The sequence below is a fragment of the Perissodus microlepis genome, chromosome 10 (assembly GCF_051167445.1).
Source record: "Perissodus microlepis isolate ML-2025 ecotype Zambia chromosome 10, ASM5116744v1, whole genome shotgun sequence".
NCBI classification, from domain to species: Eukaryota; Metazoa; Chordata; class Actinopteri; order Cichliformes; family Cichlidae; genus Perissodus; species Perissodus microlepis.
The window spans coordinates 7,243,578-7,351,111 of record NC_140470.1 but is presented as its reverse complement, the minus strand read 5'-3'; the positions used below and the strand labels follow the sequence as shown (position 1 = coordinate 7,351,111).

General features: G+C 41.0%; 2 protein-coding genes across 13 annotated transcripts; one reads left to right on the top strand and one right to left on the bottom strand.

The window, feature by feature from the left end:
* Positions 1-4,883: 4,883 nt before the first annotated feature.
* Positions 4,884-80,037, bottom strand: tspoap1 (TSPO associated protein 1). 12 transcript variants are annotated; one of them, XM_084941677.1, is made up of 34 exons: positions 79,857-80,037; positions 78,090-79,126; positions 71,644-71,913; positions 44,139-44,246; positions 43,764-43,892; positions 41,045-41,221; positions 40,190-40,372; positions 34,243-34,407; positions 29,955-30,038; positions 29,724-29,813; positions 29,472-29,594; positions 29,281-29,385; positions 28,995-29,045; positions 28,131-28,163; positions 26,114-26,294; positions 25,539-25,643; positions 24,923-25,128; positions 23,534-23,640; positions 23,335-23,444; positions 22,374-23,249; positions 21,183-21,334; positions 20,608-21,081; positions 17,970-18,359; positions 16,625-16,780; positions 15,482-16,291; positions 14,871-14,970; positions 12,491-12,633; positions 11,708-11,876; positions 10,979-11,047; positions 10,302-10,349; positions 9,282-9,403; positions 9,125-9,196; positions 8,849-8,953; positions 4,884-8,332 (listed from the first exon to the last, which is right to left on the bottom strand). In XM_084941677.1, the coding sequence occupies exons 2-34, from the start codon at positions 78,978-78,980 to the stop codon at positions 8,018-8,020; spliced, it is 7,119 nt and encodes a 2,372-aa protein (XP_084797803.1). In that variant the 5' UTR covers positions 78,981-79,126; positions 79,857-80,037; the 3' UTR covers positions 4,884-8,017. The 12 variants fall into 12 exon arrangements, with proteins under 12 accessions (XP_084797803.1, XP_084797793.1, XP_084797794.1 ...); XM_084941667.1 differs by lacking the exon at positions 71,644-71,913 and adding an exon at positions 9,501-9,527 and having other exon boundaries at positions 79,857-80,036; XM_084941668.1 differs by lacking the exons at positions 28,131-28,163; positions 71,644-71,913 and adding exons at positions 9,501-9,527; positions 27,712-27,732 and having other exon boundaries at positions 79,857-80,036.
* Positions 80,038-92,120: 12,083 nt separating this feature from the next.
* LOC146378705 (scavenger receptor cysteine-rich domain-containing group B protein) lies at positions 92,121-104,022 on the top strand. Its single transcript, XM_084941666.1, has 11 exons — positions 92,121-92,275; positions 93,093-93,125; positions 93,733-93,771; positions 94,251-94,553; positions 94,655-94,723; positions 97,017-97,331; positions 100,236-100,304; positions 100,629-100,697; positions 100,854-101,168; positions 103,085-103,186; positions 103,294-104,022. Exons 1-11 carry the CDS (start codon positions 92,140-92,142, stop codon positions 103,608-103,610), a joined length of 1,767 nt encoding a protein of 588 aa, XP_084797792.1. The 5' UTR covers positions 92,121-92,139; the 3' UTR covers positions 103,611-104,022.
* The last annotated feature ends 3,512 nt before the right edge of the window (positions 104,023-107,534 follow it).

Sequence of the window (107,534 nt, the reverse complement as noted above, 5' to 3'; positions counted from 1 at the left end):
AATAAAGTCCTTTGTACGGAGAAGACCAAAGTACAGTTGTCTGGCTATAATTCAAAGTGCGATGTTTGGAGAAAAGAGTTGTGTTTAGGGTTACACTAAACACAACCTGTCAGCACGAACATCTCATAGCAGCTGTCAAGCATGGCAGCGGAGGGGTCGTGTTTTGCAGCCATGAGACCCACGCACCTTGCCGTCATTGAGTTGACAATAACGTCCTCTGTATATCAGAGTTCAAATATGAAGACAACTGTCCGACAACTTAAGCTGGGCTGAAAGTGAGTCATGCAACAGGACAATGATGCCAAGCGCAGCAGCAAATCTTAAACAGGAGAGCTGAAATAGAAAAGAATCAAGCTGTTGCTATGACACAGTCAAAGTCCAGTCCAATCCCAGTCCTAATAATAAGACCTGCCAAGGACTAAATAATGTGTTTAATATGTTCTTGTTTATAAAAGCTAGGATTAATAGACGGTGAACTTTGTTTTTATCTTCACTGTACTTCAGGCTGCAAATGTTTTGCTTGAATCTTAATCTTTATGCCTGTTTTTTGCCCTGAGACAGCTGCATTGATGTTTTAGGCTCCACTGTGGAACTTCATAAAGTAACTTTTGTATTATTTTGTGTTATTCACTTGTACACTTGGTATACTTCATGTGTATTTCAGCTGTGGGTATTTGTGTGTGTTACTAGACTATGCAATCTCAAGTGTCACCTAATGAATGTGAGGACAGATGTTTTTCTTTTCTAATTTAACAAAATGTTTCCTTTTTGGTATTTTTATTCATCAGGTAGCAACATAGCTTTATTCATACAGTATGTTGATATAAGCTAGGAACTGTGAATTATTTCCAAAGCAAACTGGAATAAAACATCTTTGCATATATGTGTTATAGATTTCCTTTTTAGAATTTCTCCTGTAGTCTTTCGTATACACAGTTTGATTTTTAGGTAAATCAAGCTATTCCTATCCCAATATTGGTTTCAGTAAATTTTTGAACGCATTTTTATTGTAGTTTTCCTTTTCATTTACTTTGAGCAGTGTTACTCTTAGCTGAAGCTTATGAAATCAGACTTAACGTTAGGTTTGTGCTAAGAAAAATTGCATGTGGGTTAAGGTGCTAAACAAAGACAAAATGAATGGAGGTAGAAGAATGAACCTGAGTGAGGGTTAAATGGCACCATGTGAAAGGTCAGAGGAGAAATCCATCTCTGTTGGGGCCACAGCCAGACACAGTTTTTTTGTTGGTGTTAAGAGCCACAAGTCAAAAAAGTTACAAACAGCTGGTTTAATATTTCAGGCTCAGGCCTGTGTGGAGCTTGCAGGTCAGTGAGGGATCAGGGTGGCTCTGTGGTGTCGACACCCAGGCTGTGGCCCAGGGGGAGCTTGGCGAGTGCTGGCAGGGAGGGGAAATGGCTGCCGGTCCAGATAAGGTCTATCGTAAGAGCCAGTGTGGGGGGGAAGGCCCCAGTGTTAGAATATTCCTCACAGTGTTTGGGCCATTTCCTCAATGACATATGCACCGGCGAGTGAGTGCTAGCAGTGTGCTAGCAGCGTGCTAGCACACATCCTCTGTCCTTAACTCAGGAAGTTGTAGAGGGCAGGGGTGAGGAGACCAGTTTTTTAATGATTTGTAACATTAGTAGAAATATTAAGGATAGAAGAATCCGAGAAACATAATATAACAGTCTTCATGACAAGGAAGATGAGCTAAAGTTTGACGTTTTGAGGCCTTTCACTGTATAACAGAGCTGGTCCAGAGAATTCCACTTTTAGTTGTCGTGTAAAACCAACTAAGCATTCCTCTTAGTATTTTTTATTCATTTCAAGTAGTCATCTAGTAGCAAAAACAATTATCATCAATATGCTTTATACATATATATCACACACACTTTTTACTGTTGACTGTCATCAGTTTTTAGCTACCCTTTCCTGTACCCTGGTTCTGCTGGAACTCCTTTCCTGTTAACAGGGAGTTTTTCGTTACCACTGTCGCCAAGCACTTGCTCATAGATGCCCATCTGATTGTTGAGGTTTCCTCTGAAATATTCGAAGGCCTTTACCCTAACATGAGATGCCTTGAGGTGGCTGTTGTAAATTGGCATTATATAAACTGAAATACATAGTCAGGGAGCTGTAGCTCTTTTCAGGAGCAGATCAAAGTTCTTGGTTGCTCCTGAGAGTCTTCTTTCTGCTGTATCAGGTGCATCTGTTGTGGTTTTTATGTCATCTTATCTCTTATGTCTTTGTTGTGTCTGTAGCGGACAACACTCACATGGACTGAAGCATTCACACCCAGCGCCCTTAAAGGTGTCGATGTCAGAGAGTGACCTCTGCTCTTTCTGTCCCTCATGAGGATGTAACGTGCGGGAATTCATTTATATTCTGCCGTATTGTGTCAAATGTTTTTCTCCACGCACCCTTACTGTTTACACTTTTCAACAGGGAATTGTGTGCCAGCGCATCTGAAACCTTTATACATAACCTACATCCAGTAGTGGAAAGTTACTGAGTATATAAGTATGGTGCAATTTGAGGTTGTTTGCTTCTGCGTATGTTGTGGCTTTTATACATTCTTAGTCTACTTTCAGCTTTACATCTTAAATATAAGAAGCACAGATACTACTTGTTTTTCTGGCTTCAGGGTTCACCCAAATGCCCTTCAGGGTTTGAATTATGAGAAACCAAACAGTTACAGTTGGACATTTACATTCAGGGGGAATTGAAACTTGTAGCTTTTCACTTTTAAAAACCCAACAGAACATAAGCACATTGATGAAAATGTCACTCAGTGTGCCTTTTTTTTTCTTTTTAATGGCGGTCGCAGCTGACTTCTTTTTTTTTTTTTTAAACATTTCAACAAGTTTGCCTTAAAGCAGCACTTCCATGCTCATATGGCTGCTGACATCAGAACCCAAAAACCCAGCATTCTCCCCTCGTGTAAAAATACATTCTAAAGTAAAGACTGTGGATTTTGTCACCTTCCTATTTCACATGGCTGCGGTGTTGAACTGACTAACAGTAAGAACTACAGCAGCTCTCCGCTCTAGTTAAGATTATCACCGACACCATCTTCTCACAGGAAATGCTCCACCAAACCTTACTGCACCTCTGGCTGCTCATAGATCTCATTTATGGAGAAATCCTAACTGCCACACTGTGCAACACGTAGAATGACATACACAAGCCGTGGAAGTGAACCATCACTGTGATACATGAATGTGAGCTGAACCAGTAAAAGTTGACACTGCAGACATTATAACCTCGTTATGCTTTAATTTGACCTCGTTTCCCAGCTCGATGTGGATTAAGAGAAACATATTTGTTAAAAGCAACCAGGGACGGTGTAGTGTGTGTTGCTCATGTCACGGTGGGCTCATTGTCCAACTGCTGTCGGCTTTTTTTAAAAAAGGCGTCTGCAGTAGGCAGAGTTAAGACGGAAGAAGAGAAAGAGAGCGCCTGTGACTGTTAAACCTCTTCCTGTGGTTACATCACGTGACTGTGGAGGGTTCAAAAGGAGACGACTTCTTCTTCTTCTTCATCATCCCCTCCTCAGACAGGCAGAAGACACCTGTGGGGCCACAGGACAATCAGCGTTCAGAACAGGGAGACAGGAAACAAAACAAAAAAGGAAAGGTCGAGGTAAAGTGTTAATGGTTGACATGCTTTGATTAATGCTAGAACTGTTTGAATTGTTTGTGTTTGAAATCTTCTTTTTTTTGTAAATGACTTTTGTGTGTCAGATGTGGAAAGCAAACCAACATTTACAGTTTTTATTTTGTTCATTCTGTACTTCTGTACTTGATTTGACTTCTAGGCAAGCAGCCTCTCTTCAGAGGTTGGCTTAGATTACTGAGGAAACACATTTGTATTTAAAACTTAAAGGTTTTGCAAAGTTTTTCTTTGAGACTATGATTGAAATTCTTAAACGTGTCTTTCGGATCTTTCTGTCCGGTCCCATTTCAATGTGATCAGAGCTGTCGTGTGTTATTGGTGGACTTATTTTAAACGCCTCCTGATTGAAGAGAGCAGCTCAGACAGAAAAGCTTACTCATGGCTGCTAAAATGGCTTCCTCAAGATAGCGCTTCCTCTGGCAGTTCGCTCCAAAAACAAAACAAAAAGAACAACTAATTTTTGCCTCACAGGTTTTTTTTTGTTTTTTTTTTGTTTTTTTTTTACATTTTTTTAGTTTATGTTCTTCAGAAATGTAACCAGACATCTGATGAATTTGAAACAATTGCGTGGAAACAAAAGGCACGCAAGTGTTTCAAGAGGAATCAGGAAGTGTGCTTTTTCTGGTTGAGCATGAGCAAGGGCTGCTGAGCTGTTAAGCACAGAGGTTTAAGGTCGGTCTATCTGTCAAGGGGCGGGGGAGGGGAAGGGAGGGGTGGTTGGTGTGTGTTAGTGTGTATGTGTGTGTGTGTGTGCGCAGCTGCCAGAGCAGGTGCACAAAGAACAGAGAAGTGGGAGAAGACAGAAGACGGAAGAGGAGCGGTGGATGTACAGTGCAGTCATCCATAAAGTAGAAAGCACTACTAAACTCCTCGCCACAGTGTAGTGTTTCCTACTTTATGGATGAGTGTACTGTTGGCTTCAGGGAGAGCAGAGGCCCGACATGGCGCCCCGCGCAGGAAGTTGCAAAAGAGGAAGCTGCTTTGTCTCGCACGGCCATGCTCTGCCCAGAGTGTTGCAGCAGTTCTTTCACATGGGCAGCGTGCGGCACAGAGCAAAGCTCGCAACTCTTTTTCCGCTTTAGATCTCATCTGTTTCACCTACCACATGTGCAATGTATGATCTGCTGATATGAAATAAAGATAAACATTCAAAAATCGGGACCTTGTGTTTCAGCTTCTTTTTCAAATTACCACACATGACACACACAGGTGTTTTCTGTGAAAATATACATAATTTATTGCTGTAAAAAGATCCATATTGAAAGAAACCGTCACAATTTTAATCCTTTTAGTTCTAACATCTTCATACACCGTTCCTCCATCAACACTGCCTGGGCATGCATAAGAAAAAAAAATCTGAAAAACAATATTAACAAAAAATATTTACACACGAGCTTCCAAAAATTGGTTAATAAAAACATTTATATATATATTTATATATAATATAAAAAGGTAAATCTTACACTGGTTTCAAACAAATGAATGAATGAATAAATGCAGCTCAGGAAAGATTAAAAAAAAAAAAAATCTGCACTGTATGAAAATAGTCCCAACACTGTTCAGTATATACAGACAGCTCCTACAGCTCCATCTCCCGCTGCATCCACCATCTACAATTCACGAGGGAGCCCGCAAAGACGGAGAATGTGACAGCAACATAAATAAGGCCAAACATGGGTGTAACATTAGTATGCATGCAGTCAATAAACATCCTGTAAACAACAGATTAAGACTAAACAAGGTCTTCGTGTAAGGCTAAATATGATCAGCTGAGCTAAAATACTGCCTACAGGGGTCCTACAACATATGGAGAGGGAGGGGGATGCCTATGTTACTACTCAGCAGGTAGAGAAATAATTGTGCATTAAAGGCCGTCAAATCCAACACAAGTACAAATGGTTGCTGTACATTTCGGCAACTGTTAAGCATCCGCCCTTGTTTTGATTCTTAAAAAAAAAAGAAACACATGAAGAAATCAGACAGTACAGCCTCGCTCTTGCCTCTGTCCCAGCTACTTCACATCTAAAGTGTCAATCCAACCCCTGTCTTTTTTTTTTTTTTAATTCTTGGCATCATCATGCTCCCTTTATTTTAACACTGACAAAATTCAAACATTCATCACATTAAAGAAAAGAAAAAGAAAATAAATAACGTGCCTCCAGCTTGAGCCTTCACTCCACCTGCCACATGGGCCTTCAAGCCAGCGCTAGTAAACCAGGGAAAGCACCGAACATTTTGGCATCTCCTGTTGCTTTTTCAACAACCACACGCTCAGCATGGAAAAGGAAAGGTTTGAAAACCTGAGAAGCTACCTAAAAGCCCCGTGTGTGTGTGTGTCTCTCTCTCTCACACACACTTACACACACACACACACACACACACGCACACGCACACACGATCTAACAAGACAGAGTAAATGAATTACTGCATGTGCATTAAATGACTAACAGACTGAACGTTGAAGCTCTGCTCCACAAGTTTGCATCAAAATGAGCCGAGTGAAGCTCACAGACAGGCGCAGCACGGCTCTGTGTTTGTTCTCCTGCAGTCAAACGCAAGAGCCACCATTGCTCAAGCTCTACTTTTTGAAGAAACTTTGACAGTATTGTGATGCAAATGTGCGAACAGAAAAACGCCGTGTGGGCTGAAGAGGGATCACGTAACACTATTCAAAGTCACTACAGTTATGTGACTGCATTTACACGAGGAGGCAAAACTAAACACACATCAACAACTTATTGCAGAATCTATCACATTACAGTAGTGCAGCTAACCACCACAGCAATGACTGAAAACTGCTCATTTTAAACGCTGTTCTAAGAAAGTGCTGCTCTGTGTGCCACATTCAAACATCACCACACCCCACAGGCTAACACTGCTCAGTATCTATGACCAGCTACAATATTTTCACAGTTTTCATTTGGGACTACAGATTAAGCAGAGCTGCAACAGTAAAGCAATTGTTGATTAATCATGACGTTTTCACACTGAGAGATGTTGAAGCTGTTTGTGTCAAAACCCAGTTGAGCCACCACGCATGGCGTGATGGCTCAACCCCCAAATACAGGGAAATAAAGTTCAAAATCTAATTATTTTTCAAGCACCTGCCTCCTCATATACAGGTTAGTCCCACAGACACAGAGCAGGAAGTGGGCTGAAAGGGGTCACACATGAGTTTATTCTAGTTTAGCTTCTCAAACATAATCACTGACTCTTCTTCTCTTCTTTTGGAGTCGCACTGAGCTGCAGGGATCTAATGGGCATCCCCCCGGTTTTAAACTAAATGACTGACCGATTAATCAACAAATACTTCATTCAGTTGCAGCTCTGATGCCTACTGCTCATTTCTGCACACTAACACTCACACACAGACGGCAAACAAGTAACAGTTAGGTCAGTTATGACTGTTGACACAGCCATCAAGAGTTCCTGTATTAATGTCTGAGAAAGGCAACTGTTTTCAGTCTCACCAGCGATTGTGTGGCTTCATCTACACACACACACACACACACACACACACACACACACACACACACACACACACACACACACACGTGCCAAAGAAGGAGAACCCTTCACATTCTTTACATTGAACGCCAACAAACAGTCAGGACTGTTAACCACAAACGCCACGATGTCTTACCTCTAAACTACACATACCAAAGTGGATCCTTGCTGTCTCCGACAGCTCTAAACCTCTAATTTTACGCCCCGATGCCACTTCATGCGGTGTGACCACTGTTAGGGCAGGAATCCGATACAAATAAATATCACGTTCTGTACAAAGTAATGTATAAATACTCTTAAAGACAAGAAACACAGAGAGAAGCATCCATTCAGGATAGATAGTGCATTCTTAATAATGACACAGAGGAAGAGACGACGTGCTGCCTCTTTCTGTTTGTTTCAAATAATAAATAAAGTGGCACCAGTACATGAGCATTAAAGCTAACACTTCATTAGCCGTCTCTGAGTTGGGATGACGTCTTCTCTGTTCCGTATTGACTGTTCTAAATAAAGTCAGTCCTAAAGGAGATTCAAACTGCTTTAAAGTTTAAAAAATGAGTTGAAATTTTGCAAATGCTCAGATTATTAGGAAGTACTTCCTCACTTCAACATGCATCTATACATGCTCTTGTGATGCCGTTGGGTGTTTTAGGGTATTCTATATTTAACAGCTGGTCTAGCAGTGCTCTAAGGCAAATGTAGAACTACTGACAGTTAAAGCATCAATTATTAGATCTGATAGCTGCTAACTGCACCGACTACCAACTGAGAATTACAGTTACAGAAAAAGTGCTTTTAATGTGACACAAGTGTTGTGTGTCAGATGTCCAAAGTTTGTCATTCTTTCTTGCTGGATCCCAGCTTTTTGAACAGCTTCTTGCCTTTGGAGAAAAAACCTTTTTTCTTCTTTCCTTGCACAGAAGATTCGGCCTGTGCAGGGCTGTCCACAGGACGGGGGTCTGAGGCCTTCACTACAGCTGGGCCCAGAGCAGGGTCCAGGTCTGACGTGGGGCTTGCAGTGGGTGCCAATTGGGGTTGTAGATCTGTGTGCTCTGTCATGGCGGGGCAAGCAGGTTCAGTTTGAGGGGGCAAAGATTCTTCTAGTGTTGATGGCCCAGATTCCTGTGGCTCTGTGGAAGACGTCCAAGCATCCTAGGAAAAAAGGAAATCAAGAGTTTAAAAAGCAGCAAAGCAAAACACTGTTGAAATTCATTTATACAACGTGGGCTCATCATTTCTTCTATTAGAATTAATATTTGATAAAGGAAATAGTAACAGGGAGACACAGAGGAAGAAAGATTTCAACTCATCCTGTGGTTCACATTTAGGGGCAGGATCACAGAAGCAGTGTACAGCTACGGGTTGAGAAGGTTTTAAGGAGGAAGTAAACAGACAGCGAGAGCGTTGATCGCCTAGAAACACTTACGATCAAGTCTCAAAGTGTACAGAACGTTTTTGCTTCTGGAAAAGGCCATGCAGGAAACAGTGAGATGAAAGAAATGTGACAGAGCAGAATTAATGAAACAAAACAGGTTTAAAGAAACAACAAACTCAACAACCAGAAATTAGACATACTTGTGAGTGATAACAAAAAGAAACACAGAAATCTGGGATGTCAGTGACTTGTAACCATGTAGGTCAGGCCATTGCCCACAGTTTCAAAGCTACCTGTGACTCTTTCCTGGGTTCAGGTGCAGGCTGCACAGGAGCATCATCTGGGACGGCCTGCAGGAAGTTGGAGGGGACGAGGCCTCTGTGGCCATTTAAGTCACCCTGAAAGAGAAGGTGGTAATTTGATGAAATGCACTCTCTACTACAAAGGTATTTTATAAGTGGTACAGCTACAGCCAGTAAAGTTAAGTTTTAAGCAAAGTAAAGTTAAACGTTTTAAGAGCCACATAATATTGCAGTCATGTCGGATCTCCTAGTCATTTTCAGACTTACGTAGAAGAAGCCATCTTCATCCATGTCACCAAACACATGTATGATATCTCCAGCACTGAAGGTCAGCTCAGCCTGGACAGGGGCGTAACAAACAGAGCAGGTAATCAGCAAACATTTCAGCCCCATAAAGCAAAAAGAAAGCATCTGCAGTCCTAACCTCTATGTCGGTGTTGGGGGAGCTCTCTCTTGGGTCATAATCAAAGATGGCGACCATCCTTCGGGCTCCTGGGGCTGGCTTCCCCACAGCTGCAGTGGCTGAGGGATCCACCTGGCTGGGATCTGTCAGCCAATGAGAAAGGGGGGTGGGTGGACAAACACTTTTTTTAGTCCAGAGTCCTGAAAATGGGCATTTCCAATAAACTGATCGTGTACGTACATTCGACTCGCTCAGCATCATGCTCGGCTGATGCAAAGTCACATCAGAACAACAAGAACAGAAGATTAGCAGAGAGAGTTAGCATTTGTAATTCATGAAAAAGGTGATGGCAGCCTGAACTGTGCTGCCCCATTAAACATAAGTCGGAGCAAATATTTATCCTGAGGCGGGGAGAGTAAATTACTCTGCAACACTGTTAGCAAAAATGGAGACAAATGGATGTTATTAGATGACTTAATGATGCCATTGTAATGAAGCTGTGAAATGAAAAGAAGGGACAGAAGGGACTGTTTGACCTTTATAACTAAGGGTTAATGATAAGCCGTTAAAGAGTAACTATTATGTGATATTTAATCTTTGTATGATCCACAGTTGCTCTCACACTGGGAATCAGTGGAGCCTCTCAGTTCAACCACTGGCTGAAACAAGCTGCTTTTAACTCCTTTCACCCTCCCTCTTCTGATTGGCTGCCCCTTGCAAGCAGATGACTTCCCCTGCATTTGATGCATTTTCAACTCAAAGAAGATGAATTTATTGTTAGTGTTCCTTACTTTTAATGGGTTTAAAGGCCAAGAGTCAAACATACTCTAAAAAGGATGAATGAAGGCGACATTATCAGCAACTCTGAATACAGTTCTCATGTTTACAACCATTAAAAAAACAAAACAAAAAGAAAATAGAAAATAACAGAAAATAACTCCAGCTGCAGCAGCAGCAGGTAAATGCATGCTGTCCTCCAGGGCACACTGAAACAGTCACCTGATCATGCAGGTGCAAACGGAGGCGGGCAGAGCTACAAACCTTGACTGGAGGAGTTTACACTCTCCTCGCAGATGTCTGCAGACTTGACTGGAAGAGACGGGGTGAGGGGAAAAGAGTACAGGAAGAGTCACAGAATGACACAAGGCACTGTCTGAAAATAATCCTGCAGGTCTTCACACAGGCAGCACGCAAAGTCACAGGTGGAGCGCAGAGGGGAATGGATGTTTCAACAAAGTGATCTGTAGGTGACCATGTAATTCAACTGTGACACAGGAGCAGGAGACAAAAACCTTCTTTGAGGTTCTTAATGAATTAGCAACACATGGCAACATCCTGCTGCTATATCCGTGTATTACATGCATAGCCAATGACAAGACTCATGTATGTGTCTTTGAACTTTTGAAAAGCTGTTGCACACTTAACCTGTGGAGAGATGGTAGCATAAACAGCCTTTAAATACTTGGCTTTAATTATAAAGTACGAAACTACTCGACAGATACTCCATTCATAATGGAAGTATTTGCCCACAATTCTAGGAAGCTGTCTGAATTCATTACTTCAGTAGCTGGTTTAAAAATCCCCCATGCCCCAGTTGCTGAATTGCAGGCAGCAAACTGAAAGAGCAAAATCTAAAGTGAAAGAGACAGAAAAAGAAGCAAACCAGAAGGGAGGATAAAGGAGAGAAGCGGGGGGCCGCAATCTGCAGCGAGACACACCTTTCTTGGATCGTCTCGGTTTCGGCGGTGGAACGGGGCGACGTGGAAGCTGTGCGTGTGTGCGAGTGCCTTAATGGAGTTTTAGAAAGGAAAACCAAATAATAATAATAATAAAAAAAAGAAACACAGATGTAATTTTTAAGAGCAGCAGACCACATAAAGTAGACAATGAAAAGCCAGTGGAGAGCTATTTAACACATGAGAGCCAGTGAGCAGCTGACACAGCAGTGACAACAAGTGGAAGTGAAAAGGTTAAACCATCTGCAACAGCACAGCTCTGGGTACAAAGCAGGAAACAGAAGCAAAGTGTTAGCTTGATTCTGTTCGGTGGCTTGCCACAGAGACTTTGCCTCCCATTTAATTTTTAGACTCCTGCAATGGTTACTATTACCTTATTAGCAGAAAGAACATAAGAACATATTCAATATTTTGGGCCAATTTTAAATCAACTTAAAACCAACTCTCAGATTTTCTCCAAAAAATGAAGACATCAACAGAAGGATTGAAAATGAAGGATATTTTAAAGTCACTTTTCAAAACATTGAAGTTCTGCAACAATTGTGCTGCCATTTTCACTTCCCACTCAAACATGAACAGGGATGATATAATGAGTAAAACATTAGCATTTACATCATCAGTAACAGACAACCAAATCACCTTTAAATGGCAAAACAACAGAACTAATACTGCTGTGTTGGGGGAAAATGTTTGACTAACACAGTCACATACCTATCTTCTCTATGGAAGCTGCTGTGGATAAGAAGCCCTGCTGCAGCAGCTGCTGCCGGGTCTCCTCATCCTCCACTTGGATCTCAGACACCATGTTACATGGCACATAGCCCAGACAACCGCCTGACTCTCCTCGATAGAATCCATCTGCATCTTTATCTCCATAAACCTGAAGGAGGAGGAAATGTATCAACTAAAATGATTTGTTTTAACTGATGGCATATAGATTTTATACAGGTCAGCATTACATTAATACTCCAGAATGAATTATAAAGAGACTCCTGCGTGCATTAAATGTCCCTCTAATGTGCAAGCTGCATTATCCTCTGAGCTACAATTTGCCCAACCAAAATCAAAATCAGCCCTTTTAAAATACATTTTCAAATCTTTGCAAATAAAGATAAAAACCAAACAATGTCAAAAGGATGAATTACATTCAGGCCTCAGTAAGGCCATAATCACTTCTTTGTTATGAAACCTTCAGCAGCGTGATAATTACTTTCATCTGTGGTTTCCACTATTTCAGTATGCAGATTTCTGTCACTCTGTTGCAAGACAAGCAGGCCAGCAGTTTTTTGGTTAATGCTCCCTAGCGTGTTAGCTCATGTAACCATAACCTAAACTAATGGGGACGATAACAAAGAAGGCTTTAAGGCTTGTGAATAACCCACAGCAACCCTGGCAACTATACAAACATGCAGATTGAGCTGCATGTCTAAAACAGGAATGCTGTGAAATCAGAACATGCTGAGTCATCAGGGCCTGAGCAGTGTGTGGACATACTTTGATGATTTGTCCTTCGCTGAAGGGAAGCTCCTCCTCAGCAGCGTCAGGATTGGGTGACATACTGGCAGGGTCATATGAAAAGAGGGCCACAAAGATGCGTATGTCACTGTCTCCTTTCGTCTTTGGTGATGCCACACCACCTGCACACACACACACACACACACACACACACACATACACACACACACACGCAGACAAACACACACAAATGATCAGAATTTGCAACAAGCATTTCACACAGGACCGATATCAGAATCAGAAAACTTTATTAATCCATAAGGAAATTATGTGGTTACAGTTGCTCCAAGACAATAACAACAGTAAAAGACTGAACTAAATAAAATAATACAATGTATTACATAGTTAGAAATATAAAAAATAGCTCTAATATATACAAATAGTTATAAATATCCAGAATATTACAGATTAAATATATTCTGTAAAACTTTGTTATTTTACTGTAGAGTATGTGCAAAGGGTGTAACTATTGCATTGTGTAGTGTACATTAGATGGAGGAGTTGTACAGGGAGATATGCATAGGCACGAACAATTTCCTGTGTTGTTCAGTGTTGTATTTGGGTAATCTCAGTCTCTCACTGAAAGTGCTCCTATGACTGGCCAGCACCTTCTGGAGTGGTTGAGAGGTCTTGCCCAGTATTGTCCTTATCTTGAACAACATCCCCCTATCCGACACCTTAAGGGAGTCCAGCTCCATCCCCACAACGTTATGGCCAATCAGTCTGCGATCCTCAACCTGCTCCCCCGACATGCTAAAGCTCTCTAGATGGCACTGGCCACAGACTCATAAAAACAGATGTTGAAAGACTTCAGCCGACTCAGAAAATAGAGATGACTCTGGACCTTCCTGTAGAGTGCAGTGGTGCTTTTAACCCAGTCCAGTTTATTATCTATGTGTACTACGAGGCATTTATAATCCTCCACAGTGTCCACATCGACCCCCTGGATTGAAACGGGGTCACAGGTTTCCTGGTCTTTCTAAAGTCCACAATCAATTCGTTGGTCTTTGTCACGTTGAGCTGCAGATAATTCAGCTCGCTCCACGGGACAAGGGAGTCAACCGCACACTTGTATCATTAAATGATACCAACAGTGTATATAACTCTCATTCTGAATTAGTTACTTTGTGGAAGTATTTTCCCTTTAATTCCATGCAATTTATTTTATAGGTATTAAGATGCAATTCTCTCTTACTATTATAATATTGGCTATTTCAACACAACAGAGTTTGCAGAGCAGCCGTGCTTAGCTTGCAGTGAATTCTGCAAATAGAACTGCAAGCTTGCACCTCCCCCACTGCCCACCAACTGCGTTGCCATGAGCAGCGTTCGCCTAGCACTGGCATGTCCTTAAAAGAGGTAATCAAGCTAAACCACTGATCCTAAGCTGTGTGAGCCATTTGACAAACGTGCACACGCTCACAAACTCCAACTGTGGAATAAGGTGTCTGACCCACTCTCCAGTTTAACTTTCAACACCTTTACTCGCAGACCAAACCTAACATGCAAAAAACAGTCCTAGTATAATTTTAGAGGTGCTTTTAATACAGTGCATGACGCAAACTACGCAAAGCAGGCAACAGATACGCACTATTGCACAAAAGATTCCAGCAGTGTGATTAAAAGCACTGCCACTGAAGCCTATGTGACAGCAAGAGACAAATTTGAAGAGCTGTAGTGAGGCTTTAAGCTGCACTCAAGAGATGCGTTCTCTATCTCATTAGAGAGAATCAGCCCATCTGTGGCAAGAGTCACGGGCAGACGACTCGCACACTTTCACATCCTCACTGATTTTCTAGTAGATAGAACAGAACTTCTCCCTAAGCCCTTCCTCTTATCTGTGCACGTGTACACTTGCGCATATATGTGTGCAGTCAACTGTGTATTTATCAGAACAGCTAGGTTTGCTAACTCAAAGGGCAACTTGTTGAATCAACAATGGGAAGCAAGTGAGACGAGATCTGGAGGAAAGAAGAGAAAAGCAGAGGGGTGTGAACGTCCAAACTGCGAGCCATTTCTCTGCTGGCTAATCGAGGTTACTATTTTAATGTCTGTCACTTCCTCCTGTCATGACAAGCCACTTTAGGTTAAGCCGGTTCTCAGCTTAGCGGCCTCTCTCTCTCTCTCACTTCACTCCACTGCAGCTACAGCACCTCCTTCACCCTAAACCCCCACCCCACCCCCCTCCTTCCTACACAAGGTGCTAATCTGGCTACCTCCATGTGAGAGAGGGGGAGGTTTGCCAACAGAAACCACAGGTGTGTTAGCACCGTCTCACACCCACTGTTTTCGGTTAAGAAAAGAGAAAGCAATGAGAAAGAGGGGAAGCACAAACACGAAAGGGGAAAAGGCCTCTGACCTTTGAGATTCCTAGCCTGCAAGCATGCGGGTTTACAGGAAAGCTCTGCTTGGCCTCTCCATGATGGACGTGCTTCAGCTGGAGGGATCTGGCTGACCTCCTGCTCAAGAATCAAAAAAAGAGAAAAGAAATATGAGGTATGATGTTTAAGCACTACATGGGAGGAGAGGAAAATTATTAAACTGTTTCTTATTGGAGCAGAGATCAGAGTCACATCTAATATATAACACATTCCAGGGTATTCTACATGCACGCAACATAAGCATATTATTTTCTTGCACTGCAGCAGTATTAGCAGACGCACACCCACGCACCAAAGCACACTGACTGTAAACGAATGCAAGACAAGGCAGTCTGGACTAGTTTAAAACACAGAGATGGGGTTTCAATGTGCAGGAGAATAGGAAAGCAGCAGGAATGAGTGCAGTCACGCAGAGGGCGAACATTAGCTGAATCCACTCGGTAGCAATGTATTGTGTGTAGCCATGTATTGGCAAAGTCTATTGAGTGGGAGGGTTATGTGTTTTCCTCTAAAGAGCTCAAGGGTTGATTAGCACAACTACAGAGGAGAGGATGGGTCTGGGACGGCACACCAGCGGACCAACATTTACCAGCGGATCAGCCTTCGGCCCTCGGCGCTGAGGAGGTCTGCTGTGCTCCATTTGGGCCCCCTCTACCCACCATTCAGAGCTCATCTGCTGCACCACCACCTCCCTAGGAGTATATTCCACAGGCTCCTCATTGTCATCTGTACCGTACTCAACATCAATCTCCACCCCAGGACTAATGGGTGGCTTCATAGTTCGTACTGTTTTGCTGACTGGGTAGGGTCTTGGTGGGGTAGGGCCATCATCGGGGTTGGCCGCAGCGGCAACGGCCATCTGACTCCTGAGCATGGCCTCCCTCCTAAGGCGGTCCCCTAGCCCTCGAAGCAGTGTTTTGTCTTTGCTAGTGTGGGTTGGCCGAGGAGGACAGCGGGCAGAGACCCGTCTGTTGGCAGGACCCTCATATAAACTTGTGTCTTCTGCTTCCGGATAACTGACGGTGTCCACCGTTTCTGCATAGTGTACTCTGTGCTGTGTCTTAGGCTTGACCTGCAAGGCCCCGTGTTTGGGTAAAGGCTCTTTAATTAGGGATCTGGGTTCCTGGTTGAGGTGGTGATGGTGAGGGGGGATTTGTGGGTGTGGGTTAGGGTGATGTGGAGGGGCAGGATGGAGGTGTTCTGGGTTTCTGGAGTGGAGGTGGGTGGGCTGTGGCTGATGCTGGCTGCGGCGACTTAAATGCTCTTCTTGACTGCTGTCCTCCTCCTCTGTCATCTCGGGGATGCTGAACAGCTGCTTGTTGGGGTAGACATAAGGAGGCAACTTAAGGATCTTTTCAAGAACTTCCTCATCACTGTCTGGAGCCTCCAACTTACACAACTGCAAGGGCCACAGTTTTATTCATACAAGATTGGTTCGGTGAAGGTAGGATGGAACATTATAATGTTCAGTGAAAATAAAGCAAGTGCAGACAAAACGGATGAGAACACCACCATGAAGAAGGAAGAGAAATGAAAGAGGAAGGAAAAAACCAAGAATCACAATCAGACACAATCATGGGTCCAACAGAAGAAACAAGGCCTCAAAATGAGAACTAAACTCTGGAAGAAAAATTAAAAGAAGCATGTTTTATTTAAAAAGCAGAACTTGGAAAGTATCTCTGCAAACAAGCATGTGTATAGCTGCGGTCATAGTACGAAATAATTTCTTTACCCTGTTAGCTCCAATTGTGCATCCCCTTGCCTGTACTTCACCGAGGTGGTCAGAGTAAAAGTCCTCTTCCTCTTCCTCCAGGATGTCTGACAGATCTGAGCGGCTGTTGTCTGCATGGTAGTCACTGGGAGGTTCAACAATCCCTCTGACATAACTCTGAGGAAACATTACATCATGCACAGAATGAAATAATATCTATGCATCACAGCTTGAAAGGGCGCAAACGATTGCATATACAAGACTAGAGCATGGAAGGTATTTATATGGCCTTGGCTCCATGCATCAATGCATCAATCAATATGTTCAATATGGTCTTAAATTTGCAGCCATGGAAGGAATTTATATGGCCTTGACTCCATGCATCAACACATCAATCAATATGTTCAATATGGTCTTAAATTTGCAGCCAATTTATTAACTTTTAATTATTTAGGGCTTCTTAATAAGTGCGTAAAACAAAAAACTTGACATGTTGAGAGTTGATGTTGTTCTTCTACTTTCTGCAACTCCCTTTAGGGCTCACCACAACAGATCACCTGCCTCCATCTCACCCTACACCTACTATCCTCTTCTGTCACACCAGCCACCCTCTTCGTGTCCTCTTTAGCCACATCCATGAACATCATCTTGGTCTTCCTCATTTCCTCCTACCTGGCAGCTCCATCTTTAACATCTTTTGTCCAATATGTCCACTATCCCTCCTCTGCACATGTCCAAACTACCTCAGCCTTGTCTCCACAACAATCCCACCTCCGTTTGATAGACATATATCCAATCTTGTATATTCTGGCCACTCACAAAAAAATCTTAGCACCTTTAACTCCGTCACCTCCAGGTACACGTCCTGTTTATTTTAAAGTCTGCATATATGAAACACTTTCTATTGGTTGGTTATGGAAACTACAAGTTGTGAATCTTGATGCATGCTCAATCATCCAGATAAGGAAATCTCAAAAAGTTGATTCTGTTCATTTGCACAAAGCGTTTTCAATGGAAGAAACGTTTCGCCACTCATCCAAGGGACTTCTTCAGTCTCGACAAGTTTGGAGTATAAAAAATATCTGTAGCCTACGACTTCTTGAGTAATACAACAGAATCTCAGGCCAAGATGTCGACTGTTGAGTGTCTTTGTGGGTAATGTAGGGTTGCAATGGCAGAGCAGTATCCTTTAAATGCCTTCTTCCTTCAAATCTGATTTCACCAAGTATGACATATAATCTACACTGAAGTTAGGTGCACCTCTGAATACCTAAACTATAATCAGATTCAATAAACAGACACTTAGAGTACATGTTACATTTAATTTTGTAGTAAACAGTAATAACCCAGTTAAATCAAGGCTGACCTGTTGCCTCCTGCAGTACACTGGGTCTTGGTCCTGTGTCAGGAACTCCTCGATGGACACCAAGCGGGTATTTTCATGCTCCTCCTCTACCTCTGACTCCAGAGGAGAAGTGCTGGGGGGACGGATGAGGTTAGTGTCCTGAGGGTTAAGGAGATCTGTAATCGGGGCTTTGGGTGGGGTAGGGATGCGTTCAGGGGTCCCAAGCTTGGCACTGGGGTCCTCGATGAACTCTGTGATAGATGGGAATGGACGTATAGTTCCAGGGCTGTCGGTGTCTCTGTGCTGCTCCAACACTGGTGCTGCTGCTGCCACTGATGGAGCCTGAGCAGGTGTCGGTGATGCTACTGGAGATGGCTGAGGTGCTGAGTTGGCCGGGGAGGTCACATTAACCTGGAAATGGAAAAAAATAGTCAGACAAAGGTGTTTATTATTCTGTCTGTCAAAAAGGACAGGACACCTCAATCTAGCGTATTATTTACACTTTGGCAAACTGCAGCCATTAACAATATGCTGGATTATCTAGTCAAGTCAAGTCAAGAAAGCCTTTATTTGTCACATGCAAGTTGCCCTGCAGGGAAATGGGTCCCCCCCCCCCGACCTTACATACACAACACAGACATCACATGGGGAGACAGGTCGGAGACCGGTAGTATTATGGAAAAACACTGAAATGTACAATACAATGGGCAAGATGAGGAGGGGAAAAAAAGAGACCTCTACTCATGCTGGGCTCCTATGGGGGGACAGCATGAGAACAGAAAACAAAAAAACTCCTCTGCACAAAGAGCACATAAATGTCCACATCACAACATCATGAAGCACGTGACAAGCAACAGGGGTGGGTAAGGGGTGAGAAGTAAGCCGATCCAGACACAGCCATCCTGCCCTGCAGCTATTCATCCAGCGCCGGGCCTAGACCTGCTGTCTGACTCGGCCTTGGAGATAAGCGTACGAGGGCGTTTGGAACAAAGAGTCTAAACACAGTTTGTTATCAGGGGAGAAATTGATTGTTATGTTCAGCTCCAGCCTTGAGACCGCAGCTGGCGCCGATATGGTAGCCGCATGAAATAATGGTGGTGTTCTTGCTTTAGTCCGAACCACTGCATGTCAATTTTACAGTCGATCTAATGTCCATCACTGGTTCCTCACCATTCCCGTTGGAGAGCCGTGAGCCTCTCCACGATGTTATCCAGCTACACCGAGATGTTATCCAGTTTGGTCATAGAGCATGAGTGTTCACGACAGCTGTGAGCCTCTCCAAGATATTGTCAGATGTTGTCAGAGTCTCAGCACTCACTGCAGCCGCAAGCTTCTCCAAGATGTCATCCATGCTGCGTCTAATGAGCCCATTCTGAGAAGCCACGGCTCGCTCCATCGTTCCAATCAACATAGCGGGCAGCCTTGTGGGGATTTGAACAGCTGTTTCCGCTTTCTTTATTCTTCGATAAGCCAGGGCCAAGCCAGCGCCGATCAGCAAGAACCCTGTTATCATGGTTCCAAAAAGACAGATGTCTTCAATGGGCTCTCCCGAACCCAGGCTTCTTGTCGAGAAGAGTGTGTCAATTGCATTCAGGGACCAGTTGATCAAATCCATAATTCCCTTTTTAGGTTTTAGAGAACAGACTGTGAGACTCTTCCAGGGTAGAGGGAGAGAAGCAGACAAGACTAGACAGAGACATGAGAAAGCCAAGCAGGAAAGATAAGGGAAGGGAGAGGGAGAAAGTGCGACTGCCTTCGTCAAGAGCCAGAGATATCTATTAGTGGTTACAGACAAATTGTGAACTCATGTAGTGAAGGTAAAGTGCTACAGTTCCCTTCAGGCACCTATTGTGCTTTTCCTTATTTTGTATGATATAAACACTGCTGCAATGGTTGATGCTCATATTACACATGGCTTCAGTTGAATTAATGATGCATGTAATTCATTTTTAGTCTTTATTTTGGATCCATATAAAAGTGGGGAAATTCATGTGTTCCAGCAGCACAGTCCAGAGGCAGATGGAGCATGAGGATTCACACAAAAGTTAAAATAAAAAACAAGAAATGTGCAGAGTGTGAAGGGCAAATTTAGAAGATAAGAAAAAAAGAATACTGTACAGTTATATATATATATATATATATATATATATATATATATAGTATAGTTAAAAATAGCATACTCAGATTCAAAGAAATGCACAGCTAAGTAGGATAATTTTTTAAAAAGATGTACAAAAAGTGCTGTGAAAAATCTGCTTAACCTCCTAGGACCTGTCCATGTGGACATCACATTTTGGGTTGTCTAGACCAAAATACTAAATTTTGCTTTATGAGGGCCTGATACCACTAACGAGGGCATTATACTGCCACTGTTCTATCGAAAATTAAAGCAAATGTCCTCATATGTGGATCTCATTTTTCTCAGAAACAAAAATCTGATTTAAAAAAATTCACGTAATTCTTTGTTTTTACATTCACCAGGTCCCAATCAGGCCAAATAGCAAAGAGAAATTAAAAATGCATGCCATGAAAGAGTTTGGGTCTTAGGAGGTTAAAACAACAATGACAGACTGTTTACAAGAAATTGAAAAACTGCGTATCTATTACTATCACCTTCAAGGGGCTCTCATATATAGGAGGATGGAAGAGTATGGCTCACCACTGGGGTAATGGTGGAGGCTACAGATAATGTGACCTCGCCAACAGCCAAGGCAGCAGCAGATGAAGGGTTGGCCCAGGCCTTCACGTATGAGGAAGACGAGAGTTCTTCTGAACGGAGGGCAGAAGGCGAGTTGGCAGCAGCCTCCACTGTGAGGCCAGTGATATGTATCTCTGATGGCAAAGAGCTGGGCAGCGTGGACACTTTGGCAGCAGAGTTTCCATAGGATGGTGAAGGGGGCAGGTTACTGGGACCTACTGGAGTACAGGGCAGAGGTGGCAGAAGTGGGGCAGTGACAGCCGGGCCTGCCATGATGGCAGCCAGCTTTGAGGGCACATTAACCGGCAGAGAGTCACAGGACTCCCCATGGGCGGATGTGGTGCGGATAGTGAGCTCCTGAGCTGCCAGCAGGGAGTGGATCTGAGAGGGACCCAGGAGGGCACTACCAGCTGTTGGGGAAGACACCTCAAGCACCTTGGATAGAAGAACAATAATCAGACTTTGGTTAAATATCTGAATACTGGCTTAAAATCAAGATTACAATTTTAAGTTTAAAACAGACATGAAGTTCTTGCCTTCTTTGCGTCAGCATATATAGTGTATCCGGTTACACGGACTCCGTTGGAGGTCCCTGCAGCATCTATAGTGACTGGTAGCCAGCTGATGAGAGCAATTCCAGGAGATGGACCATGCTCCAGCTGAACATCCAGAGGAGCATCGGGGGGGCCTGCAGAGATTTAAAACATCACAGCAAAATAAAGAGAAGCATGTCAAAAACTGAACATAGGACTGAGTAAATGACTCATACTGAAAATACAAAGCTTTGGAGGAGGAATAATGTTTACTATGGGGACATGTTTCTACCAAGAAAGTTGCCATCTATTACTCTAATGGCCACTAGAAAACCATATACCTGAAATCCCAGACTGAGGGCATGGAACTTAAGCAAATTTGAAGGATCATTTGGAGAGATGCAACTCAAATATATATCACACTGATGATTTTACATTATATAGCGTAGTTCATTTCTGAAATCTTAAATACTATTGCCTGGCAAAACGGTACCAACTTCATATGTGTCCATAATTAAAAACACAAAGCATGAACAGTGACTATACTAACATACTACTGTAAGCTTACTTATTTACAAGAGTAAATAAATCCACAGGATCTTTGAAACCTCTCTTCTCTTCACTGTTTACATAATGTAGAAATCAGTAGAAATACTGATATAAAAATGATGCATTGCTTCACGCTGCATTTTCACACTGTCTTTATTTTGCTTACAGTCTTGATTTTCATCTTCATTTGGGTTGCCTGTACCAGCAGTACAGTCATGGGAGGTGTTCCCTACAAGCATTAATGATGTAACTCTCTCACCAATTTGATGGGGACACGTTGCCAAGAGCAAAGTGACATGTACATATGATTAGACTTAAAAGTCTTAAGGAAGCTGGCTTGATAAATTATCTAGCCAAAGCTCTGGTAAGATGTTGCAAAGATTCAGGAAAACACAGACAAATAAATTGATTTGAAAGGTCTTGAGTTCATTATACAAGTTCAGATTAAATAATCATCTAACTGGATATATGCGATGATTCGTCTGAGTTTATAGAGGTATAGAATTAATCTGCAAAAACCCCCATCTTTGAGTCTGAACGAACCTTACATGTGTTGCATTTACACGTCCATCTTAAATGCTTTTACCACGTGTGATACCGGAAAACGTGACAAGCCGTCAGAAAGATAAAAGAGTAAGTCCTGACCTGCCATCAGTGTGGTGAAGGTGATCGTTGCGCTTCTGTGTTCACGTCGCTCCATGGGTAACTCCCATGGCGTGCGGTGCGGCCGTGCCTCCACTTTGACGTTGTACTGCAGGCTGGGCAATAGGTTATTGAGGCACAGCGAGTAGCAGCCAGCCTTCACCAGCTCACACTCCTCGTCATTCAAGGACACAATGTGCACATAGTTACTGTTGCTGGGCAGCCAGGTCAGGTTGGCATTGGTAGCGGTGATCCTCTCCACGCGCAGTTGCGTGGGTGCCACGGAAACGTCCCGACCGACCAGCATGCTGCAGCGGAGCTGGTCCGAGAGACCCTTCTCTGTCAGGCTTTGCACCGACACACGATAGGCCTTGAGGTTTATGTCTAGCCGCTCCAGCACCGCTTTGGTCTGGGCACCGAAGGGCACATTGAGCCGCAGCTCCTGGTCCACATACACATTATAGCTCCACACATTGCCCCACCCAGCCGGCACCAACGGAGGGTCCCAGCCGATGATGATACTCTTGGCAAGCTGCTTGATGAGGGTGAGCTTACGTGGGTAAGGCACAATGTCCACTCCCACCTCTTCCAAGTCCAAGTCTAGGCCGTTGGTGAGGGGGGCTGGGACAGCCAAGGCTGATGCTGAATCTGAGGGGGCTGAGGCAGGGCCAGAGGCAGCAGAGGCCTCTGTCCTCTCTGAGGTGCTGACACCCACGTGGAGACGATGCTGGTGGCTGGCACTGTGCAGGCTGCTGTCTATCAGCGAGTTATGGGACATGTCCACCATCTCTGGGTGATGAGTGCTCATGACATCGTCGTCTGAAACACGTTCCACAAAGTTAGAGGGGACCAGCCCTCTCCGTCCGTCCATCAGTTCGCCTGAAAGGAGCCACCATAAAACACTGTCCTACAGACCGGAAAGTAAAGATTTGTAGATTTACAAAAAAATGACATGATCCCATACCTTCATAGAAGCCATCATCATCCATGTCTCCATATACATAGATGTATTCTCCAGCAGTGAGTGGTAGCTCCACCTCAGGATTGTCATTGGGACCATCATAAGGATTATAGCTAGGGGAGATAAAAATTTTCCATGAAATCGTTTCCATCACATACTTTCATGTTCACCAGAACAACCCCTGTGTTAGTTAATTACTTACCTGTATCTTGCAATAAACACCTGAAGCTTTGCTGCTCCTCTGCTGGCTGGGTAAGGTGCTGGGGCTATGTCAATGTCCAACTCCTCTACTTCACTGGCTGTGTCCACCTGAGAACAGCATGAACAGAGAGACAGTCACCTGACATATCTAAAAAGAACAGGCTAAAAGTAAAGTAAGAGCAAAGTTAAATGGTTTTTAGTCTTTAGTAATAAAGTAAATCTATAGGACTGCAGTTGCAATAAAAGTGAGGTAACTAGGATGACCAAGCACTGTGCTGTAAGTGCCACAATTTGCTACGTACACAAATCAAAATCTTCTGCAAGCTAACACAATGGTCCTGGAACAAGTCTTTCCCTATAGGTCAGATATCTTTCAAAGTTTATTACAGAGAGGTGTTTTAGAAGCTGTTTCTACTGCTTAATTTACTCCATTTATTGTTGCGGCTGACCTAAACAAGTGAATTTCTTTAGTGGAAATTCTTAACCTATTTTAGCCAGCATGAACTCTTTCTTCTGTATCAAGATGTCCTTTATTTTCTTGCCAAAAGGAGAGCACATTTCACGAGTATGATATGCTTTACACATATTATCTTAAAAGGCCACAAGATAAAGCCATGCCTGTTTGGAAATGACTACAAAGAAAATCACTTTGTTTGCGAGTGACTTTTTGCCCTTTTTATTGAATACAAACAGGAACAGAACTACTACAGAGCTAGTTAATACCTGGTATAAATGGCTACCTGCATGAAATAACAGCACTTTTTAAGGATAATCACAAACAACTACTGTATACCCTTTATAATCCATAGAGCTGAGTGGATTATCTCACTAAATATGAGCTCTATTGATTGTATGCAGTCGAGTGACTGGATAAAAAGACCACCAGGCTGCATGCCATGCAGGACAAACATGCTAAATATTTTGGAGCAAAACCAAAATACTCCACTGGACTCTTCTGTTACAGTGTGCACTAACGTGAGATGACTACAAGTTTAAGGAGAGCTTTTTAATCCATTAAATCCATGCAAACAGTGTGGTAATCTCGATCTGCTTTCATGTGTGCCGAAACAAAGAAGGAGAATATCAGGATGAAGAGATGAAGTGCTTCAAACTAACCTATCAACCGTTAGGCTAACTTACTAGATACAGATGGTGGTTTTCAAATGTAGCAGCCACATTAGCTAATGGTGTCAGCTTTAAAATAACTTTACTGTATAACTATAAATTATATTTCATGTAAGACTGTGTTGAAATTTCACATATTTATATCATATTACCATTAATATATGGACCATGTATAAAATAAACAAAAAAACACAAAATGCATGAAAGCATTTTTTCTGATTTGAGAAAAAAGTGATGTACTACATATTGTCTTCACTGCTGGTACCTCGTGAGTTGGGCTTGATTTGTGCGGACTGAGATGGGTGTCAGACTTGGGCGTGAGGTGTGTGGTCTCTGACTTGCTAGAGGAAGAGCCTGACTTGCTGACGCTGATGGTGGGCAGCTCTCGATGCTTGGTGACAGGTGATCGCTCCACCCTGGATAGCCCTGCAGCATGAGGGGTAGCCCCCATGCGTAGTGCAGTGGCCACATCTAGCAAGAGAGAGAGAGGCAGAGGATAATCCACCATCTAGTGAACATACATCAGCCCTCTCACTGTATAACCTGGTTGAATCCACGAGCAGCTAGGCATGTGAAGTCACTGGTTGACATGCAGGGGGCTCAAGGGCTGAACATGGCGGAAGGAAAAAAAGTCCTATCTCCATCTGTCAGTGGTCACACTATAAAGACAACATGTTTCACACGAGGACTGTTAAGAGACTTAACCTGCTCCATGCTCCACACACTGACTGTCTCATGCAATGGTGAAAGTAACAGATCAGCTCTGTTACGGTGCTGGACTGTTAACAGTGACCGTGCAGGTAAGATGACAGGTCAACGCATGCGGTGCTTTTGTAACACTGTCCAACACATATTATGAGTAACAGAGACGGCGGGCATACCAAGTGGGTCATTGCCCTCGGGGCAGGAGACAGTGTCACCTCCCTCGAGACTCCAAAAGGCTATTTCACCTAGAGTCACCATATCCCATGAGCCACCAGTGCAGTCTAAAACACATGAACATTGTAAGAGAAGGGTTGGATATACACAGTAGGAAAGAGTTGGTCTAGATTTGCACTATCTATGTATTTGTTGCTGCTGGGATTGAGGTTACATTATAACACACAAAGGTGGGAAAAGAGAGAACGTCACATTAAGAAGAAGGACTGGGTATTGTGTATTGTGTCCTTATTGTTCAGAAGTCAATGATAAAATATCTCGAAATTAAAATCTGGAAGGATGCATTCCTGATCATTATATATATGGATAATTTTAAAGAACTCTTTTCTATAAGTGGCTCAGTGCTCTCTACCAAGCCATCATCTGTGTCAACTACACCAACTACGATTCTATAACATGAAAGCAAAATTATTGTTAAACAATGATTTGGCAAATTATCTTGAAACAAGACATAGTAAGTCAGATTGTTTGATTTTCCTTTTGGTCATTAAGCAAGTGAAGTGAAGCAACCACTTACCTCGCTCTGTAGTCAGGCCCACCCCGTTGGTCAGAACCGACAGGGTGGGGTTGTTGAGGAGGCTAGAGCTGGCCAGGTCCACCTTTGAGGCCTGCATTCGAAACTTCTCCAACTCTTGGGACAGCAGGCCAAACTGTTCGCTCTGGCTTCGACATTTCTCCTCCAGCTCTCGTACCTTCGACTACACAGAAGGCAGAACCAATATAATGCACACAAACAGTGCCAGTGTGACTTGTGTGTGAGAAAATCCACCTTTCAACACTATTAGATGTGATGTCCTCAATTTGTTAATCAGATCATTTCAGGTGGAACTGTGTGATGTGTTACCATACTTTAGGTTTCTTCTGGACACACTTTAACCTGATGTCTACGAGCGAATGAGCTTTGCCTAAGTTAGCAGTACAGTGTGTGAATGTAGGGATGTGAGCGGTAAGGTGGATTTCTCCTTTTAATCAGCAATCTATCACCGTCAGTGTCCTGCAGAAACCTTCAATGCCATTAAATCAATTTCCTTAGAAACTATGGAAAAGCTTTTTATGATTAGGGCCACTTTTGATACATCTGATTTCTTATGTTTATGACTGTTTTGGAAGATGGACAAATAGGACAACAAAATGTGGCAAACACAAATGAATGCATGAAATAACGTAATCCACAACGCAAATATGGGTTTCTGCAAGACAGACAATGTTACGAGTCCCTACATCATTTGTTAGAATCTGCAAAGACAAATGACAAAGACTGGCTGGGTAAATGGAAAGGAAAAAGGGAGGCAGGCAAAGGGGGAGGGGAAACTGGAGTAAAGTATTTATGAGGTGTTACATGTTGCTTCCATTTAACACTCGGCTTGCAATCACTTTTATGACAGTGGGGTAATTTGGCAGAACACTACTCGTCTCTGTCTTACTGGGTTTCTAAATGTAGCTGATTTCACTTCCGGTTGCGGTGGGAGTTTCCTGGCAGGCTGATCTGACAAAAGCCTTCACACGAAAGTGTCTGAACAACATTTCCTGTTAGTGCTCACCTACGCAAAGCCTGTAGTCGATTCTTATCTAGCTGCACTGAGCTGGGGGGTAATGAGTATTAAAACACTGACGCAAATCATTTGTAAAACCTCAGATGAATACTATCAGAAATTGACCAAATTTCCCGGAGGAACCCACCCGAGGGATTAATAAAGTTTTATCTAATCTAATCTAAATGGCAATGAGACTATTTGCGTACATGGAATAAGATTAAACAACCCGATAATTGTAGTAAGTGCTGTCAGTGCAGCTGGGAGTGATAAATGTGTTATACACATACACTAACCCCTAACCCTACACCCCATATGAATGACCTGATTTAAATGCAAATCGGTAACCATAAAAAAATAAATAAATAAAAGAGAAAGGCAACAGCCTCAGATGAGCAACTGTTCACAAGTGAAGCATTTCTGAGGGGCTGTTTTACACTAATTAATGTTGAATAGAGTTCCATCAATTTCAAGGAACTAAATAAAAGCAACTGGGGTTTTGGTGGTTCTAAGGACCAGGGCTGGGTGGAGGTCCTGTTGAGGAGAAGATAAAAAGCTCTTGAACACGAGGTTCAAGAAATACCTGCATGCAGTCCAGTGTACTCTGCTTAGCAAAAAAGGCACAAAGCACAAAGAAAAGATGCAAATGCATGTGTGTGAAGCACTGAAACTGGAAAAGACTAAATTAAATATTAATAGAGTCAGAGTCCAGGTCAGCAAGGAAATCCGCTCACAAGCCAGAATCACGAGAATGTCTCTCAGCCCATAGCAGCCCACACCTGACACACACACACACACACACACCTCATAATCTAGCAAAAACTGTTTTTTAACAGAGTGAGTAAGGCTGGGTGTTTTGTTGGCAAGTAAAACATGGGCTCTTGGGAGGGAAAGAGACTTTCTCCTGTGATGCTTTGGTTTAAATACAGACAGAAAGTGAGAGAAACACAGCCAAGAGGAAGGAAACTAGGCATTTTGAAAACAGGAGCAACTATACTCTACCAGCTCTCTCCGCAACACGAGCTGAGTCAACTCCTAAAATAAAATACACACTGCTTTAAGTAACAAACTCTCAGACAATAATTCTGATGGCAAAAGAGCCAAACGGGACAGGCAAAAAAAAAAAAAAAGTAACAAACTCTCGCAGCAAAATGAACCGTGAGAAATAAGGAACACAGACAACAGGAATGTAGTCATCAACTGTGGATGATGACATTTTTGATTTTTTCCCTCCTTTTTTAGTTTCTTTTTTTTTAATGTTCAGCATCAGCAGCCAATCAGAGGCAGGGGGATTTCAACTGTCATCTGCTATCTGGATTCATTTTGAATTCTTACGCTGACACAGAGAGCAAGCACAAACGTCACAAAGCAGCAGAAGAGCCATCTGTTCAAACGGTTTTCAGGCCTACTAGAGCTACAAAAATATAAGTACTTTCTGCCACAGCTTCTCAGCCAGGTGTTTAGATAAGAATAAATATCCCAGTAAATTATAATTCCAGGCTTCTTTAGAAGAATGAATCATCTTTTGACCTACTAAAAAAAAGAATGAAATGTCTTTAAACCTACTAAAAACCTGGTGAGAATTTTGCTCTGTTTTAACAGACAGAAACACTTTATTTAGTGAATTTAAGCTGAAAGGAATACATTAGTGTATGTCACATAGAGACATTTTTTCTTGTTACTCTTTAATGCTTCACTCTTTTGTGGGACACTGCCAGCTTTGGATTTGATCCTAAGTCCTCCTAAATGCTTGAAAGCACCTCAGGGCTACGCAGTCTGGCAGTACAAAAGCGTGGTCTGGCACAGAGTTGTTTTACTTGCTTTTGTGCTTCCCCGTGCAGACATAATAGTGTCACATACACTCACCTCCAGCATCTGAACCACTCCTTCATGCTCCCTCTTGGCGAATAACTGAGCCTGATGATTAAAAAAACATTCAATTCATGGTAAACTTTCATCATAAAATTCACTTTCACAGCATAGCAAGCAGCACTGACAAAATTCTTTATTGGTGCCCAAAGGTTGCCCCCTGCTGGACAAAGTGCCCCATTTTTCTTAACTACACTGAAAGTAACCCACAGGCTATGAGAGCATGACTTTAGCAAGATCGAAACCAAAAAAATCCCCCAAAACTCAAGGCTGTATTTCTTACCCGCTGTAACCTTTTGATTTCATCCTGTTTGAACTTAAGGATAGCCAGTGCTTGCTCATGTTCCAATTCCAGCTGCTGCCTTCGCTCGGCGACCTCTCGCATATGCTGTTCAGAAGGAAAAGAGTTTATCAGCAGGGACACTAAGGAGCAAAACTGACAATAGCGCACTGAGCATCTGACTCAGATAGTACCTTTAGGACCTGCTCTAGGTTCTCCAGTTTGGCACGGAGTCTCTGGTTCTCCTCGAGAACTGAATTGCGTTGAGCGGTCACTTCAGAGAGATCTTCCCTCAGCTCCTCATTCTCAGCCCGAGTCTGGGAAATAGCAGCAGGTTATCCCATCATAGCATTAAGATTGGCTATCACAACTGTCAGTGATGATGACCAAAAACATGATTTTTATACACAAAATAAAACCTATATATCTCGAGCAGCGTCACCGACCTGGTCGAGCAGCTGTGCCTTCCTCCTGAGGAGATCTGCCTCCTCCTTTAGTTGCTCATTTTTGCCTCGCTCATCCTCAAGCTGGCTCTCCTGTTCCAGAAAAACACAAAACCACACTCATACAAACATGTGGAAATCCACGTCTACCCCTCTGCTGTCATTATGTCCATCGCAGCTGTGCTTTAAAGAGAGTATGACAGAAGGAAACAATGGAGCACAAGGTTCACTTACCAAATCCAGACATCTCTTCTGTCGCTTCTTTACTTCATGCTCAAGATTTTCACATTCTTTTCTTTTCTTGCTCAGTTCACTTTCCTGAAACAAGAGAAAAAACAAGGATAGTTACACTTAATCTTTAATTTGGAAACTCAGGTCAGGCTTTAAACTAAAACTCTCAAAATGCACATAATATATCATACAAAAACAAAACAATAAATACGAATCATTTGCATCATGTACATTTTGCAAAATGGGATACAATCCTTGCAGTTTCCATAGTGACCTCGGACAGGACAGCAATGAGGCATTACAAAGCTTAGCATCCTTTAATTATTCTAAATGCAGCTTACATGCAGGAGCAGCATAGGAGAAATCAGCTTATTTCACTGTGGCTCCAGGACCTCAATCAAGCATTACCCCTGTGTTTGTGATGTGGGAGCTACAGGACAGAGGCTAATTGCAGACCACCAGCAGCTGACTGGAAGAGACACTGTACTCTCACCAGGGATGACACAGCAAGACAATAAAGATAATTAAACTGCAACCTGTGCTCTGATTTGCTTGATTGTGTTTGAGTTGCGTTCTTTTGAAGGCCTGACTAACAGTCACATTACAGCTGGGAAGCTAAACTACCACATCTGATTGTACCGTGTGGAATTCAAATACAACATGGTCACATTACAAAAACATTTCTCACTGAGCTGATCATTCATTGTCACACTAAATGTCTTGTCTCCATGGTGAAGACTACCGCAGGTATCCTTTCATTCACACTTTTGTTCCTTTGTAACTTCCATTAGAATATTTAAAACAGCTATGCCACACATTATAAATATGAAGAAAACAAGACTTTTATTTTGAAAAACAGATGCAACAATGTGAGAAGGAGGGGAATTTATTCTTCAGCACGGGGTCCTTTTTCACTCTAAAAATAACCATATTAGCAAGATCATCCTTTCAGAGAATGTTACCTGATGAAGACAGATTAAGTTGCCTGTGTCATTCTGTTAAACTAGAGAGATCACAAAAATTCTTTCCTTTGCAGAGGTCACTTCATCTAAAGTTCAAGCACCAATTTGACAATAAGGGGGAAGAAAATAAAGTTTTGTAAAACATGGACCCAACATCTATCTTATTTCACTGTTAATTCTCTTATTAGGATAACACAACTCATAACATAATATGATACTTAGTGCTTTTTTCGTACAGTCCCAATCAAAAGTTTAAGACCAGTTGAAAAATGGCAAAAAAAATCACATTTTGCATGGTTGCATCTTAGAGCATACAAGAGTGAAAACAGATATAAGATCCCTTGAAAAATTATATAAATGAAACTTGTATGTTTTGGATACTTACTAAAACAATATATGAAAGTAATGAGAAAGTGGCCACTTTCATGAGTAAATCATGTAAGCCTTATATGATTCACTATATGAAAGTGGCCACTTTCATGAGTAAATCATATAAGTTTTTACTATTTCTTTTCCATATGGGTTAGGACCACATGCCTAATCTGTGCAAAAATGTGGATTCATTGTCATTTTCTGTCAGGTAGTCACGTCAGGTAGTCACACGTTCAAAAAGCCTTTCCCTTTTTGAACGTGGTCAGGTTGTTGAACTGTATAAGTAGGGTCTCTCGCAGCGCGCCATTGCTGCTGAGGTGAGATGCAGTAAGACAGTCTTTTGGAATTTCTTAAATGATCCTGAGGGTTATGGAACAAAAAAGTAAAGTGGAAGACCCCAAAAAATTTCAACAGCACTGAGCCAGAGGATCCAATTGCCTGTCTGTCAAGACACTGGACGATCCTCGACCCAAATTAAGGCTGTTACTGGTGCCGACTGCAGCCCCGCAACCATCGGATGGCATCTGAGTCTGAACGGCTTCAAAAACAAAAAATATCTTCAAAGGCCTTGTCTCCTTGAATGGCACAGAAAAGTTTGGAAGAGGAATTATCAATGAAATCTGAGTTTCTGTCACATCAGCCTCCTAAGACAGTCTCCAAGAAAAGAAAGGCTTGTTTGCTCTATGGCAGCGGTCCCCAACCCCCGGGCCTCGGACCGGTACCGGTCCGTGAGTCGTTTGGTACCGGGCCGCGAGAGTTGAGGCTCAGGTGTGAAATGTATAGTTTTCAGGGTTTTTATCGGTTTTCAGCGTTATTTTGTTATCGTTTTTATCATTTACTCGGTTTTCCTGGGTCTTTCCACGTGTGTTATGAATAAATCTTCTTTTTTTTTGGTACCGGTACTAGTTTTATTTTGTTGTATTTATCCGCGACACCTTAAAGGCCGGTCCATGAAAATATTGTCGGGCATAAACCGGTCCGTGGCGCAAAAAAGGTTGGGGACCGCTGCTCTATGGCACACAACTGCAATGTTTAAACTTTGCTAAACAACACGAAAAGAAGTCCGGTGAAACCTGGAAGCACCTCCTTGGTTCAGCTGAGACTAAGATGAAATTGTTCGAATCAGGACAAACACAGTGAATGCATAGTCCTGCCATTAACACTCTGAGATGAGTGTGCAATAACAGTTGAGCTGAATGTAAACATTATAGCCAAATGTTGGCTGACAAAGATGACTCTTTGTCATCCTCAGTCTTCTGGCTGAGGAGGAATAGTCCAGGCTGATAATCACACGAGGCTTCCCAAAGAAGAAAAGAGTGAAAACCATCACAGGGACAGGAATGTTACCCAACTTTAAACCAATAGCTTATCAATGACATATTTTCAAAAAGGTAGCAGATAGCAGGTTTAAAAATGTTCTCTGATGAATGGCAGAACAATCCATGCAGCAGTGAAGCACTTAAGGAATGTTGGTATACTGACATATTAAAAGGTAAAGTGAAGTAAAGTTTGTCACTTGTGTGAACACGTGACACATGCACAAGTGACCTCCACAAACAAAACAAACAATCACACATGTCATGTATTCATATCTTGTGGGGACATCTAATTGACATAATGCTTTCCCTAGCCACTTACCCTTACCATAACCATAACCCACTTGTAACCCTGTCACTAAAACCACATTTTGAGTCTCAAAAATGCCTTCAGACTTGAGGGGACTGGAATTTTGGTCTCCATAAGGAGACGAAAACAAACTAATTGAGATGAAAACAAACTAATGAAATCATTCTCTGGACATGATCAATATCAATGGAAAATTCCAAAGCACTCCTTTCCATAGCTGTCGAGATATTTCAGTCTGGACTAAAGCAGTGATCTGACTGTTGTCACTAGTAAAGCTAAAAATATTACCTGCATGGTGATCACCTTCTGATCAATCTCAGTGTTTACTCTGCTGTTATGATATATTCCACTGCCAAGATACCACTTCCTCCTTGGACTAATAGTCACTTTATGAAGAAACTAGTTAGTGTATGGGGTAAGGCTTCACCAGCTATTTGTCAAACAAAACACTGTGGAGAAAACGAGTGAACTGAACTCAACTGAATAGCCAAGTTGCACTTTACTTACATATATGAATTTAAAAGAATTTAATCAATGGACAAAAAAGATTTGTGTCATTAATTCAGTTTCCATCCAAATGTGATTTGTTTTGTGAGGCAAATCTTGACCACTGACCAACAGAATATAATCAGTTTATTGTTGAATTAAAGTAAATGTTTGTGTCAAAGGTAATGAAATTGCCTTCAGTTGTTCCTGATATATCACATGTAACTTATCTGATGTTTTTTATTGTCCAATATGTTGCATTTTTTATTCTGAGAAAAAATGCAGAGTTGAAGGAAATAAGGTCTATTTATGCTTTGTATCCTACTTGAAGCATCAGAAAGGGTGATGTGCTACTTTTCCAAAGGACAAGATCAAAATAATCCCAGCATTACATAACAAATCTGACTGTAAATTTTCCTTCAGTGGAAGTCAGCTCAGTCACAGCACTGATATCCTTGCTTCAGTTTCAAATAAAAATACAAACATAGAACCCTCCCTATAATTACACTCAATATGTAGATTTAGCCAATGGGAGGTGTGTAAGAATGACTTTGGAGACAGGGAATGACTTGAAAGCCATTCAGGTGACATCTAATAACAGTCTGTATCACTAACTCTTAAATATCAGCAAGCAGCTCTATTATGCACATAGCATTTGAACATGATGAATATTTAGCAGGTTATTAAATACAAACTGCTTTGTTAAGATTTCCCGTCTTCATTAAGACAGTAAACTGACATTTGCAACAGAAAAGGCTTGCTGGTGGAGTAAAGTGTCCCTTAATTTACAGTGTAATGATTGGTCTGAGAAAAGGGAAATGAAAACTACAGTCCTCTTCACTTACCAGAAACTGTAGATGCTGCTTCTCTGTGTTTTCCTCCTTACGGGAGGGGGGCGGGCTAAGGCCCAGTACGGGCGTCACTCGCAGCCCCGACTCCTCTTCTCCGGGAGCTCTCTCAGACCTGGATGGAGCTTCATCTAATACCACACACGGGGTCTCTCCTACAACCTGAGAGACAGGAGGAATCATTCACTTTACATGTGAAAGTAAAAAAATAGAAAAAGAAGAAGAAAAAATACAGTTCTGACACAGCTACAGAATGGGGAGCAAATGTATAACTGTCAACTGTTAAGTAACCTTTACACTCGCATCCCCCACTGTGAAACAGGGATTATTAACAAGCCTCCTTCCCAGTGTTCCATCTACAATCAATGAGTAATCCAGGGGGATTCCCTCTGGCTTCCAACAAGACTAGAACACACTAGCGGGAAGGCTGTCCTATCTAATTAGGCTGCGTGCAATGACTGGACTGTTTCACAGCAGGTTACACTTCTGAAACAGTCACATATTTATCCTCATACACTGTATGATCCTTCTAATGAATATCCAGGTGGGGGGGACAGGCTAACACTGGTTAAAGGTTAAGAGTTGGGAATCAGTATCTAATTTTAGAGCAAACCTACTTATGCCTAGAGAACTGTGCTAGTGTAGCCAAGGCCAGGACCCAATAACAGGATCAAAGGCGCTCTGCCACGTGCAGCAAATGGGATCTCTCCTTTACAATCTCTTTGCTTTTACACTGGAAGACTATTACTATAGACATTAGACGCACCAGTTTAAGATAGGATTCACCTGGGGATCAGCAGACTACTTCAGGAATTCATATGCTGTATGAAAAACATTTACAGCCACAAAAAACAGTAAGATCTATACCATATATTTCTCTCTCTCTCTGACAGGATATATATGTATATATATATATATATATATGTGTGTGTGTGTGTGTGTGTAAGATTCTGTTTGCAAAAAAATGTATTTGTTTTTGATTTGTGCAAAGTTTGCATCAGCTGTCTCTAGAGAAGAATGATGTGGTAGCATATTCACAAGATGAAGATGCTCTTGGACCTTATTATGTGAAGAAAATATTCAAATAAGATAAGGGTGACTCTTGCCCACAACCGCTGCATACAATAACAAAGAAAGTGAGCTAAAACTGAAACCAAATGATCTCCAGACTCGTCCATCATGAACAGAAGCGTTCCTGTTGTAGTTTCACTAAGAACTATGACAAGATTATGATAGGACCTTCGCCTTGAATGACTAGAAGTATTGTCTTCTGGCAGCTGTATGCAATCATCATTATTTTTAGAAAACACAAGCTGTCACTAAAAACAACATGCCAGTAACGGAATAAGTGTTCTAAACTGGAGACAGCTCTTTTTTGTATAAAGCAGCTGATTCTCTCTACTAGATACTAGACATCAAGATACTCATTTCACAGCATCAACACCATCATCTGCAGCATGAAAATAGCATTCTGACACCACACTGTTAGTTTCCCCCACCTTTTTTTTTTTTTAAAGAAGCCGCTCAGGCTGCACGGTGGATACAGACTATGGGGTTCAAAAGTCATTGTGACAGAATCTAATCAGTGGCATGCCTGTGAAGTTAAGCAAAGCCACCCCTGGTTTATCTGTTGGATACAAGGCCAGATGGTGTTAGTAGTGGTGACGAAAGGCCAGCAGGAGGCACTAAATCCATTGGCCCCCGGTCAAAAAAAGTGCCCAGGAAAGAGGGCTTTAAATAGGCTCGCTGCTGCTTTTTGTTCTCCTTGTTCCTTTTGGTGGTCATTTAACATCCCATCATGACCCTCTCAAGTGAGGACAGGCTAGATGATCCCATCATCCTGGCAAAATTCCCATCTTTGTAACTGGTCTGACATAATTAAACTAGTCAGTCTTCTTGTCATTTGTAATTAGCTTGCAGGAGTACACGCCCATTCAGTGGGTTGGCTTAATAAGTGTGTGGAGTTTCTGCTACAACCTGGCAGCCATACAGCATGGTGGGTGAGGTACACTCTAACTCTTCTATCAACTTTTTTTTAACATAATAGTCCACTTGTGCTTGCATGCTACATACCTGAACTTTACTCTTTCATTATTAAACAACACACTTTATCAAAAGTAGTGACTGTGTTTGCGGTGTTTTCATGAAAAAAATGCTGTTTACAGAGATAAATCAGGAGGTTTACATTATTTTTAAAATACAGGTCGAGCTCCCTAAAAGAGCAAGCCTTTATCTAAAGAGATGATGGGTTCAAAGCAAATATAATAAGAGTTCATGCGATGTGTGATATAATTCTGACATGGTTTTGGCGAATGAGCACAGAGAGGCGAATATTACATAATGCCACATTTATGCACTGTTGTGGGGAATAAAGCGGCTGTCAGACTGACAGAGAGCATTAGAGCACAGCTTAGGCTATTATGAATCATTTCAAAGGTTTATATGCCAACACACTAACCTAACAAAACTTACTATGACCTAACAGGCTGTTCTTGTTTTAGAGATTTTGCTTAGATATGGTGTTGAGTTTCGGTCTCTATTCTTATACAGACAATTCAGAGGATAGGTCAACTCAGCCCAGTGAGAGTCTTTGCATCTTGGCCTATATACAGCAGCAAAACTATAACTTAATTAGAGACAAACCCTAGACATTAATGCTCTCTTTACTGTGTTATTGTGGGGTTTTTCCCATATGATGATGATGATTATGAAATGCTTGGTCAGAGGCAGGCGGTACCCACGCAACAGTATTAATTATACCTGGTAAGTATTACATAACAGGTGTTCTAGTCCTTTATTCCAATTAAATACATGAGAATTCTCACTTGTTTAACTGAGCAACACTGAATTTAGTTTGAAAAAATATCAAAAGTAAATCCTGCAACAAAAAACAAAAATAAACTTTTATTTATTTAAATTTATGGCTGGATATTTCCTTGAGAGACAGAGTAAATCAAATCAGGGCATGATGTGAGTTACCTATAGGAAATTTCTCTCTTGAGGGTTTTTTAACACATCTGCAAGAAATTATATCAAATACATGGCTTGGAGTTTCTGGGTGACAAACTAGTCCAATTTTAAGATGCAGTGGTTTGCATCTGCCCAATTTAAATTTGAAAAGTAAAAACTTTGGGTAGTTGTGTCCCACATTTAGTGAGTGCACATCATCTCTGCTGCAAGTAGTCATATCAGCTATCCGCAATAAAACGCTGATGTTACACATTCTCTGTTTTTATCTGAGCCAGTTGGGAAAACAAACTCAATATAACACAGACTAGCAGATCATAAATGGTCATATGCTCTAGTAAAACCATCCTTTGATAATGTCTACAATTTCAGGGGTCCGACTCTCTGTGAAAAGTCTAATTAAATATGAGATCAATAATCCAAGCGGACTGAACTTCAGTTTAGAATAAGGAGCTTCCATATTTGTAGAAAGAAGATATTAGAAAATATCCAGATCCAAGTCAGGAGTTTTTTGTTACTTCAAGACAGTGGTTAAATTACTTCTCTTTAACAGCCACAGGCTGTGAACATCAGTTAGACTAATACTCCAACCTCTGTCATCTACAGATTTCAACTGGATACTTGATAATTTAGTTATTTAGAAACTTTTAAGTTGAATCCTTCTGGATAACACATGGAAATAGCTATGCAGTGAGCCTGAGAGGTTGAATGTATCATTAACCAAGCACAATGCAACCTTATCCTTTCTCTTTTCTTCAGTAATGTCATAAAAAGATTTGAATTCCATCTACCATTTTTAATACATTCAAGGCCAAGCTTACATGCAACATAGATGTATAACTGATCAAGCGCTTGTCAAGTGGTAGTGTTAGTCTGACCCTGCAGAAATCAGAAACACTGTCTTATCCAATTGCACATTCAAACTGAGGTGAATAAAGTAAGGACTGTTTAAATAAAAAAGAGTCCCTAAATAAAGTCAAGAACGAAAATTTAATTAGTTAAGTAAATACTCAAATCCTACAGGATGTGTAAACACAGTCATGTAAGTCATTTACCAATAAATGACCTGATGAAGGAAGCAGGCGCACCTAGCGTCTGTTTTATGCTGAGACTACAGCATGTTTGCCTCTTGTGTTTGTATCAGACCAGGCCCTAGCTCAGACAGCCCACCTCTCCTCACACCCTGCCTCACATGATGAGGTATGGACACTTCACACTGATGTGGTCCATGTATATTAAAGTACACCCTGGGGCCATGCGTACTAAAGCAGGGTCAGATCCCATTCAGCAGGCCCTGAATGCCATAAGCACATTGGTGTAATCCCTGCAGACTACCGAAACGGGTAACTGGATCACTTCTTTTAAAAGCACCTTAATGGATTGGCCTGGCCGTTGATTTTCTTTTTTAATACGGAACATATCGATGTCCACCAATCAAACGCTGCAGCACCATGTCACTAAGTCTGTCTGTCTAAATTCTACATCTGGAAGCTGTGAAATATGACTGTTACAAAACTGGGTTGACAGGCTGCCCTTGACTAGGCCTCACGCTTGCTCCGTCTTTCTGCACTGTAAGAAAGTGGCAGTCCATCATAGACAAGGGTGGGATTTAGCACAGGATTTACTGAAATTAATATTTAAAAAAAAAAAAAGCAAAAAACAAAAGCTGCTATAAGTCCTTAAAGACAAATCCCTTTAGATACAACTCAAGTCGGAATAGTAAGATGGGGCATGTAACAGCATTAAGCAGCTGATTTTAATATCTAACGCAAATGAAACACCAGCTGCCTCGAGCCAGTTCTCTCACCCTCCCAATATGTCATGACACTGACTCATTTTCAGTGTCAAGTCTCAACTTTGAGTCCTGCACGGCTTCAAGCACACACATATGAAGTTAGCCCAGAAGCACTACAAGAGACAGACCTTACTAAGTCCCAGAGACAGCAAAACTCACAAGATGACCTACCCCTTTCGTGTGATCTGTGGCAACGTCAAGGGTTCCCTTGGCCTGCTAGTTATCCAGAGCAGGGCGAGATAGAAAAGTCTTTACTGCGGCTGGAGTCTTACCTACCACCCAAAACCCTCTCACCGCTGCCACAGCAACAGCGAGCGGATTACTGGACTGTACCATTCTGTTGTTAGAGGGGATTAGAGTTCACACAACATGGCCCCTTTCTGGGTGTGCCTGTGCCACTGGCAGTGCGTGTTTGCGTCCCACAAATGAGAGATTACCACAATCGGCATTCTCATTTGAGCTCCACAGGCAGAGAATTTACTTCACTCCACAGGCAGTGAAAAATTTTACCAAAAATAAAGAAACATTATTAGATGTATGCATTTAAATGACATGGATATGATGCAACTGTACCTCTAAAATTGACCCGAGAAATTACATTTTTCTCTGTTACAGATGTTAAGCGATAAAGAATGAATTTTACCATTACAATAATCCACATGCTGCATTAAGAAACCTTTTCCTATATTTAGGTGATGTGTGTATTTTTCTACTTTCCAGCCAGTGACTAATATCCAGAGCATCCCTCCTCTGGAGTAGAGCTGTTTCTAAGAACTGAAAACAGCATTAAATGCACAGAAGATCAGAGTGTAGGACTTTTGTGTCTTTGATCAGGCCCAAGTTCAAGAGAGGGAATCATCTCATTATGGCCTGTGACAGATTAGTATAGAGTCCAACAACAAGCCATTATATAACACTGGAAAACATCCATGACAACATAAACAAACCCTGAGTTTCGGGACTCACAGCATTATGTTTTACATTCCTATAATTCCAACTACACTCTGAGACCATAAATGTTTCTAGATTTAACTACATGATGGGGGCCTGTTTGTAATAGCTAATTTTATCTCACTTTTAATGTGCATAAACAGAGTTCACTTGCCTTTTTAAAGCTGATTAAGACCAACAGGGGTCAGTGCAGAGTCTGAATGTTTTCTGGTGTGATGAAAATGACTTTACCTTCTTTCGCCCTTCCTCCTTCACATTTTCCCCACTCTTCTCTGCAGCATCGTGGTCAGGAATATGGTCATGCTGCTTTCTGGATGATGTGACCGACAGCTGCCTTTGCAGCCGCAGCACCTCCTTCTGAGACTCCCTAAGAAGCTTCTCAAATTCCCCTCTACCAGATGGAATAGGGGAGCCCTGCATACACACACACACACACACACACACACACACACACACACACACACACACATATATATATATATATATATATATATATATATATATATATATATATATATATATGTATGTATGTGTGTGTGTGTGTGTGTGTGTGTGTACATCCATTAAACACAGCCACAAGACAACAGTTTCAGTTTAGCACATTATTGTTTCTGTTGTTTTCAAACTGCATCCTGTAGGTACTAAATATTAAATTAAAGAATAAAAGAATATGGATGTTCCACTACAGTTTCCGATAAACACAAGAGTCAGCACATTTTTATTATGTCAATGTACAGCTAACCCTGCAACATCCAGTATTATGAAACCCAACAGATGTTCACACTCAAGAGAATCAGCTTTTAAGTCACTGGTAATTAAGAACAGCCTATTCCTGCAATGTCATCTATCTAGACATCAGCAGTGACGCAGCCTTTGCAACAGGGGCTTAAGAGGAGGTTAGGATGAGCAGTACCCATGCTGTCCAGCAGAGAGCAGGCTTGTGGCAGTGGTGACAATGAGTTTGGTAGATGGAATACTGCTTAAAACTTTAAATCAGCTTTCAGCTGAGAAATTGAGGCCAAATTAGTGCCCACATTTCAATCTAGGCTGGATGAATTTACTCAGCAGGAGATGAGTTATAAATACCTTAGTGATACCCAGCCGAGCCTCCAGCTCTCTGCATTCCTGCTGCAGGGCAGCAATTTCCTTGTCTTTAGAGAGCAGTACATCGGCATGCTGGGCCAGGTCCCGAGCTCGCTGACGGGCAAATGCCCTCTTGTACTGTTCAACTGACCCAGGTCTCATCAAAGATGGGGAATTGACCTGCAAAGAAAATACATATTCATCAGCAGAAACGTTGGAATACAGTCCTGAAGACACATGAGATATGAGTGGAAACTAAGGGGATCAACAGTTGTAAAAAGAACTGGATTCAGCAGAATACTTTTAAACTTTCCAAGTCTCATTCTGGTCTGCAGGAATGCTCTTGTGGAATATTAGTACTGGCACTGGTAGCTCACTGATTCATCAATAGGCAAAGACCAGCAAAGGACAGTACCAAGCCAATCAGTTCCAGTGCAGTCTTTGTTGGTGTAGTTTTACTACAACTGATTTATATCTTTGGGCATGGCTCTGCTCTGGAACTCTCCCACCCTTTGATGCACATACATAGAAAGTCAGGGAGCATGTCCTATATGTGATCTGCCATGTGGATGCATAAGAGAGTATCAGCTGACTTATCCACTGATTTGAACTGGCACTGAGATGAGCTGATCTATCATGATTATGTCTGGCATAGATGTCATGGGCTGTCTGACTATTCCAACTCTAACTCTGGATAATGGTGTGGTATGTAATTTAATAGATTCATCAACTAGAATGGCAGCTTCACTGATAATCTGTAATTCATACCAAGATCCTTGATTGTATTGTATTGTATCTTTATTTTGAACATGTTAAAATAGTATGACAACAACAGAGAAAAAAAGTTTTTTTTAATAATCCCAGTAACACATCAAAGATATACAAATTTACAGATATATATACTTAAATAAACATACTTGTGCACCCACACACACACTTATATATACATCCCTATTGTGAAAGTAGTGGGTGAGAGCACCCGATCAAAGCCCGACCTACTCCCTGTACTTTGCAAAAACCATATTTTTGAACCGCTTTTTAAACTGAGTCATACTGGGACTTTGCTTCAGTTCTTTACTTAGTCTATTCCACAGCTTCACTCCACACACAGAGATGCAAAAACTTGCTAGTGTTGTACGGATGCAGGGATGTTTTAAATTTAATTCCCCCCCTCAAATTGTATCCCCCGTTCCCTTTTAGAAAACAATTTAAGAATATTGTCAGGAAGTAGGTTGTTTATTGCGTTATATATAATTTGTGCAGTGAGAAAATGAACCAGATCTGTGAATTTTAGTATTTTTAATTTTAAAAATAGTGGATTTGTATAATCTCTGTAACCAGTTTTATGGATTATCCATATGTTGCTTATCAAACATAGTGCTTTTTAATCATAAGTGAAATTTTCTAACTATAAAACAATACTGAATAAACAGTGTAGGTGCCAATGATGACTATGTATAAGATGATTTCAGTGTCTAATGTCTGTTATGTTAAAAAATCACTAAACAGAGAACAGGCATCTAAAGCTACTGCTGTATATCATAAGGAAGCAAAGGGCATACAGATATACATTTTTCTGACGCTGTATATTTTCCCTATTTCCTACCTGTGGGACTATTAAAGGTTTTCTTATCTTATCTTATCTTAAAGGCCGGTCCGTGAAAATATTGTCGGACATAAACCAGTCCATGGTGCAAAAAAGGTTGGGGACCACTGGTATAGATGATATCTAACTAACAACCAGTACTTGTCCATCTGACAGTGCAGCTACTATCTGATGACAGCTCACTAAAAAGGCTTTTCATTAGACCAACTCATACAGTCCACAACAGGCACTGATCACCTATTACAATAGGAATATAATATAATATAATATAATAGGATTACTTAGCAGAAGAAGTGCTGTCTCTTATCCTGCAAACACTGCATCGTGAAGAAAAAGAGGAAGTCCATTGGACAGTGCAGTTACTATCTCAGATTTACAGTATTCATGAGCTGTCTCATTAGCAATAACAATGATTTAGTATTTGACAACTGTGTTTAGTTTCTGCAGTCTTTTGCTAGATCTCTTTAATAAAAGTGTATATTACATCTTATGGAACCTCTTTGTTTGAAAACGTTTTCTTTTGCATCTCATTTCTATGCATTACAATATTTGGTGTACAAGGCTGCTTTTATTCATGTAAGAAAAAAAGATCACACACTGCACAACTCAAATTTTTACATATTTAATAAATAGTGTGTGAGGTGTTAATTCATTTTGTCATGTTTTCTTCTGTTGAGAATTTTTTTTTTGTACCCTTTTATTCACATGCTCTGTGACTCTGTTTCTAACTTATCAGGCATTATGACAATGTGATTTGGACTGATAAGGAGTCACTTGCTGCGTGTGTGTGGTAGTACAGCAGGTACAGCAGGTCTACTAATCAGAAGTATGGTGGTTTGATCTCTGGCTGCTCCAATCTGCATGCCTTGGGCAAAATACTAAATCTCAATTTACTCGTGTGAGTGTGTGAATGTTAGATAGAAAACACTTGAGCACAGAAAAAGTGCTTGTATGAATTGGTGAATGAGGCATGTCGTATGTGTGCTCAGGTAGAGTAGAAACGCACTATATAAAAACCCTGTCCATGTACCATTGGTTCAGAGTCACTGCAGCCACACTGTTGGGCGACTCAGTTCGCTGTGGGAATGTTTGAGCTATTTCATATGTGCTGCATACCACTTTGAGGTTGGCCTCCTGCAGTTTCCGAGCCCTCTCTTCCAACCTCTTTGCAAGAACAGCCAGCTCTGTGTTCTTTCTCCTCAGCCGCCTGACCTTCTCCTCAGTCTCTGGGGCACTGCTCTTCCGCTAAACAAAAAAGGGATGCAGCAAATGCTAACACAGCAGCGGCAAAAAAATAAATCACGCAGTTATTCAGAAAGGCTTAATAATGATTCAAATCTGCAAGTTGGAACTCAAACACCTGCATAAAATGACTGAAGAAAAGAAGCAAAGGGAGTTACATCTTTTTGTTCACCGTCTGTGCACCTGGCCTACTTTCTTACAAAACCTTCACTCAAGTCTACACGCCCTCTGTTATATTTTTAGTCTTACCAGCAGACCATTCTCCTCCCTTAGTGTGGCACACGTCTTCTCCAGCTCATCCAGGGCTCGCAGAAGTTCAGAATTCTGACGCACCAGGAACCCGTAGTCAGTACCATTCTGGAAAAAACAAAATGACACCAAAAACAGATGCAGAGTTTACTATCTACTGCACAGCTGTTTGTTTTGTCTCCTTCAGTTAAAATGTGAAAATAAGGGATTGGCTTTCATTCTGGCTTAATCCATGTTTTATATCTAACATGCAGAAAACCTCCTCTGCTGTCAGCCACTGTTTACACAGCACTGTCTAATGGTGACTGACAGATGACATCTCACTGAAAAGGCTTTTCATTAGACCAACTCATTCAGTCCAGAACAGGCACTGATCACCTATTATAATAGACCAACTCGGCAGAAGAAGTGCTGTCTCCTATTCTGCAACACTGCATCATGAAGAAGAAGACAAAAATCTTGAGATAGCCTACAACCTTCTCCACCCGTCACATTCTCATATAACAACTTAGCTTCTTCCTTGAAATGTCCATTAAAAAAAACAAATACACAAATTAACTGATACTTTAACTCTCTTAAGGAATTTTTGATTTTAGCTGTCCCTCCTAATGACCCAAAGCCACTTTAGTGCTAAGCTCATCTTTGTTACAGAGATTTTTGCTAACTCTGAATTTTTATGTACCGTAAGTTTCGGGCTATAAGCCGCTACTTTTTGCACAAGCTTTGAACCCTGCGGCTTTTAGTCAGGTGCGGCTTTTCTATGGATCGTCCATGATTTTTGTGATATCGTAAGAGGATTTGTTTTGGTTGTTCCGCTGTTGTACGGCACTACGTTGCCTGGCGGAAGGGCATGTGATCAGACACACAAGAGTACAAGAGTGGTATGCTGGTCACATGTCCGTCTGGAGCGCGAAAAACAAACTTGATTAGCAAGAGCAAGAGGAGTATTACAGGAGCAAAGGAAGCTTTCATTCACAAACCCTCAGTATGGCAAACAAAAGAAATGCATATGATGCAGCTTTCAAATTAAAGGCAGTCGATTTGGCACTCAGCAAGGGAAATAGAGCTGCTGCACGTACCCTTGGTATAAACGAATCAATGGTGAGATGTTGGAGACGCCAGCGTGATGAACTGGCTCTGTGCAAAAAGACGAAAAAAGCTTTCATAGGAAATAAGAGCAGATGGCCCAAACTTGAAGACTGTATTGAAGACTGGGTGAACACACAGAGAGCAAACGGGCGAGGTGTTTCAACTGTGCAGATCCAACTAAAAGCCAACACAGTCGCCAACAGTCGAAGATAGAAAATTTCAGAGGTGGGCCATCCTGGTGTCACAGATTTATGAAACGAAAAGGACTGTCCATCAAGGCGCAGACGACTGTGTATTAGCAACTCCCTCCCGACTACGGAGAGAAAATAACAAACTTCCGCAAATTCACACTAAGAAAGATAAACGAATATTCCATCGGACCGGACGAGATCATAAACATGGATGAAGTGCCGTTGACGTTTGACCTGCCCCTCACTAGGACTGTTAACAAGCAAGGCGAATCAACCATCACGGTGAGAACCACTGGCCATGAGAGAATGAATTTCACTTGTGTGCTGGGCTGCACAGCATCAGGGTTTAAACTTCTGCCAATGGTGATCTTTAAGCGGATGACTATGCCAAGAGAAGAGATCCCAAGGGGCATCCACGATCACCAAAGGATTTCGAAGGGCTGGACTGCTGCGTGATGGAGAGTGGGACACCGCCACGGCCCTTCAGAGGGTGTTCGACTCCGACACTGACAACGAGGATTTCTTTGGTTTTGAAAGTGACAACGAAGGAGAGAAGCGGAGAGTGGATGATGAAGCCATCCTGAGCCTGTTCGTTTCCAACACTGGAGAAGAGGACTTTATGGATTTTAGTGCGCAGGAAGAAGAGAAAGATGGTGGTGAATGACTGATTTTTCTTGTTGTTAAAGCCGTGTTACTGCACCTGAGCCTAAAAGGTAGGCCAAATCTCTTTTTCTGGTGTGCTGTAGGTTATTGTTATACACTACATTTGTTACTCGTTTATAAAGCCTAGTACAAGTTTCGTACTTGTAATTACCGGTACTTGTGCATATACGTAAAAAGTTATGCAAATATGTACCGGTAACTTGTTTTTCAAAATATTAATAAAAGGGATGTGGTCCCAAACAGCCATCTCTTTCCTGACAATTCCCTTTGTGCATATTCTCTTACATATGGTAAGTAAACATTAAAACACCTGCGGCTTTTAGTCAGGTGCGGCTAATGTATGTACAAAACAGGAGTTTCCCCTGATTTTAGCTTGTGCGGCTACTATTCAGGTGTGCTTTGTAGTCCGGGAAATACGGTACTAATTCTGCCACAACTTTTTATTTATTTGGTTATATTTTAACACAATTTATGCTGAGAAATTGTATTCTAAAATCTGCCTATTTCCATAGTGTTTTCCCCCATTTTTTCTTTCTTTCTATAGAAGATGTTGGTTTCAAAATTACTTTAACAATAAATAAACCAAGTAAATGGGGTTCAGTTTTGTTTTTATTTCACAGTGTCTCAACTTTCTGAAATCAGGATGGCATGTCCCAGTCCTAATGTATATTTAATTGTTGTATTCAGGTGTTATATTTTAAGTGCACCATGAGGTTTATAAAGTGTAATTAGGTGCTGCAATAATATTGCTGTGAGCTTGTGAGGGGCAGCTGAACAAATCAGCAGTCAATGTGGCAGAAAGTCAATGTGGTGATCAAGACTGTCATGGGTGTTTAGCAGCCACATGGTTGAAGCCTGGAAGAGAGGAAAACCTCAGACTGGTTGTTCATCTAAATGGAAGTGATACCACCCTGCCTCTGTGCCAGGGATGCTCTAAATGAGCCCTGAGGCTCAGACGTAAAGGTTGAGATTAGAGCTGCCCACAAATGCAATGATTGCATTTAGAGCAGATGAACAGATAGCTATAAACCCAACAAAAGCTCCATCCTTACTGTAATGCAGCACATTTACATAATCTGAGTTTGGCTGCTCACATATAAGGAAAAAGCAGTTATAACTGAGACAGATATTAGCCATGGAAGATCCCAAGCATATGCTAAACTAGTATGAAACAGTCTGCCCACGGTTACCCAATGACAGCAGCAAAAAAAGACTGTGACATATTTCAGGTACTGTAAGAAGCATGCAGAAGTCTCCATGTGTGGAACACCTGCTCACCAATATGTCTACGTAAAACTCCTTATTATTAACCTAAAACCACCCTCTTTTGTATCACCACAGACAATAGGAAAACATCCTCATGACACAGTTCAGATTAAAAAAGTGAAACAAACACTAAACAATCATGCAGCCATCATCTCATTTATGTTGTCTTGGTAACTGCAGCAGAGAGGTGATCAAATGGCTCCCTGGTGGGATTTTAATGCTACTGTACCTATTACTGAAGTCAACACTAATGGCCAGCTGTTTACTAAGACAGCAGCTGAGGCTCCTGTGCTCATAAAACAATGGAGATGCTGTCTACCTGGTTAGCGGGTTACTAACTACTATTTATTTTCAGAATCTGGTTGAAAAAAAAAACACAAAACAAAAAAGGAATGTGTGGCATTGGGTTACTAGATAAGGCATGATTTAGCTATAAATACAAATGTGCTTTAGTCAATTTCCAATACCTTCTAAATTAGTTGTGAAAAGCTTGCAGTCAAAGCACGATCTGATCAGTGCAGGGGAAAAAAGATGCATCACGGACGGTGCTTATAATCAATACAGGCATAGAGTCAGCAAGTACATTCCCCTTAAACCTGAATGTCCTCTTTGAACTAAGCTGGCATGATCCAAGACAAAAGGAATTTTATTACTCACAAGTCTGACTTAAATGTTTGAGACGTGAACTGCTTAAGCTGTTTCAAAACTTCACATTTAAGAGGATAACATCAAGATTTTCCAAAGCAAACTGTGGTTTTGAGAAAACAATGCATTTTTCTGCAATAACCATTCAGGGTAGTTACATTTAGTGACTCTCTCCTTCTGACATCTGCTGCTTTTACATATAAAACAAAAAAAACTCTTGCAGTATAGTCATTCATGTTTTCCCACATGTTTCTTTCTTTCAGATCAAGTTCACAGTTCATAAATAAATGCAGAAAATCCCTGCAATCCTTCATCAGAGTGTTTCCACCCAGAGGAAAATATGCAAACCCTATAATATGCTATAACCCTATAATACTCTATAGTAAAGGTAGCACAATTGCTAACCAAAGTTTAAAGAACAGATAAAAAAAAAACTGTGAGCAACACTTCATTCTCAGACTCTTTGCTTGCTGATGACACATGAATTTCCTTTCCAGTCACCTTTCTCACTCACTATGTATTAATAGACCTCTCTGCATTGAATCATATCTGTTATTAACCTCTGTCTCTCTTCCACAGCATGTCTTTTATCCTGTCTTCCTTCTCTCACCCCAACCGGTCGCAGCAGATGGCCGCCCCTCCCTGAGCCTGGTTCTGCCGGAGGTTTCTTCCTGTTAAAAGGGAGTTTTTCCTTCCCACTGTCGCCAAAGTGCTTGCTCATAGGGGGTCATATGATTGTTGGGTTTTTCTCTGTATCTATGAAGCGCCTTGAGGCGACTTTTGTTGTGATTTGGCGCTATATAAATAAAATTGAATTGAATTGAATTGAATTGAATTTTTCAGGGACACAGGGACAATGCCTATTATTATAACTGTCTCAGGCTGACTTATCTATTGAGCCATACAGTTAGACATAAAAAAGTACTCTTATGGGAAAAAAAAATCCATCAATCCATCTGTCTTAAAATCCAAAATATATTAATTATTTTCAAGGTATAAACTTACATATGAAAAAAACCTTATGATATTTAGCAAAATTAGATAATACTTCAGCATTGCACTAACATAAAAAGATGGAACACATGTTTATTAGAGCTCTGGTAGTCTAGAAAGGAGTGAGGTTAATATAGCTTTGGGAAAAGTGAAAAATAGGAATGAAGGTCCAATCTACAAACTACAGTAACTCCTTGGTTATGCAGGAAGTAGTAAACTACTACAGTCATGTGAAAAAGAGATTAAGCACACCCCACGATCCAGTAGCTTATAGAACCAACTTACACAGCAGTAAATCAAAGTATTGGTTTTCAGTTTGACTTGATCAGTCTTACACATTGTTGTGGAGAAAATTTTAACCACTCTTCTTTTTACAGCATTGTTTCAGTTTATTGAGGCTTGGGGGCAACTCATTTAGGGTTTCACTAGAGCATTTCACTGTGTTTGACAGTTGGTTTGGGCTCCTATTGTTGTGTATCTCCGCTTTGGTCACACTGATAATTAATGTGTGTATTTGATTAGAAGCACGCTAAAGAAGTGTACTTACTGCTTCCAGTGTACTTAGTTTTCCACAGCACTGCACAGTCCTATGAAAATCTATGTGCACATGATAAAAATTGAGGCATTAAAATGCCTTTTCTTTGCCTGTAAAATAATAAATATATCTGTACAATCTGCTTTATAAAAATAAAAGCTGCTCATTCTTGCCTATGATGACATTGTTCAGTTTTTATTTGTCATATGCAAGTTAGCACAGGGTCAACATCGCAATGAAATGTATTTGACGAGCAGAAGTCACTCAGCAGAATGGTACAGTAGAAGAAAAAAATAAAATAATAAAAAATAAATAGAAAAATAGTAAAGAGCAAAATATTAATGAGACGCAGTAAAGAGAAAAGAGATTTTCAGTTAAGTGACTAAATATATATGTATATATAAATATATGTACACACTAGTGATTAAATAAAGAAAATCTTAAATAGGAATGTGATGGGGGGGGCAGATGGGATATTGCACAGGAATGAGCAGCAGTACTGAACAGTACAAAAGTTTTTTAGTGGTACTTATTACAGTGTTGCACTTTTTTAAAATATAAATATCAATATAAATATCAGTAAAGTGGAGTGACCAGTGCAGATTAAACAGAGTACTTGTGAAACTGCAGGGTTGCTTCTGAGTGCGTCCTGTGGACTGTGTTGTGTGTGTTTAAGTGTTGTGGTTGAGATGTCGTATGGCTTGATGGTTAAGTCTTGTAGTCCGAGCAGACAGACTCCTGTAACGTCTGCCAGATGGTAACAAGGAGAACAGCTGATGTGCTGGGTGGCTGTGGTCCTTGATGATGCTGTGTGCTTTACGGAGGCATCGCTGAAGATAAATGTCCTGAATGGCAGGAAGCCTCATGCCAGTGATGTGCTCTGCTGCCTTCACCACCCTCTGTAGTGATATACGGCTGCTGGCAGAGCAGCTTCCGTACCAAACTGTAATGCAGCTCGTCAGCAAGCTCTCGATCGCACACCTGTAGAAATTTGAGGTGATATTCGCGTTCATGCCAAACTTCCTCAGCCTCCTCAGGAAGTAAAGCCGCTGGCAAGCTTTCCTGATAGCAGTGTCTGTGTGAAGGGTCCAGGAGAAGTCCTCGGTGATGTTGACTCCAAGGAATTTGAAGCTGCTGACCCTTTCAACCTTGACACCGTTGATGTGGATGGGCTGGTGTTCCCTGACTGGTCGTTTCCAGTAGTCCACTATCATTTCTCTAGTTTTGCTGATGTTGAGAGTCAGGTTATTTTCCAGACACCACTCGTACAGTGCCATCACCTCCTCTCTATAGGCCGTCTCATCGTTGTCTGTGATGAGGCCTATGATGGTTGTGTCATCCGCAAACTTGATGATGATGTTGGACTCGTGTTTAGCAACACAGTCGTGTGTGAACAGGGAATATAGGAGGGGGCTAAGCACACAACCCTGTGGCGTACCTGTGTTTAGGATGAGTGGTGAGGAGGTGTGCTTACCAACTCTCACCACCTGGGGCCTGTTTGTGAGGAAGTTTAGAATCCATCTGCAGATTGGTGTTTCCAGCCCAAGGTCGTTGAGCTTCATGGCAAGTTTTGAGGGGATGATGGTGTTAAATGCCGAGCTGTAGTCGATGAAGAGCATCCTTGCATATGTATTCCCTTTTTCCAGGTGAGTGAGGGTGGTGTGCGTTGCCAGAGCGATGGCATCCTCCGTGGCTCTGTTTGTCCGATAGGCAAACTGAAGAGTGTATCAGGGAGGGAGGAGCAGATGTGACCTTTGACCAGCCGCTCCAGGCACTTCATGATGACGGATGTCAGTGCAACAGGACGGTAGTCATTCAGACAGGAGACCACTGATTTTTTGGGAACAGGAATGATGGTGGATGCTTTGAGGGACGTGGGGACCACTGACTGCCTCAGGGAGAGGCTGAAGATGTTGGTGAACACCTCTGCCAGCTGGTCGGCACACACTCTGAGAAGCCGGCCCGGGATGCCGTCCGGTCCTGGAGCTATGTGAAGATTGACCTTTTTAAAAGTCCATCTCACAGCTTCTGTTTTCAGAGTTAAAGTTACAGCCTCACTGTCCTCCTGAGGGTAGAGGATCTGCTCTCTGTTGTCTGCATCAAAACGAGCATAGAAGTTGTTGAGCTCGTCTGCGAGAGATGCAGTGGGCTGAACAATGACTGTGTTGTCCTTCTTGTAGTCAGTGATGCAGCGCATTCCATTCCACAGTCGCCTGGTGTCAAAGCTGTGGTAGCTGGACTCCATTTTGTCCCTGTATTCCTTTCTGGCCTTTTTTATAGACTTTCGGAGGTCATACCTGGCTGCTTTATATGCATCAGCATCCCCGGAGTTAAAGGCAGAGGTCCGCACTTTTAGCTTGGCACGAACATCTTTATTTACCCAGGGTTTCTGATTTGGATATATGCGGACAGTGGTTTTTGTGATGGTATCATCCATGCACTTTCCAATATATCCAATGACAGAGTCTGTGAGTTCACTGATGTTGCCATCAGCTGCATCCACAAATATCTGCCAGTCAGTTGTGTCAAAGCAGTCCTGTAGGACCTCCTCAGCCTCACTGTCCCATTTGTAGATGACCCTGGAAGCTGGTTTTTCCTGTTTTAGGCTTTTCTCTGTATGCAGGCAGCAGCAGAATGGAACAATGGTCTGCCTTACCAAAAGCTGGGCGGGGGAGGGGTTTGTAGCACTCTTTGAATGGAGTGTAACAATGGTCCAGTGTTTGATCACCTCTTGTGGGGAAGGAGATGTGTTGATAGTATTTGGGGAGAACCTTCTTCATGTTGGCTCTGTTGAAGTCTCCCAGCACAATAAAGGTAGCTTCTGGATTTTTGTTCTCGAGTCCAATAATGATATAGTTCGTCCATTCGTACATTGGGGAATAAAAGCAGCTAATTTCATAATGCTGAAGCTCTAAAATGATCTCTAAAAGAAGCTATTGTATCCCACATCACTTTCTCAGATTCCAGTTGATGAGTTTACATTGTAAAAAGTGCAACAAATATCTGTTTGTGGCCCTTAGACTGGCAGGCTATCAAACATTCTTTGTATGATAAGAAGGCACAAAGAGTGTTAGCCTCAGTTCACAGATACATTTTTGTGTCCTTGAGAGTTACTTTTCCATCACTTAGAGAAGTCGACCAGTCCCAGCGTCCCAATCTTCCTCTAAGGACAGCCATGCTAGAGTCTAATCAATCACCTAAGAGGAAGCCAGCCAGCGTGAACTCAGCCTCCAGTTGGCTCCATTCTGATTCTAACGATCTTGGAGTCTGTCCATGTCGCGTAATGGTTCATTGGGAATCATGCTCAGAAATGCACCGGAAGCTTTCCGTGGGCATGATGTTTGCAAACTACAACCAATCAAACTCCTGCTTTTCTCAGTGCCACAGAAAAGGGCTGCAGGTGGCGAGGTTTACCCAGACCTAGGATACGTATTAACATTCAGGCAGCAGTGTCGTTTCCACATAGGCCTGTCTCAGGAAAGCAAGGCAGATGTAACTCGGTCACAAGAGGGCATGGGTCTCTACACCAACGTCTGTCAGCAGATCTTGAGCCCTGGGCAGGACAGACGGAGCGGTCTCCTTGTGCTCTGTTTGAATCTTTTTGAATATATTTATTACTGCACACATATATCTTAGGGGTTCCCTGTAATAAAAAAGCATACTGTTACAGTCTACAGCCTGTAAAGTCACAAAAAACATTAACTTTTTTTCCCCTCAGTTGTATTTATAGTAGTGTTTTCAGAACGTAAAATCTTTCAGTAAAAAAAAAAAAAATTTCAATGTTCAACTACAGCAAAAAATATTTCATCTGTAATTTAATTCAATATTAAGGAAGGCTTTATGAGACTCATTCAACAAGTCCATTCTTATTAAATTGTATTAAACTGAAAGCTTATATAGCACTTTTATTGACTGCCGCTCTGTGACAACACTTTATGCTGTAAAAAAGTAATAATAATAATAATAACAATAATGATAAAAATAATAATATAGAATCTGTTTTGGCTTCAGGCAATTTCTCTTGTGCCTTCTCTAACTAAATTTACCACCCACATTGGGTAATTTCAGCAACCCTCATTGTGCACCATGACTTTTTATCCCACTGCTTCTTGTTTCCAAGCTATGTCCACCTTGGTCGATCATAACAGTCAGATGATACATCATACAAACTCAACGAGACCATCTTCTCTAATAAAATCCCAAACATTTTGTGCTACATGCTTTTGGGTTTTGAAGCTCTCTCACTGTGCAACAGTCTGGACTAACATCCACCAATAACACCACTATTCATTCATGTTTTCCATCTTTCAACTGATATAACACACGATCATGAAGTTTAAGATGAACTGGGGGTTTTTTCTATTACAAAAAATATAGACTTTTAGGTCTTTAAAATGACTACTCACTCACAGAAAATAGTTTCACACAAACACTGCCATACTTTCCTGTGCAGTGAAAGTGACTGTAAGTACGCCAAAGGAAGGGCAAACTCTGCCAATCACATGACTGTTACAGTTTTGCATCCCAGCAGATATTAGCATTACTGACCTTGTAAACAGAAGAAGAAGAGAAATGTCTTTACTGACAAATCCAACAACCAAACTTAACAGGAACAAAGAATAAGTTTTTAAATTTTTTTCATTAATCCACTTACACAACCTAATCAGACTAAAATGCAAGACAGTATACGGTTCAGTTTATTGAGTCATGGTTGGAGGTCTTGGTCAAACCCCCAACCCTGTGATTAGTGCCCCAGTCTGCTTCTCGTGTCAAACAACCCTAAAGTAACAATAAAAACGAAGTTTACAAGAGAAACCCAACAAGCAGGATTTTATAAATGATCCCCTTGAATTGCTTTTATTAGTGAGAGCAAGCCAAAACTGACAAGGTTGAGCTTTTTAAAGAGAACAAGCTAAATTGCCTTCTGATTATCTGGGTCAGTTGGTGTTTTATATGCCTCTAAGGTTCGACATGAAAATGGGTTAGGGACTTTCTGGCCTGCCTCTCGTGGGGGTTTTACTGGAAACTCTTACCTAGGGAAGCAACACAAAAAATGCATAGAGAGACTAATTTATGATAAATAATCTTTGTACTGAAATAACTATTCTGAGCGTGTGACAGGTTTTATTTAGCACTCTTGTAAAAAAATATAAATATGTGAGGTGAGTCAAATAGGGAAGTATTAAAAACAGGTCATGTATATGAGAATAAACGTTTTTTATTTATTCTTGGATTTAATGAACTTGTTTTATTAGCACTACTAAAAGATAAACATGCTGTTTACATGGCACCAATTTTCACTTTCTCCCTTTTAACCCCCTTTATCCCCATATTTCATTTCATTTCTCACTCAGCCCTCTTTAATATTTCATTTCACAGTTTTTCTGCTGCGATGTTTGCTGAACATATTAAAAACTACAATATTAGGCAAATATCAGTGCAGACATACAAATTCTGGGAATGGTAAACTAATATAAAAAAGTACAAGGACAGCAGAAGAGCATGTGTAGTAGATGATACATTTTATTAGATCTTTGAGAAAAAAGAGGACTTTAGAAGATAGAACAGATCATTAAATGTTCAGAGATTTATTCTTACATATTCATAAGGTTGCAACAGCCAGATTGTTCTTTTGTCTTGTATCCATGGGGAGCTTTTGTATGCCGTATGGAAATGTCTGGTTTTCACAGAAACACCAACATCAGCATTTTTAGCTGAGCTAAAAATCTCCTGCTATAAGCCTCTGAGGAGACTACAAGACAAAGACACAGACGGGCATGCTTTGCCTTTCTTAACTCTTTGCTGGGCTTAGATCATGCTTGCTGTCTTAGTGCTGACTAAGTAATAAATAAAGGGAAATAAACAAAAAAAGAGCTGCATATGTTATGTCAATTCAGGTTAACGGTGATTTTTTTTTAAAATTCAATATGCTTCACCACTACCACAACACAAAAACTGATGTACTTAAAAACAGCTGCCTCCCTAGCAACATGTAGATTCATTTTTATAAACACTCACTCTACAACCTCCATGTACATGCTGCTGACTTTCATTCATTGGCATGAAGAAGGCAGCCTGCTGAATCTGGAAATGTGCCTTAATTAATGGAAGCCTCATGTGCTTCTAGCAATACTGGAAGAGGGAAAAGCCTCCGCCCACAGACCCAACCCTCAATCACTGAGCGGTTGCGCAGACAACTCATAAACACAGCTTTAATTACCAGCGCAGGCGAGAAAAAGAAAAACGGTAATGATGGCTTGGGAATGGCAGCCCTTCTCCTGATGCAGATACTAATGGACTTTATGGTATCAGTGAAGCGGTACAATTTAAAGTCAAATCAGTGATGCTCCTTATCTTGGCCTGCAGTAACACGAGTGGTTTGCTAATGAGGTTGTGTAAACTGCTAAGTTGTCAAATACCCTCAAAAGACATGAATCTGAATCCCATGTTCCTTCAATTTTAACAGTATTATTATTCAACATGGTCCTGATTATCTGCAGATAAACCTGCTAATGCACAAAAATTATACACTTTTATCTGCACATAATTTTTATATCATTGGAAAGATCCTTTCAAAGGTTGTGTTTTAAAAGTCACCAATATCTAACTCACTTACAGGACAAAAAAACAGCAACAGCAACTGCGTAAGCATACTTGCAGCCTGTAGCACTGCAAAACTTAGGAAAGGCTGTTCAGCAAAGCTGAGGCTTTTCTCTTTAAAAAAAAAATATGAGAAGAGCAACAAAGCTGTTTGTGGCCTGGGGTGTTTTATAAACAGCAGCTCTTGCTCTACACTCATATATAAGTCATGAAGAAACCCTCTTTAGTGTCCTCTCAAATCCCTTCCTGTATTCATCACGACTCACCTCCCCCAGGGTACCTGACGGTGACAGATTAGGGGGTCCTCTCTCATACAGCAAGAACAAAGAGCCAACACAAGGCACCCCATTACTCCCCCCCACAAGGCGTCCGGCAATCTACCTCTAGCTCATACAAACGTCCACTGGGTGAGGTTGTGCAAAAACAAAATCCATTGTCTGGAGATAGCTGTTAGTCCCTTTTCATTTACCATATATGGAGGATAAAAAGAAGAATGCATGTCCTTAATGTCCTTCACATGATCTGAACGTTCTAGCTTACATCTGGCGATCAGACTAGAAATCCTGATGCAAGCACATATTATGATGTATTCATTCATGTTAATTTACCTCTGGAATCAGTAGCGATTCCATGTTTGATCCAAGTATAGACATAAATATAGAGGCCATGATGACTGTGTTTAACCATTTGTAGTGGGTGGCAGATGACGACCACAGATGACCACAGTAATTAGATTGCATACAAGCACAGCTTTCCCATCATCTCAAAATCCCCAAATAAAAATGTCACAACCCCCTCGTCCCCCAGAGGCTTAATAAGGTGTCAGACATGCAGAGAACATCATCTGGCCTTTTAAAAAGGCAAACATGAAAAGAAGGAGGGGTCACTAAATTATTTCATTTAGTACAATGTCAGGAGAAAATGGACTGATGGGAGACAGTATGTAGTTGAGATGATTTGTGTCTCCCCCCACCCATCCACGGGATCAATGCCAAGGGCGTCAAAAGAATCCTTCATCTTGTTGGAGAAAACTGCATATGCATACAAGCCCCTTAACCCCCCGCTATGGCCCAGCAGCAAGCAACTTAATTTGAGGAAATTTGAAGAGAGGTTTTTACGGAATTTATATTTAAAACCTCATAGATACGTCATTATGTGGATTTATGAAGTGTAATGGAGATAGATTCAAGTGACTAGAGATCATGCTCATATATTCATATCCACAGCTCTGCTTATACTGTACATTAAAATTATGTCCATACTGTATTGCTTCCAAAACACAAACTCTGTGGTTTGTGTTGGTCATCATGGTATTGAGTTTAGAAAATCAATATCAAAGAGACAACACAATGGCCACATGTGTATTCTTCCAAAATGCATACGCAACTGCGGTTAAACTGCCTATCTATCTGCAACCAAAGTGAGCAAATGACAACTATGGGCACACCATTCAGCCACTTTCATTCTACAGATTGTCCTGACCTCAACAAGCTGCAGTGCATTCAGCCAGAAATGGAAGTGTTTAAAATTAATTGAAAAAATACTTCCAACCAGGCCCACAAGGACCCTGTCGCTACTCTTGGAGTTGCCAAAAATCAACCCTCCTACTCTGTCATTGTCATCACAGCAGTTTCCCCCAGGCAGCATCTCATGACTTGGAGCCCACTGATGAATGAGTGAAAAATTCCCCAGGATTCCCAGAGACAGAGACAGGTCAGGTGCAAACACAGTAAAGCATAGTTGGCTGTTGTTGAATATTTGCTTTCTCACTCTCTCGGTCACGTTAAAGAATGATTGGACTGTCCTTGACCTCAAGTGTTAACACAACATTGCTCTGCAGTACATTAGATCAGGCAAGATCAGCTTTAAAAGCAACCATTAAAAAAGAAAGATGGCAACACAATTTAGAAGCCAGGAAGCAGATATACTGAACAGTTTTAGAGTACAGGGCAAACTAGAGGCGGAGGCAAGTTTCGTGATGACAGAATTTTTCATATAATGCAGACTGGCTAGGAACAGACAAGGAAAGGTCAAGTCAGACAGGCTGGGAACCATGTCGCAATGTCCAAACACCACTTTAGTGCTCCACAACAAACATTAACAAGTCCTCGGTCAAAAAATGCCCATCTGGTAGATTTTCCTGTAATGAAAGGTTGAGGTGACCTTTTTCTGATGACCAACAAAATGAGACTCCCTTTCATCCTGCAGGCTAAAAGCATTTCCCATTGTGAAGTGGAAAATAGGTAATCATGGGTTTAATCTTGCTAGCACAACCCAATGATGTAGAAATGTCACAGGCAGCAAAGAATGCTTGAAAAATGCCAAATACACAAGAGTGTGAATAGAGGCTGGCAGATGTAGGAGGAGGGATGACGAGATGCCCTATGTGTGATATAAGCTAAAGACTTAAAGAGGCAACCAGTGAAGAACTCTCTATAAATGAGCTAATGATTCAATCCTATCTGCAGGGGGGGAAATGAGGGCATGAAAAAAAAGGTCAGGGAGCAAATGGGTTGAGCAAAGAAAGAAAAATGAATATAAACTTTAATGCTCCTGCCAAGTGTGAGATATGTAAATGATGTTCTTAGCTAATGGAGGATGTACACTAAAGACTGGCTGCAGTGCTGCAGAGAATTTCCAGCACTGCATAAATTATGGTGTTTTCAGTTTTTAGAAGCTTTCTTTATATATTTCAGGCTTTGCCAGAGCAACTGAGTAAACCTGAGTAAACGTGTGAGGACACAACCCTACCCTACATATATAGTGTTGAACAGATACCCAGTCTACTGGGTCCACAATGTTAGTAAAAGCAGCGCAACGTTTGATCTCCGTTTCAGCCAGAGAGGGGGACATTCATGTGCAGGCTGGTATATGGACTCTAGGGATTACCCCCCTATAAATTATTTGCAAGAAATAACATGGCTGGCCAATATAAAACACACACATTTCCACACATGGAGGAATAAATCTTAAATTCATGTTACATTTTTCTGGATTGCTTGATACAATTGTCGGAAAATCAACTGCTGTGACCGTGAAACTCCATGATTATTCCATAATCAATTTGCTGACTGACAGAAAATCAATCAGCAGTCCTTCTGCTTCTTCTTCCTCCTCCTAGCGTTATAACGTTATAGCGGAATAACGCAGTGTGGGAATGGAGGCGGCTTTGCTTTTCTGCAAAGCCGCCTCCATTCGGCACGATCAAGGGCACCGTTCAGGTTGGCGCCGATCTTCTTCACGTCGTCTTTGATTCGGTCCATCCATTGCCTTTTTGGTCTGCCCCTTGGTCGCTGGCCTTGGGGGCTGAGTCGCAGTGCATTCTTGCCACTGAGTTTTCGTCACTTCTGACCACGTGCCCATACCATCGCAGTCGCGCTCCTTGCATCTTCTCCGTGATCAGCGCAATGCCCAGCCGCTTTTGGATGTTGATGTTCATCACGTGGTCCCATCGTGTCAGGCCCAGGCACCATCGCAGCATCCGCATTTCCACTGTGTGAAGGTCCTGTTCGTGCTTTGAGGTGGCCGGCCAACACTCTGATCCGTAAAGGGCCACAGGGCGCACTACGCTCTTGTAGATCTTCGACTTAAGGATGTCAGGCATTCGTCGGTCGCACAGGACACCAGCGACTTGGCGCAACTTCATCCAGGGCGCATTGGGTCGTACGTCTGGCAGGATGTCGTCGTCATTGCTGATCATCGATCTGAGGTACTTGAAGTGAGATACCTTCGCCAGGTATTCTCCATTGATGCTGATGGTGCCGTCGGTTTGGGGGCCGGCTTCTAAGTACTCAGTCTTCTTGGTGTTCAACCTCAGCCCAGGCGTGTCTTCCATTGCTGCGTTTGGCATTGCAGCTCCATTCGGGATCCATCTGCGAAGAAGACCGTCAGCATAGAGAAGTGTCCAAGGGTGGGGTGCTTGGAGGTCAGCAGTCACGGTGTCCATGCAGAGGATGAAGAGAAGCAGGGACAGTGCGGAGCCTTGGTGCATGCCCACAGTAATGTTGAAAGATGGTGATGTTCCCACTGGGCTTCTGACTGTGCTAGTCACATTTCTGTACAAGAGCTTGATCCAATTGACGTAGGCCTCTGGGACCCCGTGTGATCGCAGAGAGTGCCAGATCAGGTCATGAGGGACTCGGCTGAAAGCCTTTTCCAGGTCTGCCTGCCGCGTCGTGTATCTGACTGGCGACGTTATCCCAGATGGTGTCTACTGGTCCATTGGGGTCCACGATGAAGTGCCCAAGTGCATCCACTAGCTGGTTTTTGCACTCGTGAAGGCGCCACCATTTAATCTTCTCTACTGAAGTGATCGGTGGTGGTCATTGCTGGCCAAGGTTGAGTCAGGTGACCAGGTTCTGGTGGGGTCTTCGGATTAGCTAGTAGTCGATTTGGGTGTCCCTGCCGCCACTAGAATATGTAATGATATGCGCTGGCCGCTTTCTGAAGAAACGGCGAGATTGTGTGCCTCTGTGCAGTCCAGAACACGGCATCCGTTGTCGTTTCGGGTCCCGAATCCTTGGCTGCCATGGAATCGCACATATCCGTCTCTCTCCTGACTGACATCTCAATTTAGGTCACCGCCTATTGCCAGGTGTTCTTCGGGGCCAATTGACTGTAGGTGGTCGTCGAGACTGAGCCAGAATGCTTCCTTCTCGCTGCCGGGGCAGTTGGTCTGCGGCGCATAGCAGGAGACGATCCATGATGGCAGAGCCAGTGTTGACCTTGAGTGACATAAGACAATCCGATATGTGGGTCACTTCAACCACACTGTCCCGGAGCTTCTGGCTCACTGCTATGCCCACTCCGTTCTGAGCCTGATTGCCGTTGTAGAAGAGCTTGAATCCTTCTCCAATGTCCCTTGCCTTCGCCCCTTTCCATTTTGTTTCTTGAGTGCACGCGATGTCGATGCGGCGGTTATTGAGAGTGTCGGCTAGTTCGCGGCTTCCTCCGGTTAATGTACCAACGTTCAGGGCACTGAGGCATAGTAATTGGGCTAGCTTCTTTGGCCTGACCCATCCACTGGCAGGTAGCACTCGTCCTCTTCTCACGTTGTTTGGGCGAGGACCACGCGCGAGGACCACGCGCGAGGACCACGCGCGAGGACCACGCGCGAGGACCACGCGCGAGGACCACGCGCGTTGCCCTAGTATTCGTTTTCAAATTTTGAGTTGGCATTGCATTCGGTGTGACCGAAGAATACGTTGACTGGGCATCGCTCCCCCTGACATCAATGACCCTCACTGCTGGCCAACTTCCCAATGGGTCATTGTTCCCAGCTGGCACCGTGAGGAGGTAGTGATGGGATTTTGCCAGACCAATAAGCAGTCATTCTGCAAATCCATTAATTGTTTTGCAACAAAGAAAACGACCAGTTCTATGACTGGTGTTTCTCTGATGTACGATAACAATCACAGGGTTAATTAGTGAATTATTTTAATCACCTTTTTGCTTAGTGTTAAACTTTGAACGCTAGGCTCATTATCTTGTGGGGGTTTTTTTAAGTATTAAATTAATTACAGTCAGGGAAAAAAATATTTGAACCCCAGCTGATTTTGTAAGTTTGCCCACTAAAAATGAAATGGCCAGTCTATAATTTCAATGATTTATTTGAACAGTGAGAGACAGAACAATAACAAAAGAATCCAGAAAATGCATTTCAAAAAAGTTATAAGTTAATTAACATTTTCATGAAGGAAATAAGTATTTGATACCCTATTGTTACGGCTGCCGTCGTGGGCTGGGGTTCTGACATGTAAATGTGAGTGTGCAGGTGCGCCTCCAGGAGTGGTGGATCCCGAAGATGGCGTGCCCGGATTGCTGCGGGCTGCGACATGCCCTTCATGGGTTCATGGGTGATTAAAAAACATACTTAAAAAGTAAGTGCTTATGAAAAAATGATCAGGCAGTTAGACATAAATATGCTGACCAATGAATGCATGCAGGCTTTTGCTGCAGGTCGCTGCAGCTGACTCTCTGAATCAGTGTCCTCCGGCGTTTTGTGAATCCAGGAGGAATTGGGGTGGATCGCCTTTTCAGTTGGGCAGTTTTCTCATGTTTTGTTAGGCAGGGAGGTAAGTGATTGTCATTTGGTTATGTTTCTTTAGGGCTAGGCAAGCAGTCGCTCCTCTGAGCTGTTTTCCTTTTGTTTGTTATTTCGGCGTGGGTCCACCCCGAAGCCTGAGTGACTCCTGTGAAACCCGTTTTTGTTTCGTTCCTGTAAATAAACCATTTCTTATTTTAACTTATGTGTGATGTGCTGCTTGGGGTCGAACTGGGGGTGGATCATTCCTCTTGTTGCGGTCGGGTCCCCTAGACCGGCTGTAACACTATCAATCAGCAAGATTTCCAACTCCCAGGTGTATTTCACACAAGTATAAAAGACAGCTGTCCATAGAAGCAATCAATCTATCCAAATTCCAAACTCTGCACCATGGCCAAGACCAAAGAGATTTCCAAGGATGTCAGAACAAGATTGTGGACCTACACAAGGCTGGAAAGGGTGACAAGACCATCGCCAAGCAGCTGAGTGAGAAGGTGACAACAGCTGGTGTGATTATTCATAAATGGAAGAACCATAAAATAACTGCCAATTTCTGGAGCTCCACGCAAGATCTCCCCTCGTAGAGTTTCAATGATAATGAGAAAGGTGTGAACCAACCCAAAACTACTCTGGAGGAATTTGTCAATGGGACACCAAGTCACCAAGAAAACCCTTGGTACCACTAATATCCTGCAGTGCCAGCAAGATCCCCCTGCTCAAGAAAGCAGTACAGCACAGGCCCGTTTTGAAGTTTGCCACTGAACATCTCAATAATTCAGAGGAGGACTGGGTGAAAGTGTTGTGGTCAGATGAGACCAAAATCGAGCCATTTGGCATCAACTCAACTCGCCATGTTTGAAGGAGGAGAAATGTTGCCTATGACTCCAAGACCACTGACCCACCATCAAACATGGAGGTGGAAACTATATACTTTGGGGGTGTTTTTCTGCCAAGGGGACAGGACAACTGCACCGCATCAAAGAGAGGATGGATTGGACCATGTACCATCAAATCTTGGGTGAGAACCTCCTTCCCTCAGCCAGGCCATTGAAAATGGGTCGTGGGTGGGTATTCCAGCATGCCAATGATCCAAAACACACGGCCAAGGCAACAAAGGATTGGCTCAAGAAGAATCTTATCAAGGCGTTGGATAGGTGTAGTCAGTCTCCAGACCATAATCCTATAGAAAATCTGTGGAGGGAGCTGAAGGTTCGAGTTGCCAAATATCACAGACTAATCATTTCTTTGTTGGTAGGCAAACTTACAAAATCGGCAGGGTTTTAAATCATTTTTTCCCTTAGTGTATATTAATCGTGTATATTAGTCACAATTCATAGACTCTAGTCAGATGGAGTGAAAACATCCTCTTTAAGACTGAATTAAGGAAGTTACAGTCAAATTTAGCATAAATTCGATCGTGGCTCAAGAGTTGGGAGTTCGCCTTGTAATCGGAAGGTTGCCGGTTCGAGCCCCAGCTTGGACAGTCTTGGTCGTTGTGTCCTTGGGCAAGACACTTCACCCGTTGCCTACTGGTGGTGGTCAGAGGGCCCGGTGGCGCCAGTGTCCGGCAGCCTCGCCTCTGTCAGTGCGCCCCAGGGTGGCTGTGGCTACAATGTAGCTTGCCATCACCAGTGTGTGAATGTGTGTGTGAATGGGTGGATGACTGGTTGTGTAAAGTGCTTTGGGGTCCTTAGGGACTAGTAAAGCGCTATACAAATACAGGCCATTTACCATAAAATCAGATCTTTTGGGCAAACCAATTCGCTTTTAAGCCCAGTTGGACCAAACAGCGTTGCAGTTGACCTGCAAGGTGGGCGTCTAGACCTCTGATTGGTGTAGCACACAAATAAATGTGACCCAAGAATACCTCATAATAGATAATAGTAATACTGAATTGGAGACTCGGCTTCGCACCCTTGATTCACCCGTAGCTAGCCAGGCCCCTGTAGCTGGTGCAGCCGAAGATAACGTAGGACCCGCTAGCTGTTCCCTGGCAAACCCCAAGCAGCTGGGGAAAGAGGGCGGCTGGGTGACGGTGAGGAGGAAGCATAAACAGAGATTTAAACAGAAGCCCCAGGTACACCACCAACCTGTTCACGTGTCTAACCGTTTTCCCCCACTCGGCGACACACCCACCGGGGGTCAAACTCTGGTAACTGGTGATTCTGTTCTCAGACATGTGAAGCTAGAGACACCGGCAACCATAGTCAATTGTCTTCCAGGGGCCAGAGCAGGCGACATTGAGGGAAATTTAAAACTGCTGGCTAAGGGTAAACGTAAATTCAGTAAATAATTCACATCGGCAGTAATGACACCCGGTTACGCCAATCGGAGGTCACTAAAATCAATATTGAATCGGTGTGTAACTTTGCCAAAACGATATCGGACCAGGAGTGACGTGTTTAGCCACATGTTCTCCTTAAATTGCTGGCTGTCTGACTGGTGTCCAAAAAACAATGTGGGCTTCATAGATAATTGGTAAACCTTCTGGAGGAAACCTGGTCTTGTTAGGAGAGACGGCATCCATCCCACTTTGGAGGGAGCAGCTCTCATTTCTAGAAATATGGACAAATTTATTAAACCCCCCAAAATATGACTATCCAGAGTTGGGATCAGGAAGCAGAGTTGCAGTCTTACACGCCTCTCTGCAGCTTCTCTCCTCCTGTTAACCCCCCCCCCAAAACCCCATCTCCATAGAGACTGTGTCAGCTCCCAAACAGACAAAAAAGAAACTAAAAACCAGCAATAAACAATTTAAACATAAAAAAATCACAAAGAAAGAACAAGACTGTATCCACATCTGAACCAAAGAGTAAAACAGTGAAATGTGGATTATTAAATTTTAGGTCTCTCTCCTCCAAGTCTCTGTTAGAACATGACTTAATAATTGATCAACAAATTTATTTACTTTGCCTTACAGAAACCTGGTTGCAGCAGGATGATGTTGGTTTAAATGAATCAATGAATCAACACCCCCGAGTCATTCTAACTACCAGAAATTTCGAAGCACAGTCGGCCTGTGCAGCAATTTTTCACACCAGCCTATTAATCAACAAAAGACCAAGACACACTTTTAATTCATTTGAAAGGTTTCTCTTCAGCACTGTAGCCAGGCTGACAAAAAGTCAGAGTACTGTTGAGCCAACCATCCCTTTAACGTTAACTACTAATTACTTCATGAACTTCTTCACAAATAAAATTTTAATCATTAGAGAAAAAATTACCAATAATCATCCCAGAGATGTAATATTATCTACAGCTACTTTCAGTACCATTGATATTCATTTAGACTCTTTTTCTCCAATTGATCTTTCTGAGTTAACTTCAATAATTACTTCCTCCAAACCATCAACGCGTCTTTTCCTGCCATTAATTAATGCTTCAATCTTAAATATGATCAACCTATCTCTAATAATTGGCCATGTACCATAGGCCTTCAAGCTGGCAGTAGTTAAACCTTTACCTAAAAAGCCATCCCTAGACACAGCTGTCTTAGCTAATTATAGGCCAATCTCCAACCTTCCTTTCATATCAAAAATCCTTGAAAGAGTAGTTGTCAAACAGCTAACAGATCATCTGCAGAGGAATGGATTATTTGAAGAGTTTCAATCAGGTTTCAGAGCTCATCACAGCACAGAAACAGCTTTAGTGAAGGTTACAAATGATCTTCTTATGGCCTCTGACAGTGGACTCATCTCTGTGCTTGTCCTGCTAGACCTTAGTGCAGCGTTTGATACTGTTGACCATAATATTCTATTAGCGCGATTAGAGCACGCTGTAGGTCAGGGGCCGGCAACCCCGGGTGGCACGCGAAGGGTTAACTGATGGCACGACCATAGCTGGAGAGGCCACCGGGTATACCGGGCATTTGCCCGGTGGGCCGATGTGATTTTTCGTTTTTATGGGCTGATGGTTTTTTGTTGTTTTTTTGTAATGGTGTAAACAATGAAAGGTGGTGAATTGGCCAAATGCTGGCCGATGTGTAAAATGTAAAAATAACTCTGTTGTTTGGTGGTGGCTATGGCGGAGCTTCCACGGAGGCCAGCAGGTGGTTGAGGGAAAGGGGAGGCAGGAGGCAGGAGAGACCCGAGGCGGCCGCCGGTCCGAGTGTCAGGTGAACTGAACTTCAGGTAAGAAGTTATGACCTGCAGTCTATCTGGGTCAGATATAAACCAAGTTTAGGTGTAGTTTATTTTCGTTGTGCTGACTTTTTACCGTCAGTTACAATAACTCATACTGTGTACTAGCTAGCATGATGGAGTTTCTATACAGCTGGGTGGGTGCTATGATGTTACTGATAGTGAACTTTATTTTATTCATAAGGTTAGTTAGTAGAGTTGCCAAAATATTACGCGTTTCATATTGAGCCGAAAAGGAACAGTTTGTCCCATACTTCAGCTAGAATGGAAAAAGACACAAAGCTGGAGTTATTCTGCGTCTTTACGCTGTCAGCTGTCTCTTCTTCTCTCATTCTCTCCCCTCCCTCTCCTGTTGCTACTTCAATCATGAAACTGATCAATGATCAGCTGATCGGCTTTTCTCTCTTGTTTGTTTATCTCCCACTTTGCGCCAGAAAGAGGAAACCAGCGGAGGTCACGCTAAACAACAGCAGCACGTTTAAGCTTGATCAGCTGTTGTTAGAATTTATTTAATAATTTCTAGTATCAGCTGATGTTTGCTGGAGCCACAGCTGTAAAAGCTGCTGGTCATGATATCGGCTTGGTTATCTCGTGAGAGGGAAACATGAAGATGAAACCAGGAGATGTCCTTACTGAATCATCAGAGATGAACAGGTGATGGAGAAACAGGTTTTAGGTGACGTGAATGAGTTGAAGTTATGAACTGTTTCTGAGAGACAAATAACACCAGGATCCTTTTCTACGTAGCTGACAGCTGGTAACTGTGCAGAGGCGGGTCTAGCAAAGTTTTTCCAGGGGGGCCAGGTAGGGCATTAACAGGGAAAGGGGGGAGGCACAAAGAAATACTTTTCTTTCTTATTCTCATTTAAAATGTCTAGCTTTTAATAAATAATTATCTGAATCTTACAACCAAAGTTTTTGTCTGATGTAAAATGTATAGAAATCATAGATATACCAACGAGACTGTACATCACTGTCACAACAGCATTTTTGTTTTCAGGGTTGTGAGGAGACCATACATAGCATTTGCATTTTCTGTTGTACAGTTCATTTGCTGTTATGGATAAAAAGTGTCTTTTTTTGTTTCAAAATAGCTAATAACTATTCACTGATAGCTGCCAACATCTGCGAACAAATATAATTCTGTAAAGTTGTTCTATATAGTGTGTAGCTGTTCATATAGAGCGTTATTAAATTTATTGCTAATGCAATCATATGGCACATTGACTTCTGAGGAAATTTTAGACGGCACTCATCATCAAAAAGGTTGCCGACCCCTGCTGTAGGTATTACAGTGCAGTGGTTTGAATCATATCTATTTAATAGACTCCAATTTGTGCATGTAAATGGAGAGTCCTCTTCCCACACTAAGGTTAATTATGGTGTTCTACAGGGTTCAGTGCTAGGACCAATTCTGTTTACATTATACATGCTTCCCCTAAGCAGTATCATTAGAAGACATAGTATACATTTTCGCTGCTATGCAGATGACACCCAACTCTATCTGTCCATGAAGCCAGATAACACACACCAATTAGTTAAACTGCAGGAATGTCTTAAAGACATAAAGTCCTGGACGGCCACTAACTTTCTGCTTCTTAATTCAGATAAAACTGAGGTTATTGTACTCGGCCCTGAAAATCTTAGAAATATGGTATCTAACCAGATTCTTACTCTGGATGGCATTACCTTGGCCTCCAGTAACACTGTGAGGAACCTTGGAGTCATTTTTGACCAAGACATGTCCTTAAATGCAAATATGTAAGACTGCTTTCTCCCATTTGTGCAACATCTCTAAATTAGAAATATCCTGTCTCAGAGTGACGCTGAAAAACTAGTTTATGCATTTATTACTTCCAGGCTGGACTACTTTAAATCATTATTATCATGATCTCCTAAAACCTCCCTGAAAAGCCTTCAGTTAATCCAAAATGCTGTAGCAAGAGTACTGACAGGGACTAGAAAGAGAGAGCATATTTCTCCTGTATTGGCTTCCCTTCACTGCCTTCCTGTTAAATCCAGAATTGAATTCAAAATCCTGCTCCTCACATACAACGTCTTAAATAATCAGGCCCCATCTTATCTTAATGACCTTGTAGCACCATATCACCCTATTGGAGCACTTCGCTCTCACACTGCAGGCCTACTTGTTGTTCCTAGAGTATTTAAAAGTAGAATGGGAGGGAGAGCCTTCAGTTTTCAGGCCCCTCTTCTGTGGAACCAGCTTCCAGTTTGGATTCGGGAGACAAACAATATCTCTACTTTTAAGATTAGGCTTAAAACTTTCCTTTTTGCTAAATCATATAGTTAGGGCTGGACCAGGTGACCCTGAATCCTCCCTTAGTTGTGCTGCAATAGACATAGGCTGCCGGGGGATTCCCAAGATGCATTGAGTTTTTCCTTTCCAGTCACCTTTCTCACTCACTATGTGTTAATAGACCTCTCTGCATTGAATCATACCTGTTATCAATCTCTGTCTCTCTTCCACAGCATGTCATATCCTGTCTTCCTTATGTCACCCCAACCGGTCGCAGCAGATGGCCACCCCTCCCTGAGCCTGGTTCTGCCGGAGGTTTCTTCCCGTTAAAAGGGAGTTTTTCCTTCCCACTGTCGCCAAAGTGCTTGCTCATAGGGGGTCATATGATTGTTGGGTTTTTCTCTGTATCTATTATTGTACGATCTACTGTACAATATAAAGCACCTTGAGGCGACTGTTGTTGTGATTTGGCGCAATATAAATAAAATTGAATTAAACTGAATTAATAAAAATAATAAAGTGTATTTGTATTGCCCAGAAAATAAGATACATTAGTCTGATGTCTGATATTTAAATTGTATTTTTCACATAACTACTTAATTGCTTCGATTCTAACCATTACTAATAACTTGGATACAACTGTCCATCTGTCCTCTGCATGGTGTTTTTAATTGCTGCAAACAGTCTTTAGTTTGTGAAAGAAAACCTACACAAACCAGGGGCAAACATGGTAACTGCAACTCAACACCCATATTTCATTCATCTGAACAAAATACAAAAAAATATAAACTACTTAAAACCTCAATTGACTCATTTGGATTGCTGAGGTGAACAATGACTATGACCAAAAATCTGAAAACGTGGCCTTTAAATCTCCCTCTTAACCTGACAAACCTGCATGCATGTGTCACTGAGCTAATCCGAGTAGGAAGAAACAGCTTACCAGATTTTCGCTGAGTAGCAGTTATGCCACTTCATCCATAGCGGGAAAATTGACACACTGACAAGGTAACAAAAACTATATTTACTGGCTTTCAAACTACATCTGACAACACACCCGAGTGACACATATTCTTATGATTTGGATATTTTACAAAGTGGTTAATGTCCCCTCAAGAGTGACTGAGGTGATAGAGTAGCAGATTCTCAGAGCAGAAACACAACTGCATACCTCTGCACTTCTCTCAGGCCAAGAAAAATATACATAATCATTGTTTTCAGCAGCTGGAATTAAACCGATGTAAAACTGAACAGAAACCACAGCTTGTTGACCTTTAATGTAATCTGAACGCAGGGTCAATTTTAAAGATACACGCGTCAGTAGAGTGATCGGATAAATGGATTTTGTATGTAGCTCCATATGGAACTTAGCAATCAGACATATGGAATCAAAGCAGGTATTAAAAACTGCAGATCACAGAGCACAGAAAGTCAACAATGCTGTTAGACTTCAGTAAAACCATGCCTCTTTCGTGCAGGGACAGGAAATGTTTACAGCAGCAACTTCTTAAAAAATGTATGTAAAATGAGTTCTAACCACTTCTGTGAATTAATGAATGAATAAAATACTTTCTGATTCTTAAGCCAAGCCACTCTGTATAATTAAAATCTGATAAATTACACCAAAACATTAAAACCAACCAATTTTCTCCACAGGGCAGTTCCAGCCACTGTTTCTAACGCCTGCTGTGCAAAACATGCTCTGTTTCTTACATCAATATTTTACTCTTTTTTTTTTTTCTTTTTTTTTTTGGGGGGGGGGGGGGGGGGGGGGGGGGTGTAATACAATTTGGTACATTGTTATATAAAAGCATCCTAGCATACAACAACATACCGCAGACAGTCATCAATTATGGGCGGGACTAGGGAAACAAAACAAAAGGCCAACTGTGGTACCCGCACAGCAAATAACAGTGTAGTTATACAGTAATGTAAGACTGGCAGATTCCTGGTGGAAAACACAGCTGCCGATCGCTACTATAAAAAGACCAAATAATCATTTCTTAGGCATCGCTTTATGCTCCCTCTCAGGGTGTGTGGCCACAGATTTTCTGCCAGGATGTGTGTTGACAGTTCATTAGGGGCTTTTGCTAAACGGTGATTGTGGGTAATAAAGTTGTGGGGGTGGGGAAGAGAGTGGGTAATATTGCACACAGATTACTACTTTGCTTAAATGATGAAATTGTGTCATAACTACAGAAACATTCAGAGCCTCAGATAAACAAGTAAGGGCCAATGTTTTGGGGAGAAAAAATGCTGTCAAAAAAGTGGAAATTTCTCTGTGAACACTATGTGATTGAAAAGATAAAACTAAAAACAATCACATGGCAAAACAAAGATAAATGGTCTAGCAAGTTATAGCAGCTCAACGGGGCCCAGACTGATTCAGCTGTCTATGCATACTTTAATGGAGATGCTGTTTTGACATGTCTTTTTCCTGCAGCTCCGAGGGACTGCCTGCAACTTTAAACAGAACTGACCAACTTTTTAGAGCAGTTTAAACCACTCGTGTTCAGTTATTCCAAATAATTTTGGATACGCTTTGTTTCATTTGTTGGTATTTTATTCCAAAGCTGTATTATCTAAGGATGTTTTGGCTGTGGTAATAGCTTCGTATACTACAACTCCTTAGAGAAGCTACTTGAATTAGTATCTACTAGCCATACTACAATCTTGTGGCTTCAGTGCTGACTTTGAATATTTAGAGGACATATAGAGGTTAAAAAAGTCACCATATAAAGAAAGATTCCTGTTTAACAATCTATTTCTACTACAGCAACTTAATAAAGAAGCTTTAATGAAAATAAGCAGTGCAACACCAGTGTAATCCCATACAAATGATTTGTACTTAAATAACGGCTCTGTGACTTTCAGTTACAGAGGATATGCAGAACTAGCCCATATTATGGTTTGCAACACAACCTGAACATTACCTTGAGTATTGAGTTGAAATCTCCTGTCAAAATGATCCTGTAATACTCTAGATACATTAGCTTCTCTCTAATAGTAGGTTGACACCTATCCAGGCCCAAACATTTCCAAGCCATTAACCATCAGAAAGACACATTGGTGTTCCGCACTTACTTTATGTATCCCTTCCATTTCTAAGCCACTGAGGTTTGCGTAAAGCGAGTGGTGCCTCTTTCCTAACAGTGATGTTGTAGTGACATTAGCTGTCGTTGGGGTTGCCTTGTCTGAGAGGCTGCCTTGTTGCTTATCATGTTGCTCCACCGACCCCCTCAACTCCGGCTGTTGTGCCCCGAAAGCTTTCGCCTCTTCGCGGCTCTCCATTTCTCTGTTTGCCGGCGCGGGCTCAGGCTGCTCAGGCCGAGTGCACAAGTCGTACATCACTCTCTGTCAAAGTTAAACAGAGCGGAGGAGATCAATATGACCACAAGAGGTGCTCGGCCAAGACCAAGCCATTGCTTGTGTTTCATTTGCTGAAGGAGAATTACATGGACCGCAGGTTGACTTCCACCAGTTCATGAGCAGGACTGGGCTCTTATTCAAGGCTAAGGTGAAGTGTCTGAAAACAAGAAAATAACTCTTACTGCCATGGTATCAAGCTCTTAATTTTGTAAATCCATGCTAAATGGTACTGACAAAAACAGCTCTCGTGCTGGATGTTGAGGGTTGATTAAAAGCAGTTATAACTCCTGGTTCATCTCTAAAGTACCTCCTCTCTTTACGCAGTGACGTTTTCCAAAATGAGGACAATCAGCTCCAAAGGGATATTATATATTTTTGGTCTTCGCTTGTGAAAACCAATCAATGAATGTCACAGCACAGCAGCATTCTTGAGCATACTGTTATATTTATCACAGTGTAGCATTCAGATTCAGAGTCCAGCTCACAACATTGAAATAACCCATTTCTTCTTGCCTCGCTGCTCGTCTGCACGAGGGGGAGGGTTGTCATAAATAGAAAAGGGAAGACACGCTAGTTCACTCATACCCTACGTAATGTTGAAATAGCCCGTGCAGTCCCAAATCAAGTAGAACACGACAAGAGACGTGTGATGGAGAAAAAAAGAACAGACTAACAGGTCTTCGCTTCAGCCCTCATTCTCTCAGCAAGGTTGAGATGTGGGTGGCATGCTTACTCCTCAGCTGTGAGTCTCTCCGTATTCATGCTGCCTTGTCAAGAAGCATTTCATCCAGAAGCAATAAGACTCAACAGGATGCTTAATCCCTTCTTGGTTGCTGCGCTATAAAGGTGAAGCAGGAGGACGAAGAGAAAAATGTGTGTGTGTGTGTGTGTGTGTGTGTGTGAGATGCCGAGTGTCTATGAAAGGAGGGGGCTGGGAGGACTGCATCCATCGTCCTATCACAAAAAGGCAGGTTTTGAGAAGGGACCCAATCATTACAGGGACTAGAGCTCGTTTCCATGGAGATGACGCTGGAATGATGTTGGCTGCCTATTGATTGTTCAAGGGGCAGTAGACAGTGCAACAGAGGGAGGCTGCAGGAGGCAGGCAGACAGACAGCTATGACCAGCAGAAACTGACTGTAATGTTTTACTGTAGTTGTGCACTAGGGAAATGGACGCAATTAGAGTAGATGGATATGTGAAAAACATCGTATAGTCATTTACTTGACTGGATATGAGAAAAAAAAGTATGTTTTAGTCAGTGAGGGCGAAAAGTTCATCTTAAGAGTAAAGTTTCTTCATGTGAAACTGTAAAGAAATCAGAATCAGAATACTTTATTAATCCCATAATTAAGGAAATTATGCAGTATTAAAATAGGCCTCTATGAATAATTTTTACTTTCCCGACACAGGAAGTTGTAGCCAATCAGTGTCTGACAAGCCTCACCTCTGTAAACTGGAATAAATTTACTGGAAATCCCAGCTGTGCTGTGCTGTGGATGCCTTTTTGCTGCATTTTGATAGTTTATCTAACAAATAATCTATCTTACTGTGTAAGAAACCACCAAAGGAATTTGCATTTTGGTGAGTGATATTTTTAAAATAAGCTTTTTTTTTTCTAGTTGTGAAAATGCAACTTTCGTATAAAGCATTACTTCAAACATTAGAGAGGCTGTAGTTAGGAGCAACAAAGACTAACTGGAAATTTTGGCTTTTTAAAATTTTTTTCTACCTGGTATTTTTCTGGTGTGTTGCCAGTGCAATCAAAAGTAAAATCACATACAGTTCATCCTGAAAATTAAAGTTCACATTTCCTTTACCGTGCAGATTTTGATACATTAAATGGTTAAAAATTGAGACCCACATACTTTTGGCTCACACACACAAGGTTAATTTTTTTGTCCTAACATCGGTTTCCCCAGCTTCAACCTATTCCATTATTAATTAGTTTGCTCACAAGACCTTAAGTAGCCTAAAGACAAACCAACCAACACATGAGTGCCTCTGAACACCATCTATATTCTGCTTCAACTCCTTTGAAAGTTTAAATTTGCTCCTTTGTTAGTAGCAGTGTTCTTGACAGCAAAACAACTAAATAATATGTGAGAGAGCTGCAGTACACATGACTACTGCTTAGGGCTGTGTGATATGACCAAAATCTCATATCCCGATATAAGACATCTATTGTCCCGATAACGATATAAATCACAAAAATGTAACATTTTCTGTAAATTCTGTGAATCTCGGGCAGCTCGACTTGCGTGAAGTGTTTCCAGCTGGGCGTCGTGTACCTGGAGTCGAGTGTTTTAACCGATGTATGAAACTATACATTTTTAGACATAAGTTGTAACGGCCGCCGTTTTCTTTGTGAGTATTTATTACGCAGCGTGCTGCGGGGAAAAGCCTGTTCTAACGTTTGAGTCTCAGGTTTATTTTTTAGCACCTGATGACTCTGTTTTGCTTCTCATCCATAAATACTTTGCATACTCTTTCACGTGATTCAGTTTATTTTGAAAAGTCTCAACAGGATCTTGAGCTTTATTGTGAAAGGTTTATGAGGAAAATAAACAAGCGGACATGCAGTGTCGTTGTTGCTAACGACAACGCATAAAAACAGGCGCTTGTCTGTCCATAGTGTGGTTATATTGAATATAAGAGAAAGGGAGAACTTTAAGAAAATTAATATAGCCACTACAGTGACCATCAAAACGATGAAAAAATATTGCCGCAGTTTATTTTGCGACACCACGAAACAAACGATAGCGTAAAATGAAACGATAGATGTTTTTATATCGTCATCCGATATATATCGTTATATCGAACAGCCCTACAGCCCTGCTTACAACAAGATACAGTAACTATGAAAAATCTTACTGAGCATAAAATAATAAATGTCAAACCACATATGCCCCTGCAAAGAAAGGAGCTTTAGCCAGGCGCATCATAGATCAATGGCAGAGACATCCTTTTATGCTCATTTTGGCACAATCGGAAGAGCATCTCACAAGAAAATAAATATTATGTTACACTCACACACTTCACATTGAAATTTAAACATTATTACAGACAAGATATAGACTGATTAAAAAGCCCAAAAGAAAAAACAATGAATATGCCTTTCCACACATGCTGAAAAATATTATCAGCAGATCAGACATGACGAAAAGAAAGAGGGATGAGTCAGTGCATTCTTGTTAGAGTATTAGTATTTGGGTCCAATACTTTAGCAGCAACGTGTAAGAAATATTAAAGAAAAATATAGAGAGATGAGCAATTGCCCACTTTTTAGACACAGTTCAAGCTTTGATTAATTATTCAAATCCATGCCTATGAAAACTTTATCTAAAATTTAAGACATGGAAGCACAGTGACCCAATTCTGCCAGTCCTACAAGACACACATAAACACACACACCCTCCACCCTCCTCTCTGCACATATCATGCAATATTCACCTCCAATAGACGGTTCAAGCTTAAGAAAGTGTGAAAATTAAGTTTCTAAGCTGTCATAGCGGCCAAAATGGCTGTTTCGGACTTTAAACTATTTAACACATCTTGCATCATTTTGACATTTTAAAAAGCTGCAACATTTGCTGATATTTGCTTCTTCCCTTTTGTTTTACTTGACTGTTTCAGTGCACAACTGATATACAAAATACAGTTCCTGATAGCTTAATCTTTTAGATTTCATCCATCCATCTGTTCTTTGACTATGACTTGACTTTGCAAGTAACAGCCAATCAGAAGAAAGCTGGCTCAAAAGAAAGAGAAATGGAGCTAAAGCAAGAAGCTAAAATAATTGGCTGCAACAAGGCATATGTATAAATGGAGGTTAAAATGGGCCGAAAAAATCCAGAATGATGTTCGAGCACCTTCACATGATAGGTAGGTTAATGTATATTACTCTTGAAAGAGGTCATTTTTCAAAATTATTCAGTAATAACACAATAATGACATCCAGTTTCCACCCACAATACTATTAAGACCGTAGGGTCTTAATAGGGACCGTAGGGTCTTTACCTTACAACAGCGGTCCCCAACCCCTGGGCCACGGACCGGTACTGTGAGTCGTTTGGGACCGGGCCACGAGAGTTGAGACACAGGTGTGACATTTATGGTTTTTAGGGTTTTTACCGTTATTTTTTATCGTTTTTAACATTAACTCGGTTTCCCTGGGTCTTTTCCTGTGTGTTATTAATAAATGTTCTTTTTTCTGGTACTGGTTTTATTTTGTTGTATTTATCTTAAAGGTCGGTCCATGAAAATAGTGTTGGACAGCTGCCTTACAATATAAAGCGCCTTGAGGCGACTGCTGTTGTGATTTGGTGCTATATAAATAAAAATTAATCTTTTTTTTCTCATCCCCCTGATGCATTTTGGTGGAGATGTAAACAAAGTTGGTTGCAGTAGTTCAGCATCTAGCTAGAGAAGAAATGTGAACATAAATGGAGTAAAGTTTATTTTAAGGAAATTTAAAGGTATTTTCAGGTAATTTCAAATGCAACTTGTCAAGCAGCTCAAAATATCATGACAGAAACACACAAACAATTTCTGCATAGCCCATCAAAAAATGTGTCTGCAACCTAAAGGCACAGCTTTCCTTTTTTTATATACTTCTCAGAGACATGGAGAAAAAAAAACATTGATATGTGAAATGGAGTAAGATATAATAAACACCAGACACCATCCCTCCTCACCATCTATCACCAAGAGCAACTCCAGAATGGAACAGTCCAACCGCTCTCCAGGAAACTGATTACAGACCCCAAGCTGTGCATCATGGTGAGCCCAACTATATCAAGCTGGTATCTCTCGGCGTCAAGCACGGGTTCAGGCTCCTTCTCCACCAGAGCAGTGATGCTCCATGTAAGCAAAGCCGGTTGCAGCAGATCAGACCGATAAGGTCCCCACCCTCGACTGCCACTGATCTATATTGCACCAGGTATTGGGTCCACATGAGGCGTGGCATGTTCTCGCAAGTCTGGCGTTTCAGCAAAAAACAGTTTGCTTAGGGCAGGGGTGGGGAACTCCAGGTATCAAGGGCTGGTGTCCTGCAGGTTTTAGATATTACCCTGGGTCAACACACCTGAATCAAATGATTAGTTCATTACCAGGCCTCTGGAGAACTTCAAGACATGTTGAGGTCATTTAGCCATTTAATCAGCTGTGTTGGATCAATGACACATCTAAAACCTGCACGACATCGGCCCATGAGGCCTGGAGTTCCCCCACCCCTGGCTTAGGGAGACACTAGCAGAATACTCACAATAATGTAGCTCATAGGATCACTAGGCCACACAAATCCCCATCATCACAATAAGGGGGAGATGAAGAGGCTTTAACCCCTACATATAAGATAAATAAGGATAATATATGGAGCTTAAAAATGAGCATAATTCTCCTTTAATATATTTTTTATTTAATTATTACAGATAATAGTTAAATGAGCACCGCATAAAGTCAGAGAAACTTTGTTATAATTAACACCTGTGGCTGTTAAGTAAACTGATCTGATGATCATGTTTGCAAACAGCTAGCATGCGCACAACATTAACGTGAAAACACTTGCCAAAACTGTACTTGAGACCATTCCGCACTTCAAGTCACACTGTTGTATGTAAAATATTTTGTACAATGACTTTGAGATCAGCATATATGCTGTTTACATGTCAGTATATGACAACAAAGTTGACTTGGAAATGACAAAGCCATCCATACTAGATTCATGTTGCTTAGCCAGGTTACAGATTTAAGTACTATTGAATTGTTTTTCCATGTGTGGTCACATGATTCTAAAGCATCATGATGCTTATGGAAGGCATGTGTGCAGCTTTTGACTCATGAGATCCAACAGGAGCAGGATCAGGCAAAGATATGCAGCACTGTCCAAGTAAAGACAGTCAGGACGACTAGTAAGCATGGACTGAGGACACCAAGGACAGAATATATTTTCATATAGAAAAGTTTCTACTAACATACTGAATGCCAACCATAAAAAAAGTTATAACTGCCAGGAACTAGAAGAATGTTGCATTATAACAAGATGATAAATGTTTTTAACTTTATCACTTTTTTTATGTGGTGGGTTTTTATTTACCTCTTGTTTAAAAAAACACAAAACAAACATGGATAGGTTAACCTGGAAATATGAAGTTGCTCACCTCCATGTTTCTTTTCATACATTTGGACGGCGAGGACTCCTCAGATCTAGAAGACTCAGTGCAGGACAACGGCTGGTCGTCCCAGCCTGCATGGGGAGTGTTGAGAGAGTGGCAAATATTTGGAGATCTGTTCTGACAGGTGTCCAAGACTGTAGGAGTGGCACAGGGGTCAGCTGCACATAAGTTCCTCTCTGAAGGCTGCTTCCACTGATCTAGTTTGATTTTGCTTTTTGGTGAGTGGGAGGTGCTATGGGGTCTCTGTAGCAAGCTCCTCTGGGGGGTTAGGAGGGGGGTCGTCTGACAGTATTTACTGCTGTCTTCCTGAGATGGCTTCCTTGACAGGCTTTTGAAAACATGCCTGAGGGGTGCCGCTTTCTGTGCCCCCTGCAACAGTCTTCCATGAGCTTCTAGCAGGTGGCAAAGGAAGATGGCCTTTTCTAGCTCAAATTTCTGCCTGTGATGCAATTTATAAGCTGCCTGCTCACCGTTTATCTTCGTATACAGAGTTAGCAGTAAGTGCTCCAGCTTTGTATACGTCTGTCTGCTGCAAAAACAAAAAGCCTTTTTCCGTGTGGAGTCAACGCTACCGTGCCATTTACTGCTTTCAGTGTCCACCTTTTTAGCCAGAAAATACCTGTGTCTGTTATAGTTTCTGTCCTTTTGGTCTCCTCGCCTGGCTGTCAGCTCCCTCACAGCTCTTTGCTGCTCTCTCTCTGCTTCTTCTCGTAGCCATCTAAGCTCCGCACTGAGCGCTTCATGAGCCTGTCGTGTTCTCGATTTTGCCACTTCCCAGTCAGCACGCAGGCTCTCTAGGTCTTGTCCACAGCCCGACAGGTCCTGGCATGGTTTCATAGATGACAGTACCACAGGGTTATCCCTGTCTTCAGTCATGATGCCTCATTCACAGCACAACATGCATGGAAGGGCAAACAGTTCTCACTTCTAAAGAATTGGCTAAGTATCAGAACTGAGTGGCCATGCAGGTGAATGATGGGTTTGGTGGGTTAGAAATTCAGCATGCAAATAACATAAGGTCACTAGAGGGGGGGAGAGAAATTGAAAAAAAAAAAGACAGATGAAGGTTAAGGATGAAGGTAATATATGAAATATGAAATGTAGTGTTTTTAGATGATTAAGAAATTGATCGTTTCTTAGGGAGGGTTTTGTTATGAAGGGAGAAAGAAAGACTGAACATCTTTGTGCAACCAGGAAAGGACATTGTTCGGACAGAGATTTCAAATTTACCTAGAATAAATATGGCACTCAATAATTAGTTTTTATCTAACGTTGCCTGGATGAACTCAAACATTTTAACAAACACGGAACAAGGCACGAACAATGGAGTGTATGTAACAGCAGTCAAACATTAAGCTGAGGATGCAACAAGTGATATGATGCAAAAAGATCTGTCTTAGCTGCCGTTACTGAGACCCGTTTTGCCCATCACTAGCTCAACTTAGCGGTTCCCATATGGACGCGAGAGTACGGTTCGTATTACACGGAGGATGGGGACTCTGCTAATTCGAGCTAATTAACTAGCTTAATCTTGGTTTAGCATGTTACTGTCATGCCCTCAAATAGGTGACGCTAAACTCTATTACGCTATTCTGTAATGTGAATAACACTCTCTAGCATCCTGGAGTCGGAAAAAAACAAAACAAGACAAAAGGAAAAAAACGAAAAAAACACTTCTGGCTACTACGTCCTGTTAGCCTGTGTTAGCTTAAGGTTTATTTTTTTTTTAGCCATAACTTGTCTCAAACTCACCTCTCACCAGACTCAACTACTATAATGAACTTTTCATCAATGGGGACATCTTCTTTTGACTAAAGTATTTCTGTCAGCATTCAAATTAGCTGTGTAATAACGCTAATACCGCCTACGTTTAGTTGTTAAAGGTCCACAGAGCCATGCAAGAAGGGGTTTGTTTATGTGACAGACACCAGTGTCACACTCAGCCTCTGTCCAGCGTCATCCTGCTGGCCCGGCCAGAAGCAATGCTGCTTTCACGTACTTCACGTCCTTTCTCACCATGTCAACGCTTCATGACATATGAGATTGGTAATTTTTCAAGGTTGGATAGATTTCAGTTGTTTTTATATGGCTTCAGTTTCTTATATTTCTGTATTTTATGTAAAGATTTGAGTAGTTCATGGGCTCATTTGAAGTGTTTGTTTTTATTCCCCCTCCTCCCAAATACGGAGTATTACCTACTGATATTGAAGGGAACAAACCATGGAGTCTGAGCCGTCCTTCTCTCAACTTGTGGGAGATGAAGGACCACTAGTGGTTACACAGTGCTAGTGTGATGTAAATCCGCCAATTTTCTATGTATTTTTAATCAAGGTTTATTACCTTAACTATTATTTTTTTATAACTATAATAATAACTATTATTATTATTATTATTATTGTTGTTGTTGTTGTTATTATTATTATTATTATTATTATTATTATTATTATTATTATTATTATTATAATAAATGGGAGTCATTATTTTAGTTATCTTCCCATTGCAAAGCATCTGATATGACTCTGTGATTTACTAACATCAAGAGCAAAACACAATTATAATCAGTGTAACTATGTCCTGTGATTTTATAGAACCAGAGTGTCTTCATCCATCTAACAAAATGCTATCGACAAAAGTAATTTTCAGATACAGGACAGGTTTAAACAGAGTTTTTTATTAATATTTATTTAGCTGCTTCAGACTCAGCAACTAGGTATCGAGCAAATGCCAGCGAGAGAAGCATCGGTAGTGTGTGAATACGTGTGTAAACATACTGACAAACCTTCTCTTGTGTCACTGTTTTAGATCGCTGGCAAACAGGAAAGAGGAAAAGGAAGGCAGACACAAGTCACAGCAGGCTAGGCTAAAAATAAATCTCACTAAATCAAAGTTCAAAGCCAAGCTCGCTGAGACGTGACAGGCTCACATGACTTTAAAAAAGCTTTCACATGAAGGGAAGGACAGACTGAAAAGCTCTACACTCAATTAACTGTACCACTGCCACACCGAGAACTAAGGGGAATGACTAGTGGACAGGTGTGGAATAGCAGCACTGGATAGCTCTGCTGCAGTTATGGACAGGAAGAGAGTGGGTGGGTGGAAATCAAAGGAGAAGGTGCAGATAACGTATCGTTATTTAGTAACAGCTGAGATTAACATTTTATCTAATTACACACTTTCACTACTACTTTTTAGAGAGAAACAAGTAATATTATGTAAAAACAGTTCATAGGCCATTAGAATAAGTTTGATTACACTTTTACATGCCATGAAATATTGTCTGAAAAGAAAAGAGAAAGAAACAAAAATGCCTGAAAATAGCCTGTGATTCCTGTGATTATTATTGTCCTCCCACCTTTGCAACCAAACCAGTGTCAGCATAATATAATCACCAGGAATGCACTGTTTAAAATGATCTGCTGGACCTTGATAAAATGCTTTCTGGAGTTTCATTATTTGGCAAAGGTACTGATATTGTAAATCCTCAAAGGTATGTACATACCTTTACAATGTCATGTTACCGAAATCCATCAGACACTTTCCACTGTTTGGCGTTTGTATCAACAGAGAGCTACACTATTTATTTATTTTAAATCATCACTAATGCAAGCTCAGCAGCTGACAGGATTTCTAATGGTTTGAAGATGAACGATACAGAGACAGACAGAAAGAAAGAGCCTCAGCATGCGTTATCAGGGTGTCCTTGAGCCGCTCCCTCTTTCATTCCCATCTCTGTCTGATCACGTGTGGCAGACTGTTGGGAAGAGGCAGAAACTGATACACAGACAGAGAAAGCATATCTACTGCTGCCATCCAACTATAAGCTACTGCAACTCCTTAAATTATCTTTTACCTCTAAGGTGATGATAATTCCAAACATATCTCTTAGTTGTGATTTGTACAGTATTACCAGATTTCTGGACATGCTGTCTGCATGCTTGTATCGTATCAGCCCTGTTTCTCCTGTACTCACCTGAAGCCTATGCCCATGTTTTCATATTCAGTGGTTCCTCGCTATAACGCGGGTCACCTTTCGCGGCCTCGGTGTTTCGCTTTTTTTTTCTCTTTTTTTAACAGCGCATTGTGTTCTGCGTCCTGATCGGCTGTAAACCATTGTCAATCAATCACGTGCCGTGTCTCCTGTACAGTACAGAATGCGTTCAGCTTGTCAAATTTACATAAATCTTCGATCGCTAGTAGTGTGACTCTGAAGTGCTGTATTGTATGTTTGCAAGTTTTCTCCCCAACAAACACAACAATATCGACGAAACGTTTTGCATAATTGTAAAAAATAAAGTTGGCTACTTAGCGGATTTCACCTATCGCGGGTTATTTTTAGAACGTAACTCCCGCGATAAACGAGGGAACAGTATGTTCTGGCAGTTATCTCAGTAATATTTTTGAATACTAAGACATTTATGTGCCTTCTGTATATCTTTCTGTAAAACTACCAGTACACATTCTGATAAGTCTGCAAGAAATGTATTTTTATATAGTAATTTTGCAAAGATTTGAGTTCTTAGCTACTTGATTCCTTCTTTCTTATCAGTAGACCTATATGCGATTCACTCTGATTCACCTTTTCGCAGTCAGTCTTTGCTGACAAAAGGTGACACTGATTCAACATTAGAGTTTTTATTCAAACAATAATTATTGGCGTAAAACAACTGCAAACAGTTTTCATTTACACAAAACAACCGACTAAAGTCACATACAGAACTAGCATACACCTTTTTTTTTCAAAATATTTGAGTCGCCTTTTTTGTTTTATTGTGAATCATGCCTCAGAGCGTATCATTCATGCATTGACATCATGCAGCAGTATCTCTATGAGAAATAGGGCATTTAAGGGAAAGTTGGCATTTCCTTACTGTTTTTGGTTAACTTAATATCCTCAAGGTTACATAATCTCATGACAGTGTTTTGTTAGCAAAATCTTTTAAACAAACATGTGATATCGAATTTGTCATTGAACCTATATGTTGTACATGGACACAGATTACAGTTTTATTTGATTCTAAAAGAGGGATTCACACAATTGGAGACAATAGAGGACAGCCCGCATCAAGTAATTGCCAGTAAGCTAACTAACCATGTTTTCTCCACCTCTGGGACACTGAATGCTATCAGTTTTCAAGATCCACTTGAGTGTTTTTGTATTCTAACCTCACATTTATACCCAAGGGGTTAAAAAAAAATCCCTTACATAATCAATACCTTTGTGAAAACTCAATGTCATGACCCCATATTACAAAGGCATAACCCCAAAAGGTTGGATGTCATTTCTCTGTAAGCTCTTTGTATGTTATGACATCTATTGTTCCAACCTGCCGACATAAATAGACCTTATCTATATAAATGCCCTACTTCTAACATGAATCAGACTCAATCGGACACAAATAATATGTATAACTGCTACCCTCACCAAGTCATCAACAGGCTAAAAAGGTATGTTTTCCAGAAACTTAATTCCCAGCTGAAGGTACATTTGCTTACATTGTGTGTTTCTGCTTGGAAATTTTCAATGGTAGGTGAAGTGACTGTGCTTCCTAGAACCTTCTCTTTTATAAGGCCTTTTGTTTGTAGTAGCTTTGTTTCCTCTTTTCATTCTTTCTCTGTAAACTGTAGCTTAGATGTGCACACAGCTCACTGCGCAACGGTTCTGAATCCGAGTCGCGCATATACCGAGTTCAAAGGAATATGGCTAGATGTTCCAAAACCAGAAGATAGAGTTATATGCAGTATATGTCCTTGGCGCAGAATATCATTTAAAAAAAAGAGAGACAAAATTCATCACAAATGAACCAGTTGGAGTGCCGTTTTCACAATGATCAATCTTTTTAAATGAGGAAAGGCCAGTTGAATACAGTATGTCAACTTGAATGGCTGATTCTTTTATGATGATTCTTTTATTTTAAATTTGTTTATCTTCCATAATGATTCACACATCATTTTAAGTGTTTTGATGTGGTTTACTTTACACGTCAATTTCTTGTTCATTTTGTATGTGAATACAGAAAAGTGTAAAACTCTATGTAGCACTCTCTGTCTCATTTCTTCCAAAGAAGCTGTTGAAGGCTTTTGCTGTAACTTCATTTTTAGAGAAATCTTCAACCTCATTGGCCATTTATAGTTCAATTCAATTCAATTCAATTTATATAGTGTCAAATCACAAAAACAGTTCCCTGAAGGCGCAAATGTCAGAAATTCCCTACGAGAAAGCACTTGGTGAAAGTGGAAAGGAAAAACTAAATTTTAACAGGAAGAAACCTCTAGCAGAATTAGGCTTAGGCAGCTATCTGCCATGGGGAGACAGGACAGAAGACGAGTTATGGAAGAGTGCCAATGATTAATAATTAAAAAGGTGAGTGAAGAAGAAATACAGTGCATCGTGGGAAGCCCCTAGCAACCTAGGACTTTTACACTCTAACTAAGGGTTCAGGGTCACCTGCTTCAGCCCTAACTATATGCTTTATCAAAAAGTAAACTTATAAGTCTAATGTTAAAAGTAGAGAGGTTGTCAGGCTCCCAAATCCGAACTGGAAACTGGTTCCACAGAAGAGGGGCCCGAAGGCTCTGCCTTTAAATACCCTAGGAAACAAAAGTAAACCAGCAGTCAGAGAGCAAAGTGCTCTATTGGCATGATATGATACTATGAAGCCTTAATGGCAAGATGGTGCCTAATTATTCAAGACTTTGTATGTGATAAGAAGGATTTTAAATTTGACTCTGGGTTTAATAAGGAGACAATAAATAGAAGCTAATATTAGAGAACTATGTTCTGTTTTTTAATCTCTGTCAGTGCAGCTCCCTGCAGCATTTTGGATCAACTGAAGGCTTTTGAGGAGTTTTTTAGGACAACCTCATAATAATGAATTACATTCAGTGCAGCTCTAAAAATTATGTTTTTAATTTTAGAGATACTGCGCAAATGCAATCTGCAGTCGTACGTATTTGTTTGGTATGCACAATGAAGAACATATCCTGGTCAAAAATAATTCCTGGTTAGGAATCTGGTTAGATGCTATGTTTCTAAATTTGAAGGGCAGAGTACAGTAACCTCAGTTTTATCTGAATTTAGAAGCAGAAAATTAGAGGTCATCCAAGTCATTATGTCTTTAAGACATTATTCCAGTTTAACTAACTGGTGCGTGTCATCTGGCTTCATGGATAGACAAAGCTGGGTGTCATCTGCATAGCAACAAAAACGTATACAATGCCTTTGAATAATACTGCCTGAGGGAAGCATGTATAATGTAAATAGACTTGGTCCTAGCATGGAGCCCCATGGAACTCCATACTTAACCTAGTGCATGCTGGCTCACTGTCTTACTTTAGCAGTTGAATATGATGGCAGCATTTCAACAAATTATGTATGGCTTTAAAAAGCCACCTTATAGCACCTTATAGCATGCAGCAACTTGCAGCAACTGAAAGGCTTTATACGGTTATTAATATCAGTAAATCAATCATTCTTTTTGCATACTATTCCCATCCTTCTTTGTTGGAAAGGTGAAGAGATGTAATGTTTTGAAAAACAAAAAACCCCAAAAAATTACCGTTAGACTTACAGCAGTATCAAGTACAATTACGGTAGGAAATTAAATGAAAGTTGGCCTGTCCATGCTGGAAAACAGCCCATGGAGGTATCACACAATGCCCTTCAACCGAGCTATAGAGAAAACATTGGAACCTAATTTTTAATTTCATGCTTCCGTAAATCTAATGTAAGCTGATCCCACAAAAAATCCGTCTTTCACATTAACAATATAAAAGGGAAACACCACTATAAAGGAAATAATAGTCACCTAGTTAACAAAGGGATTCTTTTTCAAAGTGCTGGTAAATCCTGGGGGATTTCTGACTTGTAGTGAAGGTCATAAATCAAACAGATCAGGTTGTGCTCTTCCAACTTCCCCTTTATATTTTATGCAAATTCCCAAAAATGTGTTGAAAAACATGTCACCTGTATACTGTGTGCTGCATAAAAGCATAACGCAACGGATATGGAACATGATAATATTAAGTATTTAAAAATAATACAGTGTCATTATTTTTTTAATCCTTAACACTGACTGCAGTAATGAAAAGCTATGAGAAAAAAACGTTCTCCTACTTCTTTTAGACATTTCTCAGCATCCCGGGAGCATCAGTTACTCGCCCTTATGTTTTATGTTCTGTCTTCTAACTGGTAATGAGGCTGAAGAGGGTGGAGTCTCTTCCTCCAGTAAACAGATATTGTTTAGTATAACATGTCTGCAGACTCCATCAAATGCTCCTAATATTGTTATAGTCTAACCCTTTTGGCTTTAAATAACGCATCTGTGCAGATTACAAATCGCTAAACATCAATGATTTAATGTAGACTACTGTCTTATTGTTTTATTTGGTAACTATTTTAGATCTGTGCCCAGTCAATAGTCAATCACATGGCTACTTGAAATAATCACTCATAGTTACAAAGACACTATATCTGCCCTCAACTGGAAAGGAGCATTTTACTGTCTTTCAGCAGATTCTATTTGTTTAAATCCTTCAACTTTACAGTTTTAATGCACTGTCCAACTTATTGAATAAAGTGATTAAACCTACTCCATTTGTTATTTTTTGCTACAGATATTCTAATACATAAAGACTTGGTATTTCTACTTCTGACAAATGTATAGTATAAACAATATACAGCTGATGATGCCATGTTTTGGTTCATGAAATAGTTTTAAACTTATACGTAAGTTGAGATTAATATTGTCATACTGATGATCCAGTCAGATTGATCTTATTAGTTCTTACTGGATGTTGAAATTACACTGCACAGTCACCTCAACTGTGGAAGGGTAATGATTTGGGCTTGTTTTGCAGCCACAGGTTCTGGCCACCTTGCAGTCATTGAGTTGACTATGAGCTTCTCTGCATACCAAAGTATTAAAAGAACTGTGGATAAACAAATGCCCCCAAACCTCAATGATCTGGAAAAATGCTATAAAAGAAGAGTGGGCCAAAATTTCGCTTCAAAGATTTCACAAAGAGAGACTAAGTAAGTTCTACAAACTATAAAAATCATGGGTTGAACTTTGTTTTGCATAGGACTACATAGAGTCTTGTGTAAATTTCCTTTTCCACAACTGCATCTTTACAACTTAATAAATATACCAGCAGTTAGCCAGAAAGCATGGGGGCATTTTCTTTGTTTTAAGTTTTTTTCTTCCTCCTCCAACTGCCACTCATTCAGGTGTGCAGAGATTTTGCATCAGATGTTTGTACTGTCCACAGAAAATTGTGGCATGAATAGAAAATTGAAATAAGGTATCTTTTCTGTACCCTAACTAATTTAAGATGATTGCATTCCATAATAAAATACAAAGGAATAAAACGTTAGCTCCATGAGTTTAGTTGCTACCGCAATTTTTAACGCATGATGATGACAACGACTAAAAATGGCATTTTAAATTATGGCTTTTCACCCATGTTAAAAACAGTTTGCACGCATGCAATTAGACTCTGAAAACCTTAATTTAACCTAACATTAATTTACAGGAAAAAAGCAAAAAAAGACCAAAAATATTAGCAAGATATGAGTGAATATTTATCTCCCCAGAAACTTGACTTCAAATGAAAGACAGTGCGCCTTTGAGCTGGATGTAAAATATTAGCTGCTTTTTGCTAGCAAATGACCCTTTCTTAACTTAAACTTAATGCATTTAAAAATGTGGTTCTGTGTAGAAGTGACTAACTTTTAACTCTTTAATTGTCATATTCATATTTGTTTACTTCCCACCATATATGGGAAAGAAAAGTTGCCAACAATAGATTTTCAAGACAGAGCAGTTGGTCACCTCAAAATATGTAGACTTGCTCTGTGTGTATGGTGATTGTTTCTTTGTCGTCTCCGAGAGGTTTGGAAAGTTAGCCTGGTGTAACTTAATCCTTATATTTTTGCTAAGCCACTGTTTTGGGTGCCACTCAAGGAAGGAGCCCTGAATTAGTCCTTGAAATCACAGACAAAGGCTATGAACAGCCAACACGTTTCTCTGCACCTCAGGAAGGAATTAGTCTTTGGCAGTAATTTGTTAACCTGCTCTATGATTCAGAGGCTCCAGGCATTTCCTTGTCAATACTCATATAACAGCAGTAGTCACAAAATATTTTCTGTATCCGAAATATAATCACAGAGTCACCTTAGCCAACTCACTTGGAGTGTTAGATATTAGATTAAGGAAGGTAGGCAGTAATTTGTGGGGGGAAAAAGAAAAAAGAAGCTTTTACATAATCTTTACCCAGAACATTCATCTAAGTTCCACACTGCACATAAGTTATGCCTTTGTAGCAAACAAACAGGCTTGTTTTTACCGTCATGCATACAAGAAGGTAAAGAGTGCTTTGCCTTATGCTTTCACTTATTTGTCAGTCATCAGCTTTCAGTGGGAATAATTGCCTCAAAATCCCACAGCTCTCCTGTTTTAGAGCACCTCTGTGTGGGAGAGTCCTACACACACACACAGGACCTAAGCCACAGCCTTGTCCCTCTCTGCAAGTGTGTGCAGGGATGAGTAGGACCACACCTTCTGAGAGCACTACCTGAAACTGGAGATGCGGGGGTACCAGTGAAGGGTTAGCTTTCATTGTCTTTGTCTTTTTTTTTGCCCCTCCTGGTTCTTTTAAGCATAGACAGGTACAGGGCCTTTGACTATTAACATACAATGCTCTGGTATTTATTGTTTTACGTAATCTCTATCACTGAATCCAGGTACTTATAGTCAAGCAGGGTTAAGGAGATGAAAGACCTAAAACACGTAGCGCTGGATACTCTGAGCTCCCTGCCTCCATTTCTACGCAAACTTTCTGTATATTCTGTGTGACTCTTGGAATTAAGTTGCCAGCTATTTGTGCTCTGATGACATTTTTGTAGGTTTTTTTTGTCGGGAAGAAACCTATTTTATTTTTATTTAATTTTTTGTTGTGGGGCAAGATAATTTTTTTACATCAGGTATGTATTTTTTATATGAAATACTGAGTTTATATTGCTTTATTTCAAATGCTGTCTTTGATCATCATGACCATTTTTACATGAATCGAACTTGACAAGTCAGTGGATGTTAATGTCTTTAAATCTACCTTTTATCTGTCACTGAAGTGACCGATAAGTGTACATTGCTGTATAACTGTACATTTACACTGATCTCAGAACATTAAAATCATGTAGTGTTAAATTTGTTGAGGTACTTTTCTCTGAGAGTTCTTTCTTCTTTCATAATTTGTCAGAAAAACTACAAAAGTATCACTTTTTTAATATCTACAGTGAGATTATATGTTGAAAAACCCACCAATTCTCTATTTCAATGGCACAAAAACGTCTCCGTTAAAGGGACTGACAGTGTTATTCTCTGCTTTTTCTCCGATATTAAGGGGTATTTTTGTGGGGCCGAGATCTTTCAGCTATTTCTGTGAGAAGGGAGGGGAAGCAGAGCTGACACAAAAGGCAACATTATTCCCCAGCGGATCTGCGCTACATCCTACCATGAATGGAGTATTGAAAAACATAACATTGGGGACTAGATTATTTTTCATCCCTCATAACTGAGCCATTTGTCCCAGAGTTTCAAGTGGTTTGTTGGTACAGTCTGCAAATGAGACAGCCGTGGTTCTCCAGTGCTGCGCTGGTGTTAAAATCCCCACCTCCCAATTGGATGTACAATGACTTCTCTGTGGGCTTCTGGCCTTTGGAACTGTACCTTTGGAGACAATGCAAATGGAACTGACCTGGATGAAAACATGTCAGTCCAGAGTTTCTGCTTTTATGCTTTCTTGTCACTAAATGGCCTTGCAAAAGTGGTGTGTTAAATTTGCCTCGGCGAGCCCCCAAACGTTATATTTATACCGTAGAGCTGCTAAATATTTTAATGTCCCCCTCACATGCCTTTGTCTTTTTGCCTAACGCTCTCCAAGGAGACTAGAGGCGCCCCCACAGTGTCATCAGGTGCCTAAGCATTTTGGAGGTTTCTAGTGACAGATTGCAGGAAGCAGCGTTTTTGCCTGACGATGGGGACCACAGAAAGCAGAAATGTCTTTTTGTGCCCCCTAGGTCCGGAATGTCCACTATCTCGAGGGGCCAATATCAAATTCTCCCCTCATCATCCCCTAATACACATTCCTGTGTAAGGTCAGGGGGGATTCTGCATGAGCAAAGAGGCAAACAACCACATGCTTCTAACAACACTTCTTGATTCTTTGCTTGAAAGCTCCATGAGAAATTTGGAATTGAGCAATTGCAAAATTCCTCATCACTGATGAAGAATTGAGTCTGCAAAATGAAAACAGGCTTCACACACCAGTCCTACAACATCAAGGTGAACTGGATACTAAAAAAAAAAAGTGATCAAGGTGTTTAATAAATTTATATGTTTGAATTATATAAACAGAACACAAACCTTCTGATCAAGCTGAAACTGATTTGAGCAGTTCAGGAAATTTAGGTCCAGCCTAAGCTAAATGCATCTACGACACAATTCGCTGGTGTTTCTATACTTAACTGAAAACTGTGTTCCCTTCCAGTCCTGTTTTTAAGGAACAAATAAGTTTCACGGCACTCAGATTTTAGAAGTTTTTGCAATGCCCTTGTCTTTGTCCTTGCCCTCATAATAATTTTTCCTGTGAAATTAAAGTAAAATCCGGTGTCTCCTACTACTACTTTCTAAAAAGTAAAAGGGCACGATTTTGATTGAAACTATACTGTAACATACCATAACACAGTAATGTGCTGTTTGTATTTATTTTTCTTCAAAGACAACAGCACTGATATTAATAAAGCATAGTACTATGCAAAACATTTTGTATTTTTTTCTGTATTACTGTAGGTCCTGTAAGTTAGAATATAAAACACCTTGAGGCAATTGTTGTTTAAAGCCTGAACTGTGAAATGAATAATGGCCAACGAATTGTTTTAAAAATGGGGAGTTTATTGAACCATCGGACAACTTTGTTTTAAAAATTTATTAAATTTTAATTTCCATATATGATTTTTAATTTGTTTTGTATTGCCACATCTGACATTTATTTTTTTAAGTCCTTAAAAATAAAAACAGTATTGTTTAATTTATTGTTAAATTTGTTTAAGTTTTTAAGGTGAAAAAATAATAACACTAATGATGAGGAAGTCTCCACTACTACTACAACTAGATGCGGAGGAGATATAAATAAAATTGAACTGGATTTTCAGTATAATGCTACTGTGCAGTTTATGTTGAAAATTTTAAACCTTTTTGCACCACTACTGTGCATCCTTATACATTTTTCTTTTAATTAATTTGCGGTACTAAATAAATGTCATTCATTTCAGTTTCTCAGTTCTGAAGAATGAAGGGTATTTAGAATCTAGTTACATTACTATCTGACGATGATTACTGAGTGATTTGTCGGTGAATCCCAATATTCTCTGCCTGATGGAAAACCCCTTGAAAAAATGACACAGGTATCCAACTGTGCTTGTAACACAAGACTTCTCCAGCTGCTGATAATGGTCACAAGCTAACCTTCCTCACTTTCAACTATGAGGGCAACAGATGTCATCCTGCTGCCAGATCTGACCACTGTGTCCATTTTGTGCTTACAAAACTGCAATGTAACACAACACTTTGTTGTCTATATTCTCCTTGTTGTATTGGCAGTACCATTAATAGATGGTGCCATGTCCTGATATCTGTGAAACGTGGGTGGCTGTTTGAATGAAAACAGAGATTCCTCACATCCTTTTCGTGTCACTTAGGAAACAACCAGCGTCATGTGATTCCTGGGAAAGATTTTTGTCTGAACTGTCCTCTTCTATCAGGCTTGACCTCAGACTACCATCAATACAATACCAACAGCTTCGGGCTTAATCAGTGAAAACAATCCAATACTACTAATTAGGCTTGTCTGAACCAAGATTAAAAACAGCTGGCTGCAATGTTGTAGTAGAAAAGTGTAGCCCACTGGTTACATCTCAACATTACGGGACACCAAATTAGAGGGACTGAGCGAGTGTGAATCTGTGTTTTGCAGGCGGATGGCCAGTCAGGGAGCCATGCGAGGCCAGCGCGTGGTGGAGAGTGAATGCAGGTGCTGGAACCCAGCCGTCTGGCTCCTGGTTTCTCTGCTGGGAACCCTCGTCTTGGTAGCCGTCAGCATTCTGTTGAGACTTGGTGAGTGCTTGGAAATGGGAGTACGTTCAATGAATTGCTGCACATAAGGGAAGACCGTTCACTCATGATGCTACCTGAATGTAATAATGCAGAAAGCTTTACTTCATGTCATGTGATAGTAGACAACAAATTATGTTTGATCTGCATCATCATTGCTGTGCATTGTTGTCCATTACAATGTGACAAAAGGAAAAGCTTAAGGAGTTTATGCTTTTCTTTCAGATTCTCGGTGACCAGTTTTGGATAGAGCAACTTATTAAATTATGTCATTTCCCATAGGGGACATATTCCCACTAACCAAAGACTGGACTGTGGCTGTAAGAAGTCTAAAATCTTAAGTATGCTGTACACTTCCATTAGATTATTTTTTTTCAGTGAGTGCCTTCAACATACTGTCTAATCCATGAATTCACTTTGAGATTTGGGACATCTCCCAAAACAGAAAATGTTGCCATGGAGATGAATTGAGCCAGTTTGTGACACATGAGATGATTTCTTCTGTGCCACTGTTTAAGCACATTCGAGGCACTAATAATGCTCGAGAACCTGGTGTACTTGCAAGTAAATGCCCTGTAGATGAGTGCTTTTGTGTCCACAGCCACTGCCTGGCCAGTGTTTCCACAGCAATAGCTGGTTAAAAGCCCTGCAGTTGATTTTGTAGTGAGACAAGATCAATTTGACTCACTGAATCAACACGTGGGCACAGCAACTTATTTAAATGTGCTGACAGCACATGACTGCTTTTGTCTCTGGACAGAGCCAACAGATGACGAAACGTGTGCCTCACTAACCTTTTAATTTTGTGCTTTAATTTCAGGGGACATCAAAATAAGCAGACGGGCTTTACCCGGTAAGTAACATCCAAGTTAATCGCCACTTACTTTTCTATTTCCTTGCGTTTCGCTCTTCCAGAAAACAAATGCAAACCCTGCAAGAGACCTTGGGTTTCATGTATGTTCATGTTTCAGAGTCACAAACACATGGGACCAGCCCGTGAAGTGACCCACATTGGGTGCAATGGTTATCTCTTTAGTGTCTTTGTTCGGTGCAGAAATCTGAGATATTGTATTAGTCTTCGGGCATAGACTGTCCTCCATCTATTGTGGGATGTAGCCTCACATCACAGGGTTGCACATGGACCCCTTGTGTTTTGCATAGCAATATATATACTTAAGCATGAAAATGCTTCAGTGTAGTCAGCTTAATATAAAGTAAGCTGTACTTGATGAGAGTATTTGCAAAAGTTAAAGCAGGATGCTAACATATTTCTGTAGCAGCGGGTACAGTCTGAACAGGCCTGCTGTTGTGATTTCAGTCTGTCTCTCATGTTACAGGAAAATAGATATAGTAGATATAGTGTACAGTAACTATAGAACAACAAAAACCACCTTTCATCAAATAATTTAACCATACACTCTCACTTTCTTTCACATGTCCAATCCTCCCTTTGTTTTCAGACAGTGGCGTGCAAAGCCCAGTGAAGACGGAGTATCAAGGTAAGTTTGAAATATACAGTGACCTCCACATCCAGTCCACACATTCACATCCATCTGGTAACAGCCTAAAACATTCGGGGTGAAAAAATTATCTGCATCCTAGTCACGTCATGAAAACCTACCAGCGTCTGGCTGTATGTCAGTGAAAGAAAGTACAGAAGGTAGCACAGCGCCTGGGGCTCTTTAAACAAGGTCACTTTCCCAGCTCTCCATTTCTCTAATCCCTACTTAATTGCTATATAACCTCCTATCCTCCTCCTGCATCCATTTCACTCACTTCCAAGGAGTCATGTGGCTTATTGATAGCCTTAATTTAGGATTAGACTTTTTTTTTCCCAGAGGAATTTTTTCTTTCCTATTACCTGTCATTACATTAGAGCCTGGCCAGTCTCTTTTCTTCATATCAGTAGCACATGTTTTCAAAACGTCTCCTCTGAGAGAGAAAGCCTGACAAATATTTTCTGCTCATCTCTCTGAAGTACAACTGGTGAATGGGCGAAGCAGGTGTGAGGGCAGAGTGGAGGTGCAATACAACGGCTCGTGGGGCACCGTGTGTGATGACGATTGGGACATGGTGGATGCAAATGTCGTGTGTCGTCAGCTGGGATGCGGGGTGGCTGTGGCGGTGTCCAGCAGCTCTAAGTTTGGACAGGGCACTGGGCTCATCATGTTGGATAATGTGGACTGCAGAGGAAGTGAAATGGAGCTCAGCCAGTGCCGTAGTCTGGGGTGGGGCATCCACAACTGTTACCACTATGAAGATGTGGGTGTCACCTGCAGAGGTAAAATGCAAAATTCTAAGTGGATAAAACCCCAAGTGGGAGGAGGAAAAAAAGGAATAAACATAATGAAATTGATGCTTTTCTTTTCATTCGGCCGCTAGAACCAACCTTGCTGGGGTTCAGAGGTTTTGAGGAACCCAGCACACCACCCCAGTCCATATCTGGTTTACGTAAGTGCCCTCTGCTTTTATGAAAATGAGACTGGTCTTCTGCCAGTGTTTAGATAGATAGATAGATAGATAGATAGATAGATAGATAGATAGATAGATAGATAGAGAAATTGTTGAAACAGATACCTAACCCAGCAAAACATGAAAATTAATATAATAAATATGTCATGACTGACACTTTGTTCATATAAAAAATTAAAGCTGCACTAATTTGTATACATAGGTCTATACAAAGTCATTTGTATGTGAGTGTGTTAACTCACTGTATTATAATCATTTACCTACAGAAAAATGATCCTCAAAACTGAAGTTTCTCTCTGTCTTGTAGAGACTTTCAGTTCATACTTGCTGTTTTACTGCACTTTTTGCTATTTGTCCTTATCTCATGATGGATGTGGACCCAAATGCAGAAAACAAAAGCCCATAACCTCTATTCCAGCATAGCAGGAGTCCAATAAGTGTCGAAGAACAAAGTCCAAAACCAGGGAATACTCACAAGCAGGAAAAAATGCAGGAAAAAAACAGTGAACAAAAACAGCATGACACGACAGAGAACTAAGGCCAGCTGAGGCTTTAAATGCCGGGGACTAATCCTGGAAAAAACAACAGCTGGGGAAAATAAAGAACAGGTGAAACACATGAATGATAACAGCACAGGGGATATAAAACTTAATACCAAATACAGGAGAGAAGTAACTAGCAAAGTAAAGCAGGACACGAGTGACAAACGGGGCACAGAGACAAAAACTCAAGTTAAACTGAAAGCAAAGAATAATATGAATAACCAATAACCATAAACTGAAAGAAAGATTATAGTAACAAGCCTAGAAAACAAACTCTAAACAAAACATAAAATATAGCACAAAGAACTAGATTAAAGCAACAACTCTAAACATATATGACACAGAAAACCCAGGTCATGGGATGACTAAAGATTCAAATGAAACAAAAAACTGCTCAAACTTAAAGTATACTTAAACCCAAACGAAAACTATGGACCGTGACACCCCGAGCCCAAAGGGAGAACGAACTAAAACCAACAAATTGAATTCATCTGGTGGCCAGAAGCATGTCTGCTTATATTACTCTGTTTTGGTTGGATGTGCAGCTGGCACATGTGTGTGAATTTGAAATTGAATGTTTGATTACATAGCAGTGAGGGGTTTTTTGTTTTTCTCCATACCATCATGCACCCAAGCCAATCTATTGTCGTAGGTCTAAGCATCTAAACCAACAGGTGTGAAGATTAACTCCACACCTGTATGTGGAGTTAATCTTCAGGGGACAAAACTGATGAAATTGCTTTAAGCAAAAGATGCTGCACTGCCTCGCTGTTAAATAAGCAGATTAGGTTTTTCATATACTTACATCAGTGCAATACAAATTTTAAAAGTAATATATAAACAAACAAAGTATGACACAGACCACAGGGAACACCTTTAATTTATGTTGTATACTGTAAAGAATTCACCATCAGATCAGTTTTTCTTTAGATGGTTTTCACGCCCTAATCAAATTGTTGCTGACAGGTGGTATGCCAGATGTTGCCACGAAATGCAAGGGCAGGTTGCATTAAAGAATGAACAATGGTTTATTTTGTCATTGTGCTCAGTCAAAAATGCGGGAAGACTCACAAAATGAACAACTTCATTAATCAAGGAACACAAATAGAACTGAAGCAATATATTATTTCAGTTCACCTTCAAAGACTTGTGGGATAATGGAAACTTTTGAACACGCCCCAAAGGCCTCATGAATTCCAGGCCATACCTATTGTTTGCTGGGTTTGCCTTTGTAGCAGTCATCCTCTTGTGTTTTCTCATAATCCCCCAAAGAATCGTGAGAGACCAAAAGAAGAAGAAGAAGAATTTAGTTAACAAGTTGACGTATCTAGCTACTTTTCCATTAACCACTATGTAACCCTGTGGGAATTGAGTAAAGGCCTCCAAATTCAGGGCTTTCTTAAATGATGGACACATAAGAATGGCTACTGTCTCCTTGTTTCTGTCCACAAAGAGGCATATGATGACAACATCTGTGCTTAGTGCAATATTAGATGTCAATTTAGCGCTTCACTTTTGGTTTTTCCTCTGCACTCTGTAGTGTGCATTGTATTGCCTTCTTTCTGTGTATCAGTGTCAAATCACAGCAGCTGCTGTTCCCTTTGATACCCCCAAATTGACATACATAGAGAATCTAATAAAAACTTACAGAGTATAAAAATATGCTCTGTAAAGAAAAAGCTTTATCAAGATTAGTGCCTACAAATCCCTCCCTCTCCTGCTTACTTTAGGAGATGGCACCATCCGTCTGGTTAATGGACAGAACTCGTGCCAGGGCCGAGTCGAGATCTTCTACCAGGGAAACTGGGGGACAGTGTGCGATGATGACTGGGTCCTCAACAATGCCAAGGTAGTATGCCAACAGAGTGGCTGCGGCAGTGCTGTCTCTGCACACACCAACTCCTACTTTGGCTACGGTACCGGGCTAATTCTTCTGGACAACGTCAACTGCCAGGGCACGGAGCAGGACCTGACTAAATGCAAGAGCCTGGGTTGGGGTAAACACAACTGTGGCCATCATGAGGACGCTGGGGTCACCTGCACCGGTACTCTTAGAACTGTCACATTAGCATGAGTAGCACACCTGCAACTATTAAGTTCACAATTACACTTTAGCATGATAGCCTGCCCTATGGTGGCCCCTAGAGACAAAACACATGCAAACTCCAAAACACTTGCAAACTCCAAAACACTTGCAAACTCCAAAACACTTGCAAAATGCCAAACACTTGCAAAATCCCAAACACTTGCAAACTCCAAAACACTTGCAAAATCCAAAACACTTGCAAACTCCAAAACACTTGCAAACTCCATAACACAACGGAAGTGCTCCAGGACGCTAGGGGCAGTGTTGAGCTCGATTTGCAAAATAAACGGCAAGTTTGTCTGTATGGGACGGTCTAGCAACCATGATACTAACCGCTGGAAATGTGTCATACAACTTTGTTTGACAGAAATGAAGGAGAACATATTTTGTTAATTTGTTTGTTTGTTTCTACAAGAGCTTTGTGTGATTTGATAAGTATCTGAGGCTGAGACCACAGGACAGTAAAACATGATTTTTGGGCTTCATTTCTGTACTGAACAGTCATTTAAGATTAGTTAGTAAATAACAATTAGCTAATGTTGTTCATGAGACTAAAGTCATATCACTTTGGTAATGTAAATATAATATGGCCAATATTATAGTTATTATATTAATCATTATTAGCTATTACAGCAGTGAACATGAACTCTGTGTCAAATACTGAGCCTCAGTACAGATTCAAGTTGCAGTTATTTATATGTCTTATCACCTTAAATCTTCACTCAAAGACAAGTGTCTTTGACAGTGTATATATAGGTGTATCATATATAAGAGACAAATGTTGTTCCTTCAGTATGTTGGCATTACTAAATTTGGCTCATTGCTTACATATATTTATAAAAAGAAAATGTACAAGCTGTGATAACTGTTTCTGATAAAATGAAGAGTAGACTGATATACTGAATATTCCTTTATTGGGTGAGAAAATCAGACCATGTCATAACTGCTTTAAGTCATACAGAATAGATATCAGAGCCTTAAACAGGCTGACTTCTGCTAAATGGGTCAAACTGGGCAGAAAGTATACAAACACATAACATCCTTATAGAATATGATGTAACACTATAGATCAACTTACCTCAGAATAGATAAAGCATATAAACAATTACAGCAATATGATGCAACAAACACAGCAGTGCTACTAATCCAAAATACTCAAAGCTTCATAGAACTGAAACAAACATTTATTTTTAGGTCCATTCTGCTGCTGATACATACTTTAGGTTTCTGAATGTTAAACTTGTTGCTGCCTTTCATAGTGTGTAACTTGAAGGCCCTGAGTACTTTCTCCCACACTGAAAACACTGGGAGGATAAAATTATTTGAACATTGCCTAATAAGACTGATTCAGGACAGACAATTAGTGATTCTAAACTTTCCTAGCAGTCCTTCACAAACAGGGAACAGTCTGTCTATTCTCTCCATCTGTCAGCTGCTGCTGGCTCTTCCTCCTCCTCTTCCTCACACACTGCTGAGTTTGTCCTGGTGGATCATCAGGGGTGCAAAGCCTCACAGATGATGTGCAGCAGTGGGTTCCTCAGTCTGTCCTCACTCTGGACACTTGGAGTTGTCACACATGGAAATCAAATGTGTGATAAGCTGCAGGATTCAAACACAAGTGTAACTTATAAATGAATGTTCATACTTTTATTCCACAATCAGAGAGAAAGAAACAGAGAGAGAGAGTGAAGGACAGACAGACAGGTGACAGTCTCAGGTGTACACACTGCTACAAAACAGCACAAAAGAAGGAGGATTTAGTTTGTGTTATTACGAAACAAAAAGAGTTCCCAGATGGTACAGTGGACACATGTGTGACTCTTGTGATTAAAGCATCTTTCTTTCAGCTTAAGGAGTGAACCGTCAGCTCGTTCAAACACACGTTAAAGTCCGTTTGGCTCGACACCACCGAACAGAGGCAGCAATATAACATTAACAGTGCAGTGAATCCTGCTTGTGCCGTGATATTCAGGACTGCAAACCGAGCAGCATCACTGACTTTCAGCTTGTTGTGTTTGTGGATATATGACTGACTTTAATTATCCATAAAATCATCACATTCTCTGTAAGATTAAAGTCAACTATTGAACAGCGTATATTTTGAAGTAAAGGCTTTAAAACCAAGTTAGTACAAACATCGCTAATGTCACATAACTTTCCCGACATGTGGCCAACAGTAATGTTTTAATGTTCTTCATTATAAAAACATTTGCGCATAAATAAGTGACATAATATTCAGTACTTATTTCTGAAAGTTTACTCTTCGGCGGCTCCGCTTCTGCCGTTTTTTTCGGCAAAATTATCCACACCACCGCCACGCTATGAAATCTGGGATATGTTGGGCCCATCCTCAAAATTCAGGGAAATTAAGGACGCATTTGAGGGCCGCATTTCGAGCAGCCTTCGAATTGGGACAGCCTTCGTCGTGTCGCTGTGACGTAATCGGCCTTAAAATGCGGCCTTTAAGGCTGCAGACCCTGACCCTGGGATACAGCCCAAATCCGGTCATTGGTACTTCCTGGCTTGTGTAGTTACTAGGTAACAAAAGCTCAACACTGCCCCTAGCATCCTGGAGCACTTCCGTTGTGTTTTGGAATTTGCATGTGTTTTGGAGTTTGCAAGTGTTTTGGATTTTGCAAGTGTTTTGGAGTTTGCAAGTGTTTTGGAGTTTGTACGTGCTTTGTCTCTAGGGGCCACCGTACCTGCCAGAGTGAAAGTTATGTTATGGAAGTGAAACTTATGGCAAAAATTTAGTATCAGAAATCAGTCGGATTCATCTTAGCTGGACAGCAAAAATGTCTGCACAGAATTTAGTTGCATTTCATAAAGCACTGGTATAAATTTTATTTTTCACCCACTTTAGGGTCCACTACTGTACCACCAGTAGCAACAGGGGCCCAGAGAGGGCCGTGGGGAACACTGAACACTGAAGGTAAAGCGTACCATTCACTACACACTATGTTCAACTTTGTGCAAACAAGCTTAGTCTGATTATTGCTTCTGTTCACCAGCCTGTTCCATTTGTTGTCCTGGGTTAATAATTAATAATAGGAACAAAATGTGCATTTTGATATATGACCAACAGGGTGAGCCATTCTTCCCCTGTTGATCATGTACATGCTGCACCACAGTGCCACAAAACAAAGTGGTGCATGTGTTCCATAACCTAACCCTGCCATCATAAACGGGTTGTCTGGTGTATTCATGTATCAAGTAATTGTATTTTTTCTGTCTTCCCCTACAACTACACAAAAAGTTCCAGTCACCAAGTCACCAAGCACAACAACAACAGTTACAACAACAACAACAACCACCCAAACAAGAGGTAGCATTCTGTTTGATGTATAAAAATTAAATGTGTGTGTGTGTGTGGTTTTTTTTTAGTATTGAACACTGTGCACCATCAGCAATGTAATCTACAAAGAAAAGAATTTCTAGTCTAAAATTGCAATAACGCATCCGTGTGTTTCGCCTCTTGCAGTTACGTCAGCCATTCGTGTGATAAATGGCAACAGTAGCTGCCAGGGTCGTGTAGAGGTCCTCTACAAAAATGTTTGGGGGACAGTGTGTGATGATGACTGGGACATGCCCAATGCCAAAGTAGTGTGTAGGCAGCTTGGATGTGGCGCACCTATTGCAGCCAAGTCCAATGCCTACTTTGGCCACGGTTCGGGCCCAATCTTGCTGGACAATGTGGAATGTAGTGGATTTGAACTAGAGCTATCCCAGTGCTTCCACCTGGGGTGGGGTCAGCACAACTGTGGCCATCATGAGGATGCTGGAGTTATCTGTGCACGTAAGACCTTATTTATTTTCTCGCAGCACTAAACTAGGCTTCATTAAACATACACTTATAGCACATGCATATACTGAACTTGGTAAATGTCTGTAATGTCTGTACTATAGTCATATGAACAATGTTGGGAAGGTTACTTTTAAAATGTATTCCACTACAGATTACAGAATACATGCCCCAAAATGTATTTCGTAACGTATTCCATTATGTTACTCAATGAGAGTAACGTATTCTGAATACTTTGGATTACCTATTATATTATCATGCTTTTTACAACTACATGAATGTACTATTGCTGTGTGAATTATTACTTTTACTGAATGTTACTCGCCATACCAATACCGATTAGATTTTTTAAATCTTAATATAAAATGAGTAACAGTAGGGTGGACATTAGGTAAGGCTGCACTTTTTGCAGCGATCTCGTATAGAAAACTGTTTCACGCGTATATAAAACAGGTCCACGGCTCCGAACCGTAGTAAAGGGACCTCTGGCTAATACGTCGGGTTCCGTGTCAGGCTCGTAGATGAAAACTAGCTTTACTTTGTTGTCTGGGTCAACTTTGCTAGCGAGAGACAGAGAGAGGCGTTGAAAGGCTGCTTCAACAGAATATATTGTTTCGGAGAAAAACACGAAAAAGGTGTACAGTCGAGTCTTAATAGCTTACTTACAACTGGGCTCGTCAGGCACTCTTTTTGGCTGCAGTGGTTATTATTATATTTGCATGCTTCCATCTCCCGCTTCTGGTCGGTGACAGCTCATACTTTTTGACTCTCCTTTTTCTCCCTCCCTCGCTCACAGACACATAACGGGTATGGCAGTCCATTCTCCCTGCAGCACGGACTACACTGCCCATGAGGCTACATTCTTTAGGGCGATGCCTGTAACACTCTGCCTATTGCCTTCATATTAAATCATTTTTGTGAATAATTTTTTTAAATATTTCTTCACGTCATGTGGGGGCCGCAAGTAGGTGTGACATGGGCCGCGAGATTGAGACACAGACATTAGAGCATCTTAATGCGTGTTTTGTCAAAAATAGAGAGGCTATAGTTAGGCATAGCCAAACATATGAAACAGGAAAATACCGCCGTGTAATCCCTTTATTTCAGCAAAGTAACTGTATTCTGAATACCACCTTTTTAAACGGTAACTGTAAAGGAATACAGTTACTCATATCTTGTATTTTAAATACGTAACGGCGGTACATGTATTCCGTTACTCCCCAACACTGCATATGAACATATGAATGACTCTTAAGTCATGAGTTCCCCTAAAAGCCCATACCACCTATGTATCTAGTCATCTACACCCGCCCTGCTGGGCTGGCCAGTTGCAATGCATGACTATAGTACTTTGAGGACGAAACAGCCCAGAGAGCATGAAAAACAGTGGATGAGTCAAGGCACATCAGCGTCACTGAATGCCTCCATGCCAAATATGACTTCTTTCAGGCTAAATCAAAAGCACAAATATCCTCTTTTTTATATGTACTGTAAATCCTTGGTTCCAAATTAATCAGGAAATGTTTTAATGCAGTTTCTTTTTAACAGTAGCAGTTGCTTTGAGTAGTTTTGCCTTTAGTAAGTAATTAGAACAGATAAAGGGGTGTCATTTGTGCATGAAAATTAGGGCTATAAGGGCAAACATCTTTACAAAAACATAGCCTGTTATAAACAGACTGTTATAAACAGACTGTTATAAACAGACTTTGCAGAGGCAATATCTTGATGAAATTGCCTCTGCAAAGTCTGTGTCTGGGTTATTGGCTTCTAGGAACAGAAGAAGCAAACAGGTTTCTTATAAGTCATTAAAATCACTGTTAGATAAGTGTGATATTACTTTTGTGACCTAATATTCCATGACTATTCCTTGAATACATGAACATAATTCTTTCTTCTCTGTTTCCCCTTAGCTTTTGACCCCCAGTTTTTTGACCTTGCAAGTGTGCGTGAATTCAGAGTAACAGAAACAATACCAACAACCACCACCGCAACCACCACACAACCACCTGAAGGTAAGTCACATATACCCTCAGTTATTTCACAATAATGTCACCTTCCTCTGGACTGATTCTCAGAAGCAATCAATGCTCAAAGTTTAAAAGAATTGTTTTTTACGTAGGTTTGGTAAGACTGGTGGGTGGCCAGCACCGGTGTGAGGGTCGAGTGGAAATGTACTTGAATTCAGGATGGGGCACAGTGTGCGATGATGCCTGGGACCTCCCAGATGCCCAGGTGGTGTGCCGTCAAGTGGGCTGCGGTGAAGCCATAGCAGCTCGGGGAGAAGCTTACTTTGGGCCCGGCACGGGAACAATCCTGCTAGACAACCTCAAGTGCAGAGGTACTGAGAGATCCCTGCAGAGCTGCTCCCATATATCCTGGAATGTACACAACTGCGACCACTCTGAAGATGCTGGTGTCACCTGCTCGCCATCATGATTTCAGCAGAACCGCACTCCCACCAACATGTGTTAGGATGTGGGTGTACCGTCCTCGGACTTGTGTACATTATGTAAATAACAGCTGTGACATTGCTGAAGTAATATTCCACCATCACCAACATAAATAACAGTTAATATGCCATTCCATGATTATATTCTATAACTATGTAAGCCTATTAAGCACTTTATAAATATATTATATAAAACAAAATGTACACAGTTGTTTGATAAATGAAGAAAAGCAAAGCTTTTAACTGTCTGTCTTTCTGTTTTTGTTAAAATATATACTGTACATGTTATTTTTCACTTAAGGAATATACTTGAGGAAGTCTGTGGATTAAAGCTATTTTTACAGAACAACCTCTGCTCCACAATCCACAAATATGTATGATAAAACATAAATGACACTGTATACTATAATCTATAACACTGAAATACACATAAATAAATGTGATATAGCTTGTATATACATGAAATAACTGTGCTTTTATTCCATAATTATCCATATATATATATATATATATATATATATATATATTAGTGGTGCAACGGATCAAAACGGTTCAGATCGGATCACGGTTTTAAGTCACGGATCGGATCAATTTTTGGATATAGGGCAGTACAGTCTTTGTATCTACCACTCAATTCAATTCAATTCAATTCAATTTTATTTATAAAGCGCCAAATCACAACAACAGTCGCCTCAAGGCACTTTATATTGTAAGGTAGACCCTACAATAATACATTATACTCATTATATCGCACTCTGCTGTGATATAATGAGCTGTCATGGTCACGTAGCTTTCCGTTGCCCTGGAGGTCCACCCATTTGTAGTAGTTATGGCAACAGAAGATGCCTGGGACAGTTCAGCCACAACTTAAATCTTTTCCTGCTCATACATGCTTGGAACAATCTTGCCACTAAAGTAGGCGCGAACGGGATATCATAGCGTGGCTCAAGCACGTTCATCATAGTTTAAACCCCTTGTTTTGCACAACGGAATACGGACTCCCGTCTGCAGCTAAACACCCCAATAGCTTTTGTAATAGCTTTAGCCCGGTCGGATTGGGCAGCAAAGGGCTGCTTAAATACGGCAAACTCCTCTGCTCCTCCACTTGGACCACTAGCACTGGCCATAACTATCGCTTGACAGACCCACCACATGCACGATACACATACTTTTTTTTCCTTCTTTTTCGAATCTTTGGATCACGTGCGTGCCGAACCGTGGAGTGGGATCGGTTCGGATTACGGATCAACTGTGATCTGTTGCACCACTAATATATATATATATATATATATATATATATATATATATATATATATATACAACGCACAGGCAAGGTACTCTTTGTTTGTATGTAGACATCATATGTTAATGAACCTATGTATAGTCATGTAACCTCAATAAAAGAGCAGTGTTACGGGGGAGCGGACGAGAGCGACTGGGGTCAAGCGAAGGAACAGCGCTTGTCGTGGTTCTCTCCCTCATATACGAGTAACACAAAGAACTTTGCCTACTTGTGTCTTGCTTTTGCTGTGTAGTTGAATTGTCTTGAACGTTCCAGCGAATAGGTTTAAGCTACAAACCTTTCAATACTAACCCCCAGTTGCTGTTTGATGCATCCATTGGAACATGAATGTGCATGAATGTTAGCTAAACAGCACTAAAGTATAGAAGAAAGTACTCGTATGATAATAGGGTGAATGAGGCATGTTGTATAGAGCGCTTTGAGTACTCCAGGAGAGTAGAAAAGCGCTATATAAGAATCGGTCCATTTACCATATATACTGTATATATATGTATATATATATATATATATATATGTATATATATATATATATATTGGTTTTTGCAATTGGTAGAAAATTGCAAAAACTTTGAATGCGTCCCCATGAACTGAAGAAGATTCTCGGATGATAGTTGAAATGTCTTCAAGAAACTTAAAGAAGTCCAGTCACTTTTCGTTCCAAGCTCCTTAGATTACCATGACTTGGATAACTGAGAACCTTCACATACAATGTGTCCCCATACAATGTATATAAATTTATTTTGCCCAAAACGCCAGAATCTCAGGTTAAACCTCACAAAATTTCAACAACCACCAAACAGCTAAAACAGTAAATGAGAACAGGTACACGGATTCTGCACAAAGATGTAAACACAAAGCGCGGACCCGCCGATGGATCACAATCAGTGAGATGTTGCCTTTCTCACCCGATGGCACGGACACGGTCGGGGCTGAAAGCCTACAGCTCACTGATTCTGATCCATCAGCGGGTCCGCGCTTTGTGTTTACGTCCTTTTTGTGCTAGATTCTGAAGCTGTAGGTTTATCTCTCTCCAAACAAAACTGACTGAACCAGCAGCAAAAAAAGATCCAAACTATGCTTCACATAAACATCGTCATGAATTCCTTCTTACTTTTGCTGTTTTGCTTCCACCACGATAAAATCACACTTCATGCACAGCTTTCTCTCTCTCTCTCTCTCTCTCTCTCTCTCTCTCACAGTACACTTCAAGAACAGTTTCCCATCTAAAAATCTGTTTTCTGCATTATTCGCTTGCTTGTTATGCACAAGTCTACCATTGTTTACAGCGCTGTCGGCCGCTGTTTTTTTCCTTTTACTTACTTCCGAAAAGAAAGCCTCATTTCTGCTGTTCAATAGGCTACTGAACAAATTTAAACTTTTTAAAACTATGCAAAATTGCAAAACGCTTAGCTGCGTCTCTAAAACCTCTGTAACTTTGCTCTGCTTTACTTCAGCAGCATCAGGTAATGTCCATATGTTGATTAATGGTTTTCTTTTATTTTTGATCTACTGCAGAATATTTTTATAAAATCCCCTTCACGTTTTTCTGTGTTTTATCCTCAGCTACTTTGACACAACGGCATCTGCTGTGATGCTTACACCTTTGATAAAGTCTCACAAGTGTCAGCTTTCTTTTTATGGATATAAAAATATGGAAATGTACTGATGCATGATCTGAATTATAATATTTCTGACTGTCTGAGGCAAAATTTTCCCAAATCGAATTGAATCGAATCGTGGATCGAATCGATTCGGGACCTTGTGAATCAGAATCGAATTTATTCTAGAAATCAGTGACGATACCCAGCCCTATTCAAGACTGTTTGAAAATCATTTCAAATCTCCACTTGCCCTGTCTTAGCATCTGTGCAGTATTTTTGCTGTTGAACTGTTGAACTCTTCTGGTCAGAGAGTATGCCGTTCCTGGGATCTGCTGGAGCCACTCACCCAGTTTGAAGGTCACTGTCCTGAGTGCTCTGATTACCACAGGGACCACTGTTGACTTCACGCTCCACATCTTCTCGAGCTCCTTTCTCAGCCCTTGGTATTTCTCGAGTCTTGTGTAGTCTGTCTTCCTGTTGCTATCGCTTTGTATAGCTAGATGTATCACTACAGCAATTTCCTTCTACTTGTCTTTCTTTCAAAAGGCTTTTTATTAGACAAAGGTTTCAATGCAATGTATACAATAATACAAAATGCTTCAAAATTTTTCAAAATTTCAGTCTTGTTCCCACCCTGACGATTAAACAACAAATAATCGGCAGCCTGCTGCCCAACTAAACCAAACACAGAAAAACAAACAAACAAAAAACAACAACAAAAACACAACAACAAACAGACTCATGAAAGAAAAGAAAGAAAAAAAAATAGGGGTGGGGCGGTGGGGGGTCCTTGGACTACTCAGTAACAGTAGTTGTGGGCCTTTCAAAGAAGTCCAGACAGGGGGACCACAGTTTATAAAATTTGTTTTTTGACCCACGAACTGTATATCTAATTTTTTCTAAATCCATACAGCAGCGGTCCCCAACCCCCGGGCCTTGGACCGGTACCGGTCCGTGAGTCGTTTGGTACCGGGCCGCGAGAGTTGAGGCTCAGGTGTGAAATGTAT

Bases quoted from the DNA above. Each gene is read 5' to 3' on its own strand.
- LOC146378705 (XM_084941666.1), top strand. From the start codon at position 92,140: ATGGCCAGTCAGGGAGCCATGCGAGGCCAGCGCGTGGTGGAGAGTGAA. The intron at 101,169-103,084 runs GTAAGACCTTAT...GTTTCCCCTTAG, and splicing joins TGCTGGAGTTATCTGTGCAC to CTTTTGACCCCCAGTTTTTT. The intron at 103,187-103,293 runs GTAAGTCACATA...TTTTTTACGTAG, and splicing joins CACCACACAACCACCTGAAG to GTTTGGTAAGACTGGTGGGT.
- tspoap1 (XM_084941677.1), bottom strand. From the start codon at position 78,980: ATGACTGAAGACAGGGATAACCCTGTGGTACTGTCATCTATGAAACCA. The intron at 14,971-15,481 runs GTAAATGTTGGT...ATTCTTGAGCAG, and splicing joins GGCCGAAGGCTGATCCGCTG to GAGGTCAGCCAGATCCCTCC. The intron at 8,954-9,124 runs GTAAGTCTGAAA...CTTCTCTTTCAG, and splicing joins ATGAAGATGGCTTCTTCTAC to GGTGACTTAAATGGCCACAG.